The 144179-nt window shown below is 43.8% G+C and overlaps 1 protein-coding gene across 1 annotated transcript; it reads right to left on the reverse strand.

The window, feature by feature from the left end:
- Positions 1-1709: 1709 nt before the first annotated feature.
- Positions 1710-115069, reverse strand: ASAP3 (ArfGAP with SH3 domain, ankyrin repeat and PH domain 3). The gene is made up of 26 exons (XM_060784246.2): positions 114751-115069; positions 84105-84177; positions 76936-77081; positions 63088-63162; positions 62848-62897; positions 59920-60046; positions 46535-46620; positions 45867-45942; positions 43725-43811; positions 43403-43512; positions 40442-40511; positions 37128-37215; positions 32537-32585; positions 29113-29300; positions 27146-27279; positions 25227-25321; positions 22529-22709; positions 20673-20758; positions 20332-20447; positions 18749-18816; positions 14803-14910; positions 12628-12856; positions 11346-11625; positions 9827-9995; positions 8389-8511; positions 1710-3406 (listed from the first exon to the last, which is right to left on the reverse strand). The coding sequence occupies exons 1-26, from the start codon at positions 114865-114867 to the stop codon at positions 3332-3334; spliced, it is 3006 nt and encodes a 1001-aa protein (XP_060640229.2). The 5' UTR covers positions 114868-115069; the 3' UTR covers positions 1710-3331.
- Positions 115070-144179: the final 29110 nt, after the last annotated feature.

Below are 144179 nucleotides of genomic sequence, written 5' to 3' on the forward strand. Positions count from 1 at the left end.
AGCATTGTCCAAACACGAATCAAGGAACATGAAAGGCACTGCAGACTACTTCAACCAGAGAAATCAGCCATAGCAGAGCACCTGATGAACCAACCTGGACACAGAATATTATTTGAGAACACAGAAATGCTGGACCACTCCAATAACCACCATGTCAGACTACACAGAGAAGCCATTGAAATCCACAAGCATGTGGACAATTTCAACAGAAAGGAGGAAACCATGAAAATGAACAAAATCTGGCTACCAGTATTAACAAACTCTAAAATTACAACAGCAAAACAACAGAGAGGAAACAACCAGGCACATCTAATCACTTCTCAACAAAAGTTTGCCCCAGGCACTGCCAGGCCATCAAATGCTAATTAAGGTCGTCAGTTGAAACATTCACACCTAGCTCCAGCAGACAAGAGTCCTTTGTCCCACTCTGGTCATTCCACAGATATATAAACCCCTTTTCCTAATTCCAACAGACCTCACTACCTCTGAGGATGCTTGCCATAGATGCAGGCGAAACGTCAGGAGAGAATGCCTCTAGACCATGGCCATATAGCCCTAAAAAAACCTACAACAACCCTTATTGATTATCCCTCAGGCCATATCACAAAGTAGATTGTGGATTCAATGTAGTTACATAGAATCTGTATATCTAAATGTTGTTCTGTGAAAGTTCTGATATCCTTTCTCTTACGAGAAAATTGCAATAAAGAGAACCGATGTTTTTAAGTTATTGAAAAGTTATGCATAACAAACAGATCATGTGGATTATCTGATTTGGTAATCTGGATTATATAGCAGTGTAGAAAGGGTCTTAGATTGATCCCCTCTCTCACACAGGAGGGAGTGCCTGCCACCTGCATGCAGTTTAAGTGTGTATATTAAAATGAAAGCTTTAAAAAAGGTATTTATAAAATCTACAGTTAGTTTAGGGCAGTTTTTGAAAATGTTTAAATCGATTACTCTATTGAATCAACCAACTAAGGTTGCTGTTAAAAATTGATTTGGGGCAAAAGGACTCATTTTGTACTTCCTTAAGCACAAATGCAAGACAAAACGAACACTGCCTCCGAAACATAACATTTTCCCCAAAGTCCACAGTGTGCTCTGTGTACATGAAACCACTCACACTTCTTTAAAAAAAACCTCTCAGCAGTTAAAACTGCATACGCACAGTTGAAAAACTACAGCTTTAAATCACACGAAAGTGGTTTGATCCATGACAAAGTGTGCATACCGTATTGGGAAAATGGCATAAGGAGTTGTACATTTAAAAGACATAAATAGGTAATGGGCGTGAATTTCCATGCAACTAAAGCAACAGCAACGTATTTGGACAACCAAGTATAAACAAAGGGGAAATAACGAGGGGCCTTAAAAGTGGCCTCGATTTGTGATGTCCATTTCAAACGTGCATACGATTTGCATTTTGCAGAGTCAAGGTTTGAAATAGAGCCAACAAGAACAGAGAACACAAAAGGGAGATAACTGCTCATGGCAAAGGCATCAATGACAAACTGGGAAAGTGAGCTGTAGGCTGTTAGGAATTGTGGGAGTTGGAGTCCAAAATACCTGGAGGGAGGGCCAAAGTTGGTCCACACCTCGTCTAAGGAGACCAACAGAAAATTCCCAGAAAGTTCTGCATTTTAGAGGCATTACATAGTAGGCAGGCCCGTAGCCAGGATTTCGTTTCGGGGGGGGGGGGGGGGGGGGGGCTGAGTCTGAGTGAAAGAGGGTCTAGCCTAGCAAACCTTTTGAATCATTACCCCAATACCCCCATGCACATGGGATATATTGAGTATGGTGATCAGATCATGATATGAATAAACATAACAGTTTAAATAATGCAGCAGTAAGGCGTTTTCGCGAACCACCATGAGAATTTCGGGGGGAGCTGAAGCCCCTCGAGCCCCCCCCCCCCCCCCCCCCGCTACATGCCTGATAGTAGGTATGAAGACTTTACATTGGAATGAACAGAGGAAGATAGGGTTCCTTGAAGGGAAGACCTTTTGCTCTGCCCTGGGTGAATAACAACAATAAAGAAAATGGGTTCAAAGGGGTTGGGGCAGAATGATATATAGTCATTCTGCGCTGTTGGAAAACTATGTCAAAGCTTCCCACGTATTCCTGCCCAATTTATTTATTTTTCCTAAAGCAGACCCATCCCTTATGGATGTTATCGCCGTAATGCAAACAGAAGTTGCCTGAAATCACTGGGTTGTTGTAGGTTTTTCCTGGCTATATGGCCATGTTCGAGAGGCATTTTCTCCTGACGTTTCGCCCGCATCTATGGCAAGCATCCTCAGAGGTAGTGAGGTTTGTTGGAACTAGGAAAAAAGGGTTTATATATCTGTGGAATGACCAGGGTGGGACAAAGGCAAAACGTCAGGAGAAAATGCCTCTAGAACATGGCCATATAGCCCGGAAAAACATACAGCAACCCAGTGATTCCGGCCATGAAAGCCTTCGACAATACACTGCCTGAAATCAAATCGCATGTTAGGGACCCAGATGCATTCTGTAGTTGCCAGAATACAACCACAGTTTGAGCCAGGTGTCTGACGCATGATGTGACGCATGTGCTTCTTGCCAGAAAAGAGTCCATTCTGCTCTTTTGCAAACGACATAAATGAGATCAGAGATCAAAGCAAGTCTACTCCTATGACAGAGATGAACATTCCATCCTTGGGATCATCCACGATCCTTCCTGGTCCATCAGAAAGCGTACTGAAAGTCAAAAATCTCCCATGTGCATTCATCATAGAGACATCATAATTGAGCTGATTCATCAGATGACATTTGATGGCTAACAGGCTCAAGAGGAAATCTAGCAAAACTATGTGCTAGTGTTTGTACATTCAGAAATCAGATCAGGACTGGTTCAAAGTCTGGAGACCATTAATAATCCCTCTGAGGAGTGGTGTAAAGAGCTGGGCTGTTTAGAAGAGAAGGTTGAGAGGAGACACGAGAGCCATGTATAAATATCTGGAAGGGTGTCTTAAGGAAGAGGGCGCAGGCTTGTTTTCTGCTGCCCTGGAGACTAGGACTCAATGGAGCCATGGGTTCAAATTCCAGGAAAGGAGATTGCATTGAACATTGGGAAGAACTTGCTGACTGTAAGAACTGTTCAACAGCGAAGCTCTCTGCCTCGGAGCTCCTTCCTTGGAGGCTTTTAGGCAGAAGCTGGATGGCCATCTGTCAGGGGTACTTTAATTGTGCTTTTCCTGCATGGCAGAAGGGGGTTGGACTGGATGGCAGGTGTGGTCTCTTCCAACTCTAGGATTCTATGATTCATCTCTTCAGCTGAAGAATAGATGCATTTGAGGTCCCTTCATCAGTCCTGCAAAGGATGGACAAAGCTGGAGGGAAAAGAACCTGTTCTTGAGCCATCACCTTCAATGAAGCCGATCTGGAAAGACAAAAAAGAGCAACAAGGTGAAAGAAAAATTATAAGCAGTAGGCTGGATAAAAAACATGTGCCTATACAGATTTGTTTATTTATTCATTTCCGGTATTTCGACCCCATCTCTTCTCTACCTCTGAAGGGGGATTCAGGACGGCATACATTTTGGCAGCAATTCGATGCTGCTACATATAGTCTTCAGAAGGAGCTTGAAAACATGGATGTTCCAGTGTGCCTTCCCAGATTAAGGAATCCCAAGCAATATGTCCCAAATGCACTTTATGAGAGAGTTAGAATTGTTTGCACACCTACTTACTCCCAAAATATCCATCCTTTTTCACCTGGACATGCCCAGCATTTTTTTTAAAAAAATAATCATTACATTTGGCCCTGCCAGGTTTTTAAATTGCGTCGTGATATTATGTTATTGTTTTTGCTTTGCTATGAGTTATTTATTGTTGTATTGTATTGTTGTAGTGGTGTTTTTGTTCTGATGTATTTTGGGCTCAGCCTCTTGTAAGCCGCACCGAGTCCTGCGGGAGATGGTAGCGGGGTATAAATAAAGGTTTATTATTATTATTATGTCTGCTGTCCAAAAGCCCAAAACCACGATTTCAATTTCTTCCTGAAGGCCAGGAGGGATAAAGCCAATCTTATCTCATTTGGAAGCACATTCCACAGGCGGGGGGCCACAGCTGAAAAGGCCTTATCTCTCATCCCTGCCAGGCGCATTTGCGATGTTGGCGGGAGCGAGAGCAGGGCGTCCCTGGATGATCTTAAATGACGAGGTGAGACGTAAAGGCAGATGCGTTCAGAAAAGAAAGCTGGGCCAGAACCGTCCAGATGTTGTGTGGATGTTAGGCTTGTTTGATCGTGTTCATTAGTTTCTAAGGTCGTTATTAATTTGTATTTAAATTAGTTTACGATCCAATATCGAGCCATGCAGGAATAATGTGAAGAGTAATTAAAAATCGAAACAATTTTTCCAAATTTTCGTAATTATTTCGTAATTATTTTGTAATTATTAAGACGGGAAAGAGAGAAAAGGTGCCAGCGTTGCCTTTCCTCCCCCTCCTCCTCCTCTTCCTCCTCCTCCTCCTCCTGGAGATATTTTATTATCTTATTACTTATTTTATTATTTTATTTTATTATTTTATTATTTTATTAATTTTAAGTGATTTTAATTTGTATTTTTACTAACTTAATGTATTTTAATTTCATCCTGAATTTATTTTAATTTGGTTTCTGTTAGTTGTAAGTTTTATCACCAACAGTCAGCAACAGAGGGAGAGGGATGCTTCAGAAGTTCCCCCTGTCCCGTTTGGAGGTGTTTTTTGCGCATTGCGCAATCGCGTCCACCATTAACGAATCGATTCGTAATTAACGAAATTTCCGAAATTTCAACATTTTGAAATCTTAAATTTTGGAAGTCCTCTGAAATTCGAAACGCTGGTGCCCTCTGGAAACGAAGCGAGTTTAGAACCAATTTTTTTCTGGGAAGAAATACCTACATGGTTGGCCCTTGGGAGTCCCTTCCAACTAAATAAGGGAGTTTAGAGACTGGATGGCAATCTGTCACGTGAGTTTTGATGGTGCCCTTCTGCCTGGAAGGAAGGAGTTGAACTAGATGGCCCTTGGAGGTCTCCTCCAACCCTAGGATTCTATGAAAATGTAGAATTGGCTAATATTGGTTTCTATTGGTTAATATATGAGAGACATTCAATGAGACAGCTATTGTGGCTTTTTAAAAAAAAGTTTTCTTGATCAAACAAGCCTAGCAGAAGTATCTCTTAGAAATCATAACCAGTATAGCCAGCAGTGACGCAGAATTTACAATTTAACTCCACCTGGAGGACCACGTGGTAGCAAAGCTTTATGGAAAGAACACTATTTAGATCAAGCAAGGGCAAACAGCCAGTAGGCTGTTAGAAATTGTGGGAGTTGAAGTCCAAAACACCTGGAGGGCTCAAACTTGCCCAGAACTGATTTAGATCCTTATACCAATTTGTTCTCATAGCAAAAGAGCTAGAGCAGTGGTTCTCAACCTGGGGTCCCCAGATGTTTTTGGCCTTCAACTCCCAGAAATCCTAACAGCTGGTAAACTGGCATCAGCTCCATTCTTCTGTTCTTTCATACTCTTTTGGGAAAAGAGAAGGAAAGAAGTAAGATGGAGTTAGAGGTTCCCCTGCCCACCACTAGCAGGATCATACATTCATTATTTGCTCCAATCACAAGCAAATAATGGAATGAAAGGCTACCTATGTCTTCTACCCATGTTATTCTAGTAAGTCAGAGAAATGCTAGACTACTGTGATACTTCTTGGATTCCCACAGTGCTAAGATGAAAAAAATAGCACAGTGAAGAAATGTTATTAAATTTTATATAGAATACAATGAAAGAGTGAGAACAATTAGGTATAGAAAATTAAAGAAAAAAAAGAAAGAGGGAAAGAACAATAAAGTAAGAAGTAAAAAATATATCCTAAATAAAACCTTAAAAAAAACTACAATAATACATACACACACAAAAAAACCTTGAAGAAATAAAAAGAAAAGAAAAAAGAAAAAAAGTGACTTCCATTCCATCTTCTTGGATAAAATATTCTTATTATTCAAAAATATAATTTTTTTAATTAAAGATAATAAAATTGTCTCTCTTGTTTTTTATATTCGCAAATTGCAACGTCTGACCTTGTCCACACACATTTTAGTAAACTCAAAGATTTAGTTTTTCATCCAAAAATATCAGGAGGCTTTAATATTTAGCACAGCAAGTTAACCACCAGCTGCACTAAATCTTGCCAATCGAAAGGTTGGCAGTTCAAAGCCCCGTTCGAGGGTGAGCGCTTGACCTTCAGCCCAGCTCACTGCCCACCTAGCAGATCGAAAACAGCTTTGAGTAAATAAATAGGTACTGCCTAATCAATGAGGTATTTTAATGGCACCATAAGGAAATACCTGCAGGAAATAAATAAATACCAGAAAATACTGTCGATTCGATCAAAAGGAGGAGGTCTGCGAACAGGGCTTTTCGGCATGGAGGATGGAGCAACAGCCCCCCCTCCCCCTCCAAGATGCCAAAGATGAGGGAAAGCCTATATATTTCTATCTGTACTGTTGTCTGTTCTATCAGTGTATAATGGCATTGAATGTTTGCCATATATGTGTTCTGTGATCCACCCTGAGTTCCCTTTGGGGTGAGAAGGGCGGAATATAAATACTATAAATAAATAAATCTTCACCGTTGCACTATTTACAGCTGTACAATCAGGATACTCAGCTCAACAATCAGATTTGTACTTACAAACAATTCTCAGAGACAGAGAGATATTCACGATGGGATTCAGACAGGAAAGAGAAAGATTGAGCACTTCCTCTACTTTTTATAACCACCTGTTGACTTCTCATCAGTAAGGGACAAATGACTGATGCAACCCCTTGTCATAAACCTCACATAGAATCATAGAATCATAGAGTTGGAAGAGACTTCATGGGCCATCCAGTCCAAGAAGCAGGAAAATTGCGTTCAAAGCACCCCTGACAGATGGCCATCCAGCCTCTGTTTAAAAGCTGCCAAAGAAGGAGCCTCCACCACACTCCGGGGCAGAGAGTTCCACTACTGAACGGCTCTCACAGTCAGGAAGTTCTTCCTAATGTTCAGATGGAATCTCCTTTCTTGACGTTTGAAGCCGTTGTTCCACGTCCTAGTCTCCAGGGCAGCAGAAAACAAGCTCGCTCCCTCCTCCCTATCACTTCCTCTCACATATTTATACATGGCTATCATGTCTCCTCTCAGTCTTCTCTTCTTCAGGCTGTTGTTTTCAAATTGTTTTTAAATTGTTTTAAATTGTTTTTAAATTGTGTTAGATTTTAGCCTGTTCTTGTAAGCCGCTCCGAGCCCCAGGGGAGTGGCGGCATATAAATTTGAATTATAAATAAATAAATAAACATGCCCAGCTCTTTAAGCTGCTCCTCATAGGGCTTGCTCTCCAGACCCTTGATCACCCTCCTCTGGACACATTCCAGCTTGTAAATACCTCTCTTTAATTGTGGTGCCCAGAGTTGGGCACAATATTCCAGGTGTGGTCTAACCAAGGCAGAATAGAGGGATAGCATGACTTCCCTAGATCTAGACACTATGCTCCTATTGATGCAGGCCAAAATCCCATTGGCTTTTTTTGCCGCCGCATCACATTGTTGGCTCATGTTTAACTTGTTGTCCACGAGGACTCCAAGATCTTTTTCACACGTACTGCTCTCGAGCCATGCGTCCCCCATTCTGTTTCTTTGCATTTCATTTTTTCTGCCTAAGTGGAGTATCTTGCATTTGTCACTGTTGAACTTCATTTTGTTAGTTTTGGCCCATCATCTCTCTAATCTGTCAAGGTCGTTTTGAATTCTGCTCGTGTCTTCTGGAGTATTGGCTATCCCTCCCAATTTGGTGACCGGGACCAGGACGGAACCCTGCGGTACTCCACTCGTCACTTCTTTCCAGGATGAAGAGGAAGCATTGGTGAGAATCACCCTCTGGGTTCGTCCGCTTAAAATGATTCCTGCCTGCCCCTTAGGTATTTCATCATGACTTTCTCAGTCATTCCCCAGGTGTTATCAGATGTCAATCAGAACTGTATTTTCAGATACATGCAATGCTGAAGTCTTCCTATCTAACAGAAACAGCATTAGACAATTAGAAAACCTGATCACAGAGCTATCATATTACTATCCCAAGTTTCCTTGAAATAGCTCTTGACATTCATTCAGAGACAGACAGATGCATACAATTTCAGAAAGAGGAATGTAAAGACAGAATCCAGGCCTGAATGGAAAGATAAAAAATGCTAAAGATTTTTGGGGTGGCTGGACACCCTTGGAGTCTTCAACCCCCCCCCCCCCACCACCACCACCACCACCACCATCCTTCCCTTCCCAGATGGAAACTAAATTCTGCTCCTTTTTACATTATCTGATGAAGAAGAGGTAGCACTCACCCAAGTTTGCTCATCTTCTTCTCGCGTCACCACAATCACCTCTCCCTTAGAAAAAGTCAACTCCCGGGCTCTGTCTCCTCTGCAGTCAGTCAAAGCCATGACTCTCTTTGGCCGTCCTTTGGCCTGCAAAAGCCCAAACAGTTGATATCAGGGCAATGCAAACTACAGTGCTTCCTCTTCCTTGTTTCTTTTTTTGGTTAAACAGACGCCCTTTCTACACTGCCATATAATCCAGATTATCAAAGCAGATGATCCACATTAACCGCTTTGACCTGGATTATATGAGCCTACACTGCCATATAATCTAGTTCAAAGCAGATAATCTGGATTATATATGGAAGTGTATAAGAGGCCAGAAAGGTGAAACACAGCTGACCCAGGCATGGGGAATTTGCACGGCAGCAGCATGCAGCTATCTTAGACAAAACATTTAAGTGGAAGACAGGAGACAACAAATGTAAAACAATTGTATTAGGGAGTATATCTCCCTGATCACAATTCTGAAGAGACAAAGAGCAAAATTTCAGGTCAGACTTGTTTGGATTCACAGCAAGATAGTGTAGTTCTCTTTTGTGAGATCCTAGTTTTTCTATGGCACAGGAAAAGGTAACAGAATGTTAATTTAGATCCAGCGATTTACATTGGCCAACACACATTTAGGTGTCTCAAATGTTAGCCCCTTTTCTAGGTATATTTTCCCTGCAGATTTCAAAAAATCTGATCAGCTTTAGTTTTTGAGATGCAGAACACATGCCATATATTACTCTTAACTCACACGACTGTATATCCTCGCAGCCAAGGAAAACACATTACTTTGTTGCGATACGCTAGTGTGGACTGCTCCAGCACAAGTGTGCATTTTAAAATCCCGAAACAGCTGAAATAGGCTGTAAACAAATGGAGCCATGGACTAACAGGTGGCCAAATGGAAGCACAATTAGAAAGCAATCCCCATGAGAACTCTCTCTCTGCAAGCAATCCTTTATTCTCATATTTATGAAATAAGAGGGTGGGGATAGATAATCTGCTTGTGTATACATTTAGATAGCTGAATCAGTGCATATAAGGTCCAGCGCATCTCAGAGTCAATTTTTTTTTAAAAAAAGAAACTTCTGCTGGATGTCCCCTATTCATTCTTGTGGATTTCTAAAATGAGCTACAAATGAAGGTGTTAGGATGTTGGGCGAGAATTTACTGGCACTGACAGTTCCGTGTTTGGACTTGCTGTCAAGTCCCACAGTTTTTTGCCTTGCTTATTTGTCCTGCATTTTGTTGCTGTCTGGAAGTGCCCTGTGAATGTACATATTTGTGACTGCAAAAAGCATGACTGTATTAAGAAAAGTGCAGATCCTAACGACATTTCCAGTTTTTATTTTGAAATCATTGGGGTGAAAATGTAGCAGTATGAGACCATCATCCATCATTTTCCCAAACTCACCGGAGCAAACCTTCTGGGCATTGGCACTGGTGGAAGGTTCTGCACCAGGGCGGGAGCCTTGCTGTGCAGCAAGTCTTCTGGGCAACTAGACGTCTGTGGAGAAAGCGGCGCCCCAGACTTGCCCACAGAGCCACCGCTGATCCTCCGGTAGGACCGGGTGCTCTCTGAACTGGAGGAGAAGAGAAGACCATTCATAATCCAGATGGGCCACAGGTGCCATTTTTACAATCTCAAGAACCCCCCTCCAACATTCCTCCATTAATACACACATTACAGACTTCACCCTTTTTTGCAACCTTGGTGTATGTATGTGTGTGTGTATACACACATACACACACACACATATACACACATAAATACATTCAGAGGGAGGGAGGGAATAACATTCCTTTACGGGCCTTTCTACACAGGTCCTAAAACTCAGAAATGCATGTTTAAAATCCTGAAACAGCTGATCAGAGCTGTAAAAAATGGAGCCACAGACAGACAGGTAGCTAAATGGAAGCACAATTGGAAAGCAATTAGAATGAGAATTCTCTGCAACTATTCCTTTGTTTTGATCTTTATGGAATTTAAAAAGTACTTGAATTGACAGCAGGGTGAGGAGAGATAATAAGAAATCTGCTTGTGTGTACATTTTGATATCCGTATCAGCACATATGAGGTCCAGTGCATCTCAGAGTGTCAATTTTAAAAAAAATTAAAGTGAACTTCTGCGAAATGTAGCCTATCCATCTCGGTGATTTCTAAAATCCACTACAGAGGTGTAAGGATGCCAAGGGAACGTTGACCGAGGCCGACAGCTCCGTGTCTGGACTTCCTGGTAAGTCCTACGATTTTTTGTCCCACTTCTTTGACCCAGATTATGAGGCTGCCTGGAAACTCCTTAAGCGTCCAGAAAACCCTGCTCTAATTACTACTTCCCTTTGTATCTAAAATCTTTTAAAAGTAAAAAATGTACAAGTTACCAACTAGAAAATGATTTTTTTCTACTCTCATTTCACTAGAAAGGATGCTGCATCATGTTTGGGTGGAGAAAACAGTCCTCAGATCCTCCCTATTTGTTTATCTCTGTTACAAAATATTATAGCTGCAAGACTTTACTTCCCCTGCTGTTGTCAAGAGAGTATAATTTTTTAATACTATTTGCAAATGCATGAATGAAGGGATGGTACACATTGCATATAAATCTAATCTGGCAAATGGGGAGAACTTTAAAGTCAAAAAATCCTAGCACAATACTATGTTAAGCATAATGTTCTTTTTATATAAAACATCTTCGATTTGTTTCCTTCAATTGAGAGCAAAAAAATTACTTTGAGACAGAGGAGTCAGACGGAAAGGGTGGATCTGAAAGGAACAAAGACATGCAAAAAACTATTTCTTGAATCCCACTTGATCTGTCTTTGTAGTGTAAGTATCACAAATGATCTAGTTTGAAAAACAAGGTTGCTTCTGTCTCAAAAACAATGAGGCTGATTTTCAATCCTTTTCCCAAATGGTTAAGTCACGGTCCCACCTGAACCTGACGGGTGTTGCCGGCCCTTGTTCTGGAGAGGTGCCTGGAGAAGGTGGAAGTGGAGGCGTTGTTGTCTGCGTGGGCTCTGACCGCCTCCGTTGCGCCCTGCCCTCCATCTCGCAGCAGGTTTCCCAATAGGCCGTGCCTTTGACTTCCACTGAGTTACGGAAGCTGGACAGCTGCCTAGGTGTTGAATTGTCCACTGAGCCGGGAGCAACAGAAGTGGGCGAGTGCCAAACATCAGTGGCGTCTGGAGACTGGGTTAGGGAGTCGGGAACATCTAGAAAGAATTGGGAAAGGGCTGCTTGTTCAAGGAGAATAATACAACAACAGCAATTTATTACAAGGCTCAGAATGAGACACAAACAAGTCCTCAACTACAGGACAACTAGGTAATCTCCAAAGACAGGAGGAAACAAGGGAAGGAGGTCATGCTAACCCAGGCATGGGCCAACTTCAGCCCTACGGGTGTTTTGGACTTTAACGCCAACAATTCCTAACAGCCGGAAAACTCAATTTTTCCAAGTATAACATCTTTTCAGTGTTTATTTATTTATTTATTTACAGCTTTTATATTCCGCCATCCTCACCCCGCAGGGGACTCAGGGCGGATTACAGGGTACACATATATGGCAAACATTCAATGCCAATTTTGACATACAACATATACAGACATAGACATAGACAGAGGCTATTTAACTTTTTCTGGCCGCCAGGGGAGCTGCCGCTTTCATCGTCCATCTGCGACACTGATGAAGTACTTTCGCATTCCCCGCATGCTTTTTGCTGGAGTGTTTGTTGGAGTCTTTTTTATGGCCTCATAAATTAGTTAATTTAGCCTCCCCACACTTTAAGGTGGTAAAGGCAACTGTCTTTCGGGTTGCAAAGGTCGACAACAGGCTACACAATTGGTTGGAAACCCACTCCAACCTGGGCTGACTTCGAACTCATGACCTTTTGGTCAGAGTGATCTTACTGCAGCTGACACTCAGCCAGCTGCGCCACAATCCCGGTTTTGGACTCCCCATCTTCTGAAGGCTGATTCCCAAGGGAAACGGAATCCCAAACATCCTCTATCTCTTCTGCAGCTGCCAGCCCTTCCTTCGGATCTACTGCCTGCAATTCAGCCTGTGTTTCAGCCTAATCACACACCAAGTCTGTGAAAAAGCCATCATTCCCTTCATTCTCTGAGGCAGAATCCCCAGCATCTTGCTGCTGAGCCCCAACACGGAGGACACAAGTTGCCCAGGCCAGACTAATAGACATAGCTGTTTTTGTTTACCTGGCTTTGTCATAGAACTTCCTCTGGTGGGGTTTTTGATGGGCAGCGGTGGAGGGGTCTCCTCGCTGTTTGCGCTGCGCATGCCAGGCCGCGAAGGGACCAAAACACTTTCGTAGGTCTTGTTGCTGATGTCCATGCCTGTACAGCTCCATCTGTTTGGAGGAAAGAGGGCAGGCTGGTCCATGGTTGGAGAAGGTGAAGATCCAAAAGATCGCTGAAGAGGACTCACCTGCCAGAGGAAGCAGCAAAGCTATGTTTCAAGCAGAGTTTGCAATTTTTTACTTTGTGGATTTTGAACATCAGAATCCCTCACATAGGCTGATTCTAGGGATTCGCAATATTTAAAAGGAATGTTTCTAGGCTCCAGATCTGGTACCCAGAGAGCCAACACCACTGCCTGTTTCAAAGCCTCCCCCAAGAATCAGATTTAACCATCTGATAATCAAAAAGGTGTGATTTGTATATACTACGCATGTGCGATCAATAAAAATGTTTCAAAAGTCAGTACAAAATTAGGGGGTGCTGGCTTTCATGTCTAAAGTGTTTCTAAAGTATAGTTAGTGAAATTTTTATCACCATAATGAGAGTAATAAAATGTCATTACTTTTTTGTTATAGTAGTGGCGCATATTTACTAAAATTGGGGAAATTTCAGGGACTCCTTTCTCCCTCATTTCTACTGGTGTTGTGGTGAAACTTGCTACAACTGTAGAACACATTGACCACTGTGAGCCTATCAAGTTTCAGACTGTTTCACTTATCTGTGGATTTTTGGGGAATTTACAAAGTTTTTATAAACAACATTTTTAAAAACCGTATAAGAGCTAGCTCCTTGAATTTTCTATATGACGACACAAGGTAACAGAGAATCATTCTCCCAACTTTCAGAAATATTCATACATCTACTGATTTTAGGGATTTTTTAAAGTTTTGACAAAAACTTTTTTAAAAAAAAAACCCACAATAGCTGTCTCATTGAATGTCTCTCATATATTAACCAATAGAAACCAATATTAGCCAATTCTACATTTTCATAGAATCCTAGGGTTGGAAGAGACCTCCAAGGGCCATCTAGTTCAACTCCTTCCTTCCAGGCAGAAGGGCACCATCAAAACTCACGTGACAGATTGCCATCCAGTCTCTAAACTCCCTTATTTAGTAGGAGCTCCCAAGGGCCATCCATGTAGGTATTTCTTCCCAGCTCCGCAATGATTTACATCCTAGAAGTCTCAGCAGTCCTCCTCTTTGCAAATTCAACCATTCATTGGAACTCTGGCTGGCTGCTGCTAAGGAGGAACACATCTCTCCTGATTGGGATTTCCTCATGCTGGGCAGAATTCTGGGAAACGTAGTTCAGTCTTTTGCATTCTCTACCATAGGGCTCTGCACCTTCCCAAACTACATTTCCCAGAATCCCGAGCTTTCTCCATCTTTCTCCCTGCTGTTTCCCTCTCCGAATGGTGAGAGGCAATTCATTTAAAGAGGAAAGGTAGCCTTTTGGCGTAACTTTGCTTCCTTGCGCTGAACATGCAATTGTCTTTGGGAGGCTTCCGAGGTTTACAAAATGCAAACAAAAAAGTATTGAGTGACTTTTGATTCTTAAATTTTTGGCACACATGTTGGATATTGCCTCGTAAGTCCACATTTAACAATTTGATACGACTTATGAGGACTAATGAAAGAAATGGACGCCTCTACTATAGACCTAGGGTCACAAATATTTCTTGGGCAAAAAGGGGTTGCAAGTTGTAAAAGTTTAAGAAGATATGGTTCAGGCAAAACTGATTGCGGTATTGCCTGAAGTAGCAATTACGTCTCCTATCATATTGAAGATTCCACTATAGTGAAGCACTATAGTGAAGCAAAGTGACGTGATGGATCGAAAAATGCCACATACTTTATTGTATGCCACCTATGCTAGCATGCTGCTCTGAGGAATTGAGAAGGTTGCTTGCTATCCTATCTCCAGCACTGAAATAAGATTCGATCAGTCAGCAGGCTACGACAGATGGCCAATAAGAAGTTAAAGCAATAGTCTAGGTTTAAAACAATGTAAATGGCACTGAATCATTAAACTAACTATAGACATCTGGTTGGAAGTCTTAAGTTTTAAAAACATTCCAAGCTTTGGTGGAAAAGCATAAGATGCAAAACACAAGAGTTCTCAGCAAAGCACCTTCTCATCCAGCTCGTCTTCGCTGTCATAAGAAAACTCTTGAGGAGCTTCCCAGTCGTAGTCTACGTGGATCTGGGCAGCCATCCGCCCCATCTGCGCTTGCTCCAGCTGCAAAGAGATACCCGTTATTATCACTATACCATTATGAGAGGTCTTCTGACATGGTGACACCAATCCTTACTATTTATTTATTTATCATATCTGAAGTGAACCAAGGGGAAAGTTGTAATGTATTGAAGAAACACAAAGTTTAAAAGTTTGGCTTTATCCTAAATGTCCTTTGACCAGTACCTGACCACTTGAGTGCCTCTGGTGTGGCTGTGAGATGGTCCTTGATTGTGCATGTGGCAGGGCTCAGGCAGCTTTGTAGTAGATGGTCTCAGGTTTGCTCTTCTCCACACTCTCGTGTCATGGACTCATTGTTGCCTCATTTCTTAAGGTTGGCTCTGCATCTCCTGGTGCGAGAGCGTAGGCTGTTCAGTGCCTTCCAATTTGCCTAGTCTTCTATATGCCCGGGGGGGGGGGGGGACGGGGGGGACAGAGACACCCCCTCCCCCGGTCTCTCATTCGGTATCAGCTATGGCTTGAGGTTCCGGGTTTGAGCCTGCCACTTTTGGACTCTCACTTGCTGAGGTGTTCCTGTGAGTATCTCTGTACATCTTAGATCTCTACACATCTATTTCTTGATTTAAGGTGTTGGCTGATATCCGAACAAGGGATGGGCCAGAGATGTCACTGCCTTGGTCCTTTCATTATTGGCTGCTACTTCCCAGTGGATGTCAGGTGGTGCAATACTGGCAAAACAGTGTAATTTCTCCAGTGGGGTACGGCATAGACATCCTATGATAATGTGGAATGTCTCAATAAGAGCCACACCCACTGTTTTAATGGGGTGAGATGTGTTCCACACTGGGCATGCGTACTCAGCAGCAGAGTAGGAAAACGCAAGGGCAGACGTCTTCACTGTGTCTGGTTGAGATCCCTAGGTTGTGCCAATCAGGTTTCGTACGATATTATTTCTAGTGCCCACTTTTTGCTTGATGGTCAACCAGTGCTTCGTGTACGTCAGAACACGGTCCAGGGTAACTCCCAGGTATTTAGGTGTGCTGCACACCAATCTTTACTAATAGCTATACTTTTACCTAATCCTGTAACGATGCCACTAATCTGTAAAGAGTTAGTAAAGGAGCCACCACTTTGTAAGGGTTTATTAATTTGATAGCGTAGCTAATAGCTAGTGATGTTGACTTGGTCTTTCTTTAATGTGTAGTGTGACTTAACTTGGAAAGGAATTGTAACAGAGACCGGGCTTTCAAGAAAAACAGTAACAAGTTTATTGAAATGTAGCAGAAGCTTGATGGTTTCAATGTTTCTTGACTCTTAGAGGCACATATCTTCAGAGGTTACATTTATAACATTCCTTAAAACAACTCTGGAAAGGACTCTTCCTTATACTAAACAGGTTTCAAACTTATTTTTCTTCAAACTATGTTTCTTTCCTTAGTAGATTACTTCAGATACAAGCTTATTCTTTCTTGGTGATATTTCTGTTGCAATAAAAATTCTCACTGGGTTTCTCTCACATACTAAATACTAATATAAATAAGTCAACTTGACTTAACTAAACTATCTAGGCTAAAAGCCAAAACCTTCTTGATTCTCACTACAGTAGAATCAGCCTTTCCCTGTAGTTTTTAAACTACAGTCTACCTTCCTCGTTCTCACTACTACAGAACCAACCACTCTTGTAGTTCGCTGACTACAGACTGCCGTACTGGTTCTCAACACACCATCTCCCTGGCAACCCCGGCTTGCCGCTGTCTAGTAATGGCAAGAGAACGTGCGCCAGCAGCACCAGCTTCCTCTTCTTGCACTGTGCACACCTCTCGCCTCCCTCTTCTCATCGTGCAAGAAGGTGAGAGGCATCCGCATGCGGCAAGAAGAGGAAGCTTGTGCACGCCAGCGGCATCAGCTTCCTTTTCTCACCACATGCGCCCCTCGCACCTTCATTTCCTATTCAGGGTTCTATAAGTCGAAGTCAATGGCAATCAGCAACATAACAACATGACAGCATGGAGATTTCTCAGACACTGAGTAACACAGCTTCAATCCTAGAGTCCACAGACTGAAGAACTATTTTCTCAAAATAAGAGAGGACAATCCAAAAGGATGTTCCTGAATTTAGAAGGGCGGCACTCATGTCTCTCTGACACTACACAATTATATCCCATCACTGACATGGCTCCATCCAAGAGAATCTCAGTATCTATAGTTTGGTTATAGGCTACAGCTTTCAAGTACAGAAGATATCCACAAACTATAAATCCAAAGATTCCATAGGACAGTACCTGCTATTACGCAATGTGAGAAAGATCTTAAACATGTATGAGACATCATTTTTCAGAACTGCTTCTATTTTTTCCCATTACTTCCCATTTGCCTGTATATTGTCTATCTTATGCTCAATTGTCATATGGTTAGTTTTGTTATCACCGGTAGCTGCTGCATTTCCCACCCTCGGCTTATACTTGAGTCAATATGTTTTCTCAGTATTTTTTTTTTGTGGTAAAATTAGGTGCCTCGGCTTATATTCGGGTTGGCTTATGTACAGAAGTGTTTATTATAAAGTGTTTATTATTATGTGTTTAAAACTGTATTTGTGTTTTACATTGGTGGCCTATGGCCTAGCTGTGAGGGATAGGTTGCCATGGAGACAAGGCTGAAGAGGAGGTGGGCGGAGCTTAAAGAGAAAAAGGTTTGAAAGTGACAGTTTAGTTTCAGTCAGGAGGAAGAGACCCTGAGAAGAGGAGAGTCAGTTAGGGACTCTGAAGAAAGTAGCAGAGTCAGATAGGGACTCTGAGGAGTGAAGCAGTGTAAAGTCAGTTAGGTTTATAGTGTTCGTGAATATTTCTTCAGCAAGGGAGCTGAAGGGAAAACTCTGTTAGATTGCTTGAGTGAAAAAGAATCTAACAGAGGGGTTTTAGGATCGCCAGTAGTGGAAGACTGGAGATCAGTGGTTTGATCCAGTATAGGACAAACAGTGAGAATATTCACAACAGGGAACACTGAAATAATAAAGCGCTTCACTAAAAGAAAGAGTTTATAAGTTGTAACATCAATAGCCTGAAATGTATCTCAACCAAGCCATATTGTAACCATCAAGCATATGACAAGCTCAACATCTTCATATTGCAACATAAGCTTTGTTCAACAATAAACTTGTTCTCTTTGTTATGTTAAACCTGCCTCATCTCCATTGATTTTACGTTCGGTGCAGTCCACTCTACCAAAATCACCTCACAACGCAAATAGGGACAAACAGAGACTTTAATACCAGCGTCTCTATACATATTGGTGGCAGTTTAATTTAGCATTCTCGGAACTACCTTACAATTTTGGTGGCATTAATACTTCCTTCCTTCGCATATTTTTGGTGGCATTATTACGTCTTTACAGCTTATACTCGAGCATATACGATAATAATAATATGGATATGTGGGACATATAATGGATGCTACTACTAGAATCATAGAATTGGGAGAGATTGCAAGGGCCATCCAGTTACACAGAATCAAAGCATGTCCAACAGATAGCCATCCAGCCTCTGCCTAAAAACCTACAAAGAAGAACCGAATTTTAAATTTCAGAAGCTTCCCTAGATGTCTGACTTGTCCTATTGATTTTGATCAGTTGTTTAGATATGATTATGTCTGGATCCAACTCAATGTTCCCCATTATTTACAGGTGACTCTTTTGGCCCACTGCATTTCGTTCAGCTCCCCCTTTGCTTCTATTTGATCATCATAACAACCCTTCAAAGTAGCTTAAGCTGAGAGATAATGGCCAGTCTGCAGTTGAGCAGAGAGCTGACTATGGATCTCTCCAATGTGAGCCTGAGATTCCCACCAATATAACCACATTGCTGTTAATGGTCTCCGCAACTTACCAGGTCTTCACACTCGGTATGCTTGTACTTTTTTGCCACGTCCAGTGGTGTTTCACCAGCTGCATTAACTGCAAAATGGAAAAGAAAACAAACACTTGCCTGAATCAGGGAGCCTGTCATGAAAGGAAAAGGTGATTCTGATATTCGCACGCATGTGCTCCAAAACAGAATGCAAGACTATTGACTTGAATACCTGTGGCCATGAATGAGGATTAGGACATCTTTGTATATATCCTTGCCTACTTGGTGACACCTACCTTCACTTGTTAGATGTTACATCCCATCTTATTTTTAACGTTTTCAGTCTAATTTTAAGAGTTTTAAGAGTTGATTGTGTTGTAAATATATGGTATTATGTTATGTTTATTTAAGTTGGCTATTCTTATAATATTTATTGAGTTTGTATACTCATTGTTTGATTTGCTATTCATTGTTTTTGGCATTGAATGTTTGCCACTATGTCGGGGAGATAGCAATAATAATAATAATTATTATTATTATTATCTTCAAAATAAAGGTTTAGGAGTCATTACTCATGGGCCCAGCATTTGTCTCATTTGTTTATTTCACGTTTTCATTTCATACCGTTATTCGGAACCGTTATTAGTTCACACCTTTTATTAATATTTATTAGAAACGGTAAACCCCCTCCTGTACGGAAATATGGGTGAAACGAAAGGTAAGTGGGAATGGTAACCATTTACTGTGTGTGAACCGCTGTGAGTCGCCTCCGGGCTGAGAACAGCGGTATATAAGCAAAGTAAATAAATAAATAAATAAATAAATTTGGTTGGCTGATTTTCGGCACTTGGTGCTTGGCTGTAGGCATAATGGCGCAACCTATCTCCCTGACATAGTGGCAAACATTCAATGCCAAAAACAATGAATAGTAAATCAAACAATGGGTATATAAACTCAATAAATATTATAAGAATAGCCAACTTAAATAAACATAACATAATGCCTCTTATTTGGCGCTAAGTGCTCTGCCCTCAGTGCTCGGCTGTAGGGCCTGCCAGGGTCAACAGCCGAACACTATGCGCCAAATTCCTGGCTGTAGGCCCTGGCAGGCCCTGGCTGAATAAGAAGTGTTCAGCGCTTGGTTGTAGACCCTGGCACTTTGCCTCCAATGGGCCAAAAATATTCATTTTTTCAGACTTTGGACATAAAAAGCTTATTAGGAAAGGCACCTGTTTTCGGAAGAGGTGCTCGAAAACGAAACTGGGGCCTTACGAATGAAACAAACCGGAATGGTTAGTGATAAGACTAGTAGCCATAGATTGTATCCATGTACAATTGTATTAGTTCACACCTTTACTAATATTTTGAAGCTATGCATTTTCTAGGAATTATATACTTTCCCATGCAATAAATAGCAGATTGCTTTTGATAGCTCTTTGGGTGCTCTCTGAAAGCCAACATGTCCTTCACTACATGGTACAACATCTTCACCACAACCGCACCACTAGACCTCAAATGCCAGACACAGCCAAGGTTTATATAGGACATCTTATTTACAATTTTCTTGCCTACTGGGTCTTTAACCCTAACATGATTCTGTCACTGCCTCTGTCCTTGAGTACCTGCACTTGTGGAGGCTTTCCCCTTTAGCAACAGTTTGATGCAGTTGGTCTGATTGTACTGGGCTCCATAATGTAGCGCAGTGTTTCCATCTGGTGCAGGACTGTCCAGGTTTCCCCTACATACAAATACAAAACGGAAAACAACCACAAGCTTGCATTTTGTGAAAAACACAAAACAAAGTCTTCTGTCTTGTGGATGACAATAATAATAATAATAATAATAATAATAATAATAATAATGTACAATTATGGCCTCCTGGATGGCAGGTGTATGAGAGGGAATCACAATTTCACCCATCTCTGCTTACAGCAAGCAAGAAATCCTCCAAGGAAAGATTTACCCATTCTGAATAATGAAGTCCACAAGTGGGAGGGACGACCTGTTGGCACAGCGCACAGCCAGGTGCAGAGCCCGTTCACCTTGTTCCTATCCGAGCAAGAGAAACTCAGAGTTACTTTGCAAGCCCTTCAGAGCTTAAAAGGAGACTCAACATGTTGCTGAACCTTCTGTGCTTGATCTCATCTTAGAAGGGTTCATTCAAGTCAGATCAAGAAAGGACAAGTAGATCTTAATCTGAAGGAAATCCTGCATAATCTATGATTCTGAAAACACTGCCAGATAAAATCCAGATTATTTGCTTTGAGCTGATTTATCTGGCAGTGCAGACTCATATAATCCAGTTAAAAGCAGATAATGTGGATCTGCTTTGATATTCTGAATTATATAGCAGTGCAGAAGGGGCTTGAGAGTGAGGCCCCTTCCACACAGCTGCATAAAATCCACATTGAATGGGATTATCTGCCAGTGTAGACTCAGATAATACAGTTCAAAGCAGATAATGTGGATTATCTGTTTGATAATCTGGATTATATGGCAGTTTAGAAGGGGCCTGAGAGTGACAAACCACAAAAGGCAATAGATTTGGTTTGTTAAAGATCTGATCCCTAAAATTTCAAGCCAAAAATCAAGAACTCTCTGCTCCACAGGGAAATTAGCTTCTCTGCTATATCTTGCAGAGAGACATCCAAGTGGTTAATTTGCAGCAGAAGTTAATCAACATTGATCACTTGTTGCAGGAAATGGACTTTGGTCAGGGTTTATACACATATGTACTTCTAGAGTCTGCTTCTGAGGGCCCTTCCACACAGCCATATAACCCAGAATATCAAGGCAGATCATCCACAATATCTGCTTTGAACTGGGTTATCTGAGTCCACACTGCCATATTCAATGTGGATTTGATACAGCTGTGTGGAAGGGACCTGTGCTATATCTTGATGAGCAGAGAGACACCGAAGTGGTTAGCTGGCAGCAGAAATTAATCAGTTGTTGCAGGAGAGGGACTTTGGTCAGTGTTTATACACATTTGTACTTCCAGAGTCTACTTTCCTACTCCCTCATTCATCTGCACAATAATTAACTACTGTTTAATGTATTGTTGAAGGCTTTCATGGCTGGAATCACTGGGTTGTTGTAGGTTTTTCGGGCTATATGACCATGTTATGTAGCCATGACTTCAAACTACAAGAAAGGAGATTCCATCTGAACATTAGGAAGAACTTCCTGACTGTGTTAGCCATTCATCAGTGGAACTCTCTGCCCCGGAGTGTGGTAGAGGCTCCTTCTTTGGAAGCTTTTAAACAAAGGCTGGATGGCCATCTTTTTGGGGTGCTTTGAATGCAATTTTCCTGCTTCTTGGTAGGGGGTTGGACTGGATGGCCCATGAGGTCTCTTCCAACTCTATGATTCTATGTTCTAGAAGCATTCCTGACATTTCGCCTGCATCTATGGCAAGCATCGTCAGAGGTTGTGAGGATAATACTGTTTATTCCTTCAAAGCTCTTCAAAGTGCTTCAAATAGAAGGCTGAATACAAAGTGGTAACGGACTAGACCAGGCCTGGGCCAACTTCGGCCCTTCCTCCAGGTGTCTTGGACTCCAACTCCCACAATTCTTAACAGCCAACTAGACTCACTGAACCCAATGGGATTCAAGTTTGCTAAATCTAACTAGATTTCAATGGTCTTCCATAAGTATGTCTAAGTTTTGAATCCTACAGTTAATACTAAATAGATTAATTGAATTGATGGGATTCAGTTATTATTGACTAATTATTCAGCAATTGATTCAATGGGAGGAATGAGTAGAATTCAGGTGTGCATCTCTGTAATCTTCTGTCCCATTTTCTGCTACTTACCTGGCCATCAGGGCTTGCTAAAGGCTTGGACAGGTCATGGCCCTCTGCAAAGGCCTGAAGCGTTGCCAAAAGATCTCTGCTTCTGACAGCTTCCCAAACGCGGTATGGTTCTTCCTTGGTGGACTTGTGAACATACTTGCGCTCCATGTACTTAGCCATGATGAATTCCTTCCGTGCAACCCTGCCCAAGAAGAGAAGGAACATTCTCAAAAATGGAGACCCTACCAGTGGCAACTAAGAAAAGACTTTCTGGGCTCGAGCAATGATCCACCTCCTCCTCCCGCATCCCCATTCTTCCTGTTTAATTTCAATATGGCTGTTGTAAGTCTTCAATTTGTTTCTGACATTTGGCACTTGTCATTGGTTTTACTTGGCAAGATTTGTTCAAAGGGAGTTTTCTCTTGCCTTCCACTGTGACTTAATCCCAAATTCCCCAAGAAGTATCCATAACTGAGCTGAGTTTGAGTCCAGCGCTCAAGTAATGCAAAACAGCAAGAGCAGAAGTGTGGTTATATAATATAATATGTCTTAAAGGATGGATGGCATCCTTGAAGTGACTGGATTGACCTTGAAGGAGCTGGGGGTGGTGACGGCCGACAGGGAGCTCTGGCGTGGGCTGGTCCATGAAGTCATGAAGAGTCGGAAACGACTGAACGAATGAACAACATGTCTTAAAGAGACAAGACTACTTGTAATCTACTCCTAAAAAACATCATAGAGAGTGAGAGGTTGGTAGATTAGTGTCTAAATGTATTCATCAGTTTTGCCTTTATATGTATATTTTGTGAATTGGTTCTGGTTTAGTAGTTTTGTTAGTAGTTGCAGGTTAATGTTTTATATTAATGTTTTGTGCTTTTTGTGTTTGATGTTATTTGTTTCTTTGCATCTACCCTTTTGCATGAAGCCCAAAGGAGTGGATCGACGACAAATTGGATAGGGGTTTTTTTGCATATGTTCTGGTGATATTAGACTTGGCTTTTGTTGAAGCTTTGCCTAAAAGAAAATACTTTCAAAACATTATTACTAATAAGACTAATACCAGCAAATAGTATCAGTCTGGAAAGCCCCCCCCCCCCTTACCACCGATGGCCAGATTTTCCCTCATTTATCGGTTTTCAAATGCTGGCTGTTTTCGGAAGGCTCACGAAAACAGATCTGCCCAAATTCAGATACCAAAAACGGATCACGGTTCAGCCGAATTGCACAACTCTAGCGGCTACACATCTGAAAAATTGTCTGACAATGGAGCTCTCTGCCAGATTCTGCTCCAAAAAGTCCATTATCTATATCAGGGGTCCTCAAACTTTTTAAACAGAGGGCCAGGTCACAGTCCCTCAAACTGTTGGAGGGCCGGATTATAATTTGAAAATAACATTAATTCCTATGCAGGCTGCACATATCTTATTTGTAGTGCAAAAAACACTTTAAAACAATACAATGATTAAAATGATGAAAAATTTTAACAAATATAAACTTATTAGTATTTCAATGGGAAGTGTGGGCCTGCTTTTGGCTGATGAGATAGGATTGCTGTTGTTGTTGTTGCTGCATGCTTTCAAGTTGTTTCAGACTTAGGTTGATCCTGAGCGAGGGCCAGGTAAATGACCTTGGAGAGCTGTATTCGGCCCCCAGGCCTTAGTCTGAGGACCCCTGATCTATATAGAGGAATATCATGGTCCTCTGTTGATCAAGACATGATATATTTACTCTGAGGAGTCAGGGCCAATATTTGCAGGTATCAGTATGCTGCCTCTTATATGAAGACTTTTCCAGTCATCCCTTCAGTTTTGCAGTTTAAGCATTTGCAGATTTGAGTATCTGCAGATCATTCTATTTGCAGCTGCCTACATGTGATTAGGTGGCAAAGGACCAGGAAGATGTGCCATGGAAATGTCAGATCTCCCACGTTTGAGATCTAGGCATTTCTGAAGATTCTGAAGAATAATCCCATTTGAGTGAGTCACAAAGACTACAAAGAAGAAATATTATATTTCCGGACTACCATTTCTCAATGCTGGCTGGTGCATTCTGGGAGAAGGCAAATGGTTCAGGGCCAGACTATTTGACAAACCACATTCCCGTCTACAAACCCACTTCGACACTGCAATCAACTAAAAACCTACTTTTGTATGTTAGCCTATGGAGAGGAAGAAGAATAGTTCACCATCAATCCCACCTCGTTTGATGATGTTGACAACGATTACCCTAACTTATTGAAGAGCTATATTTTATATTTTTATACATATTTAACTGTTCAATGTGTTATTTATGATGTTTGACTGATATTTTTTTTAAAAAAATCTTTATTGATTTTCCATAAAAACATATAATGCAAAAGGAGAAATTAACTGAGCGGGAAAAGTATAAGGGTAAATAGTAGAAAAAAAAGGGGGTAGCAGAATAATTAAAGTAAAGAGTGTCTAGTTTCTTCCCATCAAGGTGTTTCTTTTTACCAAATACCCAGAGCGTATGATGTTTGACTGATTTATATGTTTTAGCCAAGGTGATTAATTTGTTTATTTTTAACTGCCTGTTTTAATGTTTTTTTGTGTCATTGCACATGGCATCGAATGTTTGCCATTTCTCACTTTTGGAAGCTTCCCTGAGTCCCTTCAGGGAGAGAGTGGGTTAAAAATAAAGTTTATTATTATTACCCGACAACATCTACCTCCTTGCACCAATTTCAGTATCCACTCACATGTCGCTGGTTGAGGAGGGCTTCAGGCTGCCTTGTGCTGGCAAAGTGGCCTCCATGATGTCATTAAACTTGGCATTTCCAATGCTGACTGCCAGCTATGAGAAGAGCAAAAAAATTGTGTCACTGGGAGGAAAGGTGGTCATCCTTGAAATCATCTCTGGAAGTCACTTTCTTTTTTACTTCTGGTCTGCTCAATTGTGGTGCAGGTGGGACAACCTAGTATGGGATGGGAACAGAATCTCCTGGAAGCTTCCCAAGGAAAACTATTATCCTGTAGTAGTGTGCATTCGGGTAAAAGCTTGTCCTGTTTTGTTTCTTCTCTTTTGTTGTGGGGCCCCGATCAGTTTTCGGTAAGTCTCCCTGGTTGTTTCTTGTCTTTTGTTTCACGGCCTGAAAATGGGGCCTAAAAATCGGCCCATTATGGGGAGGGGGCTTCCCACCCACTGGCTTTTCTTCCTGAGGTGCTCGGCTGCCTGGCAATCACTGGCAGGTGCGTGTATGTGTGGGCACCGCGTTTCTTCTCTTCCTCCTCCTCCCTCCCTCCCTCCTGCAATGCCCCACATTCACTCACGGGTGTCACTGCCCCTCCCTCCTTTCCACTCAGAGAGTGTGGCAGGCATTGGGGCATGTGTGTGTGACTGCAGACCAGGTATCCTCAAAGTGCAGCCCTCCAACTGTTTGGGCCTCCAACTGACAGAAGCCCTAATGGGCTTGTTCAATTGTCAGGAATTCTGGGAGTTGAAGGCCCTAATAGCTGGAGGGCCGAAGTTTGAGGAAGCCTGGAGCATGCAGGCATGCCTGGTGCAGGCACTCAACTGTAGGCAGGTACTGACAGGCACGCACAAGCTTTCCAGCCATGTCTGCACGCCCCATACCCTATACACACTCTCCTTGGAAAGAGTGTGTGTGTGTGTGTGTGTGGTGGAGCGCATGCAGTCGTGGAAAGCTTGACCTCACTACCTCTGAGGATGCTTGCCATAGATGCAGGTGAAACGTCAGGAGAAAATGCCTCTAGAACATGGCCATATAGCCCGGAAAAACCTACAACAACCTTGTGCATACCTGCTGAGTGCCTGCACAGTCACACTCTGTGCACACCCCACCACACACACACGCCTGGAAAGGAGGGAGGGGCAGTGGTTCCTTCCACCCTGATGCTGAGGTCTGGATGTGTGGCTGCCCGGCCATGACTCCTGTGAGTGAATGAGGGGCTTTGTGGGCGTGAGGGAGGGAGGAGGAAGAAGAGAAGAAGCACGCACATACAGAATTTGGGCTCCACACGAAAGCAGGGAGGAGGCTTTCGTGTCAAGCTGAATTTCGTGTGAGGAGGGGGCTTCCCATTTTGTGCTTCCAAATAAGAAGAACTTCCTGACTGTGAGAGCCGTTCAGCAGTGGAACTCTCTGCCCCGGAGTGTGGTGGAGGCTCCTTCTTTGGAAGCTTTTAAACAGAGGCTGGATGACCATCTGTCAGGGGTGATTTGAATGCAATATTCCTGCTTCTTGGCAGAATGGGGTTGGACTGGATGGCCCATGAGGTCTCTTCCAACTCTTTGATTCTATGATTCTATGAAATGGAAGAAACGGAATAAAAGGTAAGACCTAATTTCACGCACATCTCTATTATCCTGTTTCCTGTAGCCACAAAAAGCGGAGCTGGCCAATATGAGATCCAGGGAAATAGCCACTGCTGCACAGAACTTGTTTCATGGCCTCATGTGGCTGATCTCTGCAATGGTTTTATACTGTAGGCAATAAATTTGATCACTGCTGATACAAATGACATATAACTAATGTAGGTGTTTATGGCTGTTTCAATAAATTTAGGAGGCCAAAAAAAAAAGAATATTTGGCCCAAGACAAAAGAGAGAAAGAAGGGGATAAACAGCATATTCCTTCCATTGTTCAGATCTAGCACTTACCAGGAGTTCAGAAGTGCTGAGAACATCCAGCGTCAGTGACTGGATGCGAGAATAATGCACCCCCAATTCACGGTGAATCCCTGAGCACTCGATGCATGTCAAAATGCCAAGATTAGTCGATAGCCATGTGGGATCTGTAAGGGAACAGTGTACAGAGGCCTTATACCAAAATGATTCCATTTCCTCCCTACTCATCATATACACAGGAACTGCCTTCTTATACAGAATCAACTAAAAAATGACCAGCCACTGCCAGAAGAGACAGAGAGCTTCATCTATGCTGATGATCATGCCATTACTGCTCAAGCAGGGAGCTTTGAGATGGTTGAACAGAAGCTCTCCAAAGCTCTAGGTCAGGGGTAGGGAACCTTCGGCCCTCCAGGTGTGGTGGACTTCAACTCCCACAATTCCTTGAGGCTCGTGTAAGCCTTTGGGGCGAATGCCGAGCCTCAAGGAATTGTGGGAGTTGAAGTCCACCACACCTGGAGGGCCGAAGGTTCCCTACCCCTGCTCTAGGTGCTCTCACTGCCTATTACAGGGAAAACCAGCTGATCCCTAATCCATCTAAAACACAGACATGTGCTTTTCACCTTAAGAACAGACAAGCATCCCGACTCTGAGGATGACCTGGGAAGGAATCCCACTGGAGCATTTCAGCGCACCCAAATACCTGGGGGTCACTCTGGACCGTGCTCTGACCTACAAAAAGCACTGCCTGAATATCAAGCAAAATGTGGGTGCTAGAAACAATATCATATGAAAGCTGACTGGCACAACCTGGGGATCACAACCAGACACAGTGAAGACATCTGCCCTTGCGCTGTGCTACTCTGCTGCTGAGTATGCATGCCCAGTGTGGAACACATCTCACCACACTAAAACAGTGGATGTGGCTCATAATGAGACATGCCACATTATCATGGGATGTCTGCGCCCTACACCACTGGAGAAATTACACTGTCTAGCCGGTATTGCACCACCTGACATCCACCGGGAAGTAGCAGCCAATAGTGAAAGGACAAAGGCAGTGACATCTCCAGCTCATCCCTTGTTTGGGTATCAGCCAGCATGACAATAACTTAAATCAAGAAATAGTTTTCTAAGATCTACAGAGACACTTGCTGGAACACCCCAGCAAGTGAGAGTCCAAAAGTGGCAGGCTCAAGGTAGTGAGGTCTGTTGGAACTAGGAAAAAGGGTTTATATATCTGTGGAATGACCTGGGTGAGACAAAGGACTCTTGTTTTCTGGAGCTAGGTGTGAATGTTTCAGCTGACCACCTTGATTAGCATATAATGGCCTGACTGTGCCTGGAGCAAACTTTTGTTGAGAGGTGATTAGAAGTCCTTGTTTGTTTCCTCTCTGTTGTTGTGCTGTTGCAATTTTAGAGTTTTTTAATACTGCTAGCCAGATTTTGTTCATTTTCATGGTTTCTTCCTTTCTGTTGAAATTGTCCACATGCTTGTGGATTTCAATGGCTTCTCTGTGTAGTCTGACATGGTGGTTGTGAGAGTGGTCCAGCATTTCTGTGTTCTCAAATAAAATGCTGTGTCCAGGGTTGGTTCGAATCCGGGGAGAGGTGGATGAGCTCCCTCTATCAGCTCCAGCTCTTCATGCGGGGACATGCGAGAAGCCTCCCACAAGGATAAAAACATCAAATCATCCAGGCGTCCCTAGGGCAACATCCTTGCAGATGGCCAATTCTCTCACACCAGAAGCGACTTGCAGTTTCTCAAGTCGCTCCTGACATGACAAAAAAATTCCGTTTTATATTAATTTATTTATGCAATGCTTAGGATACAGAATAAGTAAAACCACAAACTCACATACTATGGCAATGACAGGATATCCTTAGTGCAGCCTTCCTTCATTTATGTCAAGAAGGGTCACATGGAAACAGACATAATCTCAGAAGCTATATTGAAATTTCTAGCTTAGAGCTGGTTCGAGGAAATTCTATGGTTATACCTGGAGCTCCACAGTCACAGCAGTGCCTGTTCCCTGGCATGTTCTTCACCTCAGTGATGATCAGCTTGGTTAATTCCTGCAGCCCACTGTCAGCCATACCAGCAGCTGTAGACATGCAGCTTCCTGGATCCCCCTTGAAAGCATTGCTAAGAGCTTCATCCTTGCTGTTCTGAAGCACAGACACCCATCTGGCCAATGGAAGAAATAATATCAGTTAGTTATCCAATTCCAGCTGTATATGCTATGTACTGGTGAAGTCTGCAAGCAGGTGCTTAGAGGAAGTATAGGTTATGTGCTTCAAAGCCTGCTCTCAATGAACAGAGAGAATGAAAACTGGTTTTCTCAGGAGACTGGGAAAGTCTACAATGTCAAAGCTCCCACACAGAAGCCACAACACCTAATAGGAATATGAAAAATGCAGGGAAGAGGTTCCCTTAGCTGTGTCCCAAAATGACAACCACCACCTTTGTCATTGTTGTCATCATTATCTTTCTGCGCATTCAGAAGAAGATCTACAAGCCACTCTAAACACCTTTGCAGAAGCATACGAGAAGCTCGGCCTGCCACTGAACATTGAAAAAACCAAGGTGCTGTTCCAGCAGACACCAGCCAACCCTTCTCCAATGCCAGTGATACAGCTTAATGGTGTAACATTAGAAAATGTTGATCATTTCCGCTACCTTGGCAGCCACCTCTCCACCAAAGTCAACATCGACACCGAAATACAACACCGCCAGAGCTCTGCGAGTGCAGCATTTTTCCAAATGAAGCAGAGAGTGTTTGAGGTGCTTGTTTATAGAGCTATTGTCCTCCCAACCCTGATATATGCCTGTGAGACGTGGACTGTCTACAGACGTCACATGCAACTCCTGGAACGATTCCATCAGCGCTGCCTCCGGAAAATTCTGCAAATCTCTTGGGAAGACAGGCGGACAAATGTCAGCGTGCTGGAAGAAGCAAAGACCACCAGCACTGAAGCGATGGTCCTCCGCCATCAACTCCGCTGGACCGGCCACGTTGTCCGGATGCCCAATCACCGTCTCCCAAAGCAGTTGCTCTACTCCGAACTCAAGAATAGAAAACTGAATGTTGGTGGACAGGAAAAGAGATTTAAAGATGGACTCAAAGCCAACCTTAAAAACTCTGGCATAGACACTGAGAACTGGGAAGCCCTGGCCCTTGACCACTCCAGCTGGAGGTCAGCTGTGACCAGCAGTGCTGCAGAATTTGAAGAGGCATGAATAGAGGGCAAAAGGGAGAAGCGTGCCAAGAGGAAGGCGCATCAAGCCAACCCTGACCGAGACCGCCTTTCACCTGGAAACCAATGCCCTCACTGCAGGAGAAGATGCAGAGCAAGAATAGGGCTCCACAGCCACATACGGACCCACAAGAGTACCGGAAGACAATCTTCCTCGAAAAACGAGGGATCGCCTAAGTAAGTCAGTTACCCTGGCTTTTATCGTTCAACCTCCAAATGTTAAGACCCTTGTCCTGCTTTCCTAGATGATCAACCATTTAATAGATGATCACCATTTACTTCTGATGAAGCCTTCCAGACACAACGAAACAACCTTATCAAGGCTTTCAAATTCAAGGTACAGGTCATGACCTATAAAGCCCTAAACGGTTCGGGCCCCGCCTATCTCCGCGGTCGCATCTCTTTCTATGAACCAGCACGAATTCTAAAATCTTCCGGGGAGGCCCTCCTTTCGCTCCCATCATCGTCACAAGTACGGTTGGTGGGGACAAGAGAGAGGGCCTTCTTGGTGGTGGCCCCCCGCCTCTGGAACACTCTTCCAAGGGAAATAAGACAGGTCCCACCCCTCCCCTCCTTTTGTAAGAGCTTGAAGACCTGGTGGTTTCAACAGACCTTTGAGAATGACCAGTTCTAGTCCAACCCAAACATTGTTGAATATGGCCTTGCACTCTTACCTATAACCCCGGTCATCCCTCTAATAGGCCCTGGAAATGAACAGCCACAGACCCGTATCTGCTATTGCCATTAGCCTGTTATAGCACTGTACTTAATTCCCGGCCCCCTCATATTTTGAGTTTGCGCTAGCCTTGGCCCAGCTTTTTAATTGCTCTGAATAGGGAGGATTATTTTTAATATACATGTGTTATTGTGATAATTTTATGCTTATGTTGTTGTGTGAATTTTACGTTATGCTGTTTACTTTGTACGTTTCGGTGATGTTACTTGGAAACCGCCCTGAGTCCCCCTCGGGAAGATAGAGCGGCATATAAATAAAGTATTATTATTATTATTATTATTATTATTATTATTATTATTATTTCATTTCTCTGGTTGCCTTCGCTGTAGTTACTTGACCCACAAGATCTTTGGGGGCAAAATCATAGAATCATAGAGTTGGAGGAGACCTGGTGGGCCATCCATTCCAATCCCATTCTACCAAGAAGCAGGAAAATCACCTTCAAAACATCCTGACATATGGCCTGCTTAAAAGCCTCCAAAGAAGGAGCCTTCTTCCACCACACTCCTGGGCAGAGAGTTCCGCTGCTGAACAGCTCTCTCTCCCAGTTAGGAAGTTCTTCCTCTTGTTTGGGTAGAATCTCTTTTCTTTCCTGTAGTTTGAAGCCATTGTTCCATTGCGTCCTAGTCTCCAAGACACCAGAATACAATCTTGCTCCCTCCTCACTATGACTTCCCCTCCCATCTTCATCCCTGGCCCTCCTCATGTCTCCTCTCAGCCGTCTCTTCTGCAGGCTAAACATGCCCAGCTCTTTAAGCCGCTCCTCATAGGGCTTGATCTCCAGACCCTTGATTCTTTGAGTCACCCTCCTCTGGACACATTCCAGCTTAGAGTCAACATCTCCCTTCAACTGTGGTGTCTAGAACTGGAAACAGTGTGATTCCAGGTAAAGTGGTCTGACCAAGGTAGAATAGAGCATGGGTAGCATGACTTCCCTGGATCTAGGCACTAAGCTCCTCTTGATGCAGGCCAAAACCCCATTGGCTTTTTTTGCTGTTGCATGACATTCCTGGCTCATGTTCCCCTTCCTTCCCACGAGGACTCCAAGATCTTTTCCACACATCCTGCTGTCGAGCCAGGCATCGTCCCCCATTCTCTCTCTTTGCATTTCCTTTTTTCTGCCTAAGTGGAGTATCTCGCATTTGTCACTGTTGAACTTCATTGTGTCCGTTTTGGCCATTCATCTCTCTAATCTGTGAAGATTGTTTTGAATTCTGCTCCTGTCTTCTGAGTGTGGCCTATCCCTCCCAAATTGAAATGTTCACTTCTGTTTATTACCCAGTGCTATCTAATATCCATGCTACTTGGGATTAAAGGCAAATGTCATTTTGGGTCATTTTGCAGAAGAGGAGGCAACTGCTCGTTCTCTTCATTAATAGCAGCAGCCAATGCCAAATGAGAGGTTTCCTAAAGTAAACAGTAGAACTTACACAACACATTCTTGTTCATCTTCTGCTTGGAAGTGATAAGTCCGGCTGTCTGCAAGGAGAAGAAATTTGGAAAGATCAAAGTATGGAACTGGGGAATGGTTTTGGACTCCAGCTCCCTTCGTCTACTACCGGTCAGAATAGAATGGCTTAGAGCAGTGGTTTCATTGCTACTTTATAACTGTCATTTTGCTGCTGTTATGAATAGTAATGTAAATATCTGATATGCAGGATGCATTTTCATACACTGGACCAAATTTAGCACAAACTAGCTGTGCCCTGCCACGCGTTGCTGTGGCCTATAGTAAAACTTATCAAAGTTGAGGTAGATATCTGGACTATTATGAAAGAGAGGTACCTACCTATTCCTTCCCCCTTTCTCTCCTTTCTTCCTTCTCTACCTCTTTCTTTCTTTCCTTCTTTCACTACTTGGTTTCATCCTTCTCTCTTTCCTTCATTCCCTGCCCCTTTCTTCCTTTGCCTTTCTTCCCTCCCTGTTTGCTTCCTTCTTTCGCTTTTTATTTCCTTTTATTTCACCACCATCATAACAATAACAATAATGCAATGCATTGCCTCCGGGACCTGACACCTCTCCCATTCCCCCTAAAAGGGTCTCATAGGAATAATAGCATCATAATAATCATAGAAATAACAAACTTTACCCGCCACGCATTGCTGTGACCAACCTTCCCTCTTTCTCTCCTTCTTTCCCTCCTTCCTTCCTTCCCTCCCATCTTTCCTTCTCCTCTTCCTTCTCTATCTCCTTCCTTCCCCCTTTTTCTTTCTCTTCTGGCCTCTTTCCTTCCTTCTCTCTTTCCTTCTTTCCTTCCCTCCCTCTTTCTCTACATCTTCCCCCTTCCTTCACTCCCTCTTTCCTTCCTTTATTCCCTTTTTTCTTTCCTTCTCTCCTTCCTTCCTTCCCCCTTTTTCTTTCTCTTCTGGTCTCTTTTCTTCCTTCTCTCTTTCCTTCTTTCCTTCCCTCCCTCTTTCTCTACATCTTCCCCCTTCCTTCACTCCCTCTTTCCTTCTTTCATTCCCTTTTTTCTTTCCTTCTCTCCTTCCTTCCTTCCCCCTTTTTCTTTCCCTCCCTCTGTCTCTCATTTCTTCCTTCTCTACCTCTTTCCTTCCTTCCCCCTTTTTCTTTCTCTTCTGCTGTCTCTCTTTCTTTTCCTTCCATCTTTCCTTTTCTTTCCTTTTCTTCTTCCTTCTTTCTCTAACTTTCCTTCCTTCCCCCTTTTCTTTATCTCCCTTTCTCTTTCTTCCTTCTTTCCTTCCTTCCTGTCTTTCCTGGATTTTGACAGGGCGGGAAGGGGTGCGGTGGGGTTTGGAGGTGGCGTGAAGTAAAAGGAGGTAAGATTGGGGCAGGCGAGTGATGGAGCGTGAGGTTGTGTGTGTGTGTGCGGCAGCGGGGGGAGTGATGGAGCGTGGGGTTGCGTGTGTGTGTGCGGCAGCGGGCGGGAGTGGGGTTGCGCGCGTGTGTGTGGCGGTGGGGGAGTGATGGAGCGTGGGGTTGCGTGTGTGTGTGTGGCGGGGGAAGTGATGCAGCGTGGGGTTGTGTGTGTGCGTGCGGCAGGTGTGTGTGTGTGCGGGAAGCGGCGCGGCGGGGCTTGGAGTGGGCATGGCTTCCGCAGAGAGAACTGTGTGCGCGCGCCAGGGAACTTGCGGCTGGGCACCAATGCGCATGCTCAGTTGTTTTGCCGTTTTGTGTGTTGTTGTGTTGTTTTTCATTTTGAGTAGATATGTTTGTACCTTATGGGTTGTGTTATGGGCATGGGAATTTTGGTTAAGTTTCGTTGGGGGGTTTGTGAGTTTTGTTGATTTGCCGTTTTGTGAGTGTGTTGTTGTGTTGTTTTTCATTTTGAGTAGATATGTTTGTACCTTGTGGGTTGTGTTATGGGCATGGCAATTTTGGTTAAGTTTCGTTGGGTTTTTTTGAGTTTTGTTGTTTTGCCGTTTTGTGAGTGTGTTGTTGTGTTGTTTTTCATTTTGAGTAGATATGTTTGTACCTTGTGGGTTGTGTTATGGGCATGGCAATTTTGGTTAAGTTTCGTTGGGGTTTTTTGAGTTTTGTTGTTTTGCCGTTTTGTGAGTGTGTTGTTGTGTTGTTTATCATTTTGAGTAGATATGTTTGTACCTTGTGGGTTGTGTTATGGGCATGGCAATTTTGGTTAAGTTTCGTTGGTTTTTTTTAGTTTTGTTGTTTTGCCGTTTTGTGAGTGTGTTGTTGTGTTGTTTTTCATTTTGAGTAGATATGTTTGTACCTTGTGGGTTGTGTTATAGGCATGGCAATTTTGGTTAAGTTTCGTTGGGGTTTTTTGAGTTTTGTTGTTTTGCCGTTTTGTGAGTGTGTTGTTGTGTTGTTTTTCAATTTGAGTAGATATGTTTGTACCTTGTGGGTTGTGTTATGGGCATGGGAATTTTGGTACAGTTTCGTTGGGGGTTTTTGAGTTTTGTTTCCTCGTTGGATGCCCCTAACAAATTTATATATATAGATACCCAATACACCCAAATTTGAATACTAGTGGGATCGGGGGAGGGTACTGATTTTTTCCTTTGGGAGTTGTAGTTGCTGGGATTTATAGTTCACCTACAATCAAAGCGCATTCTGAACTCTACCAACGATGGAATTGAATCAAACTTGGCACACAGAACTCCCATGACCAACAGAAAATACTGGAAGGGTTTGGTGGGCATTGACCTTGAGTTTTGGGAGTTGTAGTTCGCCTACATCCACAGAGCACTGTGGACTCAAACAATGATGGATCTGGACCAAACTTGGCATGAATTCGCAATATGCCCAAATATGAACACTGGTGGAGTTTGTGGAAAATAGACCTTGACATTTGGGAGTTGTAGTTGCTGGGATTTATAGTTCACCTACAATCAAAGAGCATTCTGAACCCTACCAACAACTGAATTGGGCCAAACTTCCCACACAGAACCTCCATGACCAACAGAAAATACTGTATTTTCTGGTGGTCTTTGGTGACCCTTCTGACACCCTCTCGTGACCCCTCCAGGGGTCCCGACCCCCAGGTTGAGAAACACTGGCTTAGAGAATTTACATTAAATTCAAAATACTATATAGTAATAAGAATCTGTGGTTTTTAAATCACAGGAGGCTGGAAAACATGAATGCCTCATAAAACACTTCATTTATTCATATATTTGATTTATAATTGCACTTCCGGGATACAATCTTCAACTGGGTTTACAGAACATTTTAAATTCTAGCCACCATCATTGTCCATTCCCAGTACTTTGACCCAGACAGATAGGCAACCACAACAGACGTTTTGGGATACAAACACAATCAGACCAAGTTGGCATGGATAATTGTTTATGGGAATAATAAAATGCATTAAGATAATAATAATAATAATCATCATCATCATCATCATCATCGATTTTGCAATCCCAGGTGACAGCAGAATTGAAGAGAAACAACTGGAAAAGCTAACACAATGTGAGGATTTAAAGAAAGAACTGGAAAGACTGGCCAAGCCAGTAAAGGGGGTCCCAGTGGTGATCGGCACACTGGGTGCAGTACCTAAAGACCTTGGCCTGCACTTAAACACAATTGGCTCTGACAAAATTACCATCTGTCAGCTGAAAAAGGCCACCCTACTGGGATCTGCACGCATTATTTGTCTGGATTTGAAAGTCCTACAGTATTTCTGTGTTCATTTTCCACTACCTTTGCATGTTTATGATCCCACCAGTTCTTTACTACTGGCAGGTGGTACTTGTGGCATAAGTTCCAATGAATCATTTGGGCCACATAGTTGTGCCTCTGTTTGTAGTCCATCTATGCGATTTTCTTGCAGCAGCTGAGGATATGATCAATGGTTTCATCAGCTTCCTTGCACAGTCTACATTTTGGGTCATCAGCTGATTTTTCGATCCTGGCCTTGATGGCATTTGTTCTGCTGGTTTGCTCCTGGGCTGCAAGTATTAGGCCTTCTATCTCCTCCTTATCTTCTCCTCCTTTAGTGAGCTATCACCAGGTCTTCTCCTTATCCACTTTTCCTTCAATTTGGTCAAGGAACCGCACGTGCAATGCTTTGTTTTGCCAGCTGTCAACTCCGATTTGTTGTGCAGTTTTTTTTGTACTGATTCTTTGTCTTCTGTGCTTTGAGAAGTTTCTGATTATTGACTTCAATCAAAACAGGTTCTTTGCTTTCCTTTACATAACCTGCCAGGGCATGGTTTTCTTCTTCAACTTCTGGTCTGCCACCAGACCTTCTAGGCAGATATAGCTGGTCAACATCACTGCGAGGATGCAGTGAATAATGATGTTGATGATTATTATGACGATTATGATGATGATGATTATTTATACTCTGCTTTATCTTCCCAAAGGGGAATCAAAGTAGCTTTGATTGGTATCCAATTTAAAATATACAAATATACAAACATTAAAACAGAATTAAACACAAATAGCACTCCAAAGTTCAGTTAAACTCCATCCAAACGTATTTTGAGTTAAAAACCATAGTATCCCCGGACTAGAACTGGTGAATACAGCTCTGACACAGTGTGATACAACTGCAAGAAGTTGGTTTTAGATTGCATGAAGAAGTTCTTTACATACGTGTCACAAGGTCAAAGGACTTCTTATCCTCTGAATGGGGTCTCACTTGGCAGGTCAGCAAATTTAACTTTACAGGAGGCCGGTTTATCTGCAAAAGCACGGTTTGAGAGGTTAGTCCATCATCCAGTCATCTCTATCAATTAAGACTGCTCTATATTTTTCAAGTTCGCTTCCAATATAATCATCACCATCATCATCATCTCTTACCTGCCTCTTCATGTGGCTCAAGGCGGTTACAAAATAATTAAAAACACATAAACATTGTAAAAATCTGTTGCTGTGACTTTTCCAGGCTGTCTGGCCATGTTCCAGAAATATTCTTTTCTGATGTTTCACCCACATCTATGGCAGGCATCCTCACAGACAAGTGGGGTTTATATGCATGTGGTATGATGTCCCAAGTCAGAGAAAGAAAGAACTCTTGTCTGTTGAAGGCAAGTGCGAATGTTGCAATTTGCCATTTTGATTAGCATTGAATAGCCTTGCAGCTTCAAAGACTGACTGCTTCCTGCCTGGGGGAATCCTTTGTTGGGAGGTGAACTGAACCACCTAAGATAGGCTCTACAGGCATTGGAGACTCCACCACAGACATTAGAAGAGTTGCAAGACCGAGAACAAGCTATGGGAGGAAAGACAAAGATCCACCCAGACTAAAAGTATTCTTACCATACATCAAGGGAACCACTGATTGCATAGCGAAGCCAATGAAGAAACACAACCTACAGATTATCTACAGACCCACCAAGAAAATTCAACAAATGCTCCATTCAGCAAAGGACAAGAAGGATCCTCTCACCTCTGCAGGAGTCGACCCTATGCCATGCAACTGTGGACAAGTCTACAGAGGGACCACCAAATTCAGCAGCAATGCCCAAATACGAATCAAGGGGCAGGACTAAATCAACCAGAAAGACACTGCAGACTAAGTCAGCCATAGCAGAGCACCTGCTGAACTAAGCTGGACACAGCATCTTATTTGAGAACACAGAAATGCTGGATCACTCTCACAACCACCATGTCAGATGACACAGAGAAGCCGAGGACTTCCGGTGGGGAAAGATGGCAACAGGACGTCCCTCTGAGAGCTCCTCAGAGGGAGCATCACATTGAGGGGTTAGGTAGAGCGATAGCTCCCAACCTTCCGATAGATTGAGATTCGGAGGTGTGCTAAACCCGTTTGCAGGTTCCGTAGGTCCCAAAAAACCTCTCACTCCTCAAGGGAGGGGGGTTAAGTGGACCCGGACAGAGCAAGGGTAGCAAACCCCTCCGCAAGAAGCAGCCAAGCAGTACGCTGCAAAAACTGCCCCCCCCCCCCCAGCCTAAATACAAAGAAGACTACAAGAAAGAAAACTCCACTCACGGAGGAAGAGGAACGTAAGTTTCCAAAGAATTAATTCTGTGACAGAGCTATAAAATATCCCCCCCACCACACACACACACACACACACACACAGAGGGGAGGGAAGTAAGCAGATAAGAAGGGAAGAATATTTAAGGCGAAAATTAATAAGCGAAAAGTGAATGAAGTAGTGAACTTATTGTTAATTTTTTGATGGATTCCGGAAAAATAAGAAGATTGATAAACTGAGAATTTAAGAAGTGTTTTCATTGATGAAATAAGAAAGTTTAAATACCTCAAATTAAACGATCCGTTGAAAAAATGTAAGACGAAGACAAGGTAATAAGGACAATATCAACTAAGCGAAGCCACAGATTGGAAGTCAACAATGTTATCTTTTTTCTTTTTTTTTTTTTTCTTTTTCCCCTCCTTTTTAGAGGTATTTTTGGTGTTTGCTTTTGGTGTTTGTTTTTAAATTTCAAATTTCTTAATTCTCTACTTTCCTACTTTCCTATATCACAATGTTCTCCCACTTTCCCTGTAAATTTTTATGTTAATATATAGCAAATAAAATTTATTTTTTTAAAAAAAGATTACACAGAGAAGCCATTGAAATCCACAAGCATGTGGACAATTTTAACAGAAAGGAGGAAACCATGAAAATGAACAAAATGTGGCTACCAGTATTTAAAAAACTCCAAAATTAGGACAATAAATAAAGAGCATTACTCTGAAAACAGGGGAAACACAGACAAGGAACAATCAGGGACAGCTAATCACCTCCCAACAAAGGATTCCCACAGGCAAGAAGCACCCAGGCTTTGAAGCTGCAAGGCCATTCAATGCTAATCAATGTGGTCAATTGCAGCATTCACCCTTGCCTCAAGCAGACAAGAGTTCTTTCTCCCAGCCTGGAAATCCTTCCACAGATATATAAACCTCACTTGCCCAGTTTTCAACAGACCTCACAACCTCTGAGGATGCCTGCCATCAGGCCTGTAGCGAGAGGGTGGTTTTAGGGGTTCAAACCCCTCCCGAAATGTTTCAGATTTTTTTAAAAACCTGGTTTACTCATGAATTTTAACTGGTTAACCAAATTCTCATGCTAAGTCTATGAGATACAAAAAATTAAGAGTCCCTCCAGAACTGCAAGCTCTATCCCAAGCAAATATTGACAATTTATTCACACTGTCATTACTTGCAGCAATAGCCAATGTAGTGAAGCAACCAAGTTGTGGGTGTGTGTGTTGAATGCTCTCATTAAGGAGGCCAGACTTGGTGGAGGTGGTTGACAGGGGCGGAGTTGCAGGCTATTGAAGGCTGCTCTGCCCCCTGCTGTATTCTTTGCTTCAGCATGAGCTAGGAGGCAGGTTTCAACCCCCCAGCAAAAATTTCAACCCCCCCCCGCGAAAATTTCAACCCCCCTGGTGAAAATTTCAACCTCCCCCCGTGAAAATTTCAACCCCACCACAAAATTTCAACCCCCCCGTGAAAATTTCAACCCCCCCCCCCGCAAAAATTTCAACCCCCCCCCCAGCGAAAATTTCAACCCCTCCCAAATATTTTTTCTGGCTACGGCCCTGCCTGCCATAGATGTGGGCAAAACATCAGGAAGGTGTTGGGGGGAGTAAACGTCAAAAACTACCATAGGGGTATCTAAATCATCATCTCCCCATACATTTAATTCATATTGGAAAACTAAGAATAAAATGCGATTCACACACTACACCAGCTGGACATACCCTAAGAAATCATCATAACATGTGTGTGTCAATTGACATATGGGTATATCTCAGACATGGGCAAACTTGGGCCCTCCAGGTGTTTTGGACTTCAACTCCCACAATTCCTAACAGCCAAAGCATGGCCAGAAGACCCTTCCCCCCCCCCCCCCCGCCGTATAATGCATTCATTGAACATGTGAAGGGGTTCCTTTGGGGATAAATGTCACTCCCACTTTATAAGTCCAACTTACTGTGCTGTGCGAGATGGTGAGGTAGCCATACTTCACACCACACTTCCTCTTCTGCCATACTTTCCTAATCCTACGAGAGAGGAAAAACAGAGGAATCAGAAATGGCAGCAAAGACCCTAAGTAACTAATATTCTATACAATGGCCATTTACACATTGCCCAAAAATAAATAAATAAAGAGGAAATACTTCACAGACAAGAAGAGATGGAACAAAGAAAAGCGGAAATGCATAGTGAATATGGAATGTTTAGATTGGATTTGGCTTTGAAAAAGGGATGTAGTATAGCTGGGAATATAGGAAGACATTTGCAAATTGTTGCAGTGATTGTTCATTTTCATACGGTGGGTTGAAATGCTCCATCACATGAACATTGTGATGGTTGGAAGACATTCCGGAAAACATACATGAATGCAAAGCCTGATATAAAATGTATTCATTCATACATATTTTTTCAAGTAAATGTGTTTCAACGAATCTTAGTATAATTGTTTGTTAATGATAAAAGGTGACAGTTTCCTTGTAATAATTAGAATGAAAAAAGAAACCTATTAGTCACAGTAAACACTCCATTGTAATTCATGCAATAACTTCACAGTGGTCTTCAAATTAGTGGAATTCTCAGCCATAGTGGAGTCATTGTATATGCATACGATAGAGCTCCCGGTGGCGCAGTGGGTTAAACACCTGTGCCGGCAGAACTGAAGACCGACAGGTTTGAATCCAGGGAGAGAGTGGATGAGCTCCCTCTATCAGCTCCAGCTCCTCATGCAGGGACATGAGAGAAGCCTCCCACAAGAATGGTAACACATCAAAAACATCCAGGCATCCCCTGGGCAATGTCCTTGCAGATGGCAATTTTTCTCACACCAGAAGCAACTTGCAGTTTCTCAAGTCACTCCTGACATGACAAAAAAAATGTATATGCATTTGTTATACTTTTCCTGCCACCTTGTGTCCAGAATGGTGAATTGTATTATTTGATTTCATAATTAAAAACAGAAAAAAAGAAAAGTATAGTGCAGCATTTCTCAACCTGGGGGCTTGGACCTCTGGGAGGGTTGCAAGGGTTGTCAGAGTGGTAAACAAAGACCATCAGAAAACACAGTATTTTCTGTTGGTCATGGGGGTTCTTTGTGGGAAGTTTGGCCCAATTCTATCATTGGTAGAATTCAGAATGCTCTTTGATCATAGGTGAACGATAAATTCCAGCAACTACAACTGCCAAATGTCAAGGTCTATTTTTCACAAGCTCCACCAGTGTTCACATTTGGGCTTATTGAATACTTGTGCCAAGTTTGGTCCAGATTCATCATTGTTTGAGTCCACAGTGCTCTCTGAATGTAGGTGAAATACAACTCTAAAACACAAGGTCAATGCCCACCAAACCCTTCCAGGATTTTCTGTTGGTCATGGAAGTTCTGTGTGCCAGGTTTGGTTCAGTTCTATCACTAGTGGAGTTGAGAATGCTCTTTGATTATGGTGAACTATAAATCCCAGCAACTACAACTCCCAAAGGACAAAATCAACCCCACCAGCATTCAAATTTGGGAGTATTTAGTATTTTTGGCAAAGTTGGTCCAGTGAATGAAAATACATCCTGCATATCAGATATGTACATTACGATTCATAACAGAAGCAAAATTAGTTATGAAGTAGCAACAAAAATAATTTTATGGTTGGGGTTCTCCATAACATGAGAAACTGTATTAAGAGGTCACAGCATTAGGAAGATTGAGAAATACTGGCATAGTGCAATGCACTGGATGATGAAATCACACAGATAGGAAACAAAAGCTATACAGGAGACAGATGACAGGAATTTGTATCAACAAAATGCCAGCATTCTGCAATTTCAGCAAGGTATGAAAGGGATTGTATCATACCAAATAAGGGTATGTTGGGTTGTTGTAGGTTTTTCCGGGCTATATGGCCATGTTTTCCGGGCTATATGGCCAAGGGTATGTTTCTTTCTGTTAGCTGAAACAACATGATTGCAACGAGACGACAAGCCAATGTGATAAAGTACTTCATGCCTGATCTTTAAAAAAACACCGACAATAAACATCTTTGCATCGTGCAAAAGATGGATATGCACTTTCAATTCCCCTAATTAGAATTCTACAAAAAAAAAAAAAAAACAACCCATTGTCACCAATTAAAACAATCACCTCACTGTCAAAAACCCCAAAGATAAGATGGCTACGTATTTTGGCTCCAACAATTTGCCTCTGAAACGTCAGGAGAGAATGCCTCTAGAACATGGCCATATAGCCCGAAAAAACCTACAACAACCCAGTGATTCCGGCCATGAAAGCCTTCAACAATACATTAAAATGTGACTCTCTAAATTATTTCTGCAACTGAATTTGGTATTTGGGGGCCTGCAGGCATGTAGCCGGGGGGGGGGGGGGGGGCTTGAGGGGCCTCAGCCCCCCCCCCTGAAATTCTCATGGTGGTTCGCGAAAAGGCCTTACTGGTGCATTATTTAAACTGTTATGTTTATTCATATCATGATCTGATCACCAACTCAGTATATCCCATATGCATGGGGGTATTGGGGTAATGATACAAAAGGTTTGCTAGGGTAGACCCTCTTTCACTCAGACTCAGCCCCCCCCCCCCGAAACTCAGGCCCCCCCGAAACCCCCTCTGAAAAAAAATCAGCCCCCCCCCCCCCCCGAAATCCTGGCTATGGGCCTGGGGGCCTGACTTCATAGCAACATGAAAGAACCCTCCCTGGCAAGAATTCACTCTTACTTTGGCCAGAGTGGTGAAGAAGTAAATTTCAAGGCAAAGTCATGGATAGATACAGTCCTCATAGCTATGCCTCCAAGGACCAAGTTGAGAGGAACAGGGAAGTTTGAGCTTACTGATTGATATCATCACTCCTCTTTTCTAATAAAAGGGTCAACATTTCTTCTGAACACATAGCGCAAAGACTACCTACAAGTGGCTCTTACCCATCGCTTTTCTTGTACAGAAAGCCTGACTTCTCGGTCCCATACTGCTTGTTGCCTTGGTGCTGATGGATACTATAACCACTCCCAGAGTTCTTCCTGTTGAGATTCTCCTAAATTGACAAGATGCATAAAAAGCATTATGCCATTGTATGGACAGAATACCTGATCATTCCACACCCAACCAAATGGATATGGGACAGGATCCAAATGTTTAATGGCAAACCTATATGGATATATCACAGGCATGGGCAAACTTGGGCCCTCCAGGCCTGTTCAACTTCTTGCATCCACTCCAGAGGAAGTTCCGCGAACACTCACTCACCCCCTTGTTCTCCATCTGCAAAATGCCTCGGAGGGAATCGCGGATCTGCGTGAGCTGCTTGACCTCTTCTTCCTTAGCCTGGCGGAGCTGGAAAGAGAAGAAGATGGCATGAAGAGCACAGAGGCAACACAAACACAAAGCAGTCCAGGCTATGGTTGGGAGTTACAGCATCAGAGAAGCAAAGACATTCTGAGGGGCATTCTGTACAATTATCGGAATTGTGTATAAGGCTCAGAGGAGGACAAAACAACATTATGACTTGCATTGACTCAACTTGTATCATTAACACTATGTAACACCATGGTTTTTGTTCCTGGGATATCAATGTCATTTCCTAATTGATTCCCTCACAAAAACATGGGGAAAGTTAATTAAACTGCCAAAAAGTTAATTAAACTGCATATTTTGCTCCCATTTTTCAATGAATATCTCAGCATTGAGTCTGAACTAATTCAACCTAGTTTGTGGCAACCACGAAAACAAAGTTGGAGGACAGAACATGACTCAACTTGCACCATTAACACTATGGAACACGATTTTTGTTCCTGGGTTATCAATGTCATTTCCTAATTGGTTCTGTCAATTGTTTTCCTTCAGATGTTGGACTCATCATCTGCAGCAGACATGTCCACTCATAACACAATGTAACAGGGTTTTTGTTCCTGGGTTATCCATGTCATTTCCTAATTGGTTCCCTCATAAGAACATGGGGAAAGTTTATTACACTGCCAAAAACTTTGTTTTTGTGGAATATCCTGCAGTGCATTTTGCTCTGGTTTGTCAACGAATATCTCATCATCAAGTCTCAACCAATTCAGCATGGTCTGTGGCACAAAAACAAAGTTTATGGACTGTAACAACTATTTTCAAACAATTAAACAGGAAATAAGGATGATGATGATGATAATAATAATAATAATAATAATACTTTATTTATATTCTGCTGTATCTCCCTGAGGAGACTCAGGGAGGATTACAAAACACATATACGGCAAACATTCAATGCCATTATACAATTAGCAAGGACAGACAATACATAAACAGAAGTAAAGGTTTTCCCATCTTTTTCCATTTCCAGTGTCTGGAGGCTGTGCTCAACTACGGCCATGGGGGTTGCTGTCACTTCATCTTCCATGCTGAGGAGCTTTTGTCATCCATAGACGTCCTCTTGATCAAGTCGCCAGCATGTTCTTATGGCGCCTTTTATTACCTCCCCACTTAAAGCGGTACCTATTTATCTACTGGCATTGCTGTTTTCAATCTGTTAGGTGAGCAGGAAGCTAGGGCTGATGGTGGGAGCTCACCCCGACCCAGGATTGAACTGCCAACCTTTTGATCAGCAAGATTTTCTGCAGCTTGGCGGTTTAACCCGCTGTGCTAAGACCAGCAACAACCCTTATTTATTTTATTTACAGTACTTATATTCCGCCCTTCTCACTCTGAAGCGGACTCAGGGCAGATCACAGAACATATATACAGCAAACATTCAATGCCGATTATAGCATGACAAGAGACAACAGATAGAGGTATGCCTATGCTTTTTCTCATCATTCGGCATCTTTTGGAGGCTGTGCTCATTTCCAGACCCAGGGGGGCACTGTCGCTCTATCTCCTTGCCGAAGACTTTGTTTGTAAACTTTTACCCAAACGCCATGCCTAAAACACCTTCCTGCTTAATGCGGTTCCTATTCACCTACTTATATTGCTGTTTTCGAACCACTAGGTGGTTAGGGAGCTGGGCCGAAGGTCAGGAGCTCAGCCTGACCCAGCTTCAAATTGTCAACCTTTTGGTCTACTGCAGCTATAGCTGATGATTAACTTGCTTTGCTAAATAACACTTTCAAACCAGGATTATTATTTTTTCCAAATTGTGCTACATAGCATTATGCACATTTTGGGGTAAAACAAAACATTTCCATCAATAGGAATGTAAACTTAAGAAGTGAGCTTTGCTATCAGCTTCCCCAATAAGGAGGATTGTGTGAACTGACTTTCACGGGCAAAGCACTATCAGAATTGACTTGAAGGCACATTGCAATCAATACATCCTTCTGTTTTTGATACCAACAGTTTTCAAGAGTTAGAAACACAGTTAATAATATTTGAGAATGAGTGAACAAAAAAGACCCATAAATGACTTACGGCATGTAAAGACGTGGCTAGCTTCTCGATGAAAGGGTATAGGTTCTGAGATGCCTTCCAGCCATCTTGGAAAAAACTGAAAATTGTGGAGTTTGTTTTTAATCACCAAAGAAGTATTTAGAAGCAACAAGACAAGGAGAGAAAATAACACTGTGAAGTTAAATGCTGGACCACTCTGACAACCGCCATGTCAGACTACACAGAGAAGCCATTGAAATCCACAGGAATCATGTGGACAATTTCAACAGAAAGGAGGAAACCATGAAAATGAACAAAATCTAGCTACCAGTATTAAAAAAAACCCTCCAAAATCAGGACAGTAAATAATGAACAACACTCAAAAACAGGGGAATTCCAAACAAGAAACAATCAGGGCCAGCTAATCACCTCCCAACAAAGGATTACCCCAGGAAGTAAGAAGGCAGACCTTGAAACTGCTAGGCCATTAAATGCTAATAGAGATGGCCAATTGAAACATTCACACCTACCTCGAATACCTTTCATGGACATATAAACCCCCATTTTCCTAGCTTCCAACAGACCTCACAACCTCTGAGGATACCTGCCATAGATGCAGGCAAAACATCAGGAGAGAATGCTTCTGGAACATGGCCATACAGCCTGGAAAACTCACAGCAACCCAATACCAACCTGGATTGCCAACTTACTTGTGTTGTGCGTGATAAAACTTGATAAGGCTCTGCAGAAAATCTGGACCTTGCTTCATTTGGCTTTCATTTGCTTTCAGAAGGTACTACAAAGAGAGGAAACAACCAAAACTTTCAGCTGATGATATAATGGAGAGTTTGAGAATGGTGCAGATGTTTGGATCTCCCCACCCGTTCTCCGCATTTTGTTGCTTATACACACACACACACACACTCAATGAACATCTTCAGAATGCTTACAATGTTGGTTTGTTGTTAGGGAGTGACACAAGATCACTTTTGGTCACTGCAAATACTGACACTTTACATTCTTTCATATGGAGCTGAATAAATTGGCCCTTTGGGTTCCAGAGCATACCCACCCCTATCTAATGAAAGTAAACACATAAATGATATAGATTTGCTGTTGCGTCACCACCCCCAGCTCCCTCAAGGTCAGTCCAGTCACTTCAAGGATGCCATCCATCCATCTTGTCCTTGGTCGGCCCCTCTTCCTTTTGCCTTCCACTTTCCCCAGCATAATTGTCTTCTCTAGGCTTTGCTGTCTCCTCATGATGTGGCCAAAGTACTTCAACTTTGTCTCTAGTATCTTTCCCTCCAGTGAGCAGTCGGGCTTTATTTCCTGGAGGATGGACTGGTTGGATCTTCTCGCAGTCCAAGGCACTCTCAGCACTTTCCTCCAACACCACAGCTCAAAAGCATCGATCTTCCTTCGCTCAGCCTTCCCTAAGGTCCAGCTCTCACATCCGTAGGTGACTACAGGGAATACCATGGCTTTGACTAGGCGGATCTTTGTTGCCAGTGTGATGTCTCTACTCTTCACTATTTTATCGAGACTGGACATTGCTCTCCTCCCAAGAAGTAAGCGTCTTCTGATTTCCTGGCTACAGTCTGCATCTTACTGCCTATTACAGGGGAAACCAGCTGATTCGGAATCCATCTAAAATGCAGATGTGTGTTTTTCATCTTAAGAACAGAGAAACATCTCGAGCTCTGAGAATTCCCTGAAAGAAATCCCACTGGAGCATTGCAGGACACCCAAATATCTGGGAGTCACTCTGGACCGTGCTCCGACTATCAAGCAAAAAGTGGGTGTTAGAAATAGTATCATAAGAAAGCTGACTGGCACAACCTGGGGATCACAATCAGACACAGTGAACACATCTGCCCTGGCACTTTGCTACTTTGCTGCTGAATATGCTTGCCCTGTGTGGAACTCATCTCACCATCCTAAAACAGTGGATGTGGCTCTTAATGAGACATGCCGCATTATCACAGGATGTCTACGCCCCACGCCACTGGATAAATTATTCTGTTTAGCCATTATTGCACCACCTGACATCCACTGGGAAGTAGCAGCCAATAATGAAAGAACCAAGGCATTCACATTACTGGCCCATCCTCTGTTCAGCTATCAGCCAGCACACCAATTCCTTAAATCAAGAAATAGTTTTCTAAGATCTACAGAGATACACACAGGAACACCTAAGCAAGCAAGAATCCAAAAGTGGCAGGCTAAAACCCGGAACCTCAAGGCATGGCTGATACCAAATGAGAGACTCCCCAGTGGGCACAGACTGGGCGATTTGGAAGGCGCTGATTTGGAAGACTGGGCGATTTGGAAGGCGCTGAACAGAATGTGCTTTGGCACCATGAGATGCAGAGCCAACCTTAAGAAATGGGGCCACAAAGTGGAGCCCACAATATGCGAGTGCGGAGAAGTCTTGTGCTTATTGTAATTTAATATTGTTATGTATTCACATGTTTTATGTAATTATGATGTTGTTGTTTATTGTTTGCGTTTTCGGTTTCACTCTGTTGTAATTTGTTGTTTGGGCTTGGCCTCATGTAAGCCGCTCCGAGTCCCCATCGGGGAGATGGTGGCGGGGTATAAATAAAGCTTATTATTATTATTATTAAGACCAAACAACAAACCACAGACCTTGCAACCTGAGCCCTGCCACATGCACAATGGAGGACCTTCTCACAGCCACACCAGAGGCACTCCAAGTGTCCAGCTTCTGGTCAAAGTACATTTAGCATAATGCTGAATTGTTAACTTGGGCTGTGTTTTTAAATACATTACAACTGTACCCTCAATTATCTTATGATACGATAAATAAATAAACAACACTATGCTACACTTAGACTAAGCCAAGTTTTTTATTATTATTATTATTTACCATATTTATATACTGCCTTTCTCACCCCTGGGGGCACTCAAAGCGGTTTATAATTCTATAAGTTTATAGCAAATATGAAGGTTGTGCAGATTATCATGTGTTTTTGTTCAATACTGAATGCATAAAGATAATCAAACAGCAATTATTGATTTATTTATCGTATCAGAAGCAAACCAAAGGTACAGCTGTAATGTATTAAACAAACACAAAGTTTAAAAACTTGGAGGCTTTTAAGCAGAGTCTGGGTGGCCATCTGTCGGGGTGCTTTGAATGCAATTTTCCTGCTTCTTGGCAGGGGATTTGACTGGATGGTCCATGAGGTCTCTTCCAACTCTATGATTCTATGATTCTATGAACTTGGCATTATATTAAATGTCCTTTGACCAATAGCTGGTCACTTGGAGAGCCTCTGGTATTGCTATAAGGAGGTCCTCCATTGTGCATGTGGCAGGGCTCAGGTTGCATTGTCAAACAGCAATGATGCTACAGTATAAGGTAAACAAACAGACAATTTGCAAACACTGGCCTGAATTCTGGTGCTAAACCTAACTAGAATATACCCATTGAATTGCTGAGACTCACTTATGTGTTGGCTTATTATTTTATAATTGAGCCATTAAGGAAGACTAATCAGGAGAAAATAATCCTACAACTGTTGTACTAAAGGCAGTAGCACTGGATTCACCCTATGTAAAACTATCATTATTTGCATGCATATATTCCAAAAAGATGGAAAAATATGGAGAATTGGGGTATATGTAAAAAATAATACAGTATTCAAAGTCTGATTTAAACTGTTTTGTTTTTTAAAAAGAGAAGAGTAGCATACTAATTGGAAGTAATATTTCACTTCTGTTTATGTAACTTAGTGTTATAGGTGTAGCATTCCGTATTTCAGTGTATTCTACTCTAACCTTTCATCTTCTGTTAGTTGTGCAAACATGTGTACTTGTGACTCTCTCTGTTTCTGTACAGACTGATTGTCGCTTGATGTTGTCTAAAATTTATGTTAAATTATGTGCTGTCGCGCGCTGGGACTATGACAATGTCTGTTTACAGGACGTGCTTTCTGTATGCCCAACGGGATGCCGGGGTGCCTCAACTAAAGGGTCCCATAGGTTTCCCAACACAAAGTTCTGTAGAGGCTCAAAATAGGTTCAACAAAGTTCTTTATTAAGGCTTAAATCTTCAAACAAATGAATTAAATGCTATATAATCTTGAAAAACGGGTAGCTTTCTCGATCTGCCAACAAGGGACAGGCAACTGCTTGATAAACTGTTCCTATCTTCTTTAGGGAAACCTTCCGACCCCTCCTTGAGCAATCTTTCTTTACCCTGCTGGCGTGAGGGCCCAACTCCCGTCTCCAAGCTGCATTATGGATAGCCTGAGTGGTCTCTTACCAGGCAATGGTTGCTGTAGATCTGCCAAGCTGGTGTCCTGTAGATTTGTCCCACGAAGGCCGTGGAACCATTCCTTTATTTTCCAGCAAAGCTGGCTGTATTCCCCCAGCAAAGCTGTGGAACTGTAACTTTGCTTCACAGCAAAAGCTGTAAGAAGCTTTTTGCAGGTGAGGCAGAGAAAGCCCACATGTCCTGCTGTAAGGCTCCAAACGGTGAGACTGAACTAAAAGTCCCCTTTTCCCTCCAAAACTGGGGAAAGGGGTGGATCTAAAGGCTCTAACAATGATTGATAGGTTGTTGGCCATATGACTGCAACCTGGGGAAAGCTACCCAATTGCAAAATGCATGGCCCAAATGGATTCATGCAAACTAACAGTGCAAGAAAAAAAAATTGAAATCTCCTGGCACAGCCATGCCAGCACAAATAATATTAAAAAAAAAAAAAACAACAACAACAACAAAAGACTGAAATACACTTCCCATAAGCCTCAACCCATCTGAGCTAGCTTAGAATGACAAAAAGTGTCATTAGTGACCCTGGAGAGCATCATGTTGTTTTTAGAGGCCTCCCAAAAGAGAGCTAGCTACCTCACTACATACGTAGTCCAATATGCTTCCTATTGCCCCCTTCCATGATATTGTTCATTTGCTACAAGCCACTCCTGAATGCTTCCATGTGCTGTTATGTATGTAACAGTGGAGCTATTCAAAGGGATGACTCATTCTCTGGCAAAACCCCAAATGTTCAACAGAACCGAGAAAAAGGCATGGAAACTACTGCCTGTCCAGCTCTCCTTGAAGCCCTCTGCAAAATCCCTCCGCACCCAACCCTTCACAAAGAGCCAATGGCCATCTGCCTCCTTCTACCATCAGAGATCATACACACAGGGTGGCTCAACATTGTTAAGGAAGCAAAATGCATATTATCTCCCCCCCCCCCCCCCAGCCTAAAGAAAGTCCTCTTGAGACTACAATTCTCAGAATTCAATAGCAGTTTTGGCTACAACAGATCTTCAATGATCAAACTTAGTTTCAGTCAAATGTTGAAATGTGTCATCCTCAATAGGAGAGCACTTTACTTCATGTGTGGTGTTTCCCACATTCACTCTATGGTGATGCCAGTTAAAACAAGCATAGAGTCCTAGAATTAGAAGAGAACATAAGGGTCATGCAATCCCTTCCTTGGAGGAACACACAATCAAAGCATTCCCAACAGATGCCAACCAGATCCTGCTTACAGACTTTCCAATGTATTTGGACATCAACTTCCATTCCACTATGGAACAAAAATGGTGTAATGTTAGAAAACGTTGACCGTTTCCACTACCTTGGCAGCCACCTCTCCACAAAAGTCTACATTGATACTGAAATACAACATTGCCTGAGCTCTGCAAGTGCAGCACTCTTCTGAATGAAGCAGAGAATGTTTGAGGATCAGGACATCTGTAGGGAGACCAAAGGGCTCGTTTATAAAGCGATTGTCCTCCCAACCCTGTTATATGCCTGCGAGATGTGGACAGACATCACACACCCAATTGTGGATCTGGAGCCATGGAGAAGAAGAACTCAACAGGTTCCTGGACCATCTTAACAGCATCCACCCAAACATCCAATTCACCATGGAAAAAGAAAATGAAGGAAGACTGCCTTTTCTAGATGTCCTAGTCATCTGCAAACCAGATCAACAATTGGGTCACACCGTTTACAGAAAACCTACACACACAGATAGATATCTACATAAAAACTCCAACCATCACCCAAGTCAAAAAAAGAAGCATAATTAAAGCCTTGTTAGAGCTTGCAAAAAGAATCTGCGAACCCCACCTCCTTCAAGATGAACTGAACCACCTCAACTGGGCTCTACAGGCCAATGGAGACTCCACCTCAGACATCAGAAGAGCTGCAAGACCAAGAACAAGCCACGAGAGTAAAGATGAAGATCCACCCAGAGGAAAAGTGTTCGTGCCATACATCAAGGGAACCGCTGACCGCATAGGGAAGCTGATGAGGAAACACAACATACAAACCACCTACAGACCCACCAAGAAAATCCAACAAATGCTACGTTCAGCAAAGGACAAGAGGTATCCTCTCACCTCTGCAGGAGTCTACCATATACCATGCAGCTGTGGACAAGTCTACATAGGGACCACCAAACGCAGCATTGTCCAGACACGAATCAAGGAACATGGAAGGCACCGCAGACTACTTCAACCAGAGAAGTCAGCCATAGCAGAGCACCTGATGAACCAACCTGGACACAGCATATTATTTGAGAACACAGAAATGCTGGACCACTCTCACAACCACCATGTCAGACTACACAGAGAAGCCATTGAAATCCACAAGCATGTGGACAATTTCAACAGAAAGGAAGAAACCATGAAAATGAACAAAATCTGGCTACCAGTATTAAAAAACTCAAAAATTACAACAGCAAAACAACAGAGAGTAAACAATCAGGCACATCAAATCACTCTCAACAAAAGATTCCCCCCAGGCACTTCCAAGCCATTAAATGCTAATCAAGGTGGTCAGTTGAAACATTCACACCTAGCTCCAGCAGACAAAAGTCCTTTGTCCCACCCTGGTCATTCCACAGATATATAAACCCATTTTCCTACTTCCAACAGACCTCACTACCTCTGAGGATGCTTGCCATAGATGCAGGCGAAACATCAGGAGAAAATGCCTCTAGAACATGGACATATAGCCCGGAAAAACCTACAACAACCCAGTGATTCCAGCCATGAAAGCCTTCGACAATAGCTTTATATATGCTGATGACCTTGGCCTAACAACACAAGCAAAATACTTTGAAACAGTTGAAATCCAACTTACTAATGCCTTGAAAGAGCTCTCCAGCTACTCCAAAGATAACCACCTGAAGCCTAAACCCTGCCAAAACACAAGTATATGCTTTCCATCTATGCAACCGTGAAGCCAACAGGAAACTAATGCCTTGAAAGATCTCTCCAGCTACTCCAAAGATAACCACCTGAAGCCTAAACCCTGCCAAAATACAAGTATGTGCTTTCCATCTATGCAACCGTGAAGTCAACAGGAAACTAAAAGTCACCTGGGAAGGTCAAGAACATGAACACTGTTTCCATCCTAAATATCTCAGTGTCACCTTAAATCGAACACTAGCCTATAGGAAACACTGCTTGAACACCAAGCACAAAGTAGCTGCACACAATAACATCCTGCAAAAACTTATTGGCAGCACATGGGGCGCAGACTCAACATGAATAAGAACATCAGCCCTGGCCTTGTCTTACTCAACTGCCGAGTATGCCTGCCCTGTTTGGCATAGGTCTGTCCACACAAAGCTATTGTCCTCCCAACCCTGCTATATGCCTGTGAGACGTGGACTGTCTGCAGACGTCATATGCAACTCCTGGAACGATTCCATCAGCGCTACCTCTGGAAAATCCTGCAAATCTCTTGGGAAGACAGGCGGACAAATGTCAGCGTGCTGGAAGAAGCAAAGACCACGAGCATTGAAGCGATGGTCCTCCGCCATCAACTCCGCTGGACCGGCCACGTTGTCCAGATGCCCGACCACCGTCTCCCAAAGCAGTTGCTCTACTCTGAACTTAAGAATGGAAAACGGAATGTTGGTGGGCAGGAAAAGAGATTTAAAGATGGGCTCAAAGCCAACCTTAAAAACTCTGGCATAGACACTGAGTACTGGGAAGCCCTGGCCCTTGACCGCTCCAGCTTTAGGTCAGCTGTGACCAGCAGTGCTGCAGAATTTGAAGAGGCACGAATGGAGGGCGAAAGGGAGAAGCGTGCCAAGAGGAAGGTGCGTCGCGCCAACCCCGACCGAGACCGCCTTCCACCTGGAAACCAATGCCCTCACTGTGGAAGAAGATGCAGAGCAAGAATAGGGCTTCACAGCCACATATGGACCCACAAGAATACTGGAAGACAATCCTCCTCGGAAAACGAGGGATCGCCTAAGTAAGTAAGTAAGTCCAGACAAAGCAGGTGAATACCACACTGAATGAAACATGCAGAATAATCACAGGGTGTCTTAAACCTACATCTGTTGATAAACTCTACAAGCTAGCTGGCATTGCCTCCCCCCCCCCCCCCCCCAATGTGCGACAGGAAGTTGTTGCTAAATGTGAGAGAAATAAGGTTGAACACTGTGAAAGCCATCCACTACGTGGCTACCAGCTTCCTCCCAGTAGACTCAAATCAAGGAAAAGCTTTATGAGAACTACCACTCCTCTTGGTGTCCCTCCAGCAACAGTAAGTATATCCCTCTGGGCAGCTAAAGCAGGAAATCCCAATTGGATGGCCCCCCGCAAGGGTCTTCCTCCAGGGGCAAACCAAGAATGGGCAACCTGGAAGTCCCTGAATAGACTCAGAAGCAGAGTGGGCAGATCAAAAGACAACCTGGCAAAATGGCACTACCTAAAAGAATCCCACACCTTGTGTGACTGTGGAGCAGAACAGACAACTCCGCATCTGTATGCTTGTCCATTGTGCCCTTCCTCATGTAAAGAGGAGGAATTGTTGGAGGCTACAGACAATGCTGTTGCCCGTTTTTGGTCAAAAGATATTTAGCCGCCTGCACACCTTCTATTTTTATCAGTTTTATACTAATTTATGCAATGCTTTTGATACGAAATAAATGTGGACCTCTTCTGGAGTCCCGGGATTTTTTGTCTTTGTTTAAAACCCATGATTTAGTGCTGTCTGGAAGCGCCCTCAATGAGATATTCATTGACAAACTAGAGTAAAATGTGCAAAATAATGTTTCTGCAGTTTAATAAACTTTTCTCATGTTTTTACAATAGAACCAACGAGGAAATGACCTTTATAACCCAGGAACAAAAAACGTATTCCATAGTGTTATCAGTGGCGATGTCTGCTGCAGATAGTCCAAGATCTGAAGGAAAACAAAGCTCCCAACCCTTGCTGTAAAATTGCAGAAGAGATCTACATAGACTTATCATAACAAATGCAAGTTACATATGATAGCTGTCAGCAAAAGACAAAGACAAGTCTCAACACATACTTTACACTGATGCAAGCCAATATTGTTAACAATGAGATGATGCATAGTCCCAAGCACCTTTACTGCAAATACCAAACTCCCTGACCTATTGCAACATCCACCAGCAGATGTCTTTTGACAAGACTAAGTCATTCTTTGGCAGCCCAGAGACCCAGATGGTCTGATTTAAACACATACAGAAAATCCTATTGTACAAAAGCCAGCAAGAATCTTGTCAAATGCAATGGAAAATAGTATTCAAGAGACAATGAGGCAAGCACTGCTGTGAATGGGCTGTCAGAACTAGGAGGAGAAGGGGGTTTCTATGTGTATGTGGATTCCAATGAAATAACAAAAATGCTGGGACACCTTTGGGACATTTTTTTCTCTCTCCATGATTAGTTGAGAGTGAAAGTGGGGTGTGATTTGCAAACTTTCCTAGCTGCACTCCTTCTCATACATAAGGCCATGTTATTGCTTGATTTATTTCATCTCCATTTAGTCCCCGGTGCAATCTTTCATGAAAGTAAGACCTTTTTCCCATCAGATGGAAAATGAGAAGCACAGTAAGGGAAAATATGGGCCTAAAGCTTGGGGGAGATCCTCACTATTGATCAAAGGGATCTTGCAGAACCTTGGAGACTTGAATGAGCGGGGATAAGACGACCAGGTTTTGTATCGGAAAGGATGTCACATTGAAAAGAGTTGTTCCGACTGCTTTAGTTGTAGGCACTGCAGCACCACAGCGGGTTAAACTGCTAGCTGCAGAAAACTTGCTGACTGGAAGGTTGGCAGTTTGAAGCCACGGGCTGGGGTGTGCTCCTGCTGTTAGCTCTGGCTTTTACCAACCTAGCAATTCGAAAAAATGTAATGTGAGTAGATCAATAGGTACTGCCTTGGAAAGAAGATAAAAGGCGCCCATGCAGCCATTCTGGCAAAAACAACCAGGAAGAGTCTATGGACAACAGGCTCCTCGGCATGGAAATGAAACAAGAGCACTTCCCCACGGCCAGAGTTAAGCACCGCCTCCAGACGCCAGAAATGGAAAAGGAAACCTTTGCCTTTGTTTGTGTATTGCATGTCATTGTTGTTCACTGCATAGAAGGCATTGAATGTTTGCCTGTATATGTGTATACTGTAATCCACTCTGATTATTATTATTTTACTGACACAAAAGCACAGTATGTCACAGCAAACGAGATCTATATGCTAGATTTCGTATCACAAAATCACAAGTCGAACACTTCCCAAGTGTCTAGGACGGTGTGATGTATTTTCGAATGATGCACGCAGATCCAAGTTAGGTGGCCTTTTGCAGTTGACAGATCGTGATTTTGTTAATGTTTATTGTTTCCAAATGCCGGCTGAGATCTTTTGGCATGGCACCCAGTGTGCCAATGACCACTGGGACCACCTGAACTGGTTTATGCCAGAGTTGTCGTCTTCTTCTTCTTCTTCTTCTTCTTCTTCTTCTTCTTCTTCTTCTTATTATTATTATTATTATTATTATTATTATTATTATTAGTTTATATTATTCTACATGGCAGAATGGGGTGAGACTGGATGGCCCTGATGCTCTCATTCAATCTTATGATTCTATGCTTATTTTAGCTGGCATTACCATGAGGTGAATGTAGGAATTTATATTTTTTTTTGTGTAAGGAGCAATTTGAGAAACTGCTTCTGGTGAGAGAGATTTGGCCATCTGCAAAGGACGTTGTCCAGGGGACGCCCAGATGTTTTACCATCCTTGTGGGAGGCTTCTCTCATGTCCCTGCATGGGAGAGCCAGAGCTGACAGAGGCAGCTCATCTACTCTCTCCCAGGATTCGAACCTCCGACCTGTTGGTCTTCAGTCCTGCCAGCACAAGGGTTTAACCCATTGTACCATCGGGAGCTCCAACAACAACAACGCACTGAATGGGCACATACGTAAATAACTTCTTCATGCAATCTAAAACCAACTTCTTGCAGTTGTACCACACTGTGTCACAGCTGTATTCACCAGTTCTAGACAGGGGATACTATGGTTTTTAACTCAGAATACGTTTTGATTGAGTTTAACTGAACTTTGGAGTGCTGTTTGTGTTTAATTCTGTTTTAATGTTTGTATATTTGTATATTCAAAGTGCTGGCGTTGGCCTTTAAAGCCCTAAACGGTTCTGGCCCAAGCTACCTATCCGACCGCATCTCTGCCTATGAACCCACCAGGACTTTGAGATCTTCCGGGGAGACCCTGCTCTCGATCCCGCCTGCTTCTCAAGCTCGGCTGGCGGGGACGAGAGATAGGGCCTTCTCGGTGGTGGCTCCTCGGCTGTGGAACGCCCTTCCTACAGACATTAGACTAGCACCATCTCTAATGGTATTCCGCAAAAAGGTGAAGACCTGGCTGTTTGAGCAGGCGTTCCAATAATTAGTGCAATGATTGGTTAATGAACACTGGAATGGAACAATGGATGACGAATCTGGAACATGTTTTTGATGACGAGACGACAGTGAATGGGTATTGTAGTAACTTTATTAATTGTGTAATGTGTTAGGTTGTTAACTGTTTCTATACTGTAGCACTGAATTTTTGCTGTTCGTATTTGTTGTGAACCGCTGTGAGTCGCCTTCGGGCTGAGAACAGCGGTATATAAGTAAGGTAAATAAATAAATAAATATTTTAAATTGGATACCAATACTTTTATGTCAAGCCACTTTGATTCCCCTTTGGGGAGATAAAGCGGGGTATAAATAAATATAATAATAGTAATTATCAACATCATTATTCACTGCATCCTCGCAGTGATGTTGACCCGGCCATAGCAACAGCTATTGAATGACGCCTTGTGTCTTAATTGTATTTACATCAAGACCAGAATGAAGTGCAAAGAAATTTCGCCTGCATCTGTGGCAAGCATCTTCAGAGGTTGTGAGGATGCTTGCCACAGATGCAGGTGAAATGTCAGGAAAGAATGCTTCTAGAACATGGCCATGCAACCTGAAAAACCTACAACAAACCAGTGATTCCAGCCGTGAAAACCTTAGACAATAACTTATCCAATGCTTCCAACTTTTAGCTGTCTATGACATTTTATGCATGGAGAGAAATGTGCAAAAATAATATTTGCAAATGTGGAGATTCTTTCTGAGACTGGCAAAACTCCTTACCATCTCACAATGCAGAGGGTTTCTTTACAAATGCTTCATGGGGCCACAAAAGTAGAGTCCATAACATGCGAGTGTAGAGAAGAGCAAACCACGGACTACCTACTACAATGCAGCCTGAGCCCCTGCCACACGCACAATGGAGGGCCTTCAACACCAGAGGCACTCCAAGTGGCCAGCTACTGGTCAAAGGACATTTAGTACAACACCAAGTTTTTATAAACTTTGTGTTTTTTTAAATACATTATAAATGTACCCTCGGTTCACTGCTGATACGACAAATATAAATATTTTGTAGACTTGTATAAATGGGTGCTAATTAATTCATCTATCTATCTATCTATCTATCTATCTATCTATCTATCTATAGTCCAAATTGATAAAAAGTGCATTTAGCCACAGGGAAAACCAGCTGATCCCTAATCCATCTAAAACACAGACATGTGCCTTTCACCTTAAGAACAGATAAGCATCCCAAGCTCTGAGGATTACCTGGGAAGGAATCCCACTGGAGCATTGCAGCGCACCCAAATACCTGGGAGTCACTCTGGACCGTGCTCTGACCTACAAGAAGCACTGCCTGAACATCAAGCAAAAAGTGGTGCTAGAAACAATATGATACGAAAGCTGACTGGCACAGCCTGGGGATCACAACCAGACACAGTGAAGACATCTGCCCTTGCGCTATGCTACTCTGCTGCTTTGCATGCCCAGTGTAGAACACATCTCACCACGCTAAAACAGTAGATATGGTTCTTAACGAGACATGCCGCATTATCACAGGGTGTCTGTGCCCTACACCACTGGAGAAATTACACTGTTTAGCCGGTATTGCACCACCTGACATCCGCCGGGAAGTAGCAACCAATAGTGAAAGGACCAACGCAGAGACATCTCCAGCTCATCCCTTGTTTGGGTATCAGCCAGCACGTCAACGACTTAAATCTAGAAATAGTTTTCTAAGATCTACAGAGACACTCATTGGAACACCTCAGCAAGTGAGAGTCCAAAAGTGGCAGGCTCAAACCCAGAACCTCAACCAATGGCTGATACCAAATGAGAGACTCCCCCCTGGGCACACAGAAAACTGGGCGACTTGGAAGGCGCTGAACAGACTGCGCTCTGGCACCATGAGATGCAGAGCCAACCTTCAGAAAAGGGGCTACAAAGTGGAATCCACGACATGCGAGTGTGGAGAAGAGCAAACCACAGACCACCTGCTGCAATGCAACCTGAGCCCTGCCACATGCACAATGGAGGACCTTCTTGCGGCCACACCAGAGGCACTCCAAGTGGTCAGCTATTGGTCAAAGGACATTTAATCAACTACCAAGCTTGCAAATTTTGTGTTTTGTCTGTTTGTTTTGTTAGAAATGTAATACAATTGTCTGGTTGCCCCTGACACAATAAATAAAATAGCCATTGTGAATCTAATGTCACAGCCACTTCTTTTTGAATTACCATGGAGTTTTTAGTGAAAGAGCTTGAAACAGAGCCAAGGGGCATAAATAGATTCTGAGGGTCAACTGATTCCAAAAATGAAGAGCAATACAGTCACGGAAGAGGACTGAACAAAATGTTTTAAGATCAGGAGAGGACATCCAGAAGGAACACGTGGTATGGCTGCAAAAGAGTTCCTACCTCACACATTTGAAGCTGAAAAGTACGGCGCTCTTTCTGTAGGTCCTCAGCCATTTCTGCAGCCGATAGCTCGTTCTGAATGACATTCGATATCTTGGTTCTCTCCTTCTCTTTCTCCAGCTTTGCTCTAAGAAAGAATGCCACCGACAACAGAATTAGGTCTCATTTACAGACTCTCTCCATTTTTTCTCTCCAAGCCCATCATAGCCACCTCCTATGGGCTGCGGTGGTGCAATGGGTTAAAAACTTCTGCTGCGCAAGGTCAGCAGTTCAAATCCATGAGATGAGGTGAGCTCCCATCTGTCAGCTCCAGCTCCTGCTAATCTAGCATTTCGAAAGCATGCAAATGTGAGTAGATCAATAGGTACCACTTCATCAGGAAAAGCCAAGAGACGCTCCAAACAATCTTGCCAGCCACACAACCAGGAGGTGACAACACTTGGTTTGAAAGTGGAGAAAGGACCTCCCCAGAGGCAGAGATGAGCACCGCCTCCAAAGCCAGATATGACAGGAGAAGCCTCTGCCTTTGTTTGTGTTTGTGTGTCTCATTGTATTGTAACAAGGCATTTAATGTTTGCCGGTATGTTTAAACTGTAATCCGCTCTGAGTGCCCATGGGGAGAACGGTGGAATATAAATAAAGTATTGTTATTATTTTTGAACCCAAGTCCGATTAAGCATTTAAATCAGGAATTTTTGGACTAAAAGTACCATAATCGTCTATATAAATAAAAATGTAATGTTTGTTTGTTTGTGGGATTAACAGAACACAAAAACCACTGGACGAATTGACACCAAATTTGGACACAAGATACCTAACAACCCAATGTATGTCCTTCACTCAAAAAAATTGATTTTGTCATTTGGGAGTTGTACTTGCTGGGATTTAAAGTTCACCTACAATCAAAGAGCATTCTAACCCCACCAACGATGGAATTGAACCAAACTTGGTGCACAGTTCTCCCATGACCAACAGAAAATACTGGAAGGGTTTTGTGGGCAGTGTCCTTTGGTTTTGGAGTTGTAGTTCACCTACATCCAGAAAGCACTGTGGACTCAAACAATGATGGATCTGGACCAAGCTCTACACGAATACTCAATATGCCCAAATGTGAACACTGGTAGAGTTTGGGGAAAATAGAATCTTGACATTCGAGAGTTGTAGTTGCTGGGATTTGTAGTTCACCTACAATCACAGAGCATTCTGAACCCTCATCAATGATAGAATTGGGCAAACCTCCCACACAGAACCCCCATGACCACCAGAGTGGGCCACAGCAACGTGTGGCAGGGGACGGCTAGTATATCATAACAGTTATGCTAAGCAAGATTGATGGCCACAGTTATGCACTCCTGTATGACATTGTGGTTTAGAGAAGATTATTGTGAATGAACCTATATGACCTTAGGTGGGGATGTTTTCAGTCCACCAAGAAGTGTGATTTTTGCTTTAAAACAAACTGCCCTCCCCTAGTGTCTCATTCGTGTGTTAAAACTTGATTTCCGCTGCTGTACTGTTGCATTCAACAGTGACTATGAACAGAAACACAAAAAAACCACCTTTTATCATTTATTTAAACATATACAAGGTATATGCGGAGCTTTCTTGTTTTTAAGAAAAATCATACTACTCAGATCATGACTGCATGGAACACCATTACTTTCCTGCCAAGGCAGTACCTATTGATCTACTCAAATCTGCATGTTTTAATAATAATAATAATAATCTTTATTTATACCCCGCTACCATCTCCCGGAGGACTTGGTGCAGCTTACAAGAGGTCGAGCCCAAATACATCAATAAAAACAACAAAGCAATACAGACAATAAATAAACTCATAAACAAAGCAATAAACAATAACAGTAACACCACGACGCATTAAAAACCTATGGCAGGGCCAAATGTAATACTGGTCAAATATAATACTGTAAATACTGGACATGACAAGGTGACATATAACTAGGATGGGTATTTGGAGAGAAATGGAGTGAGCAGACAATCCTAGATCATTAGTAAAGTGTGATTAGGGACATGTTGCTTAGGGTTCCTTATTCTGGGAAGGCACACTGGAACAACCACGTTTTCAGGCTCCTCCTAAAGACTGCCAGAGTTGGGGCATGTCTAATGTCTTTGGGGAGCAAGTTCCAGAGTCGAGGGGCCACCACCAAGAAGGCCCTATCCCTCGTCCCCACCAATCGCGCTTGCGATGGAGGTGGGATCGTGAGCAGAGCCTCTTCAGATGAACGAAGAGATCATGTGGGTTCGTACACAGAGATGCGGTCACGCAGGTAGGCGGGTCCCGAACCGTTTAGGGCTTTGTAGGTAAGCACCTGCACCTCGAATTGGGACCGGAAAATGAACGGCAGCCAATGGAGCTCCTTAAACAGGAGGGTTGACCTCTCCCTGTAGGGTTGACCTCTCCCTGTTTTTGAACTGATAGGTTGGCAGGAGCTGTGGCTAACAACAGGAGCTCACCCCATCCCGCAGATTTGAACCGCCCACTTTCCAGTCAGCAAGTTCAGCAGCTCAGCAGTTTAACCCACTGCACCACTCTGGCCCCCAGTGCAGTTCTCCTTAGAACATAACACCGTCTCCATGCACTGTGTTTGCATGTTTAAAACTGGTACAAACAAGTCCCGGGAAGAACTCCTTTCCTATAGTGATGGGCATCAGCTTTCAGAGGTTTTAGAGAAGAGTTTTTTTTTAAATTAGAGCCCTGTTTGGAAACATTGGTAGTCAGACGTGGAATCTTATACATAGAAATTATGCAGCCATACCCTATGGCTCAGTGGCACAATTCTAAAGGGCAAGTCCCATTGGTTGACTTTCTCATCCTGTGCCGCTGGGCCCACAACAAAACACCTTTGTTTGGGAGAAAGGAGAAGAATTAGCCTCTCCTTGCCAGAAGCAGCAGCAGCAGCTACTTACACTTTGGTCTCATAATCCTTCCAGGCTTTTTCAATCTGTTTCTTGGATTCCTGCCGAGCAAAAGAGAAATTGAGGAGGGAGAAAAGGGAAAACAGGAAAATCACCAAAGAGAAAACAAAGCGTCAGCAAGGAGTGGTACTGAGTGTAAAGTTCCACATCTAGCACAGGCATGGGCCAACTCCGGCCCTCTCTCAATTTTTCACCCCGCCCTAAAAAGCACACACCCTTCCCAATACCTACCGATCGACCATCTTTGAGCTGCCCCTTCAGCAGGCTGTCCAGAGGAAAGGAGACAATATTGTTCAGATTCTGCACCTGAAAAAGTTCAGCAGAGGGTGGTTCCTTATGCACTGGCACACAAGAAGAAAAGTCTCGGCCAAAAGAAAAAAATAATAATTTACAATACTGACTCATATTTAACTGCCATCAACTAACTTATAAGTATACTTGCAATTAAAATAAAACTTTCATAGCTGGTACAAAATATTCTACCGCTCATATCTAACACCCTTACAATTATCTAAATTCTATAAAAATAACAATAATCAATGTTGGAAATATGGCAAAGATTTAGGAACCTATGCATTGTCAAAGGCTTTCATGGCCGGAATCACTGGGTTGTTGTAGGTTTTTTCGGGCTATATGGCCATGATCTAGAGGCATTCTCTCCTGACGTTTCGCCTGCATCTATGGCAAGCATCCTCAGAGGTAGTGAGGTGTGTTGGAACTAGGAAAAAGAGTTTATATATCTGTGGAAAGACCAGGGTGAGACAAAGGGCTCTTGTCTGCTGGAGCTAGGTGTGAATGTTTCAACTGGCCACCTTGATTAGAATATAATGGCCTGACAGTGCCTTGAGCAAACTTTTGTTGAGAGGTGATTAGATGTCCTTGTTTGTTTCCTCTCTGTTGTTGTGCTGTTGCAATTTTAGAGTTTTTTTAATACTGGTAGCCTGATTTTGTTCATTTTCATGGTTTCCTCCAGGGAAAGTGGAGAATTATGTGCTCAATCCCAAAACATGAAGAGAGGCACTAAAACAGTCTGGAACTTTAGGGAAATTGAAAGCTTGCAATACAAAAACCACATTCCCCACCTCAAAGCCTGACTCTGGGAAGAGAAAGGGAGCTATAAGAGGAGGGGAAATGAGAAACCCGTGAGCATGTGGGTTTTAGAAGAACTCAGAAACTTTGAAAAAATCAGTATTCCCTCTGACATGCTGACTCAAAATAAATGAACAGAACCCACAGCTCTATATTCTGATCAGGTACAGATGTACTACAAACACAACTGAAGAAACTGAAGCAGCGAGCCAAGTCTGTCCCTTGCTTTGAGCTGAATAATTTGCAATTGAGGCAGAATGCCAACTTGCGGACAGCTGATGTAGGAGAATGTAGCACCGCTTTCCTTTGGCTAATTAGCATGTAGGAAAAGGCCTCTGGTCAATTATCAGACTGACCATGTTAGAAGGATTCCAAGTCAAGAAGACACGGTCAATGCCAAAGGAGGGGGAATGTCTGCTCATGGGACTGAGGATTCAGACTGAGAAACAGCAAGCATGGTATACAGTGGTGTCAGGACACTGTTTCCATGACTTGGCAGTGTTGGCAGACAGCATAAAGTCAGACATAGGAAGAGTCTCTTTAGATATTTAATGCAACAGGGAATGCCAAAACCAGTTCGAAGTCACTATACAGAAAGCTCACCAACCAATACAAACACAGTCTCATAGAATCATAGAGTGGTTGTATAAATCCATATCCAAAGCACAGCTCTTGACATTGCAGCTGCTTAGTGCCCTCCCTGGACGCTTCCTCCATTTCTTAAGTTTCCAGAGTCTCTTTTGGTCTTTTCCAAAAAGCTTTGCCTTCCCAACTAAGCTTAAGTGTAGATACGTGGACATGAAGTTGTTGTACCTTCTGTTCCAACACAATAATCAATCTGCATAGCACGGCAGGCCATGACAACATCTCTCATCACTATCCATGTTCACTACCCAATATACATAGCAACACAGCTGCCTAGGTTTCCTCCCATAGAGTATCCACAAAAGCATATGTGTTTTGCTTTCTGTTTGCAGAGCTCCAAAAATTGACGTAGTCATCATCATAAGCTATCACTGGTGGCTGAGTCTGATTGTCTTCCAAGGCTAGAGTCTTGGTGGTCTTTCTTTCATAGTGAGGACATAGATTTCCAGATGGAAGATGGTCCCAACAAGGGTTTGCTTGATGTGCTTTTCTCTTGGCACGTTCCCCCCCCCCCTCTATTCATGCCCTCTATTCATAGCACTGTTGGGGTTTTTTTTGGGGGGGGGGGGGTTGTCATGTCAGGAGTGACTTGAGAAACTGCAAGTCGCTTCTGGTGTGAGAGAATTGGCCGTCTGCAAGGACGTTGCCCAGGGAATGCCCAGATGAATATCATCCTTGTGGGAGGCTTCCCTCATGTCCCCGCATGAGGAGCTGGAGCTCATCCGTCTCTCCCCGGATTCGAACCTGTGACCTGTCGGTCTTCAGTCCTGCCGGCACAGGGATTTAATCCACTGCGCTACCGGGGGCTCCATAGAGAGTGCACTTAAATGCTGCAACTATGGTGACAAACAAGGCTATGAACTGGACAATCCAAAGAATTGGCTTTTATTCATCTAGTCACTACATAGACAATTTTTTTTTTGTCGTATCAGGAGCGACCTGAGAAACTGCAAGTCGCTTCTGGTGTGAGAGAATTGGCCATCTGCAAGGACATTGCCCAGGGGACGCCCGGATGAATTGATGTTTTTATCATCCTTGTGGGAGGCTTCCCTCATGTCCCCGCATGAGGAGCTGGAGCTGATAGAGGGAGCTCATCCACCTCTCCCCGGATTTGAACCTGTGACCTGTCAGTCTTCAGTCCTGCCGGCACAGGGATTTAATCCACTGCGCTACCGGGGGCTCCATAGAGAGTGCAATTAAATGCTGCAACTATGGTGACAAACAAGGCTATGAACTGGACAATCCAAAGAATTGGCTTTCATTCATCTAGTCGCTACATATACAATACATCAGTATTTAAGATCTTGTTAAGATCTTGCTGCGTTTTTAGCTATGAAACAGGTTCAAGCTTCTTAAATTTCTGGCCCAACTTACCTGTCTGAACGCATCTCCCCTTATGACCCATCTAGGACCTTAAGATCGTCTGGGGAGGCCCTGCTCTCGGTCCCGCTTTCATCACAAGTACGTCTGGCAGGGACGAGAGACAGGGCCTTCTCAGTGGTGGCCCCTCAGCTATGGAACGCCCTTCCTAGGGATGTCAGATCAGCCCCCTCCCTTTTAACATTTTGGAAAAAAAGTCAAGACATGGCTTTTTGAGCAAGTGTTTACAAACGCAGAGGAACTGATATAGGAATATGGAATGACTTGACGATGGGAATGAACAATGTTTTTAACAAGGAGACACTCATGACTTATGCTTTTATTGGTGTTGTTATGGTTTTTATTATATGTTAATGTTTTCATTGTATTTATGGTATTGAGCGCATTGAATTTTGCCCTGTAAACCACCTTGAGTTGCCTGTTGGGTTGAGAAAGGCGGTATACAAATACAGTAAATAATAAAAATAATAATTATTATTATTATACTTAATGTTGGTAATAGCTGACCTATTTGAAGTAGTAGTGTTGTAGTGTCTCCTAGTCTTTCCCTTAAGCAGTGACTCAACAGAGGTCTTGCCCCGTTAGATCATGTGCTCAGGGAGAAAATGTGGCTCAGACCCAAAAAAAACACCCACACAAGTTCCAAACAGTGCAGGCAAGCAACCAATGCTTGCTTCCAAAACACAAGCTCACTTTCTCTCTCCTCAGTGACTAAGCTTCTAAGATTGAGGCAACAACTATACAGAACGAAGGCTTCTAGCTTCACCAGCAACTAAGTCAGTGAATCAGCAGAAGTCCTGCCCCCTCAATGGGAGCACATGGCCAAAGCCAAACAAAAGACCTCACACAGGCAACCAACCAATGTGCATCTCCAAAGCACAAGTTCACCTTCTTCTCTCTCGTCTGAGACTGAGGGCCTTCCACACAGCCCTATATCCCAGAATGTCAAGGCAGAAAAACCCACAATGTCTGCTTTGAACTGGGTTATCTGAATCCACACTCATAATGTGGGATTTTCTGCCTTGATATTCTGGGATATAGGGCTGTGTGTAAGGGCCCTGAGGAAATAAAAGACCATAATAAGTACCATTAAAGCCTTGGCAGACCGTGCAAAAAGAATCTGTGAACCCCACCTCCTCCAAGATGAACTGAACCACCTCAACTGGGCTCTCCAGGCCAATGGATACTCCACCTCAGACATCGGAAGAGCTGCAAGACCGAGAACAAGCCACGAGAGTAAAGATGAAGATCCACCCAGAGGAAAAGTGTTCCTGCCATACATCAAGGGAACCACTGACTGCATAGGGAAGCTGATGAGGAAACACATCATACAAACAATCTACAGACCCACCAAGAAAATCCAACAAATGCTACGTTCAGCAAAGGACAAGAGGGATCCTCTCACCTCTGCAGGAGTCGACCGTGTACCATGCAGCTGTGGACAAGTCTACATAGGGACCACCAAACACAGCATTGCCCAGACACGCATCAAGGAACATGAAAGGCACTGCAGACGACTTCAACCAGAGAAGTCAGCCATAGCAGAGCACCTGATGAACCAGCCTGGACACAGCATATTATTTGAGAACACAGAAATGCTGGACCACACCAACAACCACCATGTCAGACTACACAGAGAAGCCATTGAAATCCACAAGCATGTGGACAATTTCAACAGAAAGGAAGAGACCATGAAAATGAACAAAATCTGGCTACCAGTATTAAAAAACTCTAAAATTACAACAGCAAAACAACAGAGAGGAAACAACCAGGCACAGATTAACACCTCCCAGCAAGAGATTTTCCCAGGCTCAGGCAGGCCTTCAAATGCTAATGAAGGTGATCAGCTAAACATTCACACCTAGCTCCAGCAGAGAAGAGCTCTTTGCCCCACCCCAGCCATTCCACAGATATATAAACCCATTGTCCTAATTCCAACAGACCTCACTACCTCTGAGGATGCTTGCCATAGATGCAGGCGAAACGTCAGGAGAAATGCCTCTAGAACATGGCTCTATAGCCCGAAAAAACCCACAAGAACCTAGTGATTCCAGCCATGAAAGCCTTCGACAATAAAAAGACCATAATGCTTGCGGAAATAGGAGCAGTGGGAAAAAAAGACTGTATTTCCTACTGGATGGACTCAACCAAGCTGGATGATTTTGATGTTTTTATCATCCTTGTGGGAGGCTTCTCTCATGTCCCCGCATGAGGAGCTGGAGCTGATAGAGGGAGCTCATCTGCCTCTCCCCAGATTAGAACCTGCGACCTGTCGGTCTTCAGTCCTGCCGGCACAGGGCTTTAACCCACTGCACCACCGGGGGTGGTGCTCATCTCCATTTCTAAGCCAAAGAGGCGGCATTGTCTGTAGACGCCTCCAAGGTCATGTGGCCAGAATGACTGCATGGAGCGCCGTTACCTTCCCGCTGCAGCTCTACTCACATTTGCATGCTTTCGAACTGCTAGTTTGGCAGAAGCTGGGGCAGTTTGAAGCTGCTGACCTTCCAGTCAGAAAGTTCTGCAGTTTAGCGGTTTAACCTGCTGCGCCACCGCAGCCCCAGTAACATATTTATTTATCTATTTATTTCGTGCATTTCTACCCCGCCCTTCTCAACCCCGAAGGGGGACTCAGGGCGGCTTACAAAAGGCACAATTCGATGCCAACACAAACAATAGGATACATCATATATAAACAGCAATTATAAAACAATTAAAACAATCAATTATACATCACAAGCAATAAAACCAATCTAATGCTCAACGTTCGCCAGCTCAGAATCCGTAAGTTCATTCCACAATGTCAAATCCTATCAATTCTAGTCGTCGTTGTCCTTTGTCTATCTGCCAGATTACCCAAAGGCCTGGTCCCATATCCATGTTTTTAGTTTTCTTCTAAAAGAGAGGAGGGATGTCGATGATCTAATTTCCCCCGGGGAGTGAATTCCACAGGCAAGGGGCCACCACCGAGAAGGCCCTGCTCCTCGTCCCCACCAATCTCACTTGTGATAGAGGTGGGGTCGAGAGCAGGGCCTCCCCAGAAGATCTTAAACTCCGAGGCAGGACGTAGAGGGAGATGCCTTTGGACAGATACGCTGGGCCGGAACCGTGTAGGGTTTTGTAGGTCAAAACCAGCACAAAGGTACAACTACACTGTATTATGACGGTAACTTACTGACAGAAATCTTATTCTTTTGTAATGTAATTATAACTTTTTCAGCTATTTGTATACTTGGGAATGGGCATGGTGATGCTGGTCATATTTTAGACAAGTTATTTTCAGAGGCTACAATTCCAGTGAACATTATAGATCGGGAATTCTGGGAGTTGTCGCATTAAAAGTAAGGCTTCCATGGTCTGTTGATGAGGATCCTCATGCTTTGCTGTAAATTGTGAGGTAGCAACAAAGTCAATAGGAAAGGAGTCTGCTTTACAGTAGAGTTGCTTAAACATTTTCCACTTGTGACCTCAGGTGTAGAGATATATGAAACAGGTATAACATTGACTTAAGGAGACCCAATTTGGAGTCAGGATGGTTTAAGAAGCAGTGCTTTGTAACACGGAGGAATGATTTGTAACCATCTATATATATAAAAATGCTCTGTGCATAATGAGTGCCTTAAAAACAAAAGAACCAATGAACGATATCACACCAAATTTGGCAACAAAACATCTCGCAACACAAGGAGTGACCATCACTCAAAAAATATGATTTTGTCATTTGGGAGTTATAGTTGCTGGGATTTATAGTTCACCTACAATCAAAGAGCATTCTGAACTTCATTATCGTTGGAATTGAACCAAACTTGGCACACAGAACTCCCTTGACCAACAGAAAATACTGGAAGGGTTTGGTGAGCATTGACCTTGAGTTTGGGAGTTGTAGTTCATCTACATCCAGAGAGCACTGTGGACTCAAACAATGATGGATCTGGACCAAACTTGGCACAAGAACTCAATACACGCAAATATGAACACAGATGGAGTTTGGGGAAAATAGACCTTGACATTTGGGAGTTATAGTTATAGGGATTCACAGTTCACCTACAATCAAAGAGCATTCTGAACCCCACCAACAACAGAATTGGGGCAAACTTCCCACACAGAACCCCCATGACCAACAGAAAACACTGGAAGGGTTTGGTGAGCATTGACCTTGAGTTTGGGAGTTGTAGTTCATCTACATCCAGAGAACACTGTGGACTCAAACAATGATGGATCTGGACCAAACTTGGCACAAGCACTCAATACGCCCAAATATGAACACAGATGGAGTTTGGGGAAAATAGACCTTGACATTTGGGAGTTATAGTTACTGGGATTCACAGTTCACCTACAATCAAAGAGCATTCTGAACCCCACCAACGACAGAATTGGAGCAAACTTCCCACACAGAACCCCCATGACCAACAGAAAACACTGGAAGGGTTTGGTGAGCACTGACCTTGAGTTTGAGAGTTGTAGTTCATCTACATCCAGAGAGCACTGTGGACTCAAACAATGATGGATCTGTACCAAACTTGGCACAAGCACTCAATACGCCCAAATATGAACACAGATGGAGTTTGGGGGAAATAGACCTTGACATTTGGGAGTTATAGTTACTGGGATTCACAGTTCACCTACAATCAAAGAGCATTCTGAACCCCACCAACAACAGAATTGGGGCAAACTTCCCACACAGAACCCCCATAACCAACAGAAAATACTTAAGGCCATCCAGCCCAACTCCCTTCACCAGGGCAAGAAAATGTAATCAAAGCCCTCCTGACAAAGAGCCATCCAGCCATCGATATAGATAGATATGATTTACACACACACAAATATAGTATCATAGATTTGAAAGGAACCCCTAAAGAAGGACAATGATATGTTGCATGTTCCAGGGTGGGCAAACCAGACACTCTACACAGCAACACTGACAAAGAAACAGCAAGAAATACTGTTTACCCACAAGCATAACGAAATTACATATATTAGAAACCAACACTTTCTCATTACTTTATTTTCCATATCAACAGACTGGGCCACAGCAACACGTGGCAGGGGACAGCTAGTCATATATACAACCAGAAAAATAATTAAGGGGTGTGTGTAACAAATTGTTTTTAGAAAATAATATCCCAAGTTTTTCAAGAAGGAAGTTGTAGAAGAAACTTGCCATGATTGGTTTCCCTGGGGTGCAAAGAAAGCAAGCCGAAACTCACAACTTTCCTGTTCTAAACAGGACTAAACAAGAGTTTACATCTCAAGCTAAAAGAAGTTTACATTTATGACATTGTCAAGCATTTTAACACAGAGCTGTTGTTACCTTACCCAACATCCTTCCCTCAAACCAAACAGAGCACCCTGATGCACTCCTGTTTTATGACTGGGTTTTGGCGCCAGTTCAGCAGAGAGACCTGGCCACATCCCAAGAAGGAAGTTCCCTTTTCCAAAGAAGCTGCAGGTTAAGTATAACAAGCTGTTGTCTAAGGCCACATCTACACAGGACTTACAATCCACATTGAAATGGATTACAGAAGGCGGTAGGTGGCCAAACGATGCATGCCCATAAGCTGGGAGGAACTGCATTAAACATGGAAAACTCATGTTTTCAGGAGGAAGTCCGGGTTTGGCTGAAAACACAGTTTTTCCATGTTTAATGCAACAGATCCCGTTATATTCCAGGCACATTGAAAACATGAGATGTAGCCAGAGAAAATTGATAACCAAAATTTATGATAAATTATTAGAATGGGCTACTGAAATCGAAGTTATAAAAAATTGTATGATCAGGTGGGCAGAAAATTTAAGATCTATTCATCTGAGAGAATGGGAAATAATATGGAATACGAAATTAAAATATACATACGCGATGGATCTAAGAGAAAATTGGTTCAAAATGTTCCATAGATGGTATGCTACACTCAAAAAGTTAGGTTTAATGTATAAAAATATGGATAAAAAATGTTGGCGGTGTCATGAGGTTGACGGTAGTTTTTTTCATATGTGGTGGACATGTAACAAAGCCCAAGAGTTTTCGAAGAATATACATGAAGAATCACAAAAAATATTGAGAATTTCATTCCCAAGAAAACCAGAGTACTATCTACTAAATATTACTGACTTAGATATTACCCTGGACCTAAATAAAGACATTTTATTCACTTACATTACAACTGCTGCAAGGATACTATTGGCAAAGATTTGGAAAACGAATAGAATACCAGAAGTAGAAGACTGGATAAATAAGATTCAAGAAATTAAAGATATGGACAAATTAACTTTTTTTTAAAGAAAAAAAGCCCAATAAGAGAGACAGATTTGTCATTTTTTGAAAAATATTTAATAGAAAAGAGGCAGGAAAAGAACAATTGAGAATGTTCCCTTGTGGGATGAGTATGATAGTAGTATTGATAAAACCTTATAGTGCCTCTTTCTAGTTGTATGAATTAAGAAAAGTCCCCAGAAGGGATTAGAAGAGATGAAAATAATCCAATGAGGAACCAAATATTATAGGCGAAGACACAGAATGGAAGTCAAAGAGGTTTTTTTCTCTTCTTTTGAAAACCTTGGGCATTGCTGCACTCTGCGCATGCACTGCAGTGTATCCCTACACCAACGTGGCTGGAAAAATGATGGAAAACTTCTGGCAAATGTCCCGTTGTTCTGGATTGTTCCAGATTAACGTGGAAGATTGCTCTGGGGCAAAAAAGCCACATGGAGACTCTTAGAAAAGTAACCCTCTTATACTCTGGATTAAATGCCTGTATAGAAGCGCCTTAAGTTGTGATGAGTCTGTTCTTCTCTGTATTGGTATTATAACAAAGATCACACTTTTATTGAGGGTTGTGTTTTGCCTGTAACAGAGCATAATGTGCAGCAAGGCCTTTCCCAAGATGAATCATAGAATCAAAGAGTTGGAAGAGACCTCATGGGCCATCCAGTCCAACCCCCTGCCAAGAAGAAGGAATATTGCATTCAAATCACAACTGACAGATGACCATCCAGCCTCTGTTTAAAAGCTTCCAAAGAAGGAGCCTCTACCACACTCCGGGGCAGAGAGTTCCACTGCTGAATGGCTCTCACAGTCAGGAAGTTCTTCCTCATGTTCAGATGGAATCTCCTCTCTTGTAGTTTGAAGCCATTGTTCCGCGTCCTAGTCTCCAAGGAAGCAGAAAATAAGCTTGCTCCCTCCTCCCTGTGGCTTCCTCCCACATATTTATACATGGCTATCTTATCTCCTCTCAGCCTTCTCTTCTTCAGGCTAAACATGCCCAACTCCTTAAGCCGCTCCTCATAGGGCTTGTTCTCCAGACCCTTTATTGTTTTAGTCACCCTCCTCTGGACACATTCCAGCTTGTCCATATCTCTCTTGAATTGTGTTCTCCATGTATTTAGACTATAAATTCATTCTTGTGATAGTTGAGTTTATGGGAGGTCAGAAAAGTTAGCAAACTTTCTTCGAAACTAAATATTTGATAGACTCAATTCCACTTCAATGGATGTATGAGGACACAGGCTATTGTTCATGAAATCTTGTGCCATAAAGCAAATGTATTCAGCTTCCAACTACATTCAGTCACAAACCTGGAACACAAACAAAGGAGCACACCTCTCCTTATGTACAGCATTTTCTGCAGAGTTTTCTCTCGTGAGTCAAAGACAATATTGACATTAAAAATGACAATACAGGTGAATGTGTGAGCCATGTTGAGATCTTGATATCTGGGTTGTTGTAGGTTTTTTGGGTTGTACGACCATGTTCTAGAAGCATTCTCTCCTGACTTTCGCCTGCATCTATGGCAAGCATCCTCAGAGGTTGTGACTTCACCACCTCTGAGGATGCCTGCCATAGATGCAGACGAAACTTCTAGAACATGGACATACAGCCCGAAAAACGTACAGCAACCCAGTGATTCTGGCCATGAAAGCTTTCGACAATACATCTTGAGATCTGCTGGGGAGGCCCTTCTCTCTGTCCCATCATCATCACAGGTGCGGTTGGTGGGGAAGAGTGAGAGGGCCCTCTCGTTGATGCCTCCCTCGCTCTGGAATGCCCTCCCTATAGTGATGAGATTAGCTCCAAATCTCCAAACCTTCCATTTGAGCCTAAAAAACATGGCTATTTACACGGGCCTTTGACCTGGAGTAATGTACTATGGTCATGTGATGACGTCGACCGTTGTTATTTGACACTTTAGTTTGTGTCTGAAGACCCACAAGTATGTCTGTATTTTAGAATTTTTAATTTTTAATTGTATTGATTGATGTTGTCCATTGTTTGTATCCAGTCAAATTGTATATTGATTTGATGATTTGTTGTTGTTCATTTGTTCAGTTGCTTCCAACTCTTCATGACCTCATGGATCAGCCCATGCCGGAGCGCCCTCGCGTTTGTCACCTCCCCCAGCTCCTTCAGAGTAAAGCCAGTCACATCAAGGATACCATCCATCCATCTTGCCCTTGGTCGGTCCCTCTTCCTTTTTCCTTCCATTTTCCCCAGCATAATAGTCTTCTCTAAGCTTTCCTATATTCTCATGATGTGGCCAAAGCACTTCATCTTTGCCTCTACTACCTTTCCCTCCAATGAGCAGTCAGGCTTTATTTCCTGATGTATGGACTGGTTGGATCTTCTTGTGGTCCAAGGCACTCTCAGAACTTTCCTCCAACACCACAGTTCAAAAACATCTCTCTTCCTTCGCTCAGCCTTCCCTATGGTCCAGCTCTCACATCCGTAGGTGACTATGGGGAATACCATTGCTTTTACTATGCGGATCTTCATTGCCAGTTTGATGTCTCTACTCTTCAATATTTGATCGCGATTGGTCATTGCTCTCCTCCCAAGAAGTAAACGTCTTCTGACTTCTTGGCTGCATTCTGCGTCTGCAGTAATCTTTGCACTAGAAATAAAAGTCTGTCACTGCCTCCATGTTTTCTCCCTCAATTTGCCAGTTATCAATCATTCTTATTTATTTATTTATTTATTTACTTTGCTTATATACCGCTGTATCTCAAGCCCGAAGGCGACTCACAGCGGTTCACAAACAGTAAAAACAGTAGAAACAGCAGTGGTTCCATTCTTGTTGCCATACTCTTGGTTTTTTTATGTTTAACTGCAACCCAGCTTTTGCACTTTCTTCTTTCACCTTGATTAGAAGGCTCCTCAGCTCCTCCTCGCTTTCGGCCATCAAAGTGGTATCATAGTAAGATACAGAGATCAAAAATACCACAATTAGTCTTCAGGTCTGGGTCACTGTGAGTTTTCTGGGCTGTATGGCCATGTTTCAGAAGCACTGTCTCCTGACGTTTCACCCACATGTATGACAGGCATTGATGATGGATCACTCTAACAACTCCCCTCTCCACCAAAGTCAACATGGACACCGAAATACAACACCGCCTGAACTCTGCGAGTGCAGCATTTTTTCAAATGAAGCAGAGAGAGTTTGAGGGCTGGGACATCCTTAGAGATACCAAGGTACTTGTTTATAAAGCTATTGTCCTCCCAACCCTGCTGTATGCCTGCAACGTAGACAGTCTACAGGCGTCACATGCAACTTCTGGAACAATTCCATCAATGCTGCCTCCGGAATATCTCTTGGGAAGACAGGCAGACAAATGTCAGCATGCTGGAAGAAGCAAAGACCACCAGCATTGAAGCGATGGTCCTCCGCCATCAACTCCACTGGACCGGCCACGTTGTTCGGATGCATGACCACCATCTCCCAAAGCAGTTGCTCTACTCCGAACTCAAAGATGGAAAATGGAATTTTGGTGGGCAGGAAAAGAGATTTAAAGATGGGCTCAACGCGAACCTTAAAAACTCTGGCATAGGCACTGAGAACGGAGAAGCCCTGGCCTGTGAGCACTGCAGCTGGAGGTCAGTTGTGACCAGCAGTGCTGCAGAATTTGAAGAGGCACGAATGGAGGGTGAAAGAGAGAAACGTGCCAAGAGGAAGGTGCATCAAGCCAACCCTGACTGGGGCCGCCTTCCACCTGGAAACCAATGCCCTCACTGCAGGAGAAGATGCAGAGCAAGAATAGGGCTCCATAGTCACCAACGGACCCACCCTGGAGGATTATCCTACTCGGACAACGAGGGATCGCCTAAGTAGTAAGTTTTCTCCCTCTATCTGCCAGTTATCAATCATTCCGGTTGCCATAATCTTTGTTTTTTTGATGCTTAGCTGCAACCCAGCTTTTGCGCTTTCTTCTTTCATCTTGATTAGAAGGCTCCTCAGCTCCTCCTAGCTTTCAGCCATCAAAGTGGTATCATCTGCATATCTACAGTTGTTAATGTTTCTTCCAGCAATTTTCACCCCAGCCTTGGATTTGTCAAGTCCCGCACATCCAATGATGTGTTCTGCATACAAGTTGAATAGGTCAGGTGAGAGTATACAACCCTGCCATATGCCTTTCCTAATCTTGAAGCAGTCTGCTTTTCCATGGTCTGTTTTTACTGTTGCTACTTAGTTATTGTACAGATTCCTAAGTAGAAAGGCAAAGTGATTTGTTCTCCCCAGAGCACCAAGAAGAGTATGAGATTGGTCCTCAAATCCTCATTGACTAATGAATCTCACTCTCACCCTGATCAAACTCGCAGGGCTGCCATGACAAGAAAAGTGAAAAGAAAAGGGGCGAGTACTCAATCCTAGCTTAATGAAGAATACAAATGTAACTCATAAATAAAATAATAGATGAATCTGTTTTCCAAGCATAGTATCCAGGAAGGCGGGGGGGGGGGGGATTGCCATTGTACACATCCTAACCAATACTATTAAAATCCCCTATGTTAGTATAGCCTGGAAAAGTTACCCAAAAAACATCAACTTGCAGAATTCCTCCAATGGGTTATAAGATATTGGAAACTCTAGTTCAAGACATTGACTGTTTCCAGTGTCTGCTGGTAAAATCGAACACACAGCCAAATTTGAATCGAGAAAAATACAGACCCATGAAATCCCCATCTTTAAGTTGCCTTACCAGGTTTTTGAAAAGTGCGGTCACTTCCCTGGTGAAGACGGCTAGATTCAGGAAGCCCGTGGAAAGCTCGTGATTGTTCTGAGAAAGGTGGTTGTTTCCTAAGTTCTCCAGCATTTCACTGTATTGTTCTTCATTCTCCACATGCGCTAAGAAAAACGACACCAGGAAAAAAGAGAGTCCACATCTTCACACTGGTCTCCATATAAATGAATTGCAGGTAGGCTGTTAGGAATTTATTTATTTATTTATTTACTACGCTTATATACCGCAATTCTCAGCCTACTGGCGACTCATTGCGGTGTACAACATAGAAAAAAGGTGCAAAATACAACATAAAATAAAATAATCCACAGTACATAATTGAATTGTGCTGGCTTTGGCCTATAAAGCCTTAAACCAGTGTTTCTCAACCTTCCCAATACTGTGACCCCTTAATACGGTTCCTCATGTTGTGGTGACCCCCAACTATAACATTTTCGTTGCTACTTCATAACCGTAATTTTGCTACTGTTATGAATTGTAAATATTCGATATGCAGGATGTATTTTAATTCGCTGGACCAAATTTGGCACAAATATTCAATATACCCACAGGGTTGGGGAGGACTGATTTTGTCATTTGGGAGTTGTAGTTGCTGGGATTTATAATTCACCTACAATCAAAGAGAATTCTCAACTCCACCAATGATTGAATTGAACCAAAATTGGCACACAGAACTCCCATGACCAACAGAAAATACTGGAAGGATTTGGTGGGCATTGACCATGGGTTTGGGAGTTGTAATTCACCTACATCCAGAGAGCACTGTGGAGTCAAACAATGATGGATCTGAATCAATCTTGACATGAATACTCAATATACCCAAATGCGGACACTGGTGCAGTTTGGGGAAATAGACCTTGACATTTGGGAGTTGTAGTCACTGGGATGTATAGTCCACCTACAATTAAAGAGCATTCTGAACCCTACCCATGATAGAATTGGGTCAAACTTCCCACACAGAACCCCAATGTCCAACAGAAAATACAGTGTTTTCTGATAGTCTTTGGCAACCCCTCTGACAACCCCCTTGCGACCCTCTTAGGGGTCCCGACCCCCAGGTTGAGAAACACTGCCCTAAACGGCCCCGGCCCAATTTACCTGTCCGAACGCATCTCCCCCTATGAACCACCACAGAGATTAAGATCTTCTGGGAAGCCCCTGCTCTCGGTCCCACCACCATCACAGGTGCGTTTGGCGAGGACAAGAGACAGGGCCATCTCAATAATTGCCCCTCGGCTATGGAACTCCCTTCCTAATGAGATCAGGTCAGCCCCCTCTCTCTTGTCCTTTAGAAGGATGATAAAAACATGGCTGTGGGGCCGAGCCTTTGGGACTGTGCAATGAGGCAGCGATAGGAACCCTTAGTATGCCAACCAAATTCGATATGGTTGTTGAGACAGTTTTAACTAGTGAATTTTAACATCAAGGTAAGTGATTTTAATGCTTTTGTATGTGGATGGTCAAATACAGGGGTCCCCAAACTATGGCCCGCGGGTCGTATGCGGCCCGCCAAGGGCATTTGTCCAGCCCGCGCGGCCTGGCCTGGCCACATCCACCCGGCGCCGCTCCGCCAATTGCGGACACCCTCTGCTCCGGCCGCTCTGCCTGTGTGGGAGGGAGAAGCCTCCCAGGTGGGTCCTCTGCAGAGGAGAGCGGCTGGAGCAGAGGGTGTCTGCAATTGGCGGAGCGGCGCTGGGTGGGCGTGGCCAGGGAACGCCAGCGTTTTGGAGTTGCAGTTCACTGAAGGCAGGTGAACTACAACTCCAAAACTCAAGGTCAATGCCCACTAAACCCAGTATTTTCTGTTGTTCATGGGAGTTCTGTGTGCCAAGACTGGTTCAATTCCATCATTGGTGGAGTTCAGAATGCTCTTTGATTGAACTATAAATCCCAGCAAATACAACCCCCAAATGCCACCAGTGTTCACATTTGGACATATTGAGTATCAGTGCCAGGTTTGGTCCAGATCTATCATTGAGTCCATAGTGATTTATGGAGGCAGGTGAACTACAACTCCAAAACCAAAGGACACTGCCCACCAAACCCTTCCAGTATTTTCTGTTGGTCATGGGAGAACTGTGTGCCAAGTTTGGTTCAATTCCATCGTTGGTGGGGTTGAGAATGCTCTTTGATTGTAGGTGAACTATAAATCCCAGCAACTACAACTCCCAAATGTCAAGATTCTATTTTCCCCAAACTCCACCAGTGTTCAGATTTGGGCATATTGAGTATTTGTGCCAAGTTTGATCCCGATCCGTCATTATTTGAGTCTACAATGATCTCTGAATGTAGGTGAACTACAACTCCAAAACGAAAGGACACTGCCCACCAAACCCTTCCAGTATTTTCAGTTGGTCATGGGAGAAATGTGTGCCAAGTTTGGTTCAATTCCATCGTTGGTGGGGTTCAAAATGCTCTGTGATTATAGTTGAACTATAAATCCCAGCAACTACAACTCCCAAATGACAAAATCATTTTTTGTGTGTGAAGGACATACATTGGGTTGTTAGGTGTCTTGTGTCCAAAATTGGTGTCAATTCGTCCAGTGGTTTTTGAGTTCTGTTAATCCAACAACGAACATTACATTTTTATTTATATAGAAGTGTGAGTTTTTGTTTTTTGATTTTTTGGGGGGGGGGGGGTTGCACTGCAAATAATATATGTGCAGAGTGCATAGGAATTCATTCAATTTTTTTTTCAAATTATAATCCGGCCCTCCAACAGTTTGCGGGACTGTGACTCGGCCCTCTGTTCAAAAAGTTTGGGGACCCCTGGTCTAATATGTTTCGGCATTGAATGTTTGCCGTTTATATGTTGTGGTCCGCCCTGAGTCCCCTTCAGGTAAGAAGGGCGGAATATAAATGCTTCCCTGGAGGGAAGGCCAAAGTTGCCCCATGACTGGGCTAAGTGATCTAGCACACTACATGTCTTCTTAAGCAACAACACAGATATAATGATTATGCCTTAATTTAAAAGAGATCCTTAGACAACATTCTTGCCGCATAATATATTCATTTTCCCGTCAGTAGATTATGCAAGACTCAACTCAGCCGAGTGCTACATCAAAGCCTGTTATTTGCTGCTGGCTACAAGCAACTTCCAATGTGACCGTAAGATATATCTACACATTGCTGAGAAGGAAGTGGCTGTCAAGGAATGTTTAGAAACAGTACAGCTGCTTTGAGGAAGCAAGTACAGGCATTCTGGTGCATGGGAAAGTTTGATAACAGGAGGGTGTCTAACCTAAAAATGAAAAGAACAGCAGAATTGCTCAGAAATTGTGACCCAGGGGAAAAAAACTGAAGTAGACATATGGAGAAATTGTTTTTTATATATACTAGTCATCCCCTGCCACGTGTTGCTGTGGCCCAGTCTGTGTATATGTGTTTTGTGTGTGTGTGTGTATATATGTGTGTGTGTGTGTGTGTGTGTGTGTGTATATATATATATATATATATATATATATATATATATCTGTGTATATGTGTGTGTTTGCATATATATATATGTGGGTGTATATATGTGTGTGTATATATATGTGTGTATATATTTGTGTGTTTGTATGTGTACATGCATATTGTGTATATGTGTGTATATATTTGTGTATATATGTGTGTTTGCTTATATATGTGTGTGCATATGTGTGTGTATATATTTGTATATTTGTGTGTTTATATGTGTACATGCATATTGTGTATATGTGTGTATATATTTGTGTATATATGTGTGTTTACATATATATATATATGGGTGTATATATGTGTGTGTATATATTTGTGTATTTATATGTGTACATACATATTGTGTATATGTGTGTGCTTGTCTATATGCGTATTTGTGTGTATATATGTATGTATGTGGATATATGTGTGTGTGTGTGTGCTTGTGTATATGTATATTTGTATGTATATGTATGTGTGTAATGTGTGTATTGTGTGTTTGTACCTGTGTATGTATGAATGTGTGCATGTGCATATGTATTTGAGTGTATGTGTATATGTATATATGGTGTATTTTGGGGGGTTTTAAGTCTGGTCTGCTGGGGTTTTGTATGTGTGTGTGTGTGTGTTTATGGGTGATGGACACTCGTTGGACTGTTAGGTGTGTTGTGTCCAAATTTCGTGTCAATTCGTTCAGTGGTTTTTGAGTTCTGTTAATACCACAAATTAACATTACATTTTTATACATCTATCTATCTATCTATCTATCTATCTATCTATCTATCTATCTATGGGGTATGCGATTTTTTTGTTAATTGTCGTAAGTCATCAAATTCATTAAATTCGTACTTATGATGCAATATCTGACACATGGCTGTGGCCTGTGCCAAAAACTTAAAAATTGAAACTTGCCCAATACATTTTCATTTTCATTTTGTAAATCTCTGAAACCTCCCAAAATCAGTTTCCTGTGCAGCTCAAGGAAGCAAAGCAAAGCCAAAAAGGAAAGCAGCAGGAAGGAAGCAGAGTTTGCTGGCAAAGAGACGGAGAAAGCACAGGATTCTGGGAAATGTAGTTCGGGATGGAGAGGAGCCCTATGCCAGATAATGCAAATGGCCTTGCCCTGAACTACATTTCCCAGAATTCTCCTCAGCATCAGAAAGCCCCAATCAGAAGAGGGGAGAGGTGTGTCCCTCCATTGAAGAGGCCAGCCAGAGTTCCAATTAATGAATGGATCTTCAAAGAGGAGGACTTGCTGAGACTTCTAGGAAGTCAATCTCTGTGCTTGGATGGGAAGAAATCCCTCAATGGAAGTTCTATTGGTTAATATGAGAGAGAGAAAGAGACTTTCAATGAGATAGCTGTTGTGGCTTAAAAAAAACAATTTTGTCAAAGCTTTAAAAAAAAATCCCTAAAATCAGTAGATGTATGAATATTTTTGAAAGTTGGGGGAATTGAATTGGATAACTGTTTTATTTTATTTTTTTTAAATGTTGTGTATAAAAACTTTGAAAATTCTCCAAAAATCGATGGATAAGTGAAACGTCCTGAAACTTGATGGGCTCATAGTGGTAAGTGTGTTCAACCATTGTTGCAAGTTTCCCCCTAATTGATGAAAAAATATTTTAAAACTCATGACAAAATTAGGGGGCACTGGCTTTTTATTTTTAAAATGATGTTAGTGAAAATTTTGTTACTATAACGAGAGTTATTACTTTTTCGTATAGTAATTGTGCAAGTGGGGAAACTTTTTTCTCCCTCATTTTTACAGCTATTGAATTTGATACAACTTACGGTGACTAACGAAAAAAATGCACATCCCTAATATATATAGGCAGGCTTGTTATACTGGATAACAAACTTCAGGCAAAGTTTGTATGTCCACCTCAAGACACTACCATTCCGTTAAGATCACTCCTTCAATAGTTGGACATGGTGCAAGACTGTTTCCAAAGCTTGGAAAGGTTGGTTTGGACAACATAATACAGCAAAAATAGTCCAATATACAACATATGCATGCCAAAATAGTCCAATATACAACATATTAGTACAAAAATAGTCCACTACCCCACATATTAGTGCAGCATTTCTCAACCTGGGGGTCGCAACCCCTCGAGGGGTCGCCTGGCCATTTCAGAGGGGTCGCGAGGTTGCCTCCTTCGGCCCCGCCCCCTCTGACTCCCGAAATAGCGGCCAGGCCCCGGGACCACCCTCTTCTCGCCCCCTTCAATGCCTCCGCTGCTGGTGGAAGCCTCGAAAAACGGCGAGGGGAGCGTGGAGCAGCAGGAGTAGTGAGGATTGCCTTCACCCTTCTCTGGGATCTTCTTCCTCCTCCTCTTCATTTGGGGACCTCCAAACGGAGAGGAGGAGGGGGAAGACCCTGGAAGAGAAGGAGGACAAGCCTCGCTGCTTCTGCCGCCCTGTGCCACCCTCTTCTTGCCCCCTTCGAGCCCTCCGCCTCTGGTGGAAGTCTCGAAAAGGGTAAGAGGAGCGTGAGGCAGCAAGAGCAGCGAGGCTTGCACTCACCCTTCTCCTCTGGGCTCTTCCTCCTCCTCCTCTCCATTTGGGGATCTCCAAACGGAAAGGAGGAGGGGGAAGACCCTGGAAGAGAAGGAGGACAAGCCTCACTGCTTCTGCCGCCCTGTGCCACCATCTTCTCGCCTCCTTCGAGGCCTCTGCCGCTGGTGGAAGCCTCGAAAAGGGTGAGAGGAGCGTGAGGCAGGAAGAGCAGCAAGGCTTGCACTCGCCCTTCTCGTCTGGGCTCTTCCTCTTCCTCCTCTCCGTTTGGGGACCTCCAGTATTTTCTGTTGGTCATGTGGGTTCTCTGTGCCAAGTTTGGTCCAGTTCTGTAATTTGTGGGGGGTCTCAGTGGTCTGTGGAAGTCACAGCTGAATCAGTTGAAGGTACTGCAAATCCCATCATCCATTGTCCATACTCCCCCAAACATATTGTTTTTGTGATTCATCACTATGCTTTAATTAGGTTCAATTTGTAACAATTAAAATACATCCTGCACATCAGATATTTACGTTATGATTCATAGCTAAAGATAAAGGTTGTCCCCTGACATTAAGTCCAGTCATGTCTGACTCTGGGGTGTGGTGTGCATCTCCATTTCTAAGCCGAAGAGCCAGCGTTGTCCATAGACACCTCCAAGGTCATGTGGCCAGCATGAACGCACGGAGCGCCGTTACCATCCCGCCGGAGCGGTACCTATTGATCTACTCACATTTGCATGTTTTCAAACTGCTAGGTTGGCAGAAGCTAGATTCATAACAGTTGTGAAATTACAGTTCTAAAGTAGCAATGACAATAATGAAAATAATTTAATGGTTGGGGGTCACCATAACATGAGGAACTGTATTTAGGGAACTGTATTTAGGGGTCACGGCTTTGGTAAGGTTGAGAACCACTGTATTAGTGCAAAAATAGTCCAATATACAGCACATTAGTGCAAAAATAGTATAAAACTCCAGCCCTTTGTGAATCCAGTACAGTAGTCTACGGCAATAGATTCCTAGCAGTTCAAAAGTGTTTCCAAACATCTCTGGACCTGTCTTTTAATCACTAGGTACAGAATTGCATTCCTTCTCCTGGCAGTAGCCCAATGAAATGCCCATTCCTCACAGGTCCTTCTGCCCCATCTCCTTCACTGTCATGTGGAAGCATACAGAGTTATTCACTTACTGAGTCCAGAAGCGTGGATTGCTTTCACATATTTCCTGATCCGCTGGAGAATGGCTTGGTCTCCATCCAAACTCTGCAAAAAAAGAAAACATAGTGGTTGATTGCGGTGGAGGAGAAAGGAGGGGGTTTGCCAGGCCACACAGAGGCCCTTTGAAGCTCTTGCGTTTGGCAGATGAGCAAAGCAGCTGCCAAGATTCCCAAAACTGGAATGGGCATATCCCAGGATGGGGGAAGAGAGAGAGGGCTTAAAAGTGCTTAAATTGCAAAGAGTAGAAAATGAGGAGTGGCTCCATGCCCAGCTCTTCCTTTGATGTAGCTTGGTGGCAAAGCATACATTTTGCATACTATGCGCATGGAGACAACCATAGGATTTGTGGCAGCAGATAATGAGAAACCCCCATTCTGTCTGTGGTATTGGAAAGCAACTGCAGCCCGAAGGGGAGAGTTTGGTAATGCCAAACTCTCATCACCCAGAGAGTTTTCCCCAATGCTTTCTTTAATCCTGGAGAGAAATGGGTAGTGGGTGGCCCTTAAGGAGTTCTGTCCTTGGCCCAATATAGGTCAATCTATATAAATAAAAATGTAATGTTCGTTTGTGGGATTAACATAACTCAAAAACCACTGGACAAATTGACACAAAATTTGGACACTACACCCCAAACAGACCAAGGAGTGACTATCAGTCATAAACGCCTCCCAAAAAATAGCGTATAGGACTTAAAAACTCAAAAAAGCTAAATGACGATACAGCACATGCACGAAAACGACAGCTCCCAGCATCCCCTAGACCAGGCTCTTTAGTGGTGGAGGATGCTCCAAATGCACTGCTTCCAAGTTGCAAGGTTTCTTGGATTTCTTGGAGAGCATCCCAATCCATGCATATTTCCAGTTTCCTATTCCTGGGCTGTAACTCCCAGCTATCTTCCAGATAGATAATATATATAGATTAGATAGAGATAGATAATAGGTAGACAGATCAATCAGGAGGACTGCTGGGAGTTACAGTCCAAAAAGAGGTAGAGAAGGAAGGAAAGGGAGAAAGAAAGAGGGAGGGGAAGGAAGGAAAGAGGTAGAGAAGGAAGGAAGGAAGGAAAGAAAAAAAGGAGAGATTGTGTGTTGAGGCCTTGACCTTTGTAAGCCGCATCGAGTCCTTCGGGAGATGCTAGCGGGGTACAAATAAAGTTTAATAATAATAATAATAATAATAATAATAATAAGTTACAAGCTGGGTAGATGCGGGGAATGCCGTGGATGTGGCGTACTTGGATTTCAGTAAGGCCTTCGACAAGGTCCCCCATGACCTTCTGGCAAGGAAACTAGTTCAATGTGGGCTAGGCAAAACTACGGTGAGGTGGATCTGTAATTGGTTAAGTGAACGAACACAGAGAGTGCTCACTAATGCTTCCTCTTCATCCTGGAAAGAAGTGACAAGTGGAGTGCCGCAGGGTTCCGTCCTGGGCCCGGTCCTGTTCAACATCTTTATTAATGACTTAGATGAAGGGCTAGAAGGTATGATCATCAAGTTTGCAGACAACACCAAATTGGGAGGGATAGCCAATACTCCAGAGGACAGGAGCAGAATTCAAAACCATCTTGACAGATTAGAGAGATGGGCCAAAACTAACAAAATGAAGTTCAACAGTGACAAATGTAAGATACTCCACTTTTGCAGGAAAAACGAAATGCAAAGATATAGAATGGGTGACGCCTGGCTCGAGAGCAGTACGTGTGAAAAAGATCTTGGAGTCCTCGTGGACAACAAGTTAAACATGAGCCAACAATGTGATGTGGCGGCAAAAAAAGCCAATGGGATTTTGGCCTGCATCAATAGGAGCATAGTGTCTAGATCTAGGGAAGTAATGCTACCCCTCTATTCTGCTTTGGTTAGACCACATCTGGAATATTGTGTCCAATTCTGGGCACCACAATTCAAGAGAGATATTGACAAGCTGGAATGTGTCCAGAGGAGGGCGACTAAAATGATCAAGGGTCTGGAGAACAAGCCCTATGAGGAGCGGCTTAGGGAACTGGGCATGTTTAGCCTGAAGAAGAGAAGGCTGAGAGGGGATATGATAGCCATGTATAAATATGTGAGAGGAAGCCACAGGGAGGAGGGAGCAAGCTTGTTTTCTGCTTCCTTGGAGACTAGAACGCGGAACAATGGCTTCAAACTACAAGAGAGGAGATTCCATCTGAACATTAGGAAGAACTTCCTGACTGTGAGAGCCGTTCAGCAGTGGAACTCTCTGCCCCGGAGTGTGGTGGAGGCTCCTTCTTTGGAAGCTTTTAAGCAGAGGCTGGATGGCCATTTGTCAGGGGTGATTTGAATGCAATATCCCTGCTTCTTGGCAGGGGGTTGGACTGGATGGCCCATGAGGTCTCTTCCAACTCTTTGATTCTATGATTCTATGATTCTATGGAGGGCTATGCATTATGGTCAGAAGTAATTTTAACTCATGTGATGAGCTCAGTGCCTCTCCGTGCTTGAAAAGAGGCCGAAGTGTTCTACCAGGGAGAAGTGTCCTAATGTGATAAGGTGGTAAAACAAGGAAAACAACAGTCCTACTATATTTTGCACTAGTCAGACCTCATCTGGAGTAATACATTCAGTTCCATGCACTTTATTTTAGGAAGGATATAGACAAGTTGGAGCAAGTTAAGAGAAGGCAACAAGGATGATTAGACATACTAAGAATAAAAAATGAGAGAGTTTGTAAAGAGAAGATTGAAGGGTAACAGGAATCCACCCTTTAAATTCCTCAGGTGTTGTCGCAGAGAGGCGAGGACTGCCCAAAGGTCTACTGATCTGATATACTGAACTTTGGAAATAACTTCTTGACAGTAAGGGCAGTTTGGCAATGGAAACAAGTATCTAGAGAACTTGTTGGACATCTTCAAACAGAGGGTGGATACCGTTCCCCCGAAAATAAGACATATCTATAAAATAAGCCATAGCAGGATTTCTAAGCATTTGCACAATATAAGCCATATCCTGAAAATAAGACCTAGTGACAGGCGTGGCTATGCAGCATACAAGGTTAGCTCCCCCTATCAGGTCCCGGTCATTCTGTGCGTATTGCAAACTGAGGCATAGTGGGAGACATAGACAGTGAAAGTAAGTCTCTTCAGTGAAGTGAGGAGCTGGGCACTCTGCTTTAGGTATTGTGTGTCCTCAGGGGAAAGAAGTAAAGCTCTGGCTGCCATTTTACTCAGCACTGTGGATCTATCTCTCCCAGCACTGGCCAGCAACAGTCTATGAGTCTCTCTTACCCCCCACAAACACCAGTAAAGCTGCTGCTCCCCAGCACTGACCAGCAATAATAATAATAATAATAATAATAATAATAATAATAATAATAAACATTATTTATACCCCGCCACCATCTCCCCAAGGGGACTCAGGGAGGCTTACATGAGGCCAAGCCGGACAATACAATACAGCAGTATAAACCAACAATAATATTAAACCAAAAAATAAAAATATAATGCAAACCCATTATAAATAACACATCAGCAATAAAACACAACATATTAAGTAACACAAGGATCCAACATTGTGGGCAGGGCCTAATGTCATAGATTTTAAAAAATTTAAAACACTGGGTGTGGCAGCAATAAAATGAGTCTAAATAGAGGTTTTAGAGGGTGAGGTAGGGTTGATTTCCCCGACTGGTAGAGTAAAGTGCTTCAGAGGACATTTTGCAGAGAACTGGTCAGATCAGGGAATTATTGGTCTTTCAATCAGGGAAGGCACATTGGTACAAGCACATTTTCAAGCTCCTCCTAAAGACTGCCAGTGTGGGGGCTTGCCTAATATCCTTAGGGAGCAAGTTCCGGAGTCGAGGGGCCACCACAGAAAAGGCCCTCTCCCTCGTCCCCACCAGTCGCACCTGCAAAGGGGGTGGGAGCGAGAGAAGGGCTTCTCCAGACGATCAAAGAGATCGCGTGGGTTCATAAACGGAAATGTGGTCAAGCAGGTAGGCAGGTCCCAAACACTTCAGGGCTAAGAACCTGCACCTTGAATTGGGACTGGAAAATGAACGGCAGCCAGGGGGGTTGACCGCTCCCTGTAATTTGCTCCAGTTAGCAATCTGGCTGCCACCTGTTGGACCAGTTGAAATTTCTGGGTCGTCTTCAAGGGCAGCCCCACGCAGAGCACCTTGCAATAATCCAATCTGGAGGTGACTAAGGCGTGGACCACCACAGCCAGATCCGACTCACGAGGTACGGTCGCAGCTGGCGAGCAAGCTTCAATTGTGCGAAGGCCCTCCCAGCCACCGCCGACGCCTGAGCTTCAAGCGTCAGCGATGAGTCCAGGAGGACACCCAAGCTACGGACCTGTGACTTGAGGGGGAGTGCAACCCCATCAAGCACAGGTTGCCACCCTATACCCCGATCCCGCTTATGATCGACCTGGAGGACCTGGTGTTTGTGTGGGGTGGGGGAGTTTGTGGGTCTCTCCCACCCCACACAAACACCAGGGGACTGGGGAAAAGCTTCAGCAAGCAGTCTGCTACTGAGCCCAGAGAGGTCATCCCATAAATGCAGATTGTTGTACCATACTGAATAAAAATAAGACATCCCTTGAAAATAAGCCATAGTGTGTCTTCTTGAGGAAAAATAAATATAAGACAGTGTCTTAATTTGGGGGAAACAGTGTTGTTGTTGTTGTTGTTGTTGTTGTTGTTATATTTCTTTCTCTCCATACGGAGACTCTAAGCAGCTCACAAATAAAAACATTTCAATACAACTAAAAATATACAAATATTAAAACAATATTAAACAACATCAGTCTGCTGTGCTTGCTGTGAAGGGGCAATAAAGATCTCCAGCCTGCTCCCAGGACTCCTTGTGAGTAGCCAGCAGCCCAGGCCTCCTCCAGTGGGGTGTGACTCAGCAATCTGCAAGGAGGCCTCTACATCTATAAAGCTCTACATCTGCGGCCGCCATCTTGCGTCTCGCTTTTCCATTGCCGCCGCCGTCCCTTCACCGCTGCCGCTGCGACCGGACCACCGCTGGGGCCAGGGCCGAGCCAGGGCGTCCCGCTTCTCCATCGCCGCCGCCGTCCCCTCACCGCCGCCGGTACGACCGGACCACTGCTGGGCCACGGAGAGCGTCGCCTTCACCATCGCTGCCGCTGCTGCGACCGGTCCACCGCTGGGGCCGTTGGGCCAAGCCAGGGCACGGAGAACACCGCGGCTGTTGCGGCCGCCATCTTGGCGCCTCGCCTCACCATCGCCGCCTTTCCATCGCTACCGCTGCAGCTGCTGGGCCGCCGCTGGGCCGCTGGGCCATCGCTGCCGCCTTCCATCACGGCCACCACCATTTGGCCCGCCGCCTTGTCATCGCTGCTAGATTTCACCTTTGCCACACTGCTGGATCTTCTAGAGTTTCATCTTTTCAGCGTTGACTAATATTGTGTAGAACCTTTGTATGTGCCTTAATATTGTGTAGACCTCTTGTGCTGGCCTCAATAGTGTGTAGACCTTCTGTGCTGGCCTTAATACTGAGTAGACCTTTTGTGCCGGCCTTAATATTGTGTAGACCTCTTGAGCTGGCCTCCTTTGGATTGATAGATATACAATAGACCAACTGTGCTGACCGCCACTGTGTACACCATCCCCGGTTGCCCCCATCCGCTCTCAGACCAACCGTCTAGAGGTACATCTGAATCATAACAACCTTATTCAAGTGGTATCACCATCATCTTCGTAAGAACGTGACTACATATTACTATCTTAGCACACTCTTCTGGTTGTCGCTGCTGCTAAGCTGATATAAGAACACAACAGCACTTTAAGGCGCCTGCCACCTGCTGCTAAATAACACTAGCATTTACGCCCCCTTCCTTATCCCTCTATGCCGCACTTTAGTGAATGCTGAGAACCAGTTTCAGGTTACCTATTGCACTTTAGATCTTGCACTTTATGTATGTGCCCAACGGCACGTAGTGTGTTGTTAACTGAGTGGTATTACTGACTGTGCTGCACTGAAGACTCTCGCACTCTCGCACTTTACGAACTATCCTAACTGGTGTGGCTGGAACGCCCCTTCCTTCTGAAGCTATTGTTATCCATGAGGTCCCCCACCCCCCTGTTGGTACTATCCCTGTTGCTACTGACTAGCGGAAGGGTCAGGGGAGGAGGCGGGCTGGAGCCTGTGGACAAAAATGGGGCGGGGAAGGGGGAGGAAGGGGAGCAAGGGTGTTGGCAGGGACCAACAAATCAAACAACTGATGAAGCAGGAAATAAGACCTTGATATTAGATCGCGGCATGGAGGGGGGGAGGTGTTCCACTAGCCGAGGGGCCCCCATAGAGGTCGTGGTGGGGAGGAGGAGATGCGGAAAAAGGAGACCTCGAATTTGGCCTAATTCGGACCGTTTATCTACATTAACAATTCCCAACCGGTCTCCTAAGGTAAATTGGTGTAACCAGGTGAGCGGGCCCTCGGGATTGAAGGTGGTGCTGCTGAACACCAGATCTGTCAACGGAAAAACGACCTGGATCCAGGACCTAATCCTGGAGGAGCGGGCAGATCTGGCGTGCATTACGGAGACCTGGTTGGATGAAGCTGGAGGCGTAAATCTGACCCAGCTTTGTCCTCCAGGCTTCTCCGTACAGCACCAACCGAGATCCGGAGGACGGGGAGGCGGGGTCGCAGTGGTCTATAGAGATTCCATCCGTCTGACCAGGAGCCCCATCCCGCAGACCACAAATTTTGAATGCGTCCACCTGAGGGTGGGTGACCGGGACAGAATAGGGATTCTGTTAGTGTACCGTCCACCTCGCTGCACTACAGTCTCCCTACCTGAGCTAGCGGGGGTGGTCTCGAGCCTGGCGTTGGAGTCTCAACGGCTTCTTGTGCTGGGGGACTTCAACATCCATGCCGAGGCGACCCTCACAGGAGCGGCTCAGGACTTCATGTCCGCCATGGCAACCATGGGGCTGTCCCAACGAATAACTGGCCCCACCCACTGTGCTGGACATACATTGGACTTGGTTTTCTGCCAGGGATGGGAGCAGGGTGGCGGAGTGGAGGAGTTGTTCATCTCTCCGTTGCCATGGACCGACCACTTCCTGATCAGATTTAGGCTCACTGCGCCCCCTAACCTCCGCAAAGGTGGAGGACCCATTAAGATGGTCCGCCCCAGGAGGCTTATGGATCCGAATGGATTCCTGATGGCTCTTGGGGACTTTCCCGCTACCTCGGCAGGTGATCATGTCGAGGCCTTGGTCGCTCTCTGGAATGGGGAGATGACCAGGGCAATTGACATGATCGCTCCGGAACGTCCCCTCTCAAGTAACCGAGCTAAACCAGCTCCTTGGTTCACTGAGGAGCTGGCAGCGATGAAGCGAAGGAAGAGGGAACTAGAGAGCGTGTGGCGCTCGGACCCAAGCGAGCCAAACCGAGCACGGTTTGTGTCCTTTCTAAGGGCATATGCCGCGGCAATAAAAGCCGCAAAGAAAACTTTCTTTGCGGCCACTATTGCGTCTGCAAAAAACCGTCCGGCGGAGTTGTTTCGGATTGTCAGAGGTCTTTTGACTCCCGCCACCTCAGGCGGGAGCCCTGACAATTCGGCCACGCGCTGTGAAGCATTTGCTCGGTTCTTTGCAGACAAAGTCGCTTTGATCCGTTCTGGGCTGGACACCATATTAAATGCAGTCTCTGTGGATGTGACACGAGCACCTGCTTGTCCTGTTTTGATGGATTCTTTTCAGCTTGTGAAGCCCGAGGATGTGGACAAGATACTTGGAGGAATGAGGCCCACCACGTCCATCCTAGACCCCTGCCCATCCTGGCTTCTGAAGGAGGCCAGAGGGGGATTGGCTGAGTGGGTAACGGTGGTGGTTAATGCCTCCCTTCAGGAAGGCAAGATTCCAGCGAGCCTAAAACAGGCTATTATAAAGCCGCTGTTGAAAAAACCATCACTGGACCCCACTAAATTTGACAACTTTCGGCCTGTTTCCAATCTTCCCTTCTTGGGCAAAGTCATGGAAAGCGTGGTGGCCTCACAACTCCAGGTATTCTTGAGAGACACGGATTATCTGGATCCGGCACAGTCTGGTTTCAGACCGGGACATGGTACCGAGACGGTCTTGGTCGCCTTAGTGGATGATCTGCGCCAGGAGCTAGACAGGGGGAGTGTGTCCCTGTTGGTGCTCCTGGACCTCTCAGCGGCCTTCGATACCGTCGACCACGGTATCCTTCTGGGGCGCCTTGCGGAAATGGGTCTTGGGGGCACTGCTTTGCGGTGGCTCCAGTCATTTCTGGAGGGTCGTACCCAGAAGGTGTTATTGGGGGACTCCTGTTCAACCCCACAGCCTTTGACCTGTGGGGTTCCACAGGGCTCTATATTGTCCCCCATGCTGTTTAATATCTACATGAAGCCGCTGGGTGAGATCATCCGGAGTTTCGGGGTGCAGTGTCATCTGTACGCAGATGATGTCCAGCTCTGTCACTCCTTTCCACCTGCTACTAAGGAGGCTGTCGAAGTCCTGAACCGGTGCCTGGCCGCTGTAATGGTCTGGATGAGGGCGAACAAACTGAAATTAAATCCAGACAAGACAGAGGTACTCCTGGTCAGTCGCAAGGCCGAGCAGGGTATAGGGTTACAGCCTGTGCTGGATGGGGTCGCACTCCCCTTGAAGGCGCAGGTTCGCAGCTTGGGTGTGATCCTGGATTCATCGTTGAGCCTGGATCCCCAGGTTTCAGCGGTGACCAGGGGAGCATTTGCACAGCTTCGGCTTGTGCGCCAGCTGCGCCCGTACCTTGGGAAGTCTGACTTGGCCACGGTGGTACACGCTCTGGTCACATCCCGCCTTGACTACTGCAACGCTCTCTACGTGGGGCTGCCCTTAAAGACGGCCCGGAAGCTTCAGCTCGTCCAGCGCGCGGCAGCCATGTTGTTAACAGGAGCAGGACGCAGGGAGCACACAACGCCCTTGTTGTTCCAGCTCCACTGGCTGCCGATTTGCTACCGGGCCCAATTTAAGGTGCTGGTGTTATCCTACAAAGCCCTAAACGGTTCCGGCCCAAAATACCTTACGGACCGCATCTCGGCCTACGAGCCCACGAGGACCTTGAGATCATCTGGGGAGGCCCTTCTCTCGATCCCGCCTGCCTCACAGGCACGTCTGGCGGGGACGAGAGAGAGGGCCTTCTCGGTGGTGGCCCCCCGGCTGTGGAACTCCCTCCCTGCTGACATCAGACAGGCGCCCTCCCTCATGGCCTTTCGTAAGGGCCTGAAGACGTGGCTCTTCGAGCAGGCTTTCAACTGAGTGCTATGTTACTGGAAATGACAACCGGAATGAATTTACGACTACGAGATTGATTATGATTCCATAATACGACGCAGCGGATTTTTAGTGTAATTTAAATGTTGTATATTAGTGATGTTAGTTTGTTGTCCTGATTGCTTTGTAAAGTGTCTTTTTTGTATTGTACACCGCCACGAGTCGCCCTAGGGCTGAGAGCGGCGGTTAATAAATGCAAGAAATAAATAAATAAATAAATAAGTATTAAAATTATGATAGCAACCTGCTGGATATACTTTAGCTCAGTGTTTCTCAACCTTGCTCATGCTGCGACCCCTTAATACAGTTCCTCGTATTGTGGTAACCCCCCAACCACAAAATTATTTTCGTTGCTACTTCAAAACTGTAATTTTGCCACTGTTATGAGTCGTGATGTAAATATCTGATATACAGGATGTATTTTCAGTCACTGGACCAAACTTGGCACACATTAACTGATACACCCAAATCTGAATACTGGTGGGGGTTGGGGAGGGGGAGGTGATTTTGTTATTTGGGAGTTGTAGTTTCTGGGATTTATAGTTCACCTACAATCAAAGAGCATTCTGAACTCCACCAATGATGGAATTGAACCAAACTTAGCAAACAGAACTCCTGTGACCAACAGAAAATACTGGAAGGGTCTGGTGGGCATTGAACTTGAGTCTGGGAGTTGTAGTTCACCTAAATCTAGAATGCACTGTGAACTGAAACAATGACGGATCTGGACCAAAGTAGGCACGAATACTCCATATGCTGAAATGCAAACACTGGTAGAGTTTGGGGAAAATAGACCTTGACATCTGGGAGCTGTAGTTTCTGGGATTTATAGTTCACCTACTATCAAAGAGCATTCTGAACCCCACCAATGATAGAATTGGGCCAAACTTCCCACACAGAACTCCAATGACCAGCAGAAAAGACTGTGTTTCCTGATGACCCCTTTGGTGACCCCTTTGACACCCCCTCACGACCCCCCCCCCCGGGGTCCCGACCTCCAGGTTGAGAAACACTGCTTTAGCTGAAGATCTTATTATTATTATTATTATTATTACTAAACTTTATTTGTACCCCACTAGCATCTCCCGAAGGACTCGATGCGACTTACAAAGGCCAAGGCCTCAACACACAATATAACAATACAAAACCTAAGGCAAATTAAAAACAATTAAAGCAATATAAACAACAAGCAATAAACAATACACTAAGACACAATAAAACTGGGCAGAACCAGAGTAATGGGTACAGGATTAAAAGTGCTGTTGTGACAGGTGGTATATAAGGCTTATAGGGCAAGTGCAGTGTGCGGTGTGTAGCAATCTTAGTTCTAATAAAGTGCTTATGGGACTTGGTATTGGAGATTTCCTATTCTGGGAAGGCACATCGGAACAGCCAGGTCTTCAAGTTCTTTCTAAAGACTGCCAGTGTAGGGGCCTGTCTAAGATCTTTGGGGAGGGAGTTCCAGAGTCGGGGGCCACCACAGAAAAGGCCCTTGCGACGCAGGCGGGATCACGAGCAGGGCCTCTCCAGATGACCGAAGTGAACACGTGGGTTCGTAGTTGGAGCCCATGGCCTATGAGGCCCCTTCCCACATTCCGATTCACTCTCTCTTTGACACTGTTAAAATCCAAAAAGGCTAAATTTAAAGGAGGTTTAGAGAGAGGAAGAAAACGTATCATGGCCCTAAATTCTGGGACTATCCCTGGTTCAAAAGGAGACTACTCAAGTGTATGAAATAGTATTTGCAGACCATATTCCACAATCTTTCAGAAATGAGTTGTTTTACTCCCTGTCCCCTTAAAGGTTCAGCCTGCAGAAATCAAGCCAGTCAGCTGTACAAGCCTCAAAGGAGTGATCCAGCTGCAGTTCAGGCATGCACCATCTCCTCCAAAAGAAAAACACACGGGTGGGGATGCCAAAATCTCAAAGAAAGGATGAAATTCAATATATTTTTTCCTACAAAGAGAGCATTCCCAGAGAGAAGAAGGAGGGGACATCACTACATTTGCAGCTGGGCTGACCTCACAGAGCCCCCCTCTGTGGCTGCGTTAGGCAGACCCTATGGAGCCTCTCTACACATGGTGCTTCCAAAGTGGCTCCGTAAGCCAGTTTGAATCTTTGCCAGCTGTTCAAAAAAAAAAGAGAAGCCTTGGAAACTCTCCCTCTGCTTCACATGCTGGAGTAAAAATCAATGGGAACCATTCTCCATCTCCTGGCACTCAATGAAGTGGGAACGGGTTGGTACGGCACGAACAAGTGTAGCCAACTGGCAAGGAGAACCGAGCCAAGAAGGAGAGCAATGAAATCGAAAGTCAGTACCAGCACAGTAAAAGAGAGAAAGAAAAGGAGGGACAGAGAGGTGTGGAGAAAAACAGAGAGATCTGAGGTCTAAGAGTGCAAGAAGACGGGCAGATCTCAGTGGAGTTTGGGGAAAATAACTGAGCAGCTGCCTCATCAAAAAGGCCAGGATTCCCTAAACAGGCACTAAGCCAGGATTGCAGGGTATGCCCTGCTCCAGCTCCTTTCCTGGCCATTCAAATGTCACAATTCTGGCAGATGGTAACACAGTCTCTCTATACCAGTGTTTCTCAACCTGGGGGTCGGGACCCCTGGGGGGGTCGCGAGGGGGTGTTAGAGGGGTCCCCAAAGATCATCAGAATATACAATATTTTCTGTTGGTCATGGGGGTTCTGTGTGGGAAGTTTGGCCTAATTCTATCATTGGTGGGGATCTGAACGCTCTTTGATTGTAGGTGAACTATAAATCCCAGCAACTACAACTCCCAAATGTCAAGGTCTATTTTCCCCAAACTCCACCAGAGTCCATATTTGGACGTATTGCGTGTTTGTGCCTAGTTTGGTCCAGATCACAGTAACTGCTACTCCCAATTTTCAACGTCTATTTTCCCCAAACTCCATCTGTATTCATATTTGGCCAAGTTTGGTCCAGATCCATCATTGTTTGAGTCCACAGTGCTCTCTGGATTTAGGTGAACTACAACTCCCAAACTCAAGGTCAATGCCCACCAAGCCATTCTAGCATTTTCTGTGGGTCATGGGATTTCTGTGTGGCCAGGTCTGATTCAATTCCATCGTTGGTGGAGTTCAGAAAGCTCTTTGATTGTAGGTGAACTATAAACCCCAGGAACTACAACTCCCAAATGACAACATCAATCTCCTCCAACCCCACCAGTATTCAGATTTGGGCGTATCGGGTATTTGTGCCAAATTTGGTCCAGTGAATGAAAATCCATCCTGCATATCAGATATTTACATTACAATTCGTAACAGTAGCGAAATTACAGTTATGAAGTAGCAACAAAAATAATGTTATGGTTGGGGGTCACCACAACATAAGGAACTGTATTAAGGGGTCGCGACATTAGGTAGGTTGAGAACCACTGCTCTATACCAAGCATGGGCCAACTTTGGCCCTTCAGGTGTTTTGTACTTCAATTCCCACAATTCTTAGCATCCTACCTGGAGGGCTGAAGTTGGCCCATGCCTGCTCTATACATTATCTTGTGTCAAATCATTTATTTCGGTCGTAGACCAGCACAGGAAATAAAAGTCACAGTTTCATATGAACTTAGGTACGTTTAGTACATTTAAAATGTAAATATAAATGCTGAAGCACAATAGGGGGTGAGGGAGTGGAAGGGGAAACAGGGGGAAAACAATGCACAGGTCTATCCGCAAATTATAGAACCAAGGAAGATGATTACTGGATACACAGTTAATTTTTGGAACCAGTCATCTCCTGACAGATTTTGTATGCAAAACTTTGCAACATTGTAGGTTGTAGTTGGTTTTTCTGGCTATATGGCCATGTTCTAGAGGCATTTCTCCTGACGTTTCACCTGTATCTATGGCAAGCATCCTCACTACCTCTGAGGATGCTTGCCATAGATGCAGGCGAAACGTCAGGAGAAATGCTTCTAGAACATGGCCATATAGCCCGAAAAAACCTACAACAACCCAGTGATTCCGGCCATGAAAGCCTTCGACAATTCATTGTAGGTTGTAGCTGAATTAGTATCTACAAGTAGCAGGGAGGTATAAAATTGCCCATTTTCCCTCCCAGGTCATGGTGGCAGTTCTTTAAGATAAGGAAAAGTAGAGAAGGGATTTTTTTTTTAACCACAACTTTCAAAATTCTGCACTTTGTACATTCCTAAGTGCTCTTTGTGACACCTATCAGAGCCATGCACTCAAGAAGAGTCCAAAATGTCAGTCAAGAGCAGACTTTAGGATCTTGACTTTCCTAATCTGACTTTTGCAGCAAATACCGCTTGTTCCCCTACCACATCATTACTTCCATGTGAGTGTGGCGTCATGGCAGCATATCTTCACTTATTTTTATTCATCCCACCCAGAGGAGAGATTGGCGACTGCAAGATGTAATGTGCTGCCATCATCAGCTCTTTTGGATGGGAGATATAAAAACATGGAACGTTCCAAAAGAATTTGTTCTTGTGACTTTTTCTCTGTTGAATCAATTCACCATTCTCTTTTTGTTTGCACCAAATATGATAATATGCAGATGAAATACAAGAATTCTACTTTTTCAGAGTATCCCCAATGGCAAGGGTGTTGTAAAATTCCATTTCTTCTGAACAACTCTGATGCATTCTTTTGTGACACTGTTGCGTGTTCCAATGAACCTGCGGGCACAACGACTGGAGTTGTGCACTCCCAGGAGTGGCCGCGGGGGAGGTTCCGGGCCAAGCACAGTCCGAAGACCCAAAGACCTCAATGGTAGAGCAGGCGAAGGATAACATGGTACATGTTACAACGCCTGTGAAGGCGGAAGAAGGCTGAAACAGATTGAGAAGCCACAGTCATCTTGGTAAACAATGCCACTCGAGGAACCTCACTCTGTGAAGACTGTGTGTTGATCAGTGTGCACTGACCTCCACACATTAAAAAAATTCACACACAGACGTCTTCCAAGGGAAAAACAAAACAAACCAACCAAAGTCCCATGGCGATCAGTGAGTGGCGAAGGCAGGACTGTGAAATCTGGAAGCCCCTAGTCACAGACTGGCACACAGGCGGTGGATACGGACTCAGTTGTTCCATCTCAAGGTCCAAGGCAGTTGAGTAGTTCGGCAGCTGTATCCATGACTGAGCAGCCCTTTTGAGGATCCACTCTATTCACCCCACATGGGGAAGGGGCTAGAAAAGGTGCCCAAAACATAGTCTGCCTCTCTTATCCCTGACTGGACTGCCACGTCCAGTGGGGTCACCACCCTGCAGCCAAAAAAGTAAAATGAACTTCGGAATATGAAACGTATGGACAGTGATGGACAACACCGACAGTGAATGCCCCGAACGCAGAACTGCCATCATTGCAAGGGAGCTGGGATGCTTTAACATCGACATAACAGCACTTCAGGAGACCCGGAGAGCAGGAAAGGGACAGCTGAAAGAAGAAAAAGGAAGCTACACCTTCTTCTTGAAGGGACTGCCTGAAGAAGACCAAAGAATGCACGGAGTTGGCTTTACTATCAGAAATGATCTGGTGAAACATCTGTCCGAAGCACCCACTGGCATCAATGAACTACTCTCAACCCTCCAAACTGAACTTGCCAAAAACCAACAGGCAACCATCATAAGTGCCTATGCACCAACTCCAGATGATGATGAAGACATCAAGGAAAATTTTTACTGTCAGCTGGACACCGTCCTATCGGAGATACCTAAGGAGGACAAAATCATCCTCCTGGGGGACTTTAATGAAAGAGTCAGGCAAGACTTCGACCTGTGGCCAGGGACCATAGGAAAAGACGGGGTTGGAAACAGCAACTTAAACGGCATCCTGCTTCTCACCAAATGTGCGGAACACAACCTTGTCATCACCAACATGCTCTTCCATCAGAAAAACAAGTTCAAGACATCATGGAAGCAACCCTGGTCAAAGCATTGGCACCTCTCTTAGACTATGTAATCACACGTGCCAGAGACTGCCATGATGTCCTTCTCACAAGAGCAATGACAGGTGCTGACGACTGCTGGACAGACCACAGGCTAATCCAATCCACAATGGCTATCTAGAGCGCCCCCAAGCGCAGACTCCAAGGAAGAAAGACAAGGCAAAAAATGAACACCCAAGCCCTTCAGGAGCCCTCCAATTGAGCCCATCTCCAAACAGCACTCAAAGATCATCTACCCACAGGACACCCTGAAAATGTTGAGGAACATTGGGACAAACTGAAGACCTCCATCATCACAGCCTGCAAAGAAACTATTGGATACTAAACCAAGAAACATCATGATTGGTTTGACGAAAATGACAACGAGATCCAACAGCTAATTGACAAGAAAAGGAAAGCCTTCCAAACATGGCAGAGAGACATCAACTGTGGTGCTAAGAAAAAGATCTACGCCAGTGCAAAAGCTGAGGTCCAAAGAAGGACAAGAGAACTCAAGAACATCTGGTGGACAAAGAAGACTGAAGAAATTCAACACCTGGCAGATACCCATGATGCTCAAAGATTTTTCAAAGCCACAAAGGTCATCTATGGATCAAGAAACCATGGCATACAGCCTCTACGCTCATCAGATGGAACCAAACTTCTGATGGACAAAAAATCAATTGCACTACATTGGAAAGAACACTACCAAAGCCAACCCCGACCGGGACCGCCTTCCACCTGGAAACCGATGCCCTCACTGTGGGAGAAGATGCAGATCAAGAATAGTGCTCCACAGTCACCTACAGACCCACCGCCAGGATACTACACTTGGAGGACCATCATCCTCGGACTACGAGGGATTGCCTAGGTAAATCTTATTATTCTTGAGTAACTTTTAAGTATATTTTCTTTTTACCTGTGATTTCCTCTTGTTGGATATACCTGTGTTGTGATGTTGTTGTTGCTGTGAGTCAAATGTGAGTAGCTGTGTTGATCAATATCAGGTCTAACAGCTTTCATTTTCTCCAGTATTAGCTGGTTTGTGAGGCTAACTGTGGATTTAAACCCAACTAGGCCATCCCACAATACCTTGCATTTCAACAGGGATGGCTGGCAACGTGATATCGTTGCAGAGAAAATCCACACCAAACCCTGGAAACTCACTTAACACTGCAATCTCTCAGCCTCTGAGGAACAGATCTTGCCAATAAAACCCCATGATCGGTTGGTTCATCTTAGGATCACCGTAAGTTGGAAATTGCAGGACAATAACAACCTCCAGGTCCTTTTCACATAGACTGTTCTCAAGCCAAGTGTCACGTAGCCTATATTTACGTGTTTCCTTTTTCTGCCAAATTGAATACCTAACCTTTATTTCTGTTGATGAGCAGATGAGCTCCCTCTATCAGCTTCAACTCCTCATACAGGGACATGAGAGAAGCCTCCCACAAGGTTGGTAACACATCAAAACATCCGAGCATCCCCTGGGCAACATCCTTGCAGATGGCCACTTCTCTCACACTAGAAGTGACTTGCAGTTTCTCAAGTCACTCCTGACACGACAAAAAAAATCTGTTGACATTTGTTTTACTAGCTTTGGCTCAGCACTCTAATCTGTCATGGTCATTTTGAATTCAAATCCTTTTATCTAGGGTTTTCCTATCCCTTCCAGTTTGGTGTCATCTGCAAATCTGATGTGAATGCCCAGGTTTTCCATAAAGATGTCAAACAACAGCAGGTGCAGGGCACAAACCACTGGATACTTCTTTCCAGAACAAATAGGGAACCAATAGTGAGTACTCTTTGGGTTTGCCTGTCAACCAGTTTAAAAACCATCTAAACTGTCTAATCCACATTTTATTAGCTTTTCCGCAAGACTGTCACGACTTGAAATCAAAATATACTCCAACCACAGCATTTTCCTGATCTACCGATTTTGTAATTCGGACCAAGAAAGAGATAAAATTAGTCTGTTAGGGGGTGCTTTTAATAAACCACATGCAGCCTCATGGTAACCACAGCATCTTTCTAAGCAGTCACAATTTTAATGAAAATGTTTTGGCAATCAGAAGGGGAAATATAATATATAAGACATAAAGCTAATAATCATGTATAACTATGTCTCCACGATTGCATCTCCCCCTACGAACCAGCACTGACTCTTAGATCTGCCAGGGAGGCCCTTCACTCACTTCCACCACCGTCCCAAGTGCGGTTGGTGGGGATGAGGGAGAGGGCCTTCTCAGTGGTGCCCCCCCCCCACTTCTGGAATGCCCTCCCCATTGAGTTAAGACTAGCCCCGTCACTAGCCTCTTTCCATTAGGACCTGAAAACCTGGTGATTCCAATAGGCTTCTGGAAATGATTAACTCCATGTCCTACCATGGCCATTGGTTAGGTCCCCGTTCTGTGCTTTACCCACTTCTCCGGCCCCCAATACGATATTGTACTAGCCCTGGTCCAGCTCTCTTACAACTATTCAGCAGGCCTTGGAAATGAATAGTTAGGGCCATTACATAGGGCCCTGTTTCTGCACTTGACCCATATCCCCTGCCCTATGTTTTTCCATTGGCCCAATCCCCTTACATCTGTGCTGCAGGCCTTGGAAAAAATGCCAGGTCCCACTCTGACTATCAGGCAGGACCTTGCTTGTACCTTACCACTCCCAGGCCCTAGTCTACTTCATTCTGCAAGTCCAACCCTCTCATAGTTGCTGAGGCCCACTATGAAACTCTGGTCATTGATAACTGACCTTGCCTGATGGATATAGTGCTGAACTGGCTTTTAATTTACATAGGTGTGTCTATTATATAGTATGATGTTTTGTTTTTTAATGATTTTTTAAATGAATATTCGGTATGTCTTTATGGAAGTGCAATGTTCTGCCTATGTTGGAAACCACCTTGAGTCCCCTCGGAGAGATAGAGCAGTATATAAATAAAGTTTTATATTATTTATTTATAAAGCAATCACTGGAGACGTAGACATCAAGAATCAAGACAAACCTGTCGCTTCATGGCTAGAAGAGTGCATTGCCCCAAAGATGTTCTTGGGGCCCCTCTTCTGGAGGAGTCAAACTGAGTGTCATCTGCACACTGGGCTCCTAAAACTCTGTATGATTTCTTCCAGAAATTCCATGCATACAATAAGTAACACAGGGAAGAAAACAGAACATTGAAGGATTCCACACACCAATCTACAGGGGTCCCCCAGGTTCACCCCTCCAAAATGGTTGAGATGGTAGAACAGAAGCTTTCCGAAGCTCTAGGTGCTCTCACTGCCTATTACAGGGAAAACCAGCTGATCCCCAACCCATCTAAAACACAGACATGTGCCTTTCATCTCAAGAACAGAGAAGCATCCCGAGCTCTGAGGATTACCTGGGAAGGAATCCCACTGGAGCATTGCAGCACACCCAAATACCTGGGAGTCACTCTGGACCGTGCTCTAACCTACAAGAAGCACTGCCTGAACGTCAAGCAAAAAGTGGGTGCTAGAAACAATATCATACGAAAGCTGACTGGCACAACCTGGGGATCACAACCAGATACAGTGAAGACATCTGCCCTTGCGCTGTGGTACTCTGCTGCTGAGTACGCATGCCCAGTGTGGAACACATCTCCCCACACTAAAACAGTGGATGTGGCTCTTAATGAGACATGCCGCATTATCACAGGGTGCCTGCGCCCTACAACACCGGAGAAATTACACTGCTTAGCTGGTATTGCACCACCTGACATCCGCTGGGAAGTAGCAGCCAATAGTGAAAGGACCAAGGCAGGACATCTCCAGCATATCCCTTGTTTGGGTATCAGCCAGCACGTCAACGACTTAAATCAAGACATAGTTTTCTAAGATCTACAGAGACACTCGCCGGAACACCTCAGCAAGCAAGAGTCCAAAAGTGGCAGGCTCAAACCCAGAACCTCAACCAATGGCTGATACCAAATGAGAGACTCCCCCCTGGGCACACAGAAAACTGGACAACTTGGAAGGCGCTGAACAGACTGCGCTCTGGCACCACGAGATGCAGAGCCAACCTCAGGAAATGGGGCTACAAAGTGGAATCCTCGACATGCGAGTGTGGAGAAGAGCAAACCACTGCCCACCTGCTTCAATGCAACCTGAGCCCTGACACATGCACAATGGAGGACCTTCTTGCAGCAACACCAGAAGCACTCCAAGTGGCCAGATACTGGTCAAAGGACATTTAATCAACTACCAAACTCACAAATTTTGTATTTTTCTGTTTTTGTTTTTTGGGGGATTTTTGGTTTGTTTTTTTGCTTTGTTCTGTTAGAAATGTAATATAATCGACTGGTTGCACTGACACGATAAATAAAACCCCTCCAAAAGGATCAGAACTGTTGTATCCTAGTGTTCTGAGTTACAGCCAGAAGGATACCTGGGTCAATAGCATCAAACAATCCGGCAGAAATAAGATGGACACTTTTCTACAGTCACCTTGGTTTGCAATGCATTTTCCCCAGCATTGTACCAATGCTATTAACAAAAAATATGTTTGATTGAACATGTAGTCACTGATGTACGACCCTCATCCTCCCATGAAAGTCTTCTTCTCCTTAAAGCTTCTGAGAGAGGTCCAAAAAGGTGTAAATCAGTTGGTGCTAAATCTGCACTATATCATAAATTATTCTACCAGAGATAATCCCAGAACACCTTATGCCCACAAAAAGTGTGAGACAGAATGCTATTCCCCTCTGGCGCAATTTATAAATTTTGCAGCCATCGACACCACAGCATAACAACTGCAAGGTCCGCCAGCTTGCCAAACAAACTAGTCACATGATACTCTCGGATGCAACCAATTCCAAGTATTCTCGCCCTCACTGTTTCCAATATCTATACATATAATAAGAGGTAGGTAGGATGTAGGGCGGACGTGTTTGTGGCAGCTTTCTGATTGGCTGCCACTGCGGTGCTATTTGCATATGGTCTCTGATTGGCCAACCTCAACAGGACCCCCTGGTGGCGAAGACAGTTAATGAGAGAAACGGAGACATGATAGAGGGAAATTTGCATATGGTCTCTGGCCAGACTCAATTCCAAGATTCCGAGAGGACAAAGAGATGAAAGGAAAAGGCCAGATGCTGTGTCAGAAAATTACCAATAAAGACCAAACTTGGCACACAGAGCCCCCATGACCCACTCTACAGCCTACTGCAGTTTGGAGGAGGATGGACCATGGATGATGGGACTTCCAGTCCCATCACTCACTTTCTGAGACCGCTGTTGACCTCATCCAATGACTGATCAGGACCAAACTTGGCACATAGACCTCTCATGACCCACTTTACGTCCTGGTGTGGTTTGGCTGGGGATGGACCGTGGATTATGGGACTTGCAGTACCTTTGCTCAATTCCTGAGACCACTGCAACCCACATCCAATTACCGATAAAGACCAAACTTGGCACACTGAGTCTCCGTGACGCACTCTACACCCTGGTGCAGTTTGGAGGATGCACCATGGACGATGGGACTTGCAATACCTGCACTCCCCTCCTAAGACCATTACAACTGCCAGCAATGATGGATCAGGATCACAATTAACACAGAGAGCCCGCATGACCCACTCTACATCCTGGTGCGGTTTGGAAGAATTTGACAATGGATGATGGGACTTGCAGTCACTTCACTCACTTCCTGAGACCACTGAGACCCTCGCCAATGACTGATCAAGACCAAACTTGGCACACAGAGTCCCCATGACCCACTCTACATCATGCTGCTGTTTGGAGGAGGGTGGACCATGGATGATGGGACTTCAAGTACCTTCACTCACTTCCTGAAAACAATGCAGCCGTTATCCAATGACCAATAAAGACTAAACTTGGCATACAAAACCACCATTACCCACTTTCTCTAATAACCCGGGCAGCGCCGGGTCCCCAAGCTAGTATATAAATAAAAATGTAATGTTAGTTTGTGGGATTAATATAACTCAAAAACCACTGGGCGAATTAACACCAAATTTGGACACAATACACTTATCAGGCCAACGAGTGAACATCACTCATAAAAACACTGAAAAACACAGTAGAAGAGACTTAAAGGCCAAAAAAAATTACATTACAACACATGCGCAAAACCACATATATACACATATATACACACACAAAACACAAATACACAGACTGGGCCACAGTAACGCATGATAGGGGACAGCTAGTCTATATAAATAAAAATGTAACATTCGTTTGTGGGATTGACATAACTCAAAAACCACTGGACAAATTGCCGCCAAATTTAGCCACAAGACACCTACTAACCCAATGAGTGAACATCACTAAAAAAAAATTGAGTTTGTCATTTGGGTGTTGTAGTTTCTGGGGTTTATAGTTCACCTACAATCAAAGAGCATTCTGAACTCCGCCAATAATGGAATTGAACCAAAGATGGCACACAGGACTTGACCAACAGAAAATACTGGAAGGGTTTGGTGGGCATTGACCTTGAGTTTGGGAGTTGTAGTACACCTACATCCAGAGAGCACTGTGGATTCAAACAATGGTGGATCTGGACCAAACTTGGCATGAATATTCCATATGCCCAACTAGGAACACAGATGGAGCTTGGAGGAAATAGACTTGACATTTGGGAGTTGTAATTACTGGGATTTATAGTTCACCTACAATCAAAAAGCATTCTGAACCCCACGAATGACTTGCTAGACTTGCTTCAATAGAGAATACCATTAAGCACATGAACATCTATTATATTATCATATTATTATATCTTCTATATATAAAATGCTCTGTGCATAATGGGTACCTTAAAAACAAAAGAACCAATGAACGAAATCACACCAAATTTGGCAACAAAAGTCTCACTACACAAGGAGTGACCATCACTCAAAAAATTATGATTTTGTCATTTGGGAGTTGTAGTTGCTGGGATTTATAGTTCACCTACAATCAAAGAGCATTCTGAACTCCATCAACAATGAAATTGAACCAAACTTGGCACACAGAACTCCCTTGACCAACAGAAAATACTGGAAGGGTTTGGTGGGCATTGACCTTGAGTTTGGAAGCTGTAGTTCACCTATATCCAGAGAGCACTGTGGACTCAAACAATGATGGATCTGGACCAAAATTGGCACAAGCACTCAATACACCCAAATATGAACACAGATGGAGATTGGGGGAAATAGACCTTGACATTTGGGAGTTGTAGTTACTGGGATTTATAGTTCACCTACAATCAAGGAACATTCCAAACCTCACCAACGATGGAATTGGGCCAAACATCCCACACAAAAACCCCATGACCAACAGGAAATACTGTGTTTCCTGGTGGTCTTTGGGGACCCTTCTGACACCCCCCCTGGTGACCCCCACCCCCTTGGTGTATTGACTTCCCAGGTTGAGAAATGCTGCCTTAAGGCCATCCAGTCCAGCTCCCTTCACCAGGGCAACAAAACAAAGCCCTCCTGACAAAGGGCCATCCAGCCATTCACACACACACATATATGTATATGACAGATGCAGTATCAAAGATTTCAAAGGGACCCCTAAAGAAGGACAATGATATGTTACATGTTCCAGAGTAGGCAAACCAGACAATCTCCACATCAACAGGACTATGAGGACCTAGAATCACGAAGAATGAAAGAACTGCAAGGACAGTTTATTCCAAAGCTCCGCCATGAAATACTGTTTACCCTCAAGCATAAAGACATTACATATATTAGAAACCAACACGTTCTCATTACTTCATTTCCAGATCACCAGATGGGCCACAGCAACGCGTGGCAGGGGACAGCTAGTAGATATATATGATTCACACACACACAGAGATATAGTATCATAGATTTGAAAGGGACCCCTAAAGAAGGATAATTATATGTTGCACGTTCCAGAGGAGGCAAACCAGACAATCTCCACATCAACACTGACAAAGGAACAACAAGAAATACTAAGTTCTTGTGGGTTTTTTCGGGCTATGTGGCCATGTTCTAGAGGCATTTCTCCTGACGTCTCCTGACCCTTTTTCCCCAGTTCCAACAGACCTCACCTCTGAGGATGCTTGTCATAGATGCAGGTGAAACGTCAAGAGAAATGCCTCTAGAATATGGCCATATAGCCCGAAAAAACCCACAAGAACTTAGTGATTCCAGCCATGAAAGCCTTCGACAATACATTGAACAATAAATACTGTTTACCCACAAGAATAAATTACATATATTAGAAACCAACACCTTCTCATTACTTTATTTTCCAGATCACCAGACTGGGCCACAGCAACGAGTGGCAAGGGACCGCTAGTTTTTTATATTTCCCTTTTTCAGAGGAGACTGTGAGGACCTAGAATCACGAAGAATGAAAGAACTGCAAGGACAGTTTATTCCAAAGCTCCGCCATGAAATCTAGCCATCATGTTTTCCTTTGCATTTTTTATTTTAACCTCACTATACTCCTGTGAGGTAGGTTCAATTGAAACCAGTACAAAATAACCTTCATGGTAAGTGGTGGGTTTGGATCCTGGTCCTTCTGGAGATGTATCCCGCCCACAAGGCTATACCACTCAAGGTGAAATCTTCAGTCTAACACTAGAATCAGTCAACCTTTTGACTAACCTGATATATAGCAGCAAGCCAGGGCAAATATTTCCTCTGAAGCAATACAAACAAAAGGTCGGATTACATGTAAACAGAGGAAATGTTAGCCTCAGGTTTGATAAGATTAGGTTCAAGTCCCAACTGAGCCACAAAGTTTGCAGGGTGACCTTAGACCACGCATGGGCAAACTTGGCCCCTCCAGGTGTTTTGGACTTCAACAGTGTACCGGCTGTTGGGAATTGTGGGAGTTGAAGTCCAAAACACCTGGAGGGTCCAAGTTCACCCATGCCTGCCTTAGACCAAGCACATACTGCTGGCCGACACTACTTCATAGGACCACAATGAAAATTACATTGGGGAACCTAGAACAGGAAAGACAGACCATCAATTCAATAACATCAATACTATCACAACAATATCCTAAACAATTAAAACACATCATATACAGCAACAAAATCAAACAATCATTAACAATTCATAACGCCTCAATATGAAATCAGAATCCGTTCTCGTAATCCTTGTGCCATTCCTGAGATCAAATTTTACCGCCCTCCTATATGAGAACAGGGTTGTGTTTCCCCTGCACCACTTCTGTCTTTGTAGTCTCACAGAAAAAAATCTGCTGAAAGATCTCCATTTAAAGCTGCGCCCAGAATTTGAACCACGAGCGAGAAGGGAAATGCACTGTCGATATGCATAATGGCACAAAACTAGGAAGAACACCTCCGTTACAGGGAGAGTCCTGATCTCTGAATGGCATGTCCTCAACTCATGCTATCCAAGCACACTGGACTAGGACTCCTATCATCCCCAACCGACATGTATCAGGAGAATACGTTTTGCAGCCTGAAATAGGAAGTGCCTCCTACCCCCCAATCAAACTGCATAATATTTGGTTGACCAAACGAATGTGGCAACTGTCTTTCCTGTTAGACAGTTGCTGCATAATAGTAGACAAATTATGGCAACAGCCCTTTCCAGAAGCAGCAGCAAAATCCATTCAAACGCAAAACTCAACAAAAACTTTAAATTCCAAAGAAAGTGACTTAAGGATGTAAACACTCCAGTTAAAAAAAATGGAAAGATGCCTGCCGTTCAACTATTTGAAATGGGAAACAAAAATGTCACAAGGACAGAGAATATAACCAACAAGACAGGACATCAAAATACATGTTGAATGCATGCTGTTGGCGATATTTCAAAGGGACTTGCCAAACCTCTTCCGGGTATCCCTTCCCTAAGAAAATCCTATGATATTCATGGAGTCATGAGTCAGCAGGTGACTTGAAGGCAGGTACACACACAAGCATTTGGATGTTTGACTATATAGCTTTGTGTGTGTGTGTAAGTCAGGTACGGATAGCTTTCGGTAGCATAGGGAAGGGTGAACATCCCCTGCGGTATTTCCTTTGCTGTCTGTTTCCCCTCTTCAGAAGATTTTGCTTCCCTTTCTGTCCCTGTGAGAATTGTATTCTGGAAAATGTGGCTTGCTGTGGAAATAAAGATTGGGGATAAAGCTTCAGTGGAGACCCCGTTTCCCCATGATAATAATCACTCTCCCAGGAGTGGATTTCCCTTCTTTCCAAGGCCCCTTCCACACAGATGTATAAACTCCACACTGAACTGGATTATCTGGAAGTGTGAACTCGGATAACCCTGTTCAAGGCAGATATTGTGGATTTTCTGCCTTGATATTCTGGGTTATATGGTTGTGCAGAAGGGCCCCGAGAGGGAGATTTCTTTCTCTTCTTGTGGTCTCAATCGAGTTCTTAACTAGGAGTTGTCGGATGTTTGAAACTTAGGGACTGGCTGTATGTGTGTGTGTGTGTGTGTGTGTGTGTGTATGAGACAGAGATAGTATCCTAGATTTGGAAGGGAGCCCCAAAGGCCATCCAGTCCAGCCCTGTTCTTAACTAGGAGTCATTTGTAAGTCGGATGTTTATAACTCAGGGACTGCCTGTATGTTTGTATGTATACACACACATGCACACACACACACACACATATGTGTGTGTATAACAAAAAAGATCTGGAAGGGGCCCCCAAAGGCCATCCAGTCCAGCCCTGTTCTTAACTAGGAGTCATTTGTAAGTCGGATGTTTGTAACTCAGGGACTGCCTGTATGTTAGTATGTATATACACACATGCACATGCACACTCACACCCCCACATATATATATGGGGGTTTGTATAACAAAAAAGATCTGCAAGGGAGTCCCAAAGGCCATCCAGTCCAGCCCTGTTCTTAACTAGGAGTCATTTGTAAGTCAGATGTTTGTAACTTGGGGACTGCCTGGATATTTATATGTATACCCACACGTGCACACTCACACCCACACCCACACACATATATATCTGTGCTGTGTATATATAACAAAAAGATCTGGAAGGGAGCCCCAAAGGCCATCCAGGCCAGCCCTGTTCTTAACTAGGAGTCATTTGTAAGTCGGATGTTTGTAACTCAGGGACTGCCTGTATGTATACACACACATGCACATGCACATGCACACTCACACCCACACACCCACATATATGTGTGTGTGTGTGTGTGTGTATAACAAAAAAGATCTGGAAGGGAGTCCCAAAGGTCATCCAGTCCACCCCATTCTTAGCAATTGTTTGTAAGTTGGATGTTTGTAATTTGGGGACTGCCTGTATGTACGTATACACACACGTGTGTGTGTTTGTGTGTGTGTGTGTGTATACAGCAGAGTCTCACTTATCCAACCTTAGCTCATCCAACCTTCTGTATTTTCCAACGCAATCTGTCTCCCGCCCAGATCCACAGCTGTTTCAATACATGGCGATGTTTTGGTGCTAAATTCGTAAATACAGTAATTACTCCATCCTGTTGCTGTGTACTGAACTGCTTTTTCTGTCCATTTGTTGTAAAACAGGATGTTTTGGTACTCAGTTTGCAAAATCATACCGTAATTTGACGTTTCATAGGGTTTTCCTTCATCCCTCCTTATTATCCGACATTTTCGCTGATCCAACGTTTAGGTTGGATAAGTGAGACTCTACTGTATATATATATGAGATAGAGGTAAATGTCCTAGATCTGGAAGGGACCCTCAAAGGCCACCCAGTCCAACCCCGTTCTGAACTAGGAGTGCCGCAGGGTTTCATCCTGGGCCCAGTCCTGTTCAACATCTTTATTAATGACTTAGAAGATGGCTTAGTAGGCAGGATCATCAAGTTTGCAGATGACACCAAATTGGGAGGGGTAGCCAATACTCCAGGAGACAAAAGCAGAATTCAAAACAATCTGAACAGATTAAAGAGATGGACCAAAACTAACAAAATGAAGTTCAACAGTGACAAATGCAAGATACTCCACTTAGGCAGAAAAAACGAAATGCAAAGATACAGAATGGGGGACGCATGGCTCGAGAGCAGTATGTGTGAAAAAGATCTTGGGGTCCTCATGGACAAGCCAACAATGTGATGCAACAGCAAAAAAAGCCAATAGGATTTTGGCCTGCATCAATAGGAGCATAGTGTCTAGATCTAGGGAAGTCATGCTACCCCTCTAGTCTGCCTTGGTTGGACCACACCTGGAATATTGTGTCCAATTCTGGGCACCACAATTCAAGAGAGATATTGACAAGCTGGAATGTGTCCAGAGGAGGGAGACTAAAATAATCAAGGGTCTGGAGAACAAGCCCTATGAGGAGTGGCTTAAAGAGCTGGCATGTTTAGCCTGAAGAAGAGAAGGCTGAGAGGAGACATGATAGCCATGTATAAATACGTGAGAAGAACTCACAGGGTGGAGGAAGCAAGCTTGTTTTCTGCTGCCCTAGAGACTAGGATGCAATGAAACAATGGCTTCAAACTACAAGAAAGGAGAACATTAGGAAGAACTTCCTGACTGTGAAAACCGTTCAGCAGTGGAACTCTCTGCCCCAGAGTGTGGTGGAGGCTCCTTCTTTGGAAGCTTTTAAACAGAGGCTGGATGGCCATCTGTCAGGGGTGCTTTGAATACAATTTTCCTGCTTCTTGGCAGAATGGGGTTGGACTGGATGGCCCATGAGGTCTCTCCCAACTCTATGATCCTATGAAATATGTGAGAGGAAGTCATAAGCAAGAGGGAACAAGCTTGTTTTCTGATTAGGAAGAACTTCCTGACTGTGAGAGCCGTTCAGCAGTGGAACTCTCTGCCGCGGAGTGTGGTGGGGGCTCCTTCTTTGGAAGCTTTTAAACAGAGGCTGGATGGCCATCTGTCAGGGGTGCTTTGTATGCAATGTTCCTGCTTCTTGGCAGAATGGGGTTGGACTGGATGGCCAATGAGGTCTCTTCCAACTCTATGATCCTATGAAATATGTGAGAGAAAGTCATAAGGAAGAGGGAGCAAGCTTGTTTTCTGCTTCCCTGGAGACAAGCGTGTCTGGTGGGGACGAGCAACAGGGCCTTCTCGGTGGTGGCCCCGCGACTCTGGAACTCTCTCCCACTGGAGATCAGAACCACCCCTTCTTTCCTGACATTCAGGAAACAGGTGAAGACGTGGTTATGGAGACAGGCATTCGATGAGTGAGCTAACACCCTGAGATATGGATGGAAGATGATGTGCAATCGATTTTAGAATGACGACTGACCATTGTAGTTATTGAATATATTTGCTGTTTTAATGTGTTATTGTAATATGAATTGTGTTGTTTGACTGACTATATGTGATTTTATGGTTGGAAACCGGTCTGAGTCCCTCAAAAGAGGTGAGAAGGTCGGTATACAAAAGTTTTAAATAAATATAATACATAAATAAACATTAGGAAGAACTTCCTGACTGTGAGAGCCGTTCAGCAGTGGAACTCTCTGCCCCAGAGTGTGGTGGAGGCTCCTTCTTTGGAAGCTTTTAAACAGGGGCTGGATGGCCATCTGTCAGGGGTGCTTTGAATGCAATTTTCCTGCTTCTTGGCAGAATGGGGTTGGACTGGATGGCCAATGAGGTCTCTTCCAACTCTATTATCCTATGAAATATGTGAGAGTAAGTCATAAGCAAGAGGGAGCAAGCTTGTTTTCTGATTAGGAAGAACTTCCTGACTGTGAGAGCAGTTCAGCAGTGGAACTCTCTGCTGCGGAGTGTGGTGGGGGCTCCTTCTTTGGAAGCTTTTAAACAGAGGCTGGATGGCCATGTGTCAGGGGTGCTTTGAATGCAATTTTCCTGCTTCTTGGCAGGGGGTTGGACTGGATGGCCAATGAGATCTCTTCCAACTCTATGATCCTATAGATATTGACAAACTGGAATGTGTCCAGAGAAGGGTGACTCAAACGATCAAGGGTTTGGAGAACAAGCATTATGGGGAGCGGCTTAAAGAGCTGGCCATGTTTAGACTGTAGAAGAGAAGGCTGAGAGGAGACATGATAGCCATGTATAAATAAGTGATAGGAAGTCATAGGGAAGAGGGAGCAAGCTTGCTTTCTGCTGCCCTGGAGATTAGGACGCAATGAAACAATGGCTTCAAACTACAAGAAAGGAGAACACGAGGAAGAATTTCCTGACTGTGAGAGCCGTTCAGCAGTGGAACTCTCTGCCCCGGAGTGTGGTGGGGGCTCCTTCTTTGGAAGCTTTTAAACAGAGGCTGGATGGCCATCTGTCAGGGGTGATTTGAATGCAATTTTCCTGCTTCTTGGCAGAATGGGGTTGGACTGGATGGCCAATGAGGTCTCTTCCAATTCTATTATCCTATGAAATATGTGAGAGGAAGTCATAAGGAAGAGGAAGCAAGTTTGTTTTCTGCTTCCCTGGAGACTAGGATGTGGAACAATGGCTTCAAAGTACAAGAAAGGAGAACATTAGGAAGAACTTCCTGACTGTGAGAGCTGTTCAGCAGTGGAACTCTCTGCCCCGGAGTGTGGTGGAGGCTCCTTCTTTGGCGGCTTTCAAGCAGAGGCTGGATGGCCATCTGTCGGGGGTGCTTTGAATGCAATTTTCCTGCTTCTTGGCAGAATGGGGTCGGACTGGATGGCCCATGAGGTCTCTCCCAACTCTATATCCTATAGATATTGACAAACTGGAATGTGTCCAGAGGAGGGCAACTCAAACGATCAAAGGTTTGGAGAACAAGCCCTATGAGGAGTGGCTTAAAGAGCTGGGCATGTTCAGCCTGGAGAAGAGGAGACATGATAGCCATGTATAAATACGTGGATGGCCATCTGGCAAGGGTGCTTTGAATGCAATTTTCCTGCTTCTTGGCAGAATGGGGTTGGACTGGATGGCCCATGAGATCTCTTCCAATTCTATGATCCTATGAAATATGTGAGAGAAAGTCATAAGGAAGAGGGAGCAAGCTTGTTTTCTGCTGCACTGGAGACAATGGCTTCAAACTACAAGGAAGGAGAACATTAGGAAGAACTTCCTGACTGTGTGAGCTTTTAAACAGAGGCTGGATGGCCATCTGTCAGGGGTGCTTTGAATGCAATTTTCCTGCTTCTTGGCAGAATGGGGTTGGACTAGATGGCCCATGAGGTCTCTTCCAACTCTTTGATCCTATGAAATATGTGAGAGGAAGTCATAAGCAAGAGGGAACAAGCTTGTTTTCTGATTAGGAAGAACTTCCTGACTGTGAGAGCCGTTCAGCAGTGGAACTCTCTGCCGCGGAGTGTGGTAGAGGCTCCTTCTTTGGCAGCTTTTAAACAGAGGCTGGATGGCCATCTGTCGGGGGTGCTTTGAATGCAATTTTCCTGCTTCTTGGTAGAATGGGGTTGGACTGGATGACCCATGAGGTCTCTCCCAACTCTAGGATTCCTTTGCAAGCCAGGTGCCTGCAACTCTGGGACTTCTTGTGTGTGTGTCCGTCTATGTTTGTGAGCGAGGGCGCGTGCGTGAGATGCGGCGGGGTCCCGCCAAGGCATACCTGGTCGAGGGCGGCGGCGCCGGTGCGGCACTTGGTCATCTTGGCCGGGAAGCCGGAGCCTGAGTCCTCCTCCGCCGCCAGCGCCACGAACTCGGCCAGGCTGAGCTGCTCGGGCATCGCGGACGGAGGAGGGAAGAGAGAGGGGCCCTTCCTGCTTGCCTGCCTGCCTTCCTTTCCGCTTCACATCCCCGCTCGCTCCCCGCCTCCTCCCGCCTCTCTCTCTCTCTCCTACTTTCCTTCCTTCCTTCTTACTTTCTTTCTGTCTCTTTCTCTCCCTTCTTCTTCTGGGCTTCACTGCTTGCAAGGCAGTCACGTGGGGAGGAGGAGGAGGAGGAGGAGGAGGAGGAGGAGGAGGAGGAGGAGGAGGCAGACCTCTCTGGCCCAGAGCCCAGCCAAGCCTGGGGTGGACCCTCCTCCTCCTCCGCCTCCTCCTCCTCCTATCACTAGTATTACTATTTATTTTGTACTAGCCATCCCCTGCCAGGCGTTGCTGTTGCTGTGGCCCAATCTGGTCATCTGGAAAATAAAGTAATGACAAAGTGTTGGTTTCTAATATATGTGAATTCATTATGCTTGTGGGTAAACACTATTTCTTGTTGTTTCTTTGTCAGTGTTGATGTGGAGATTGCTTGGTTTGCCTACTCTGGAACATGCAACATATAATTGCCCCTTCTTCAGGGGTCCCTTTCAAATCTATGATACTATATCATAGTCCAACGCTCGGCAGCCATGATTTTAACAGGAGCGGAGCGCAGGGAGCATACAACCCCCCTGTTGCGCCAACTCCACTGGCTACCGATCTGCTACCGGGCTGAATTCAAAGTGCTGGCGTTGGCCTTTAAAGCCCTAAATGGTTCCGGCCCAAGCTACCTATCCGACTGCATCTCTGCCTATGAACCCACCAGGACTTTGAGATCTTCTGGGGAGGCCCTGCTCTCAATCCCGCCTGCTTCTCAAGCTCGGCTGGCGGGGACGAGAGATAGGGCCTTCTCAGTGGTGGCTCCTCGGCTGTGGAACGCCCTTCCTACGGACATTAGACTAGCACCATCTCTAATGGTATTCCGCAAAAAAGTGAAGACCTGGCTATTTGAGCAGGCGTTCGAATAATTAGTGCAATGATTGGTTAATGAACACTGGAATGGAACAATGGATGACGAATCTGGAACATGTTTTTGATGACGAGACGACAGTGAATGGGTATTGTAGTAACTTTATTAATTGTGTAATGTGTTAGGTTGTTAACTGTTTCTATACTGTAGCACTGAATTTTTGCTGTTCGTATTTGTTGTGAACCGCTGTGAGTCGCCTTCGGGCTGAGAACAGGGGTATATAAGTAAGGTAAATAAATAAATAAATAAATAATATATCTGTGTGTTTGTGAATCATATCTATCTATATGTATGGCTGGATGCAGAGGCGGCCCTAGGTAATTTTCAAAGGTAAGCAAACAGTATTTTGGCGCCCCCCCCCCCCCCAACCAATCATTGATATATATTTTCTGTTCGTCGTGGGAGTTCTCTGTGCCATATTTGGTTCAATTCCATCATTGGTGGAGTTCAGAATGCTCTTTGATTGTAGGTGAACTATACATCCCAGTAACTACACTTGCCGCACTTGCTCCCTTGCCTGGCCCACTTTGGGTCCGGAGGCGTGCCTGAAGACCCCAGCATGCGCACCAAAAGTCACCTCTTCTCCTGACTTTCTCCTCAGCCATTGGAACCAAGAGAGAGAGAGAGTGCCCCTCCAGCTGGAGGTATCTCCCACCTCCGCTCCCTCCTTTGTTTTTGCATCTACCTTCAGGAAAGGTGGGCATCTCCACCTCTGTCTCTCTCTCTATCTCTCTCTCTCTTGGTCCCAATGGCTGAGGAGACCCCTGAAGAAGCGCAATTATATGTTGCATGTTCCAGAGTAGGCAAACTTTGGGTCCCGAGGCGTGCCTGAAGACCCCGGCGTGTGCACCAAAAGTCACCTCTTCTCCTGACTTTCTCCTCAGCCATTGGGACCAAGAGAGAGAGAGATAGAGACAGAGGTGGAGATGCCCACCTTTCCTGAAGGTAGGTGCAAAAACAAAGGAGGGAGCGGAGGTGGGAGATACCTCCAGCCGGAGGGGCTCTCTCTCTCTCTCTCTCTCTCGGTCCCAATGGCTGAAGAGAAAGTCAGGAGAAGAGGCGACTTTTGGTGCGCACGCTGGAGTCTTCAGAAACGCCTCCGGACCTGAAGCGGGCCAGACGCAGCAGCTCCGCCCCTTGGCCCACCCGCGGATCGGGGAGAGGAGAGGAGGCGGGTGGAGCGCCGGGGGATCGGGAAAGGGAGCCGGTCATGGGGAAGGGATCGAACGTGGAGAACGATTGAGCGCCGGCTCTGCTCGCACACCCAGTGGCCGGGTGGAGCTGGAACGAGAGGGGCTGGGCGAGACTCAAGGGCCTGGCCCCTTTGGGAAGAGGATCGCCCGGCAGCAAGGCAAGAAAGCCGAGGCTCCCCCGGACTGCTAGGGCTGTTGTGAGCTGAGGAGGCGCTCCTCAAGTGGCGGTCGAGGGGCGTTTACAGAGGTGCCTCTGCGCCCCTGGCAAAAAAAGTTCTGCGACCGCTTACTTCGCATAATGGATGAACCGCCCCTGGCTGGATGGCTCTTTGTCAGGAGGGCTTTGATTACGTTTTCTTGCCCTGGTGAAGGGAGTTGGACTGGATGGCCTTGAGTATTTTCTGTTGGTTATGTGAGTTCTGTGTGGGAAGTTTGCCCCAATTATGTCGTTGGTGGGGTTCAGAACGCTATTTGATTGTAGGTGAACTATAAATCCCAGTAACTACAACCCCAAATGTCAAGGTCTATTTCCCCCAAACACCATCTGTGTTCATATTTGGGCATATGCAATATTCGTGTAGAGTTTGGTCCAGATACATCAATGTTTGAGTCCACAGTACTCTCTGGATGTAAGTGAACTACAACTCCCAAACTCAAGGTGAATTAAGGTATATACTGTTCCCTGAAGGGGAGCGGGTGGGGGGAGGAGGGGTGTACAATCGTAAGACACAAGGGTAAGGTGAAGGGGAGACAGATAAGAGCATTAGGAAATTATAATGTGATGTGTGGTATGTGATATGTTTTCAGAATGTAATTTAGCAACTGAATTTCTAACAACGAGTGGGTGTGATGATATTTGTGTCGGAAAAATCTAAAAAAAAAGAGAGATTTCAAGACGGGCTCAAAGCCAACCTTAAAATCTCTGGCAGAGACATTGAGAACTGGGAAGCCCCAGCACTTGAGCTCTCCAGCTGGAGGTCAGCTGTGACCAGCAGTGCTGCAGAATTTGAAGAGGCATGAATGGAGGGTGAAAGAGAGAAACGTGCCAAGAGGAAGGTGTGTCAAGCCAACCCCGACCGAGACCGCCTCGCACCTAGAAACCAATGCCCTTGCTGTGGGAGAAGATGCAGGTCAAGAATCGGGCTCCATAGCTCCCTAGGGATCCACAAGAATACTGATCATGGAAGACTATCCTACTCATCCAACGAGGGATTGCCTAAGTAAGTAAGTAAGTAAGTATCTATATCAGGAGTCCTCAAACTAAGGCCCGGGGGCAAGATACGGCCCTCCAAGGTCATTTACCCGACCCTCACTCAGGGTCAACTTAAGTCTGAAATGACTTGAAAGCACATAACAGCAGCAATCCTACCTCATCAGCAGGCCCACACTTCCCATTGAAATACTAATAAGTTTATATTTGTTAAAATTGTTCTTCATTTTAATTATTGTATTGTTTTTCAGTGTTTTTTGCACTACAAATAAGATATGTGCAGGGTGCATAGGAATTCATTCCTTTTTTTTCAAATTATAATCCGGCTCTCCAACAATTTGAGGGACTGTGACCTGGCCCTCTGTTTAAAACGTTTGAGGAACCCTGATCTATATCTATGGATGGATGGCTCTTGTCAAAAGGGCTTTGATTATGTTTCCTTGCCCTGGTGAAGGGAGTTGAACTGGGTGACCTTAAGTATTTTCTGTTGGTCATGGGGATTCTGTGTGGGAAGTTTGCCCTAATTCTGTCGTTGGTGGGATTCAGAATGCTCTTTGATTGTAGGTGAACTATAAATCCCAGTAACTACAACTCCCAAAAGTCAAGGTCTATTTCCCCCAAACTCCATCTGTGTTCATATTTGGGCATATGGAATATTCGTGCCAAGTTTGGTCCAGGTCCATCATTGTTTCAGTTCATGGTAGTCTCTGGATATAGGTGAACTACAACTCCCAAACTCAAGGTTAATGCTCACCAAATCCTTCTAGTGTTTTCTGTTGGTCATGGGAGTCCTGTATGCCCCGGTTGGTTCAATTCTATCATGCTATTTGATTGTAGGTGAACTATAAATCCCAGCAACTACAACTCCCTGTCTATCTGTCTATTTATCTATCTATGGCTGGAGGGCTCTTTGTCAGGAGGACTTTGATTATGTTTTCTTGCCCTGGTGAAGGGAGTTGGACTGGATGGCCTTGAGTATTTTCTATTGGTCATGGGGGTTCTGTGTGGAAAGTTCGCCCTGATTCTGTCGTTTGTGGGGTTCAGAATGCTCTTTGATTGTAGGTGAACTGTTAATCCCAGTGACTACAAATCCCAAATGTCAAGGTTTATTTCCCCCAAACTCATCTGTGTTCATACTTGGGCGTATGGAATATTTGTACCAAGTTTGGTCCAGATCCTGTCATGTGTTAGCATGAGTAGCATGCAGATTGACTCTAGCCCAGTTAACTGTGTGTGTGATGAATTGGCTCATAAAAGAAAAACACACGAGACTTCGGCTTAAAGTAGAAAAGAAAAATATTGTAGTATTGGCAGCATACAAAAACAAAGTAGCAGGATTACTGTTTCCACAAAAGTAACATGAAACAATATCTTCTGAGAGATATCACTACTCAGCTGAGATAAGCAGGAATCCTTGTCCTCTTCTCATGGCTGTGTCTTCGCAGGACATCTGCAGCATAATCCCCAGCTTACACAAAGCAGAACGGCACAGAGGCATAGATGCACAATAGCATAAACGCACAATGGCAAAGAAGCTAAACACACAGTAGCTATCTTTATACACATGAAAATAATACTCTCAATTAACTCTTCAATTAACTGAAACAGCTGTAGCACAAACAGCCTTGAACCTTACAGCAACTTAAAGTTATAGCACAAACAACATTGATCCTTACAACAACTTAGATAAAGTACGTTGCAACCTCTTAGTAGCAACAGATCCATCATTGTTTGAGTCCACAGTGCTCTCTGGATGTAGGTGAACTACAACTCCCAAACTCATGGTCAGTGCCCAACTCAAGGTCAGTGTTTTCTGTTGGTCATGGGAGTCCTGTATGGCACGTTTAGTTCAATGCCATAATTGGTGGAGTTCAGAATGCTCTTTGATTGTAGGTGTACTATAAATCCCAGCAACTACAACTCCCAAATGACAAAATCATTTTTTTTGAGTGACAGACATACATTGGGTTGTTAGGTGTATGCTGTCCAAATTTGGTGTCAATTGGCCCACTGGTTTTTGAGTTCGTTTAATCCCATAAACGAACATTACATTTTTATTTATATAGACTAGCAGTCCCCTGCCAGGCGTTGCTGTTGCTGTGGCCCAGTCTGGTGATCTGGAAAATAAAGTAACGAGAAAGTGTTGGTTTCCAATGTATGTAATTTCTTTCTTCTTTCTTCTTGGGTTGTTGTAGATTTTTCAGGCTGTATGGCCATGTTCTAGAGGCATTCTCTCCTGACCTTTCACCTGCATCTTTGGCAAGCATCCTCAGAGGTAGTGAGGTCTGTTGGAACTAGGAAAAAAGGGGTTTATATATCTGTGGAATGTATTACTTCTTGTTTCTTTGTCAGCGTTGATGTGGAGACTGTCTGGTTTGCCTACTCTGGAACATGCAGCATATTATTGTACTTCTTTAGGGGTCCATTTCAAATCTATGATACTATATCTCTCTCTGTGTGTGAATCATATCTATCTATCTGTATCTATGGCTGGATGGCTCTTTGTCAGGAGGGCTTTGATTAGACTCATATTGATGTTTGTTTATCTGTTGTCATTATAATTTTGTTACAGTTGTGAATTTCCTTTTGGTAGTGCATTCTGGCATTGAATGTTTGCCACTTTTTGCTGGGAACCACCCTGAGTCCTTTTGGGGAGAAAGGGAAGGATATCAATACATTATTATTATTTGAAACACAGTTCTGCCAGCTTTTGTATTTGATCACATGTCAGACACTGCCCAACTCTCTAGGACTGTGCGCTGTATTGGTAAATAATGCGTGCAAATCTGAGTCGGGTGGCCTTTTGCAGCTGACAGGTGGTAATTTTGTCAGCGCCGACTGTATTTAAGTGCAGGCCAAGGTCTTGAGGCACTGACCCAGTGTGCCAATCACTACTGGGACCCCCATGGCTTGTGCCAGACTCTTTGCAGTTCTGTCTTTAAATCCTCGTATCATGCAGCCTTTTCCAGCTGCTTCTCGTCAATCCTGCTGTCGCCTGGGATTGCAACATCAGCAATCCATAGTTCTTTTTTTTCCACAATCGTGAGGTCAGGAGTCTTGTGCTCCAAAACTCTCTCAATCTGAATTTGGAAGTCCCAGAGTAATTTGACATGTTTGTTTTCTGTTGTTTTCAGGCTTGTGATTCCACCAATTCTTTGTTGCAGGCAGATGTTATTTGTGGCACAAGTTCCAATGGATCATCTGAGCAACAGTGTTGTGCCTCTGCTTGTAGTCCGTCTGCACGATCTTCTGGCAGCAGCTGAAGATATGATCCATCGTTTCGTCTTCTTCATTTCAGAGTCTACACTTGGAATCTGTCCTCGACTTTTCAATTCTGCCTTTGATGGCATTGGTTCTAATGGCTTGTTTGTGGGCTGCAAGAATCAAGCCCACCATCTCCTTTTTCAAAGTTCCATTTCTGAGACACATCCATGTCAATTTGGTTCTCAGTTTTTCCCAGGAACTGTCTATTATTATTAATATCTGGACCAAACCAACTTGGCACACATGCCTGATATGCCAACATCTGATTACTGGAGGGGTTTGGAGGACTGACCTTCCTTTCTGGGAGTTGTAGTTCACCTACAACCAGGGAAGCTGTAAAACCCCATTCACAATAGATTATAAATCAACCATATTCAAACGCCTGCTTCCACATCGATGTTTTTAATTCTTTCCTAAAAGAAGCTAGGGAGGGAGTCTGTCTAATTTCTTTAGGAAGAGCATTCCAGAGCCGGATGGACACCACCACCTTCTTCTGCCTATTATTATTTATTTATTTATTTATTTATTTATTTATTTACAGTTCTTATATTCCGCCCTTCTCACCCCGCAGGGGACTCAGGGCGGATTACAGTCAACACATATATGGCAAACATTCAATGCCAGTTTGACAAACAACGTTTAACACACAAATACACCAAGGCTATTTAACTTTTTTTTCTGGCCGCCAGGGGAGCTGCTGCTTTTCATCGTCCATCAGCGACACCGATGAAGTTCTTCCGCATTCCACATTCCCCGGAGTCTTTTTCTTTATGGCCTCATAAATTAGTTAAATTTAGCCTCCCACACAAGGTGGTGCCTTATTTTCCTACTTGACAGATGCAACTGTCTTTCGGGTTGCAAAGGTCGACAACGGGCTACACAATGGCTGGACACCCACTCCAGCCCGGGCTGGCTTCGAACTCATGACCTTTTGGTCAGAGTGATCTTAATGCAGCTGACACTCAGCCAGCTGCGCCACAAAAAAAGCACAGTATGTCACAACAAATGAGATCTATATGCTGGATTTCATATCACAAAATCACAAGTCGAACACTTCCCAAGCGTCTAGGACTATGTGATGTATTTTTGAATGATGCACGCAGACCCAAGTAAGGTGGCTTTTTGCAGTTGACAGATCATGATTTTGTCGATGTTTATTGTTTCCAAATGCCAGCTGAGATCGTTTGGCACGGCACCCAGTGCGCTCATGACCACTGGGACCACCTGTACTGGTTTATGCCAGAGCCTTTGCAGTTCGATTTTGAGGTTCTGATAATGGCTGAGTTTATCCTGTTGTTTTTCCTCAATGTGACTGTCACCTGGTATGGCGACATCAATAATCCAGACTTTTTTCTTTTCCACAATCATGATGTCTGGTGTATTGTGTTCCAAAACTTTGTCAGTCTTCTTCTTCTTCTTCTTCTTCTTCTTCTTCTTCTTCTTCTTCTTCTTCTATTATTATTATTATTATTATTATTATTATTATTATTATTATATCTCTTCTTCCTATTCCTATTACTGTTATTTCTATTATCTAATTTATGCATATTAATTATTTAATTTTCCTTTTTCTCCTATTATTTAATTTATGCACATTAATTATTTCTCCCTCTTCCTCCTGTTATTATTTTTATTATTTAATTTATGCATATTAATTTTTGTTCTTTCTCTTCCTCCTATTATTATTACTTTTTTTATTTATAGTAATTATTTCTTCTTCCTCTTCCTCCTATTATTATTATTATTATTATTATTATTTAATGTATGCATGTTGATTATTTCTCCCTCTTCCTCCTCCTCCTCTCTGCTCCCCTCCTAGAGTCAACTCGCAGGCTTGCCCTCAAACCAACCCCCCCTCCCTGCTTCCTTTACTAAAAAACAACACCAAAACATAAGCGGAGAAGCCAGTTCCACCGGTTTGATTACACCATGTCACACGCCGTGTCCTGTCCCTTTCACATGGAGTGAGGACGAGGAAGTTGGTGGCAAGTGAGGCAGACTTTGGCTGGAGCTGCATCAGAATTCTGCCAAGCTTTGATTCAGAGTTCACACTCCCTCCCACTGTTGTGGGGCTGGACTCTAGTGGTATATAACACCTTAAAATTATCAAAAAGTTACAAAAATATTCAGGAGAAACGTTGGAAGTGTGAAACACAAACTGGTATGTTTTACCATATGTGGTGGAATTGCAAAATAGCAAATAAGTTTTGGGGAAACATTTATGAAACAACACAGAAAATATTGAAAATGAGATTCCAAATGAAGCCAGAATACTTTTTATTGGGAAAGACAAATATGAACTTAAGGAAATTTTATTCAACTACTTAGCTACGGCTGCGAGAATAACATATGCAAAAAAATGGAAGAACAAAGAAATCCCAAAAAAGAAGGATGATTACTGAAAATGGTAGACATAATGAGCATGGACAATTTAACACGATATTTGAAGAAATACCAAGGCACGACAAACAGTTGTTGTTGTTCATTCGTTCAGTCGTCTCCGACTCTTCATGACCTCATGGACCAGCCCACGCCAGAGCTCCCTGTCGGCCGTCACCACCCCCAGCTCCTTCAAGGTCAGTCCAGTCACTTCAAGGATGCCATCCATCCATCTTGCCCTTGGTCGGCCCCTCTTCCTTTTGCCTTCCACTTTCCCCAGCATAATTGTCTTCTCTAGGCTTTGCTGTCTCCTCATGATGTGGCCAAAGTACTTCAACTTTGTCTCTAGTATCCTTCCCTCCAATGAGCAGTCGGGCTTTATTTCCTGGAGGATGGACTGGTTGGATCTTCTGGCGGTCCAAGGCACTCTCAGAACTTTCCTCCAACACCACAGCTCAAAAGCATCAATCTTCCTTCGCTCAGCCTTCCCTGAGGTCCAGCTCTCACATCCGTAGGTTACTTCAGGGAATACCATGGCTTTGACTAGGCGGATCTTTGTTGCCAGTACAACTGATTAAAGACTATCGAAAGCAAGAAAAAATGAATGTTTCTCATATTAACCATTAGAGCTTCCATGAAGGGACTTCTTCCCAGCCCAGCACAGATTAATTCACTAGAAGTATCAGTCAGTCTGTGCTACTCTGCTGCTGAGTATGCATGCCCAGTGTGGAACACATCTCACCACACTAAAAAAGTGGATGTGGCTCTTAATGAGACATGCCGCATTATCACAGGGTGTCTGCGCCCTACACCACTGGAGAAACTACACTGTTTAGCCGGTATTGCACCACCTGACATCCGCCGGGAAGTAGCAGCCAATAGTGAAAGGACCAAGGCAGAGACATCCCCAGCTCATCCCCTGTTTGGGTATCAGCCAGCACGTCAACGGCTTAAATCAAGAAATAGTTTTCTAAGATCTACAGAGACACTCGCTGGAACACCTCAGCTAGCGAGAGTCCAAAAGTGGCAGGCTCAAACCCAGAACCTCAACCAATGGCTGATACCAAATGAGAGACTCCCCCCTGGGCACACAGAAGACTGGGCGACTTGGAAGGCACTGAACAGACTGCGCTCTGGCACCACGAGATGCAGAGCCAACCTTCAGAAATGGGGCTACAAAGTGGAATCCTCGACATGCGAGTGTGGAGAGGAGCAAACCACAGACCACCTGCTGCAATACAACCTGAGCCCTGCCACATGCACAATGGAGGACCTTCTTGCAGCAACACCAGAAGCACTCCAAGTGGCCAGATACTGGTCAAAGGACATTTAATCAACTACCAAACTCACAAATTTTGTATTTTGTCTGTTTGTTTGCTTTGTTCTGTTAGAAATGTAATATAATTGACTGGTTGCCCTGACACGACAAATAAATAGATAGATAGATAGATAGATAGATAGATAGATAGATAGATAGATAGATATCAGTCAGTCCCTGTTGCAGATTCAACCATTCATTGGAACTCTGGCTGGCTGCTGAGTCGGAGGGACACATCTCTCCTGACTGGGGCTTCCTGATGCAGAGCAGACAGAGGCGGCCCTAGGTAATTTTCAACAGTATTTTGGCACCCCCCCCCCCCAACCAATCACTGATATATATTTTCTGTTCGTCGTGGGAGTTCTGTGTGCCATATTTGGTTCAATCCCATCATTGGTGGAGTTCAGAATGCTCTTTGATTTTAGGTGAACTATAAATCCCAGTAACTACAACTCACATATGTCAAGGTCTATTTTCCCCCAAGAGCGCCTCAAGAGTGCCCCTGGGCAAAATCAACTATACTGCAAATGCTTACTTTGCGTAATGTGTTGAGCCGCCCCTGAGAGCAGAGTTCTGGGAAATGTAGTTCAGGGCTGGGCCATTTGCATTCTCTGGCATAGGGCTCCTCACCTCCCCAAACTACACTTCCTAAAATCCTGTGCTTTCTGAGTCTCTTTCCCAATGAAAAAAAAGCTTTCTCCCTGCTGCTTCCCTCTCCTCATAGTGAGAGGCCATTCATTTAAACAGGAAGAGCATCCTTTTTTGGCTTTGCTTTGCTTTGCTTTCTTGCGCTGAACATGAAACTGACTTTGGGAGGCCTCCGAGTTTACAAAATGGGGGAGTTTCGATTCTTCCGTTTTTGGATATTACATCGTAAATACGAAGTTGACAAATTTGATATGACCTACGACGACTAACATAAAATGCACAGCTCTAGTCAGAGGCAGAGAGGTTCAGCAGATAAAGTTTGTGCCATGGCACCCAGGCAAAAGCTTTCCTTTTCCTGGAAGGACATTTTACTGCCATTGGGTTTCTTGCCTACTGGGCAGACATTCAAAGGCTGCTGCTGATAAACAAGTTGGGTAAGTTCCAAAGGTAATAATTATCTGGAGAAACAAAATTAAGTATTGGGCAAGGGTTGCATCTCAGTTGGCATAGCACAGGCTCTTCATGCAAAATGTCCCGCTTTCAATCATTGTTGTCTATTCCGAATCAAGAAGGAGAAAACGGACTGGATGGGCAAATATCCAAACTCAGCCACAGAGATGCATTCAGTCAAACACATTGATTGTAGACTAGCTGTCCTCTTCCTCGTGGACCAGTCTGTGTATATGTGTTTTGTGTATTTATATATGTGTATGTGTGTGTGTATATATATGGTTTTGCGCATGCGTTGTAATGCATTTTTTTTTTGGTTTTTGGCTTTTTAAGTCCCTTCTGCTGTGTTTTTGAGTGTTTTCATGAGTGACTAGCTGTCCCCTGCCATGCATTGCTGTGGCCCAGTCTGTTGATCTGGAAAATAAAGTAATGAGAAAGTGTTGGTTTCTAATATATGTAATGCCTTTATGCTTGTGGGTAAACAGTATTTTTTTTGCTGTTTCTTTGTCAGTGTTGATGTGGAGAGTGTCTGGGTTGCCCACCCTGGAACATGCAAGATATCATTGTCCTTCTTTAAGAGTTCCTTTCAAATCTATGATACTATATCTGTGTGTGTGAATCATATCTATCTATCTATCTATCTATCTATCTATCTATCTATCTATCTGTATCTATGGCTGGATTGCTCTTTGTCAGGAGGACTTTGATTACGTTTTCTTGCCCTGATGAAGGGAGTTGGATTGGATGGCCTTAAGTATTTTCTGTTGGTCGTGGGTGTCCTGTGTGGGAAGTTTGCCCCGATTCTGTCGTTCGTGGGGTTCAGAATGCTCTTTGATTGTAGGTGAACTGTGAATCCCAGTGACTACAACTCCCAAATGTCAAGGTCTATTTCCCCCCAAACTCCATTTGTGTTCATATTTGGGCGTATTGAGTGCTTGTGCCAAGTTTGGTCCAGATCCATCATTGTTTGAGTCCAAAGTGCTCTCTGGATGTAGGTGAACTACAACTCCCAAACTCAAGGTCAATGCCCACCAAACCCTTCCAGTATTTTCTGTTGGTCATGGGAGTTTGGTGTGCCAAGTTTGGTTCAATTCCATCATTGATGGAGTTCAGAGTGCTCTTTGATTGTAGGTGAACTGTAAATCCAAGTAACTTCAACTCCCAAATGTCAAGGTCTATTTTCCCCAAACTCTATCTGTGTTCATATTTGGACAAATTCAATATTTGTGCCAAGTTTGGTCCAGATCCATCATAGTTTGAGTCCACAGTGCTCTCTGGATTAGGTGAACTACAACTCCCAAACTCAAGGTCAATGCCCACCAAACCCTTCCAGTATTTTCTGTTGGTCATGGGAGTTCTGTGTGCCAAGTTTTATTCAATTCCATCATTGATGGAGTTCAGTTTAGTTGTAGGTGAACTATAAATCCCAGCAACTACAACTCCCAAATGACAAAATCCATTTTTTGAGTGAAGGACATACATTGGGTTGTTAGGTGTATTGTGTCCAAATTTGGTCTCAATTTGTGCAGTGTTTTTTGAGTTATGTTAATCCCACAAACAAATATTACATTTTTATTTATATAGAAGAAGAAGGTTCCAATGACTAGATCCTGGTTTGCCAAGTGTATGATGTAGGACCTCCATCTGTGCTTAAACTTAGACATTTAATGTATCGAAATACCTGACCAGTGGTCATCCAGCCAGCAGAATTCAGGAAGCGGTAGCCTTATAAATGTTTTTTTTCCAACTCTGATTCATGTACTTTGGTAAAGGGTCTCAGTCTTTGTTCTTCCAGATGTTTTAGACTTCAGGTTATGGAAGCTCCAGACAGAATGGTCAAGGATTCTGGAAACTGGGTTGTTGTAGGTTTTTTCGGGCTGTATGGCCATGGTCTAGAGGCATTCTCTCCTGACGTTTTGCCTGCACCTATGGCAAGCATCCTCAGAGGTAGTGAGGTCTGTTGGAACTAGGAAAAAGGGTTTATATATCTGTGGAATGACCAGGGTGGGACCATGGCCATACAGCCCGAAAAAACCTACAACAACCCAGTGATTCCAGCCATGAAAGCCTTCGACAATACATTCTGGGAACTAATGCCAAAATCATCTGAAGAGGGTGGGAACAGTATACAATATATAGAGGTAGGGTACAGGATAGTAGGAGTCAAGATCACTAAAAGTGTTCCTTGTTTGACTCAGGCCTCTTCTATACTGCTATATAATCCAGATTATCAAAATATATTATTTATTTATTTATTTATTTATTTGCGGCATTTATATGCTGCTCTTCTCACCCCGAAGGGGACTTAGAGCGCCTTACAAAACATATATACATACAATATATTATATTATTAGCCTAGTACAATATCAGTATTAAATATTACTATATTGTATTATACCATTATATTGTAATATTATTAGTAATATTACATGTAATATAAATATATAATTATAATATCATATTATTATATTGCATTACATTATAATATTATAAATATTATATGTATATACAATATATTACATTACATTACATTACATTATTAGAATAGCACAGGAGACAAGGTGGAACTGTCTTCTTCCCCCCTCTCTCTCTTCACTCTGGCCCAGAGCAGCAGTTGGTGCTGGGGGGAGGGGGTCCCCAACTGATGTCATATGCAAGAGACAAAGATGGAACTGTCCCCTGGGCCCCTCTCTCTTCACTCTGCTTTGAACTGGATTATATGAGTCTACACTGCCATATAATCCAGTTCAACGCAGATCATTTGGATTTTATATGGCAGCATAGAAGGGGCCTTAGATCTTTCTTGTGTAGAAGCTGCCCTTTCTCAGACACAATGTTCTACTTCAGTGTTTCTCAACCTGGGGGTCAGGACCCCTGGGGGGGTTACAAGGGGGTGTCAGAAGGGTTGCCAAAGACCATCAGAAAACACAGTATTTTCTGTTGGTCGTGGGGTTCTGTGTGAGAAGTTTGGCCCAATTCTGTCATTGGTGGGGTTCAGAATGCTCTTTGACTGTAGGTGAACTATAAACCCCAGCAACTACAACTCCCAAATGTCAAGGTCTATTTTCCCAAACTCCACCAGTGTCCACAGTATTCATGTCAAGTTTGGTCCAGATCCATCATTGTTTGAGTCCACAATGCTCTCTGGATGTAGGTGAACTACAACTCCAAAACTCAAGGTCAATGCCCACCAAACCCTTCCAGTATTTTCTGTGTGCCAATTTGGTTCAGTTCCATCGTTGGTGGAGTTCAGAATGCTTGTAGGTTGACTATAAATCTCAGCAACTACAACTCCCAGATGACAAAATTAATCCCCCCCCCCAACCGCACCAGTATTCAAATTTGGGTGCTTCGGGTATTTGTGCCAAATGAAAATATAAATGAAAATATATCCTACACATCAGATATTTACATTACGATTCATGACAGTTGTGAAGTATCAACAAAAATAATTTTACGGTTGGGGGTCATCACAACATGAGAAACTGCATTAAGGGGTCGTGGCATTTAGGAAGGTTGAGAACCACTGTTCTGTTTACTAGTGGAGGCGAGAAACAGGAGCCACTACTTGCAAGGTGGGGCGGCTAATTAAGATTGCTTGCACACACATACAAACACACACCACGTTGCTAAGGGCAGCAGTGGGATTTACTTTTTGCAGGGACTACAGCAAAAATAAAGAGGGAAACATTCAGTTGCAATCATCCATTTTAGATTGTGCTTCTGTGCACACTTCCATAGCGGTATGCTTTGTTGAACTTAACTGGGCTTACTTTTAAATAAATGTACAGGTATGCAGCATTGTATGGCTATTGCAACGCACTGTCTATTTCAGACTGCATTGCCATTTGGATGTAATTTTTTCTGAAAGTGATTAGGGAAGCTCACTTCTCACTTCTCCTAGATGATTTACACAATCTATATTGCAGTTGCGGAATCCAGGCCATACCAGATCTCAAGCGGATTTTTCCCAAGTCAACTTTGAGAGTGACATGGACTCACTCCAACTCAAAAGTAAAGCGACAGAGGCAAAGTGATGCTGAAGCAATATTAAAGGCTCCATGTGCATCCCTCTGAACTGTCTCCACCCCCACTATTCACTCGTCACTATTGATGGGGAAAACCTGTCAACAGCTGCCAATCCCACAATATTTCCCACATCTTCCTTGTGCAATGGTTCTATCTCACCTCTCCAACTGGATGCTGTCAGTAAAATGACATCAGGAGGCAAGATTCCCTTCCTCTCCTCCTCTTCAACTCTCCCTCCTTCCCAAGCTTTTTTCTAAGTTATTTTCCCAATGGAGGGGTGAACATTGGGACTGTCATTTCCACAGGGCTTTGTTTTGGGCCTCCTGAGGTCTCAGGCTGGCTGTCCAGCCATCTTTTCTTTGGCCACATGGTGGATGTCCTGGTATCTCAACATCAAGTGATGTCGAAGCTGTGTGAAATCCCTGCAGGGCAGCAGACTATGCTTGTTGTATTATTGTATAGCAGCTTGATCCATGTTACGTGGTCTTCTGGTCTTCCATGTGACTGTAGTGATCTCCAGATCAGGTCATGGGGAACCCAATCAAATACTTTTTCAAGGTCAAGGAATGCAAAGTGCAGTGGTTTCTTCTTTTCCCAATGTTTTTCCATGAGTAACAGGACATGTATTGCATCTATTGTGCCATACCCTCTGACAAAGCCACACTGGTTTGGTGTAACAGCTGTGTTACTTCTTAGCCTTTTGTCCAGTATTCTTTCAAATACTTTCATTGCATGACACAACAGGCGTATTGGGCGGTATGTTGAACAATTGCAGATAATAATAATATAATAATAATAATAATAATAATATAATGGTATAGTGCAATATAGTAATATATACTGATATTGTACTTTGCTAATAATATAATATATTGTATGAAAATATATATTGTAAGCCGCTCTGAGTCCCCTTCGGGGTGAGAAGGGCGGCATATAAGCGCCGTAAATAAATAAATAATAAATAAATAAATAATAACACTTTATTTATATTCCGCCCTTCTCACCCTGAAGGGGACTCAGGGCGGATCACAGCACACATACACGGCAAACATTCAATGCCGCTTTGTATAGACAATACACAGACAGAGAGATCAGAAAGGAGGTGTCCAGCTGTTTTTGGTGCCAAGGAAGACGAGTCCAGCCACAGGGGGTGCTGTTGCTCCATTCTCTATGACGAAAAGCCATCAGGACTTTCTACTTCCTTTTTGGTCACCCAGCGTTTTATGATCTTCTTTCCTTATGGCGTCGTAAAACACCTCCCCCACTTTTAGTGGTACCTAATTTCTCTAATTACAGCTAAACCTGTTTTCTAACTGCTTAGGTAAACAGTGAGCAGGGCTGACAGTCAACTGCTCACACTGACATGGGGCTTTGAACATGCAACCTTCCACTTGACAAATCTTATAGTTGCTGGTGGAGCCCCCGGTGGTGCAGTGGGTTAAACCCCTGTGCTGGCAGGACTGAAGACCGACAGGTCGCAGGTTTGAATCTGGGGAGAGGCGAATGAGCTCCCTCTATCAGCTCCAGCTCCTCATGCGGGGACATGAGAGAAGCCACCCACAAGGATGATAAAAACATCAAATCATCCGGGCGTCCCCTGGGCAACGTCCTTGCAGACGGCCAATTCTCTCATACCAGAAGCGACTTGCAGTTTCTCAAGTTGCTCCTGACACGATAATAATAATAATAATAATAATAATAATAATAATAATAATAGTTGCTGGTGATTTACTAGCTGTGCTAAACCTCCGGCCCAAAAGATGTCTCCTTTGCCCTTCCAAGCTGGTATGGTTATAGTGGTAGTGCAGTCCTTGGGAGGTGATTGTTCTGTTATGATTTTGTTGAATGGTGATAGCTGACTTTTTAAACATTGACTGTTGCTGGCACAGGAAAATTGTTTACAAATTATATTTAAAATTATGGAGCAATGGAAATGTAGAAAGACAGAAGCGCAGTCATGGAACCACAGGTTGATGAACTGGAGCAATTGTGTGAATTAAGAGAAGTGCAATAGCAAAGGGTGCTCTTGTTGGTATGTATCCAGCATCGCTGATTGTATAGCAGATCTGGAATAACAGCTTACTATAATGAAATCCTGGAATTAAAAGAATTAATCTACAAGTAGATTTAGATAGCTTTGTAGTTTATGGCATATATGCCACTCCTTCAAATTATCTTAGCACAATAGGCTCCGTATTTTCCCTTTCAGTTTTGCAGCAATTTTTTTTCGTGTCAGGAGTGACTTGAGAAACTGCAAGTGGCTTCTGGTGTGAGAGAATTGGCCGTCTGCAAGGACATTGCCCAGGGGACGCCCGGATGTTTTGATGTTTTACCATCCTTATGAGAGGCTTCTCTCATGTCCCCACACTGGGAGCTGGAGCTGACATAGGGAAGGGAGCTCATCTGCGCCCTGCCCGGATTCGAACCTGCAACCTATGGGTCTTCAGTCCTGCCAGCACAAGGGTTTAACCCACTGCACCACTGGATGTTCCAAATGGCCAAGTTTAATATTTGTTTAGTTATTTCAAAAATGGATATTCTACTTCCTCACAAGCTTTGAGGTGCTGTAAACTGAACTAAGAAAACCCTGGACTATCTCGCCAGTTACGGTGCCTTCAGTAATATGCTATCTCATGAAAATCAGCAAGGCAAACTTTTTTTTTTTAAATGATTTTTATTAAGGGTTTCCATCATATTACAAAAAAACTTATTGAAAGAAAAGGCTAGATATAGGGTGGGAGTGGGAGTAGTGAGGGTTAAGATGGAGGGGTGTGAGGAGGAAGACGGGGAGGGAGGGGGAGGGAAAGGATAAGGAGACAGAGAGAGTGAGGGCGGGGGGATAAAGAAAGAAAAGTAAGAAAAAGTGGAACTAAATAATAAAAAGTGTTGGAGACAGATGGTCAAAGTCTCACTCGTTGACTTCCTTCGTATCTTCCAAGTGGGGGGTTCCTTTTCCTTCTTTCACTCTTATCTTCTTTATAGTTTTCTCTTCTGTTTACTGAGCTGCGCTATCAAACAAATGGTTAGTATAATTTATCACTTTAGTCCAATCAGTTTCTTTTATAGGGGTTCCTTTACTTTTGGTGATCAAGTATGTTAACTTGTCCATGTTTTTGATATCTAGGACTTTCTCAATCCAATCCTTAGTTTCAGGAATTTCTTCCTTCTTCCATAATTTCGCGTAGCAGATTCTTGCCGCCGTTATCATTAAGAAGAGCAATTTGTCTAGATTTTTTTCCATTTTTGAGTCTAGTATTCCTAGCAGGAAAATCTCTGGTTTAAATTGTAGTTTCACATTTAAGATTTCCTGTATTGTTTTATGGATTCTTTTCCAGTATCGTTTTGCTTTTGGGCACTCCCACCACATATGGTAATATGAGCCCTCCACTCTCCCGCACTTCCAGCATTTAGGGTTTACATTTTTGTACGATTTATTTAATTTTTGGGGGGTCATGTACCATCTGTGGGCTACCTTTAGCCAATTTTCTTTTAGGTCTATTGCATAAGTATATCTGATTTTTATTCTCCAAATCTTTTCCCAATCTTCTTTTTTAATAGGTCTGCCAAAGTTTTCATTCCATCTTTTCATATATTTTTTCTCTCCCTCCTTCTCTGAACTCCATTCCAATAATTTCTTATACAGCTTGGTTATTATCTTCCTGTTTGAGTTTAAGATCTTATCCCAGAAGGTGTCTTGTTCTTGGAATCCTTGTGCATAGTCCTTTTTGTAGCATTCAGTTATTTGAATATATTGGAACCACGATATATTTTTGTTTATCCGATTCATTTCTTCTTGTGTTTTCATTACTCTTTCGCCCATCTCTTTTTTTAATATATCTTTGTACTTCGGCCAATTATTCCAGCCCATCTCTCGTCTTTGGGTAGCTTCTAGAGGAGAGAGCCATAATGGAGTTTTTTCACAAATTTTAGCTCTGTATTTCTGCCAGGTTTTTATAATTGTGGATCTAATTAGATGGTTACCAAATTTCTTTTCTTTCTTGGGGTCTCCATACCATAGGTAATGGTGCCACCCAGTTCTTAGTTCAACTCCCTCTAATGTGAGTAGTTTTTTCTTCTTTAGTTCCCCCCAATCCTTGACCCACATCAGCGCACAGGCTTCGAAGTAAGCTCTTAGGTCCGGGACAGCAAAACCGCCTCTCTTTGTGTCTTCGGTCATATTTTTAAGGTTAATTCTTGCTTTTTTCCCTTGCCAGATATATTTCATTATATCCTTATTCCATTCTTTTAGTAAGTTTTGGTTCCTGATTATTGGTAAATTTTGGAAGAGGAAAATAATTTTAGGCAATATTTTCATCTTAACACAGGCAATTCTTCCCAATAGAGATAGATTTAGGTTTCTCCAACTCTCTATTTCTTTTTTCATTTTCTTCCACCCTTCTATATAATTATTCTGAATTAGTTGTATATTTTTAGCTGTCATTATTATGCCTAAGTATTTCAATTTAGTTACAATCTGGATATTCCATTTTCCCCCTAATCTCTCTTTTTCTTTCTGTGCAATATTCTTCGTTAAGGCTTTTGTTTTATCCAGGTTTAATTTAAAGCCCGCCACCTCGCCGAATTCATTTATTGTTTGTATCCATTTTCCCAGTTTTCTTTCCGGGTCTTCTATTACGCATATAACATCATCGGCATACGCCCTTACTTTAAATTCCAAACCTTGAATTTTTGCGCCCTCTAATTCTTTATCTTCCCTGATTTTGTCAAGTAGTATCTCTATGGTCATAATAAATATCAGGGGAGATAAGGGGCAGCCTTGCCTCGTACCCTTCTCTATTACGATATTCTCCGTTTCTTGCCCATTAACGCAGATTTTTGCCTCTTGTTTCTCATAGATTGCATTTATCATGTTTTGAAAGTGGTATCCAATGTCCATTTCCCTCATAAGCGCTTTGAAAAATTCCCAATTTACCCTATCGAATGCTTTCTCCGCATCAAGTGCTAATAGCATTACTTTTCTTTGGCTATTGATCTCATAGTATTCGATCAGGTCTATTATTGTTCTGACATTGTCCTTCTGCTGTCCTTATGCTATCTCATGAAAATCAGCAAGGCAAACGTTTCATGGCATGTTTTGCTCACCCACTTTCACTAACAGTTGCACATCAAAGCAGCTGTCAAAGGTATGTGTACAAAGGCCATCTGAAAAGCTGGCAATTGTATATGCTGTAAACCAACCTTAAAGAGTACTCTGTGAACAGTAAGTACTTCGAAAACAATCTGCCCTTCATAATACATACAAGAGCCCCTGGTGATGCAGTAGGTTAAACCCTTGTGCCAGTCAGGTCAACGGTTTGAAACCATTGGTAACAGCTCATGTGCCAGGGCCTCCCAGTTCTTGGTGTTTATACCACATTTTTAAGGTTAGCTTTAAGCCCATCTTTAAATCTCTTTTGTTGTCCATTGACATTCCTTTGTCTATTCTTGAGAATAAAGTAATTGCTTTGGAAGATGATGATTGAGCATTCGGACAATGTGACATTCAGTCTAGCAAAGTTGATGGCGGGGAATCATCGCTTTAATTCTGGTAGTCTTTGCTTCTTCCAAAACATAGAATCATAGAATCATAGAGTTGGAAGAGACCTCATGGGTTATACAGTCCAACCCCCTGCCAAGAAGCAGGAAAATTGCATTCAAAGCACCCCCAACAGATGGCCATCCAGTCTATGTTTAAAAGCTTCCAAAGAAGGAGCCTCTACCACACTCCGGGGCAGAGAGTTCCACCATCTTCCCGAGAGATTTGCAGGATTTTTTTTCAAAGGCAATGCTGATGGAATCTTTCCAGAAGTTGAGGGTGACGTTTGCTCAGATGGTGTTGTGTTTCGGCATCGATGTCAATAAAGTCGAGCATGCCCAGCCCCCCCCCCCCCATAAGGGATGGTAACTTATAGTTCTGCAAAGGGCAAGGGTACCAGACTGCACAATAGGGGTTAAGTCTTGGTCAATTTGCCAAGACACTAACAACAACAAGGACTCCATGAGGCTTTCGGGGAGCAGATTGGTCCCTGGGCTCCAGCCCTTGGAAAGAGTTACAGTTTTCCAAGGACCTAGGACAAGTCTCAACCTCAACACTGCAGGACTCCCTTGGCTGGCTCAGTGGAATCTTTTGGACCTTTCCTCATGAATTTAATGCTTTTAATCATTCCCCATGGACCCTTTTGTTTCCCTTTCAGAAACATACTTTTATATGGACCTTTCCTGTAATGAATTATAAGCATATGGTTCCTGCAACCTCAACCCTATATATATTTTCCTTTGTGCTAGTGGCCTTCCCTTGACCTTTTTCATTCCCTTCCAAGGACACACACATATGAACTTCCCCAGTATGAACCATGGGTGCATGTTTTATTAAAATTATTATTTTAATAAATTTCTCTGGCGGGGGGGGGAGGGAGGGGATGCTTGATATGAATTTCTTGTAATTCCTATATTTCCTCGTGTATTTTCCCTCATCTTGCACTGACTGCCCCTTTCCCCCTCCCTTCGGGGAAAGATCAACAAGGAAGCTACCAGCTGTTTTGGGAAGGCAATCAGCGATCACAAAATAATCCTTATCTTGATATTGTGCATTGAACCATAAAATTGAGAGCCTTTTGTTTGGTCTCGGAGTTGGGTCGCCAAACAAAGGGGTTCGTTTGGCAAACTTTTGATCAAAGGACCTTCGAACAGTCTTTCCCCCGAAACTGTTTTTTTCTTTCAAAACTTGTCACAACGGACATTCACCCCAGTCTCTTCATTGTGTCATATCTGATGGCGACAGGAAAGCTCGGATAAAGCAATCAACAGACCCATCAAAAGACAATAGACTGGGCATCTTTCACAGGCCGGATTTCTCGGACTCAAGACCCCAAGGCATGAAATCCATTAATCCACTCATAAACCCATTGTTTCTTCTTCGTCCCGCCTCCCTTCTCATGATTAGCCAGAGCGACGAGGCGGTAGGAGCTCTCCAATTGGTTCCTGCACAGCAGAGGAGCTCTGTGATTGGCTCTGGCGTAGAGCGGACAGCCGAGCCTCCTCCCAGCTGTTATCGCGTCAGCCAATCCCCTTCGAGCCGGGAGGAGGGCGGAGGGTGGGAATTTTGAAACTTCTGAGCCTGTTTTTCCTATAAAAATGCCTCTGATCTCTGTAACCACATGCTTTGTAGGTGAATGATTGCTATATTGCATCCTTTTCAGCTGAATCGCTAATAAAAACACCTTAGTACCGCTTCTTCAACTTTGGTGAGATTTCTTTTGGATTTTTAAAGGAATAAAAATTGCTGAAATCAGGCCTCTCTTAGCTCGCCAAGGTAGCGATCCCTCTTTGGTGGGGTCTCAGGGTCCCTCCTCCTGGGGAAGACCCTCCTAAAGTTCCTATCGACTTCATCAACAGTAAATGAAGTCATCTGGGGAAACACCATTTCTCCAACCCTGGGCCAGCTCTAGTAGCCTTGCTTTCCACCTGGTTAGTTTCCCTTTCACTATATATTACAGGTACTTAATATATTTCCTGCCACCATCTTCAGGGATGGTTCCACTCTGCTTCCACCCACTTCCTTCGCAAGCCTGGGCTTATCCACTACCTCCCCTTTCTTTAGAAAATTAGTCACTCACTGACCAGCTAAACTTTTCCTGTTCTAGCTTATCTGGGCTATATACATTGCTTAAGGTTCAAAATTGCACTACTAGGAGCTTCCCTTTCACTTTTTATCCTTGCAGTTTTCAGAAGGCCTTTGTGCAGTTGTTATAACGCAATGAGTTGGTGAATTACGTAGAATTCTTCCCAAGCCTGCTCTGGGGAAGGTGACGGGTTTTACTGTTGACAACAGTGTTTCTCAACCCTCTTAATTCCACGACCCCTTAATGCAGTTCCTCATGTTGTTGTGACCCGCAACCATAACATTATCTCCGTTGCTACTTCATAACTGTAAATTTGCTACTGTTATGAATCATAATATAAATATCTGATATTCAGGATGTATTTTCATTCAATGGACCAAATTTGGCACAAATACCCAATACGGCCAAATTTTAATACCAGTAGGGTTGGGAGGGGAGATTTATTTTATCATTTGGGAGCATTCTGAACTCCACCAATGATGGAGATGAACCAAACTTGGCACACAGAACTCCCACGACCAACAGAAAATACTGGAAGGGTTTCACCTTGATTTTGGGAGTTGTAGTTCACTTCCATCCAGAGAGCACCATGGACTTAAACCATGATGGATGTGGACCAAACTTGGCATGAATACTCAATATGCCCAAATGTGAACACTTGTGGAGTTTGGGGGAAATTGACCTTTACATTTGAGAGTTGTCGTTGCTGGGATTTATAGTTCCCCTACAATCAAAAAGCATTCTGAACCTCACCAATGATAGAATTGGGCCAAACTTATTTATTTAGCCTATTTATATCCAACCTTTCTCTACGGCAAAGGGGACTCAAGGCAGCTTTACATAGAGGCAACTATTCAATGACTTTGGACAAACTTCCCACACAGAACCCCCATGACCAACAGAAAATACTGTGTTTTCTGATTATCTTTGGTGACCCCTCTACCCCCTTTCTCACGACCCCCCCCCCCCAGGGGTCTTGACTCACAGGTTGAGAAACACTGGTCTACAATATGTGGAAGGCCTGTGAATGAGGACAGCTCAAGGATTGCCATTTATACTCTGTAACACAATTTTTGTTCCTGGGTTATCAATATCTTTTCCTAATTGGTTCTATCATTTAAAAAATTGGAAAACTTTATGAAACTGCCAAAACTTTGTTTTTTGCGGGAGGGACATCCTGCCAGAGCACATTTTGCTCTTGTTTTTTAATGAATATCTCATGGAGTCTCGACCAACTCAACATAGTTTTGTGACACTTTCCAAATAAACACCGCACAATGAAACAGGCAATAACACTTTCAAACCAGGAACAGATTTTTTTCTCAAATTTTGTTATATAATGTTATCTGTAGGTTCAATCAGCCCTCTGTATCCAGAATCTGCATCCATGGTTTCCATCAACCGCAGCTTGAAAATGTTTCTTTTTTAATCCAACTCTATGATTCTATGTGAAGTGACTGGACTGACCTTGAAGGAGCTGGGGGTGGTGACGGCCGACAGGGAGCTCTGGCATGGGCTGGTCCATGAGGTCACGGAGAGTCGGAGATGACTGAACGAATGAACAACAACAACATGATTCTATGATTTCAAATCAGACATGGGCCAACTTTGGGTAATAGGGCCATGGTAGTGCAGCGGGTTAAACTGCTAGCTGCAGGAAATCTGCCAACTAGCAGTTTGAGGCTGTGAGTCGGGATAAGATCAGCCCTAGCTTCTACCTTCCTAGCAGTTTGAAAGCATGTAATGCCAGTAGATCAATAGGTACTACCTCTGCGGGGAGGTAAAAGGGTGCCCATACAGACATACCAGCAACAGTTTATTTATATTCCGCTCTATCTCCTCGAGGGGACTCAGAGCAGATTACAGTATATACATATATAGGCAAACAAGCAATGTCTTTTATACAGTAATAATAATGACATACAATACAAACAAAGGCAAAGGTTTCCCTTTCCATCTCCAGCGCCTGGAGGTGATGCTCAACTTTGGCCATGGGGAGGTGCTCTTGTTCAATTTTTCCATATAAATGAGCTTGTTGTCTGTAGACCCTTCTGGTCGTGTTTTGCCAGCATGACTGCATGGGCACCTTTTACCTTCCCGCGAAGACAGTACCTATTGATTTACTTACATTGCATGTTTTCGAACTGCTAGGTTGGCTAAAGCTAGGGCTAACAGCGGGAGCTCTTAGAAAATTGCAAATTTTGGCAGCACCTACTCCTCTCCTATGTGAATCTTAAGAACACCAAATGATTTGAAGAGATGTCTGAGCTGGCATCTAGCAAAAGGTTTTAAGTTTGATCGCCAGTTTGGAAGCAGGACGGAAAGGGGACATTTCCCACTCTGAGGAACTGTTGCTCTTAAGTGGCTGTTCCCAGACAATACAACAATCCTTTACAAATCCCTTGGCTCCATCCATGAGACATCCCAGCAAAAGGGCTCCTTCCCAAAGGAGGGAAGAAGGAAGTTTAGCCTGTTAATTTATTGCAGGTGGCTATTCCTGCCTGGAGAGATGTGGAAAGGAAATTTGAGCTGTAAAGCAACAGGGTAGCAGATCCTGGATTCGTAGTATTTATTTGAATTCATCACATTCTTCTGAAAGGAATGGAAAATGAAAACAACTGTAAAGCAGGGAGGGAGAGGTCTTACAATTCTAGAATCCTAGAATCCTAGAGTTGGAAGAGACCTTGTGAGCCATTCAGTCTGACCCCATTCTGCCAAGAAGCAGGAAAATCGCATTCAAAGCCCCCACGACAGATGGCCATTTATCCTCAGCTTAAAAGCCTCCAAATAAGTCAGGAAGTCACACAGTCAGGAAGTTCTTCCTCATGTTCAGGAGGAATCTCCCTTCCTGTAGTTTGAAGCCATTGTTCCATTGTGTCCTAGCCTCCAGGGCAGCAGAAAACGGGCCTGCTTCCTCCTCCCTATGACTTCCCCTTACATATTTATATCTGGTCCTCATCATGTCTCCTCTCCACCTTCTCTTCTGCAGGCTAAACATGCCCAGCTCTTGAAGCCACTCCTCACAGGGCTTGTTCTCCAGACCCTCGATCCTTTGAGTCATCCTCCTCTGGACACAGTATTCCAGCTTAGAGTCAACATCTCCCTTCAATCGCAGTGCACAGAATTGGACACAGTGTGATTCCAGGTAACATGGTCTGACCAAGGCAGAATAGAGGGGGAGCATGACTTCCCTGGATCTAGGCACTAGGCTCCTATTGATGTAGGCCAAAATGCCATTGGCTTTTTTTGCTGCTGCATGACATTCTTGGCTCATGTTCCTCTTCCTTCCCACGAGGACTCCAAGATCGTTTCCACACATCCTGCTGTCAAGCCAGGCATCATTTTCCGTTCCGTCTCTTTGCATTTAGTTTTTTTCTGCCTAAGTGGAGTCTCTTGCATTCGTCCCTGTTGAACTTCATTGTGTTAGTTTTGGCCCATCATCTCTCTACTCTGTGAAGATCTATTTGAATTTTGCTCCTGTCTTCTGGAGTATTGGTTCTCCCTTCCCATTTGGTCCCATCTGCAAACTTGATGATCCTGTCTTCTAACGCTTCACCTAAGTCATTAATCAAGATGTGCAATACAACTGGACCCAGAACGGAACCCTGCTTGTGGCACTTCACTTGTTACTTCTTTCCAGGATGAAGAGGAAGTGTGCTGTCACGCGCTGGGCCTATAGCAGTTGGCTTTTGAACAGGACGTGCTCTTTGTGCCCAGCAGGAAGCCGGGGTGCCTCGAGTGAGAGGCCCTAAGGATTTTCCTATACAGAGTCTTTAGAAGCTTGAAAGGGTTAACAAAGTCCTTTATTATTGCTTAAGTCTTCAACAAACAATCAAATACTTCTTAGATCTTCAACAAATTAAACAAATGCTTCAAGGCTTTGAATCAACTGGTGGCTTTCTTAATCTTGTCCACAAGGGACAGGCAACTGGCTTCGTGAACTGTTTCTTTTCTTTAAGAGGAAAACCCTTTTCAATCCCTCCTTGGGCAATCTACGTTCTAAACTTTGCTGTTGTGGGCTCTACTCCCGGCTCCAAACTGCTTCTTGGGTCCCAAGTAGACCTACCAGTCAAGGCTTTGTAGATTCTCCAGCTGGAGTCGTTTGGAACTGTTTTCCCCTGGAATTTCCCCTGGATGCTGTTTCCCCCGGATGCTGTGAGAAACGAAGGTTCTCTACAGGTGGAGCTTATCCATGTCCTGTAGCTAAGCTTTCCAATGCAAGACTGACCTAAAATGGCTCCCTCTCCTCCCAGAGCCCTGGGGAAAGGGGCGGAACCAAAACTTAACAATTATTGATGGGTCATTGGCCCTATAATTGCAAACCAAGGGAAACCACCTTATTGCAAAATGCATGGAACTTTGGAATACATGCAAACACTCAAAGAAAGAAAAGGAAGTTGGAGCTTCTCGTACAGCCGTACCAGCACAGGAAGCATTGGGGAGAATCACCCGTTGGGTTTGTTCACTTAACCAATGACAGATCCACCTAACCGCAGTTTTGCCTAGTCCACCTTGGACTATTTTCCTTGCCAGAAGGTCATGGGGGACGTCAAAGGAAGACCTTTCTGAAACCCAGATATACTCTTTCCACTGTGTTCCTTGCATCTCCCCAGCTTGTAACTCTATTGAAAAAAGAGATCAGATTAGTCTGGCATTACATGTTTTTGATCAATCCATGTTGACTATTAGCGATGACCGCATTCCTTTCTAAGTGTTTGTAGATCACTACCTTAAGTATCTTTTCCAGAATCTTGCCTGGTATCCACATGAGGCTGACCGGACATTGGTCATTGTTTGGGTCGTCCTTTTTTCCCTTCTTGAAGATAGAGAGGGACCACATTGGCCCTTCTCCAATCTGCTGGAACTTCTTCCATTCTCCAAGAACTCTCAAAGAGATTGCCATCTGAATGGAAAGAAAAGGGGAGTAACTCACAGTGATCTGTTGATTGTAATACATTATTGATTCATTCATTCACATGCTTTTGTTTTAGTAGGGAATGTTGGAACTCTTCCACCCACAATGAGGCAAACTTGAGAAAAGCTTCTTTCTCAAGCTTGGCTATTTGGCTCTTAGGAATCAAATGAAAGCATTTGTGTTTCAGAAGCAGTAAACAGTATGTTTTCTTAATTTGAATGCATCAGTTTGTATTTCAGTCTAGCGCAGATGAAACAAGCTGGCTCCACCTTTGACAAGACATGACATCCCTTCATAAATTTGAAGATGGCTATCAGGTCACCTCTCAGGCAACTCTTTTCCAAGCAAACATATACCAAAGCTCCCCAACATGTTCCTCATAAGCCTTAGCTTCCAAACCTTTGATCATCTTGGTTGCCTACTAATGTCACTTCAAGGTAGTTTGTGTCGAACAGACATTTTATAGGACAGGAATGGTGGAGCATGTTGGGGCAACCATTAGTTTGGGAGGACCACTTTCAATCTGACTTAGCATTGCTTAGTGTTGCCAAGAAGTAAGCGTTGACTGCCATATTGCGTTTCATTAAGGTAATGGTGGACATAAACACTGGATCTAGAACACTAACTTACTAACAAAAAATGACTAATACATCTCTAAGATGAGTTTGGTAATAAACACAACTAAACAGGAGTTTTCTAAAAATGAGGGGGGGGGCAGGTTGACCACAATTACAGAGAATGTCACTATCAATCTAACTTAGCATTGCTTAGTGTTGCCATGAAGTAAGCGTTGACTGCCATCTTGCGTTTCATTAAGGTAATGGTGGACATAAACACTGTACATAGAACACTAACTTACTAACAAAAAATGACTAATACATTTCTACTATGAGTTTGGTAATAAACACAACTAAACAAGAGTTTTCTAAAAATGGGGGAGGGGGGGAGAAACAGGTCAAACCAGCTGATTCCTAATGTTGGGGCAACCATTAGTTTGGGTGGACCACAATTACGGAGAATGTCACTATCAATCTGACTTAGCATTGCTTAGTGTTGCCATGAAGTAAGCGTTGACTGCCATCTTGCGTTTCATTAAGGTAATATTGATTTAGGGTTGTCTGCGCGCCCTCATCTTTCTCTGAATACCCTATTTTAATTTGTCTTACCTTGTTCATGCCCAGCACTCTTTGATTTTAAATTTGAATTGTTACATTTGGCCCTGCCATAGGTTTTTAAATGCTGTATGTTGCGATATGTTATTGTTACTGCTTATTGCGTATTTTCTGTTTTGA

Source organism: Anolis sagrei, chromosome X (genome assembly GCF_037176765.1).
Source record: "Anolis sagrei isolate rAnoSag1 chromosome X, rAnoSag1.mat, whole genome shotgun sequence".
Taxonomy (NCBI): domain Eukaryota; kingdom Metazoa; phylum Chordata; class Lepidosauria; order Squamata; family Dactyloidae; genus Anolis; species Anolis sagrei.

Bases quoted from the DNA above. Each gene is read 5' to 3' on its own strand.
- ASAP3 (XM_060784246.2), bottom strand. From the start codon at position 114,867: ATGCCCGAGCAGCTCAGCCTGGCCGAGTTCGTGGCGCTGGCGGCGGAG. The intron at 63,163-76,935 runs GTAAGGCAACTT...GAACTTTTTCAG, and splicing joins CCGCACTTTTCAAAAACCTG to GTGCAGAATCTGAACAATAT. The intron at 12,857-14,802 runs GTGCTTTGCTGA...TTCCTCTGGCAG, and splicing joins AAGACGAGCTGGATGAGAAG to GTGAGTCCTCTTCAGCGATC.